The sequence below is a fragment of the Gymnoscopelus microlampas genome, assembly GCF_963454915.1.
Source record: "Gymnoscopelus microlampas genome assembly, chromosome: 8".
Lineage (NCBI taxonomy): Eukaryota > Metazoa > Chordata > Actinopteri > Myctophiformes > Myctophidae > Gymnoscopelus > Gymnoscopelus microlampas.
Window position 1 is genome coordinate 50,891,062 of NC_139945.1, and position 123,539 is coordinate 51,014,600.

At 42.7% G+C, this 123,539-nt stretch overlaps 4 protein-coding genes across 5 annotated transcripts in view; 2 read left to right on the forward strand and 2 right to left on the reverse strand.

Moving 5' to 3' along the window:
- Window positions 1–15,815, reverse strand: part of dscaml1 (Down syndrome cell adhesion molecule like 1) — a 154,894-nt gene extending 139,079 nt beyond the window's left edge. The window contains 2 exon segments of the mRNA XM_084063850.1: window positions 660–980; window positions 15,655–15,815. Coding sequence (XP_083919976.1) covers window positions 660–980; window positions 15,655–15,697 — 364 coding nt within the window. The 5' untranslated portion in view covers window positions 15,698–15,815.
- A 15,509-nt stretch (window positions 15,816–31,324) lies between these two features.
- LOC311049987 (uncharacterized protein) lies at window positions 31,325–36,535 on the reverse strand. Its single transcript, XM_084063956.1, has 3 exons — window positions 36,409–36,535; window positions 33,131–33,173; window positions 31,325–32,178 (listed from the first exon to the last, which is right to left on the reverse strand). The coding sequence occupies exons 1-3, from the start codon at window positions 36,487–36,489 to the stop codon at window positions 31,955–31,957; spliced, it is 348 nt and encodes a 115-aa protein (XP_083920082.1). The 5' UTR covers window positions 36,490–36,535; the 3' UTR covers window positions 31,325–31,954.
- A 3,876-nt stretch (window positions 36,536–40,411) lies between these two features.
- On the forward strand, window positions 40,412–51,709 carry gvin1l2 (GTPase, very large interferon inducible 1-like 2). Of its 2 annotated transcripts, XM_084065467.1 has the most exons (4): window positions 40,412–40,654; window positions 42,274–42,404; window positions 42,602–49,553; window positions 50,205–51,709. In XM_084065467.1, exons 2-4 carry the CDS (start codon window positions 42,368–42,370, stop codon window positions 50,371–50,373), a joined length of 7,158 nt encoding a protein of 2,385 aa, XP_083921593.1. In that variant the 5' UTR covers window positions 40,412–40,654; window positions 42,274–42,367; the 3' UTR covers window positions 50,374–51,709. The 2 variants fall into 2 exon arrangements, with proteins under 2 accessions (XP_083921593.1, XP_083921594.1); XM_084065468.1 differs by lacking the exon at window positions 42,274–42,404.
- An 18,350-nt stretch (window positions 51,710–70,059) lies between these two features.
- LOC311050630 (uncharacterized protein) lies at window positions 70,060–112,726 on the forward strand (the record flags this gene model as incomplete). The annotated part of the gene is made up of 5 exons (XM_084064715.1): window positions 70,060–70,063; window positions 70,459–71,435; window positions 81,902–82,135; window positions 83,955–84,089; window positions 112,670–112,726. The coding sequence occupies 5 exons, from the start codon at window positions 70,060–70,062 to the stop codon at window positions 112,724–112,726; spliced, it is 1,407 nt and encodes a 468-aa protein (XP_083920841.1).
- Window positions 112,727–123,539: the final 10,813 nt, after the last annotated feature.

Sequence of the window (123,539 nt, forward strand, 5' to 3'; positions counted from 1 at the left end):
GTGTGTAAACCATTTTGCTGGGGACACCCTGTAACCACCTGGAGACCCCACTTTGAGACAATGACTATTGTTTTGGTTACAGTAGTTGTGGCGTTATGATGAGTTGTTAAAGCTGGTGTTTCACTGCATCAACCTGGTGCATTCGACTGGGTATTCAAAGTTTTTTGGGGTGGTGCGGGGGACCATGACCAGGCTTGATCAAGAGTTTGCAAGACCAACAAAGTGCTATAAAGGTTTTTGGGGCATGCTAATATTCAATTTAAATAATGCTTGAAACATTTAGGTCAAAGAGACCTCATGAGCATTGCCAAACCAGTTCAACATTAACATTGATGGTTGCAGGCGGTCCCGCCCAAACCAGTTCAACATTAACATTGATGGTTGCAGGCGGTCCCGCCCAAACCAGTTCAACATTAACATTGATGGTTGCAGGCGGTCCTGCCCAAACCAGTTCAACATTAACATTGAGGGTTGCCGGCGGTCCCGCCAAAACCAGTTCAACATTAACATTGATGGTTGCAGGCGGTCCCGCCAAAACCAGTTCAAAATTAACATTGATGGTTGCAGGCGGTCCCGCCAAAACCAGTTCAACATTAACATTGATGGTTGCAGGCGGTCCCCCCCCCCCCCCTCCCCTCCCGGGCTGTGTCCAACCTCACCTGCTTTGACGTGGATGCTGGGGCTCCGTATCTTGCCGGCCTGGTTCTCGGCGGTGCAGAAGTATTCGTTGTCGTGGATGATGCTGTTGTAGGCGGAGGGGGAGAAGGGGTAGAGCTGGAGGGTGCCGTTGGCGTGCACATGGCGGATGTGGGGCACGTCGTAGATGTCGTCTCCGGCGGCCAGGTACCAGCGCAGGACGGCATGGGGGGCGCCGCCCGCAGGGCAGGGCAGGGACACCCCCACAGAGCTGGAGAAGGTCACCCGCTGCAGGGAGGCGTTCACAAAGTACAGCCGTGTGGAGACAACATCCTCACTGTTGACTGGGGGGGCGGGAGAGGGGTTGGGGGGCAGAGACAGAGGAGGTTAGGTGGGACCGCATAGCCTGGTAAAGCAGGACCGTAACCACAGATGACAACTATGTATGTAGACGACACTACGCCACTGTACCAAGACACCACGGCACGCAGACAACATAACTGTACGCAGACGACACCACTGTACACAGACATACAGTGACGTGGGCAGACAACGTCACGTAAAAGACACCACTGTACGCAGTTACTGTACGCCGATGAAACCATGTAGGCTGAGGACACCAATGTATGCAGACGACACCACTGTACACAGATAACATCACTGTACACTGACAACACCACTGTATGCAGATAACAGTCGTGTATGCAGACAACACTATATGCAGATGACGCCACTGTGGATGTAATGTAAGATGTAACTTAACAGGTCACATTGTCACTGTCAACCTTAACTGGACAGATATGATCTAGGATAAGTAATGTTTTCTTCTTAATGATCTGCATGATTCTGCATGTAAATATACTTTTATTCTAACACACAGGCACAGAAATTGGTGCCATACATGTCCAGGTGACCTGCAGTATACAGCCTAGTTCATTTAGATACTTCAGCTCAGAAATAACCAGACCATTAATTAACCATTTACCATTTATTAACAATTACCATATGCAATGATATTGCAATCAAGTTTGGCGGTGTGACTCTGCTCCTGTGATATTACAGATTACCTGCGCAAGCAGGACAACAGATCTGAAATCACAAACCCCCCAGAACAGAGCATAAAATACAGTTTTACATAAAACATTGAACCTTCAATGCATAATTAAACTACCACGTATTATAGTACGATCCATAGAACCACAGTACAATACACAGAATCATAGACCACGGTACAAACACAGAATCAACACTATAACAATATGAACTAAATGCCACAGGGAGAAGGCCGGGGAGGTGGAGGGAATTTGAAAACAAACAGCTGTACAACCAGCTTAGACAGCGAAGCACGTAGACTGAACAGAGAACAGAGGCTACTTAAATGAACCGCCAGAGTTGCACTGTGGGTATGAGGGCGTGAGTGAGATGGCTTGTAGCGAATGAAAATAACCAGAGGTTGAACGACTGTATAAGCTTGTTAGCGAATGGGGGGGGTCCGGGGAGTGTGAATGAAGTATATAAACATTCTGGCTTGCGTGTCTACATGAACTATCGTTACACTGAATACCCTATACACACAAACATCTTCAGTGTTAATTTAACTCCAAGAATGCCAATGGAAACAAAATGGACCCCTAGTTAATTAACAGTGTAGCCAGCCCCTAAACTGGACAACAAACTGCAGTCAAAACCCTTACGGGTCCATTTGGTTCCATTTACACTCTCTGAGTGAAATTAACACTGAGGATTTTACGGTGTACTGTAGATTGGGGTCCCAAGATAAAACATCTTATAAAATGGCCTAATCTAGTGCATATCAAACTGGGGATCCGTGACGTTACAACGGGTGAGAGTCAGTGATCTAATATGATTTATATACGTCCAGAGGGCTCTCTGGAAGTATGTCTCTCAACAGACGGAGGGAAAAATGGGTCGCATATACAGTAGCTCCCCTTCACTTCCTCTCTGTCCATACCCTCAGCTATCCGGGGAAAACAAACTATTTAGGAGGTTGTTAGAACAATAACTGTAACATAGTTCAGCCCTGCTCAAGTCGATCATCGCTGAGAAGACCCACGAGTGGCCCGCACAAGCCTGCAGGGCTGGAGTTGGCCGACTATACCACAGACACTCGCTTTCACACAATGCTGCTGCTGCTGCACAAATGAAGAGCTGTTGCCTGATAAGTTGTCTTAGGGGAGATAGACCATATATCGTCCCTCTCAACCCCCCCTCCCCCCCTCCCCCCCAAGTCTCTAGTGGGGTAGTGAGGTGCCTTTGTGTGCGTGCGTGCGTGCGTGCGTGCGTGCGTGCGTGCGTGCGTGCGTGCGTGCGTGCGTGCGTGCGTGCGTGCGTGCGTGCGTGTGTGTGTGTGTATGGCAGAGGAGTGCAAAGAAGTGCTGAGCTCAGCTTGGCTGGGGGCCAGACAAAGCCGCTGCATGTGCCCCCGAGCCTGAGCATTTTCTTCTCAGACAATGACACTTAATTAATCCCTTTCCTGGATTGTGTCAACAATACCCCGGATTAGCCCTATCTCCTTAATTCTCAATGTACTGGGAGGGAACCAGGGTACCGGCTCAGGCATATCAATTGAGAAATGAAGACATTATCAGATGCCATTTAGACACTAATTTCTATAGATTCTTGTCGATCAATAGATATCCACAATGGGAAACATTAACAGATCGGCTATCAGATGAAGAAGGAGGGGGGGATTGGGTCAACCATCTTTTATTTGCAGATAAGAACATGATGGCATGGGTGGTTAAAGGTCACTTCTGTTTCTGTTTTATCTGGTATAAATAGTAGTTATCGAAGAAAGACAAGGACAGGATCGATAACGTGAGCAAAAAAAGAAAAGCAAAGGCTATAGGCGTGTAACCCATGATAACACAAGGTGGTTTTACTCTATCCTCCATCCTCTTTCCTCTCGTTCATCTCCATCCATCCACGCATACATGATCCGTCCATCCTCCTTGTGAATCTCTACCTATTCTTTCTCTCACCTATACCAGCCGTATCTCACCTTCCCTATCCCACCCCATACACTGCATCGTGCGCACGCACGCACGCACGCACGCACACACACACTCACGCACACACCCGCACACGCACGCACGTGTGCGCGTTCCTCTCAGGCAGAAAACTTCGTATTCCATCTTTTTATGTTTTCTCATAAATGAATGCCCTTTTTTATAATAATAATAATAATAATAATAATAATGATAATAAAAACCTCAAATGGATATAGCACAGTCGCTTTACAAGTGTGTGGGGGTGGGGTAGTAAAAAAGAAGAAAACAACTTCATTAGGAAAAAACGCAAAAAAGCAAATAAAGAATAAGCAATAAAAAGGTAAATCAAGAGTTGAGATCATTCTCAACTTGGAAAAGCAATTGCAAACAGATGTGTTTTCAGGGCGGCTTTGAAGGAAGGGAGGGAGTCTTTGATATGGTTGGGAAGAGCATTCCAGAGGGAGGGGGGGCAGCCAGAGAAAGCCCTGTCGCCCCAGGTTTGGAGCTTGGTCCTGGGGACCACCAGGACTCTACAAGTGTCGCATTGCAATGCGCTGCGCTCACTTGCCTGGGCATGCCCGGGCGACGCGTCGCGATGACATGCCTGGGCGTTGCGTCGTGATGACTTGCCTGGACATGCCTGGGCATCACGCTATGATGATATGCCTGGGCATGTGAAGGTATGCCCAAAATAGGGACACCAGGTTGAAAGTGGTCACGTCTGTGGTTTTTATAAACAATTAACCAATGAAACGTATTAGTAAGAGCTTGTAACTTAATAATAACTTCATAGGGTTTTGCTGATCAATTTCCTGAAAAGTAACGGTTTTGGATATACAAGGTTTCCACGAGACAGGGACGGTATTCTCTCTCTTACCGCGGCACAAGAGGCACACTATGTTATGTGATTGGAATTGGTATGCCAGACACAGAGATTAAATCCACTTAATCTCCTTCCACATTTAACACACACACTCTATCCACTCTGTAATCACACCACAGACGAAGACTGATCTCACACTCCCCGTGTGTGTGTGTGTGTGTGTGTGTGTGTGTGTGTGTGTGTGTGTGTGTGTGTGTGTGTGTGTGTGTGTGTGTGTGTGTGTGTGTGTGTGTGTGTGTGTGTGTGTGTGTGTGTGTGTGTGTGTGTGTGTGTTGGATCTTTTGACCAGACAGCAGAGTGAGGTTGTCAGCAGGCCATGGGTGACTGGTTGGGTGCTCTGTTGTGCATGAACATGTACAAGTGTGTATTTTTATTTGTATTTTTCCCCCCGTGAAATTCAGTAGGTACAGAGGGATAGTGGGGTTATAATGTTATACTGGGATCAAGGGTCAGACGAAACACAGACAAATGGGCTTGACTGTAGGGTATGCAAAACAAATGTGTGCTCAGTCTTAAGTGTAAGGGTAAAAATAAACGGTATAAATGCCTTTTTTTATTATTTGATGTATAGTAATTCCAACATTTTTGTGTGTGTGTGTGTGTGTGTGTGTGTGTGTGTGTGTGTGTGTGTGTGTGCGTGCGTGCGTGCGTGCGTGCGTGCGTGCGTGCGTGCGTGCGTGCGTGCGTGCGTGCGTGCGTGCGTGCGTGCGTGCGTGCGTGCGTGTGTGAGAGAGAGAAAGGTTGAGAATGGGAAGGTGAGAGAGAGAGAGAGAGAGAGAGAGAGAGAGAGCTTGCTCCTCCTGCCTACCCACTAAAACTAGAGCAGTTCCTCTGTGTTCAAAAATATGAATTCAGGTCAATTTGAACCCATCCTGTCACTCAGGTTCATGTCAGTCACTCTCACTGGCTGCTAATCTGACTGCTACACACTTTCAGCACCATGGATAGCACCAATGTTTATTTTCCTGCTATTTTTGGCGCATACTACAAAGTATAAATCAGGCTTAGGGGTGAAAAGACTGCTACCTGACAATAGGGTTTGCCTATAAATATGTTATATATATATAAATATGTAACGCCCAGGATTCGAACCCGGGTCTCCCACGTGGTAAACCAACATATATATGTATATGTATATGTACATACATACATACACATATCTAATATATATATATATATATATACACACACACGCATACATACATATAGCCCTAACCAGGAAAAACTCTGCTAAAAGATAATCTATTCAAAAGTGAATAAAAAGTGGCCTCAAACACAAACCAAAACAGCTTGAATGTGACAGCAGCTCAAACTGGGTGGCAACAGATCTCAAAAGCAACGGCTTATGATGTCATGGCTAATTGCTTTGTCCTCTGCTATGTATTCGGGTCACTGAGTTCACACACACACACACACACACACACACACACACACACACACACACACACACACACACACACACACACACACACACACACACACACACACACACACACACACACACACACACACACACACACACACACACACACACACGCCAGTCTATACAGTGGTGCAGGAGACAGGGTTCCTCCATGCAGCACAGATTAGGGCCTCCAGCAGAAAGGGCCATCGTAAAGACGCTGCCCGTATGTACTACTGTATGATCCACTGTGAGTGCTTACACAGTAATGAGCAGTAAAGCATCCATCCAACGACTATCAACATTTGTTACTCAGCAGCACTATGGCTTTGTGGGATGAAACTCAGAGCAACCTTCAGATCATTGACCCATTTGGAAGGTCTGAACATTGAGGCGTGGTGGTGGGTTGAAGCCCTTAACCACTTAAACCCTATACTTCAATGAAAGTTGTCCTCCAGGGGTCCATGCTTGGACCCCTCCATTTTTTCCCCCCTCTACACCAAATCTCTTTGCCCGAAAACAGTCAAATGGCTGACCTGTCGCTTACCTGCTACTAAAAGGTACTCAAGTACAGCGCAAGAAATACAAGGTGATTTAAAGAATGTGAAGAACATCATATTAGCCTTCAGCTACCATCATTTGCTGTGAACGTTCACACCACAGAAGCACATAACAGTGTGGCATACGATAACCCAGTTTTAGGCTACTATTCCGCCTCGCCCCGGCCCTGGAACGAAGGAAACGCATTCAACTGTATGTGAACCCCTTGCAGAACCATATTTTGAGTCACCTTCTTCAAGCGTGGGTGCAATTATAGAATGAAGGAGGTCAGAAGTGATTTTGATAAAAAAATAAGATTTCCGCCAAGTGAACTGCTTATGTGCCTCCGTTCACTTCCTTTTGCTTACGTTCAAGATCTACTTCCCATAGTCTTTTCTGCTCCAGCCATTCTTTTCTCTAACCTCAAATACATTTGCACTTTTTTCTTCTTTTTTTCCCCCAGTTTTTGCAGTGGGCATGAAAATGCAGTATGAATATGTATGCTGGAGAAGCAAGGATATTGCCTATGGTGAACCGTTATGCATAATGCAGCCTTTTTCTGTGTCATCTACATTCATTCAAATACACACACATTCAAACCATCACGTGCATGGGAAAACAGGGCCATAAATCCACTTCTTTCTCTCTCTCTCTCTCTCAGATACACATGCACGCACAGGGGCAAACAAAAGTGCAGATTGCGCATACATTCATAAGCCCATCGATAGGTGTCTGTGTTTTCAACGTGGTGAACCACAGAGCACTTATACGGTAGATAACACCTTGCCACACACATTCAGGCCAAATAACAGAACATTGCTGCCAGTCGTAATAGAATTACTGCCATGACATTGCAAAAAAATTAAAATTAAAACAAATGACGCCATAAAAAAACCCTCAAAAATAAATATGAACATTATTAGATTGGGAGTCACTCATTTGCTCTGACTCAGAGGGAAATGCAAACCCTCTGTCTAGACTAAACTGGACCTGAGTTGGCACTGTACATGGACTTCTTTTTTCCATATACACCAAACCACTACACCAAAAATAGACAATCTACAATTAAGCTCACAGTGTTGGATAATGTTCCCCCCCTAATTATGGATGCTGGGGTTCAAGTGTTTAATGTGAAACCACATGTCTTACTGGTACATTTCCAGTGTATCATTTCATTGGGCACCCGAGAAAAAAGAAGCACACACACAAAAAAAGCCATGAAGTGAGGGATTGTGAATATACACACACACGCGCGCACACACACACACACACACACACACACACACACACACACACACACACACACACACACACACACACACACACACACACACACACACACACACACACAAATACAGATACACAGAGTGAGAGTAAACAATCTCTATACCCATTTTATGCAGTGTCAGTGGAATATTTAGGCAGCCATTTCAGCATTTGAGCATTCACACTCTCCCACTTCAAAAGGATGATTTGCACTGTTGAAGAGTGTCAGATTTGTAGTGGTGGTTTATTTTTATTTATTTTTCATTTTCAGATTCTCTCTCACAGACAGGGCCATAAATTGTTTGATAGTAAGCAGGTGTGTGTGTGTGTGTGTGTGTGTGTGTGTGTGTGTGTGTGTGTGTGTGTGTGTGTGTGTGTGTGTGTGTGTGTGTGTGTGTGCATGCATGTGTGGTACGTGCGTGCGTGCGTGCGTGCGTGCGTGCGTGCGTGCGTGCGTGCGTGTGCGCGTGGGGTGCGTGTGCGCATGCTTGCATGCATCATGTGATTGTGTATTAAAGTAAAATTATTATTTCTGCTTGCTTGCTTTTCCAGAGTCATGATGTCTATCAATCATTTCTAGAAATGGAATAAAAGGACTGTTGTAGGCTATACTTAAGACCTGTTGAGTAAACCGCCAAATTCACATCCCTGAATAGCTCAGTGGTTCTAGAACCTTTTCAGGCCGTGACCCCCCAAAAAAATCATATTTGAACTCCTGATAAGCCACCCTGATAAGCACTTGGAATGTAGGAGTTGAGGCATTACATTTAGTTTGACTCGGTTCAACAGATAAATATTGTGAAAATAGCAGATCTACAAGCTCACAAGGCGCTGCCAGGCGTTGTTTTTTGTTTTGGAATTGTTGCCTCTTTATTATATTATTTGTAAAGAAAAGAAAGAAAGAAAACGGTGTTGCCAGATTTTGTGAGAGAAATAAGCAACAGGTCTAGGAAAACAAGCCCAAAAGAAGCCATGTGCACTCTAACCCCATATTACATTGCCTCACAACGCGTCGTGAGCTTGTAGATCTACTATTTTCAAAGAAAAGAATGTTTTTGGAATGTTTTCAAATCCACAAAATCTTGTATGGGGGGTTATGGGGTTATCTTGCACAAAATATTTTCAGAAGGTTGAGTCTACAAATATATATTAATTTGGGGGTCCTTGACATGAAAATGTTTGAGAAACACTGATTTTTAAACAACATTAGGAAAAAACCCAGATAAGCAACTACTACACTCACAGCCGCAACCAGTGGCGTCGTTAGGGGTGGGCTTCGGTGGCTATAGCCACCAATGTTTTGTCCAAAGCCACCAATAAAAAAAAATAAAAAATAAAAAAATTAAAAGTTTTCTTTTTTTTTTTTTTATTATATATCTATCACCCTAACCTAACCCTACCCCTAACCCTAAAACCGAAATAAAGTAACAAAAAACGGGGGGAAAAGCACCCTAATCCGCGAAATCCGCGAAAAAAATCGCGCGCGCGCGCTTCGCGCGCGCGCGGGAGGAGGGGCACATGCACGCGCGCTGCGCGCGCGTGCATGTGCCCGTTGCCTGCGGGGCTAAGCCCCCGACCTAGTAGAGACCTAGCGACGCGTCTGGCCGCAACTATAGCCTACCAATACACGAGCAACTTCACAGAACGATAAGCCCAAAGTTGCTTATAATAAGCGCACATGGCAACATTAATGGTAAACGGGATAGGAAACCTGACAACTCGCCCCAAAAACACGCTCACGCTCACCCCCATTTCTTTCACGGACCAGCGGTTCTTGTATTTGTTTTACTGAGTATAAGGTTAGAAAAAACAAATAAGTTAAGGGGTAGTCACGGTTTGAGTGAGGTTAAGCTTGGAATAAGGCTAGGTTTAGGCATAGTTTAGACTACTGAGGTTACGTTTAGGAATAAGGTTAAGTTTAGACATATAGTAAGTTTACTGAGGTTACGTTTAGGAATAAGGTTAGGCTTAGACATATAGTTTACCGAGGAATACCAGGTGAATACCGCGGGATTTGCCCCGGGGCGACTGTGTTTTGGGGCGAGCGTTTTGGTATTCCACCATTCAACTGCCAAACGCACGGCGCAAACACTTGACAATGAAAACAGGCTCTGCTCGCTGGAGCACGACGTTGGGGTACACGAGTTTAACCTAAGAGTGGCATGTCGCTATTCTACTGTCTGTGGCACCGCTGCCTCCTCTAAGAACATTGACAAGTTGTGCTGTTGGCACGTTGGTCTATTTACGCAGAGCGGAGCCAGGGGGAATAAAACAGAGGACGATATTGAATTGTTGCGGCCGGGGGTCAAATACAATTCACACAAAGAGGGAAGCGGGAATCGGGACGGCAAAGACAGAAGACACCGGAGTTTATGTCAAAGTAGCCCCTACGGAACCTCTCCCTCCGCTGTATAGCTCCGAGATGAGGTTCCTCGTTTCTCGGTGCCGTTTTAGCAGGACATTGTCGCACATTTTCCACTTTACATGTTTCTTACCCCTTTCTGCATATCGTATCCAAAAAGTAAAGGTTTTCTGCCATGCTCTCAGATGTTTTAAGTTCTAGCGCACAATAAAAGCTATCCAACGAGTTGAAAAAAGTATTTCATTCGCCTCTGTCCTCCTCTTCCGGTCACATGTTTTTAAGACATTGCGCAAGAGTTGCGCCCGTAGAGATAACATTACTGATTCCCCTACTGGTCAAATGTTGAATTGCATCTTCTAAAGCAAAATATTATGGAACCGGCTGAGGACAGAGGCAAATTAAATACTTTTTTCAACTCTTTGGATAGCTTTTATGGTGCGCTAGAACTTAAAACATATGAGAAAATGGCGGAAAAGCTTTACTTTTTGTATACGATGTGCAGAAAGGGGTAAGAAACATGTAAAGTGGAAAATGTGCGACAATGTCCTGCTAAAACGGCACCGAGAAACGAGGAACCTCATCTCGGAGCTATACAGCGGAGGGAGAGGTTCCGTCGGAGCTAATGTCAAAGTTGCAGCCATACAGTCAACAACAAGTTGTCTAATCCAGTGGTTCTCAACCTGTGGGCCGGGACCCCCACATGATTTCTTTGTTTTGCGGGCGGGACTTTGAAGACCCTTTAAAAAATTAAATGAAGAAAGACCATTACTGCATCAAAAGTAGGCTATTAAATACAAAAAAAATGGTCAAACATCGGCCAAATTGTCAAATTTGCTATGCAATGCGTTGTGAGCCAAAGTCATATGTAATATCTCAACTCCTACATTCCAAGTGCTTGTCAGGGTGGGGGGTCCCCAGTTCAAATATGATTATTTTGGGGGGATCACAGCCTGAAAAAGTTGAGAACCACTGATCTAATCCAAGCACAGCTTCCTACCCTGTGCGTGTGCGTGTGCTTGCGCTGGGGGGGGCTGACTGTCTGATTCATACCGCAATTGCTATAGGCGCCCCTTCCAACACACTTCTCCTCTCATTTTATACCAGAATAACACACAGCCCAGGGGTGCGTGTGTGTGTGTGTGTGTGTGTGTGTGTGTGTGTGTGTGTGTGTGTGTGTGTGTGTGTGTGTGTGTGTGTGTGTGTGTGTGTGTGTGTGTGTGTGTGTGTGTGTGTGTGTGTGCGCACGCGCGCGCCGCGCGCGCGACATCATCACATAAGTTAGCCACGGCCTCGATACATCGCTGTGTTGCAGTGGTGGGAAAAGTTCAAAAAATAGAAATACAATATATGCCAAAAGTAGAATCATTATGCAGAACGTCCCATGTAGAAAAATCTTTTGAAAATATAAAAGATCTACAAGCTCACAGTGTAGAAGTGGTTATATAGCTTAATGTTTTGTAATAATAAGTCAAATCTACAAAGTAAATAACTAACATTTTCCGATAATTGTAGTGGAGTAAAAGTAGTCTACAATATTTGCCTTTGAGATGTAGTGGAGTAAAGTAAAAGTACTGAAAATTGGAAATACTCCAGTAAAGTAAAAATAATACTCCAAAATGTTACTCAAGTACTTGAGTACTTGAGTACTTACTGAGTACTTAGTTACTTTACACCTCAGCTGTGTTGTTATGGACGCACATTTTAGAGAGGAAGGGTTATTGCCTATGCCTTGTGCCTGTGAAGGACTCCAGGAAAAATAAAGAAAGATAGAGAATAGGCTATAAAAATAGGCTAAGTGACGCTAGAAAATAATAAATTGGGATATAGGCTACACAAATATATGTGGTTGTTGTTGTTTGTTGATCCTAAAAGTGCACCCCCCCCCCCCCCCCATGACTTGGGGGGAAGGGGGGTGCACTTTTAGAAAAAGAAAGAAAAGAAAAAAGAGCATTATACATACTGCATCAAAACTGATCAACAAACTATAGGCTATAAAAACTGGTCAAACATTACATTGGCCAAATTGTCAAATAATATATAAAAAAAGAGGCAACATTTTTGAAAATAGCCAATCTAAGCTCTTTGCAAGGCGTTGTGACTCACAATCGGCTATTTTCACAATATTTACGTGTGGAACCGAGTCAAACTAAATGTAATATCTCAACTCTTACATTCCCAAGTGCTTGTCAGGGTGGGGGGCCGCGGGGTCCCCAGTTCAAATATGTTTATGTTGAGGGGACACGGCCTGAAAAGGTTGAGAACCTAGGGCTGGCTATTTCACACAAAACGGTTCTTAATAAAAATGTAGAGCAGACAATCACATGTTGATCTTAAAGCACATTACCAGCATGTAACATTATTCTGAATATGTATCAATTAATTAATCCACGTGCTGTACAAGGAGCATTATCCGATATTTGTCATAGCTGTCAATATACACAATTTAGTATTATCGAAGCTGCAAGCCCGAAACTGGATAAAACTGGAATCAGATTATAGGCCTAATTGATGAAATCATTATTAAACAGACAACGTTTTTGGCACATTTTATCTCGTTTTGTTGACATTTTAATTGACAATTGGTATAATGTAGGCTATATAATCAATTCCTTCGACAATTCCAAAAGAAATCGTCCGTGCTTTAAAAAATAAATAATGCAAGTAGAATATATATAGGCCTATATTTTAATTGCATTAATTAGTTAAATATTTACAGGGCCTGTGTTGTGGCCTTACGCTACAGGCCTGCTTATTCTCACATGCAGTCTGCAGCTGATTTTTGTCTCATTACATTTCCATAAAATGTCATGTAACCTCCCAGACCATGACAAAGAAGAATGAGTGTTCATCTCTCTCTCTCTCTCTCTCTCTCTCTCTCTCTCTCTCTCTCTCTCTCTCTCTCTCTCTCTCTCTCTCTCTCTCTCTCTCTCTCTCTCTCTTCACATCCACGGGTGCAGGTGTACTGGTATGCAGCCAAAACTTAAGAAACAAATACAAGTATTTGGATAAACATCGAATTAATTACCGAAATCACTCAAAACGGCAACAAAAAGGAAATGCATAAAATAAAATAAAATCCTGAAATGCGAGACTTTATCATCATGTTTATTCAAAAACAAATAGGCACTGAATTGTGTCATATTATTCCTCTAGTATAGCATCGTTTCCGAGGCGCGGCCACAGCAGCCACAGCAAAATACGCAGTACTAATGCATATGCATGTGTGTATGATAATTGGCTTACATTTTCACCCTGAGATTTGAGCTGATACAATACGTGTCCAACATGTATGTCAATGAAACAAAAAAATCTAATGCCAATTGATTCATCCAAAAACAAAGGGATTAAAAGCTGCAAAAACGACGGCAAAATGCAAGTTTGTTTTCCACTGCGTTTATCTCCTCTTCTATCTCAAGCACTCTTTCCGCACCAGTACCCCCCAACCCCCCTCCCTTTGCCATATAAACACACACACACACACACACACACACACACACACACACACACACACACACACACACACACACACACACACACACACACACACAGCGTTTCGTTCAGTCACGGGACAGCTTGGGCGATGTGCAGTGTGCATAATCGAAATAGACCCTAGTAATCCAATTACATACGACAACGAAAAAACGGCACAAAAGTGGTTGTCATCACAGCAGCATGCATGGCAGAGGGCACCCCAGGGTGCAGGCCAAGGATGGAGACCTGCAATGCATGCACATATAGGGTACATGCACGCAACACATGTATATTCCTCGTTGTCCAAGGTTTATTATAGCCTAATTGGGCGTCGGTAAGACTGCATGGAAACATATATATATATTCTGCTGAATTAAACAGTCAACAGACTTGTTCACTGAAACGTGTAAAGAAAACTGATTTAAAAATGTGGGCACATCACATGATCATTTGATTTCATCTTTCTCTCCCATCCGCAGTGTTAATAGCGGAGCCAATCAGGAGAATCTGGTGCCACAGAAAATGGTGGGTGAATAATTAGACCATGCATGATAACAACTGAGGGTGTGTGTGTGTGTGTGTGTGTGTGTGTGTGTGTGTGTGTGTGTGTGTGTGTGTGTGTGTGTGTGTGTGTGTGTGTGTGTGTGTGTGTGTGTGTGTGTGTGTGTGTGTGTGTGTGTGCGCGCGCGTGCCTGCCTGCGTGCGCGCGTGTGTGCGCACTCACACAATCCTAGACAAGAAAACATGATTTATTACGGCCGTATCTTTGTCGCTTTGAAATGAAGCAAAATGTCCAACAAGGGACACATTATTATCTGCAAATAAAAGACCAACGCTCAATAAAATACCCCCAGATATGGTTCACACGTCTCCCATAATAAAATGTATTGACCATCTCTGTCACGCACACGCGCACACACGCACACACACACACGCACACGCACACGCACACACACACACACACACACACACACACACACACACACACACACACACACACACACACACACACACACACACACACACACACACACGCAGAAGGCATTCCTGGACACAACAGCAGTATTTTAAGGGCAAAATGTAAATTTAAAAAAAGAGTTGATATAGGACATTTTATCCCCCCCCCCCCCCACCCACACACACACACACACACACACACACACACACACACACACTTGCAAGCGCGCCACGCAAACAGTCTCCAATACTTTCTCTGTGTGTTATTATTGCACATGGAGAAAAGTCACCAGATCGCATCCAAAGTGTCACCACCGTGTCAGCATCACAGTTTCCATCTGAACGCCTGCAGATCCATATCAGAATATGATATTTAGATACTCAGAATATGAATATCGTGAATATGGAGGCTGGTGAACAGGGGAGAGGCTGATAATCAGCCTCTCCCCTGTTCACCAGCCTCCATATTCACGACACCTCCATCCATTCATCATGCAAAATGCAAATCCTCTTATCTTTTGCCATCTGAACTGTACACATACACGGCTTAACAGGTTTTTTAGTTGTGATTCTCGCTGGTTATCCAGAAAAAGAAAGTATAGTCGTTGATTTTTACGCACACATGATGCAGCCTACAATTAGATGTGTGTGTTATCCATCTAATCTAAATGAGACATCGAGGAGGGCGCGTGAGAGGAATCTAAAAACATATCTGGGGAGGAGACCTTTTCATTCGTAACCCATAACCAACTATAAAGTTAGCATTTTTCTTCCAAACGTCATGGAGAAATACATTACATAGCCTATCCCCGATTGCATTTGAAATTAAAGCAATTCCACTTGGCAACATTAATCAAACCAGATGAATTGAATACACAGGACCCCAATGGAAACAAGCCATAGTGCTTTCTTGGGTTTAATCCGTTTTAGCATCCCTTTGTATAGAACTGTATACTTTCTGTGCTTTTTTTTTGCAAACTGTTAGTAAAGTATTCAATCAATCAATCAATCAATCAAACAAACCAGTAACCACGCACGGTCAACTTCAGCATTGCATTGGAGAGGCGAGGCGAGTGCGCGCAGTGTGTGAAACACCTGAAGAGAAGCGGCTCCAAGTCCAACGTACCTTCTTGTAAAGAATACAGCAGGAGTAAAGTTACAAGCCACATGCCATTAATAGCAGGTCTATTTCCTAGGAATGGTGTGCAGTCCTGAAGGGTGCACGGTGCGAGGCTCGATCCTCTCCGTGCTGCTGGACTGGTGCTGCTGATGCTCCCCGGCGGACGGACGCTTCTCTCCAGCCCTGGATTATTCCCACACTCGCCCAGCGCCGAGAAACGGCCACGGAGAAGAAGATCCCGCCTCTCGTTCCCTCCCCCCTTTGCCGTGGCCCCTCCCTCGGTATTCTAATGAAGCACCGTGATGGAGAGGTGAGGTGAGCCACTTCACTGCTGGGACCGAACGGAAACCACCGGGACCTCGGTTCGGTTCGGTGGGGACGATTACGCGCACCGGATACGCGCTTTTGGGAAAGGGTAACCGGAAGACTCGCCCCAAAGCACAGTCGCACCCTTTTTTTTCCGCGGACCGCTGGCTCCCAACGGTTCCTGTATTACTGTATTTGTTTGACTGAGGATAAGGTTAGGAATACGTTCAGGGTTAGGCAAAGTTTTATTGACTGCTGAGGTTATGTTTAGGAATGAGGTTTTGGCACCGTTTTACTGAGGTTAAATTTAGGAATAAGGTTAGGTTTAGGCATAGTTTACTGAAGTTACGTTATAGGAATAAGGTTAGGGTTAGGCATAGTTTACTGAGGTTAAGTTTGGGATTAAGTTTAGGTTAGGTTTGGCATAGTTTACTGAGGTTACGTTTAGGAATACCACCAGGTGAATACCGCGGGATTTGCCCCGGCCGGGCGACTGTGTTTTGGGGCGAGCGTTCTTGTATTCTGGGAGAGCACTGGTGCAAACGAACGACAGGGTTCGAGTGGGTCCTTTTGTGCTTTCACTGAGAGATTCAGGTGACGTGGGTGAAAGAAAGAGGCGAGCAAGTGTGGCGGCGACGAGTCGGAAGCCTGATCCGTTCAGTCGTGGACAAAGCGTGGATGTGAGCAGCACACCTGTGGACCACCATGTCTCCTCCGGACTGGATCGAGTCGGCACCTCCAGCGCACAAAGGAACTCATTCTATAGAGCAGTGGTTTTCAACCCTTTTCATATCAAGGTTCGATTATTTATTCGGCATTTGAGCCATGGATCGCCATTTGATGAGATTTATATACTCTCAGACCCAAGACTTATTTAGTTATCGTTGGATACGATTTTGTCCGCAAATCCATGCTGTATTGATGTGGTAGCCTACCATAGGAGAGATAACGGGCAAACGTTGATCAAAATAACAATTATTTTATGAAGTAATGCAGATGTTTAACAATAATGTAACTTTTGAGAGCATAAAATGAAACCAAATGGACCCCTAAGGGTCCATTTGGTTTCATTTTACGCTCTCAAGAGTTGAAGATCTATAAGGGTCCATTTGGTTACCAACTCTCCATCATTTAGCTGGAGAGTCAGACCACCTGGAACCCTATTAAGGACCACCACAATCTAGAGTGCACTCATACGGAGAGAGAAAGGTCTTCTTTGGATTACCATACAGCATATATATATTTCCGTGTATAGCCTACAATGAATTGACTTGGGTGATCATTTTAATGACGTGGATTCATGACAAACATCAGTGTTCATTTTGTTTCGTTTTCTTTCACTCTTTTTGTTTTTTACGCATGCACTCACAGAGCTCAGCGCGTCCCTGGAGACTTTGAACATCGTTTGTATAGAGTCCCCATATGCCGAGCACACGCACACGCACGCGCGCGCGCGCGCACACACACACACGCACGCACACACACACACACACACACACACACACACACACACACACACACACACACACACACACACATGCACCACGCACAGGGGAGGTTCAAAGACGCACTGCATAATTAGGGGTCGCATTGCTATCAGCAGCATTGCGCAGACAAAAAAAATAGAGATTGTGTAGAGGGGACTAAAGATGTGCCATAATTTATAAATAGTGGGACAAATTGCATACATCATGATGACAAAAAAAAACACTAAAAGCAGAATCCATGTAGGTGCATTTGCATTGGCGACCACATTTTGGGGGGCAGATCTAGACATGATCTAAATGACTGGACTCTGAACAATGCAACTGTTGAAAGCTTTGCATCAGTGGCTCTTTGATACATGATTTGATTATAATAAATTGCTATATTTTAAGTGTATGGGTCCCAGTGGTAATTGAAACCCTAAACCTGGTAATATTGGCCCATTCTCTCTTCACTAAGCTATAAAGCATCATGGCTGTGATGCCATGAAATGGAATTGACGTTTATGTAGAGGCCTGTGGGCATACCATAATACTGTAATAATTCTATAATAATTCTTCCTGAACCGATTTACTGTATAGTGTGTACACCATTCTCTGTGCTCCTGACCATATTTAAAGGAGAGAACATAGTACTTCTGAAGTTGATGATACACAGTACAAAGGTGTTGATTTAACCCAGATGGACCCGTCGGTGTGGATCCATTTATACACTCTCAGAGTTAAATTACCACTGAGGATTTGTATTGTGTACATGTAGTACAACGCGGTCTCGGAGGCTTTACGACTGTGTGTGGGTTCAAAGTGTGACTCATTCTATTCTGTCTGGCTTTTCTTTCCTGTTTCCTGTACTCCGCTGTCAGCTGTGTGGAAAAAAAACTTGCAATAAAATGTCATCAAATATAGGGATGGACTACTGTGCTTGCTTTTGTATGGGCAAAGAAACAACTGCTTCCAGCGATGAACTCTCCTCCCTTCATCTCAGGCTTGACTCCAGCCCACATCTCCCTTCGTTCCACGTAGCACCCTCCATACCTCACTGTCTACTGTGCCCCTCTCATTGCTGTGGTGTGATACGGACCGGAGTTCACCGGTGAGGAGTGTTAAGAGTAAGACCCCAAGTTTCTGAAGCAAGCTGTGGTCTCTCACTCCCACTGAAGAGACCCTGTGGTGTGGCAAGCAAGGCAGCACATTCTGCCTCCACTCATGGTTATGTAACAGGTGGACATGCACGCACGCACGCGCGCGCGCGCACGCACGCACGCACGCACGCACGCACGCACGCACGCACGCACGCACGCACGCACGCACGCACGCACGCACGCACGCACACACACACACACACACACACACACACACACACACACACACACACACACACACACACACACACACACACACACACACACACACAATCCAGCACAGACACAAACACAGCTCACCGCCTCAATACTCCCACACACTTGACGAACGATTGAGAGCAAACAGTGCACACATATACGCAAATGAAACATGCAATGAAACACCATAGGAACACATACAACCGTGTACACACATATATTTCAGGGCATGTGACACATATACTTTGAGATGTGCACTTCTAAACACACAAACAAACTTAAAAGCATGCTTAAAACTGTATGTATGATCCATAATATTACAGAAATGTTTGAAAAGGATAACCTGCAGAGGTGCACACACCTGGTTTGAAATCTTACAGCTGTGAGAGACACACACTGCTGTGCACACACACGTATAGGATCTCGACAGAGAGACCCTTAGATCCTGCCACCCACGTGCACACTGGCACCTGACCGGATATTGCGTCAACCGCAACGTCCCCGGTCCAATTCTGGAGACCCACCATTGTTGCATGTCTTTCCCCCTCTCTGCCCACGCTCGATTTCCTGTGTCTCTGCACCATCTTGTCTAAATAAAAGCTCCCCCCAAAACTAAAAACTGTCTACACTGTCAGGCAAGGTACAGATAGGACTCAAAAACAGACACACAGAGGCAGAGAGCCAAAGAAGAACACATTTCAAGTTTATTCAATTTGGGGCGAGGCTAGAATCTTGGTAAAACGACGGGCAAGCAGGGGTTTGGGTACCAAGACGTCAAAGAATAACTTAAAGTTGTTGAACACGATAGACAGCAAACTGAACTGATTAACAGATTAAGCGTTGCATGGGGTTGGCTTTGGCAATATATACTGAGGCTAATCATGAGTGGGAAGTGGAATCAGGTGTCTAGAGGGGTTGTCTGTGGCAAGTGTGGTGGGCGTGGCATGCCCTTTAAAAAGAATAACACAGGCCATGTTTTTGGGACAGACACAACAGACACAGCACCCAATAACAGAACCCTGTACAGTAAATGGTGTCTGTTAGGACATCAAAAGGCAACAAGGCAGGCCAGTTAAGGGGGATGATTTGATTGGTCACGACAGTGCCAAGCAGGTTGTACTGTCAGCCAAGTGATCATCATGCGGTGTGACAGGCTGAGCTGGTCCAGCTAGGCTGGATAAAAGGCAAGCGGCTTCCAGACAGCTACAGTATAGGGACTACTGTCACCACGGAGAGGACGACCCCAGGACAGACAGACACCATTGTAAATACAACACAATGTGACTCATCATCTCACACACCCCGTCTCTCTCCTCCAGTCGTTGCCTGGAAATAGAGGGAGAAGAGGAGAGTTTGTTGAACGAAGAGGGAAAAGAAGGAGACGAAAAATGGAGGGGGAGAGAGAGAGAGAGAGAGAGAGAGAGAGAGAAAGAAGGAGAGAGTGACAGTTAGGGCCAGAGAGAAAACAGAGGGGCTGTGGATGCAGACAGAGAGAGTGATGCTAATGTAGATGTTAATACTAATGCTCAGATGATCAGAGCAGCCCTCAGGCCCTGTCTACATGCTAGGATCATATTAGCGCTAATGTATCTGGTATCAAGGCACAACCCCCAGTGCACTGGAACCTCAACAAGGTCAGACCCGATGGGGCATTGCAATATTGCTTACTTCCAAGGTTACAGTCATTCAAATGAGGAGGGGGTGCTGATAAACAGGAACAGGGCTGACTGAGGTGCACACAGGGGTGGAGTTGGGCGTTAAAGGTAGACGTGGTTGCAAATGTGGAATAAGCCGTTTCTACTGGATTCGCAAAGGCAAAAAAATGACGGCGGCGGCATTGGAAACGGGACTCTGGACTCTGGAGGCCCTCGTATAAGCCCAAAGGACCCTCCCCAAAGCTCCCTCAGTGACGTGCTGCAGCGAGTCAGCCTCGCTTGCCTCTGCATGCTGCTGTGTATGGCGGAGCCTCATCTGCATTAAGCTAATATGAATCACCACGCTGCTGCAGTACATTAAGAGCAAAGGCGCCGTTTCAATGGCCTGTTTGCCTTTAACCGAGCATGCGTGAGTGTTGTGGCAGATGTGTGATAGTATAAGCACATCAGAGGATGAATGTGCCCCTGCGTGCGTGTGTGCGTGTGTGTGTGTGTGTGTGTGTGTGTGTGTGTGTGTGTGTGTGTGTGTGCGTGTGAGTGTGCGTGTGCGTGTGTGTGTGTGTGTGTGTGTGCGTGTGCGTGTGCGTTTGTGCGTGCATGCGTGCATGCATGTTTTTATACGTTAGCAAAGCACAGGACCGATATTTCTGCTTGTTTTTGTGCCATAATGTGTGTGTATGTGTATGTGTGTGCATGCGCATGCGCATGTACATGTGGCTACAAGACATCAAGGGGTGTTAATTTATTCAAATGAGCTGGGGACGATAATGAGAGGACGCAGGGTGAGGGGGCGAGGGTGGGCATGAGGGTGTGACGGAGTGGTGGTGGGGTACTTCCCTCTGTTCCATATTCATCTCTATAGCTCTCTCTTTTCCCCTGGTTTTGTTTGTTAACATTTGTAAATGAGAGGATCTGTATGGGAACGGAAGAGAGAGACGACGGGGACTTGGTAAAAGCACGATGTGATCAAAAAGGAAGTAGGAAGGAAAACAGAGAGAGAGATGGGGAGACGGAATGCCCGTGGACACAAAAAGAAACACACCATGCCAGGGCGATACCACCACATCCAAGATGGCTGCCACTGAAGGCGTCCTCTGTGCTGGGACCAACCCAGAGACTCGTCACTCTCACTCAGCCCTCACAAAAAATACAATAAAAACACTTTTTAAACATAAAACCACGTCCCACAATCATGAATTGGAGAAGGGAATACTAAGCAGCCGTGTGAGGGGATTAGCATATAATATATGTTTCTGAATATGTTTAAAGGATGAGTCAGAGGAATACAAGGATGACTTGGACAGAGATATCGATCAGAGATATCTAGTGACACCTAGTGGTCACAATTAAACATGTAAGCGCTGTATCTATCATCTTCTAACATGTACTGTAGCTGCTTACTATTTTAGGGGTTCATATTCTGTAGGTCAATCAGTTTTATTTATATACGTGGCAAATCACAACAAGTTGTCTCAAGACACTTTGTCAAGCAGGTCAAGGCATACAGTCCTTTTGACCTGACAAAAGAGTCCGGGTATATACTAGTCTCTCAAGACTGGTAGACCAGCCAAAACAGTTTCCAAATGCTTCTGCCTAACAGTCTGCATATCGGAAGTGCTGAAATTGAGTAGAAAATAAAGCAGATGTCGCACCTCTTCCCCACATCCATAAAATAAGTACTACTTTGATTCATTATTAGAAGCCTATCTTCCTGCTTAGCAGAAATTGAAATAAAAAAAAATAAGACTTTTAACTCTTAAGATATTTAAAAATATATGAACAGAAATAACAAACACATGCAGTCTCCTACCTCAGCCTTTGTGAGGTGCAATTACAAACTCTGTAGTATTTGAAGATTATGGAAGAGTTGTCTGGCTTGAGAACATATAGAGACACTACTAGACAGTCGTTAACACTGACTCAGGGTTTCAGCGAAGGATGGGACCAGTTCAGATAGGTCATAAACATCCTATTTCCAACCTTCACAGCCACCTACTTCGCTGGGAGACCCGATGATACTTATTACTATAACATTACCAACACATCTTCATATCAAATACACGCCATGGCGGACCCCATGGATTGATTTCTTCCTCTTCCATGTCTGACACGGAAGCACATCATTGCTATTAATGGTCATGTCTGATCTATAGATTTGTTTATGGTTAGTTATGCTTATTGACTTTACAGTACATGACCAAGGATAGCAATATTCAATATACAACTATCTTTTCAAATAAATATTACTCATTATTTACAGTATGTTCCTGTTCCAGGATTCGTTTTAGCTTATTGACTGTGTCTGTGAATTTATACTGTATAGCAGCCTCAAAAGTAAAGTAAGTAAAACATTTTCAGACATATAGATTTGATGCCATGTATTGATCTGCCTGGCAGAGAGTCAAACTGACTCCTCAACCAAATAAATGGCTCTGCAAAAGTATTTAAAAATGTAGTAGTGTCACAGATTCCAATTAGGAAAACTAAATTCATTACAGTTCATTTTAACATTAGGAGGCATATAAACAAGGCATATAAATAAACTTATGGATTATATAAAAGTTGAGAAGCCATGTGTTGCTTGTTGTATTTCTAAATCATCAACTGATTGTTTTGTATATCATATTGAAGTATTTCCAAGGTCATTGGTTGCTTTATAAATAAGGGATGGGAGCACAAGAACTACACAGAAATAAGCTCCTGTTTACATACAAATCCTCCCAGTTCTGGTCTGTTACTTACAACAGATAAAGACAACTATAGACCTTATCTCTGTCACCTGTTGTTCACTACCCTATGTCCTACAGTTGAGTTACAATTCACGCATGTACGGTAAACATAAACACCCACACACACTGTACACACACACACACACACACACACACACACACACACACACACACACACACACACACACACACACACACACACACACACACACACACACACACACACACACACACACACACACACACACAGAGAGAGAGAGAGAGAGAGAGAGAGAGAGAGAGAGAGGTGTGGGAAGACATGAGCTTTGCTGAGAGCAGTGTTTCCATCTTAACCTCTCCTGATCTGATCTGATCTTATCACTTTCCCACGCTTTAACACATTTCTACCCCCACGTCCTCCACACTCACCCTGTTGCCCTCAGCGTTTAACACAAGACAGAGAGCAAAACATTTACTTTCCATCACTGTGCCTTTTCCGCTGAATTAAAACCTGAAGCTGCATTGAGTGGATAGACGTAAGCTGGGAAGTAACGCACGCACGCACGCACGCACGCACGCACGCACGCACGCACGCACGCACGCACGGACGCACACGATGACTTATTAACCACACAATTTTCTATAGCTCACCTTGACTCAATTATTCAGGTTCAGCTAGCCTTTAAATGACTTTGGACAAACTGTATGACAACCACAGCCTCTAAAAATGAAGCAATTAATGGCAAAATGGTCTGTGGTTATGAATGGTATTCTATATGGAGCTGTGAGTAGACAATGATGCGTTTAGACATGGTCCTTAGTTTGCGGATACATTCTCTTCAAGCTGACAGTGACGCATCACATCAGGTTTTGGAAAACCGTGTCAGGTGGCACTCCAGAACATCTAGCATGGCTTAAAAACTGCTATTGATCCATGCAGGGCAATATGGGTTATATTGTTTTCATGCTTATCAAGCCGTCTAATGACAGCTCCTGCATGTGGATGTCTTTGAAACACCATTCATATTATGATAGGTGCCTTCCAATCAAACTGTTGAGTATCTAGAAATATATCATTTTGTTCTAAATATCCACAGGTTATTGACAAACTAGATGGACAATTTTGATATATCCTTAATTTCCTCGCATGCTCTTGTTTTGCTGGACACACACAGCTAGCCTACAGTAGTGGTTCTCAACCTTTTCAGGCCGGGACCCCCCAAAATAATCATACGGGAACTGGGGACCCCCGGCCCCCACCCATTTAGTTTGACTCGGTTCCACAGATAAATATTGTGTAACATTTTTGCCTCTTATATTATTTGACAATTTGGCCAATGTTGGACCAGTTTTAATAGTATTGTTTGTTGATTACTTTTGATGCAGTAATGGTCTTTTTCCCCTTTTTTCTAGGCATTAAAAAGGTCTTATCAAATCCTCCTATCGAATGTATTACAGTAGTCCTTAAATTGTCACTTCACTGTCATCTAGGGCCCCCCCCCCCCCCCCCCCCCAAAAAAAAATCATATGGGGACACCCCTGGGGGTCCCAACCCACAGGTTGAGGACCACTAACAACAGTCATGGTTCTGTCCTCTCACACCTGTCCAGCAGCAGCAGTTTGCATGCTTGCTGTGTGTTCCTCTAGCAGTGATGTTATCAGGGTTAGGAAACGGTGTGAATGATAAATGACACCCCATACATGTGCTTACGTCAACTGAAACCCTCATGAAAACATCTGAACTGTGGGCCCTCAGGCCTATGGGATCTAACCGGCAAAACAACCTGCTTATCAGGTCCATGCACTGATGTGATTAGCCAATGGGCAAGGCAGTGGTGGTCAGCGGTGGAAAAAGTACTCACATTTTTTACTTAAATAAAAGTATCAATACTGCAAAATAGAAATACTCTGTTACAGGTAAAAGTCCGGAATTCAAAATATACTTGAGTAAAAGTACAAAAGTATTGGCATCAACATGTACTTAAAGTACCAAAAGTAAAAGTAGCCTACTCATTGTGAAGAAGGTCCCATTTCACGAGTTTTCTCTAGAGTATCCACAAGTTTCCAGCGGAGTGTGGGCGTCAGTTCCGGTTGTAGGCTATACATATGCAGTGCCTCCGCCGGATATGTCCCCACCAGGCCTGTGCATAGGTAGTCTTGCATAGCCAGACTAGGCTCTATGCACAGCAGCCATATTGGAAAGAAATTGGGCCTCTTCTTACTTCCTTCACAGGTGTTACCAATTATACTAATGAAGGCTCTGTTCCATTCTGGTTAGGGTGCTGATATCTTGCATGTTGGCTCACTAGAAACACTTCATTGTGGTTCCCAAATGGCCCCATATGGTGGGTGTGTAACTCTGAGAGCGTACAAATGTAACATTTGTACGCTCTCAGAGTTATGGGGGGCCTTAAAAATAAGACAACCACTATGCCACACTAAATGGAACAGAGCCTTAATTAGTATTATTGGTAACACCTGTAAAGGAAGTAAGGCAGGGGCCCAATTCATTCCCAATATGGCTGCTGTGCATAGAGCCTAATGTTTCCGGTCAAACAACATTCTGTGATTGTGGAATAGTTGTCTGGATATGCGAGACTAGTGCATAGGGCCTGTGCCCATAGACTGTATAAAACGAATGGACAGCGTTACGCGCCTAGACTCTACAGACCGTAAATGAAGCCGATTGTTCAGCAATTTCAAATCCGGCATCTTTCAATATCGCGCCATATCGCGTCATATCCTGCAGAATGACACCAGACCATTATTGGTTGGGTAGCTTCAATCAAGAGCGGGGGCGGGGAATGAATGCTAGTGGTTGTGTAGCTTGTCAATCAAATCATCCTGCCCCGCGTAGAGCAAAAGCTACTTTATCGTCAATTTTAAAATAAATGGGACCATAGTTTACCAAAACGCATATCATGATGATTGAAAGGACACTTTAAACTAGCAACCGGAAGCATATAGTATTTATGGCAATTTTTATTAAGGTAAGAAAATCTAGTCTAAAGTTTGTCAAAAACCCATCCACTTGCGTTAAGATAAATTCTTTATGACACCAGTAGGGGTAAAACAGCGAAATTACAGGCCATTCAAATGAACTGTCTCTTGACTCTTCCATATTAGCCTCAATGTAAAACTTTCAAGCTGGGCCCTTGCCTGTGCCCCAGAAAATTCCCGCGGAAACAGGTGGATATAAAATGTACAAAAATCCTTTGAAAAAAGCAGATCTACCAGCTCACAGAGCTTGTAAATCGGCTATTTTCAAATAGCCAAAGTTTAAGGGCTGAAGTTGTGTGTATGTTTTGTAAGCTAAATCTACAAAGTATAACTAGTGACTAAAGTGGTCAAAAATAGTAATGGAGTAATAGTACAATATTTACCTCTGAGATGTAATGGAGTAGAAGTAAAAGTATTGGAAATTGGATATACTCAAGAAAAGTACAAATACCTCAAAATAGGCTCTATGCACAGCAGCCATATTATCACTTCCTTCACAGGTGTTACCAATGATACTAATGAAGGCTCTGTTCCATTTAGTCTAGCCCAGTGGTTTCCACGACCTCCATAACTCTGAGAGTGTACAAATGGAGTTACACACCTGTAAGGGGCCATTTGGAAGCCCATGAGGGTCCCTGGACCCCAACTGTAGACCCACTGGTGTAACAGAGTGTTTCCAGTGGGCCAACATGCACAATATCAGCACCTTGACTCTGTTTGACCAGAATGGAACAGAGCCTTCATTAGTATCATTGGTAACACCTGTGAATGTCTTCATAATATGGCTGCTGTGAATACAGCCTGATGCGCAGTACTTGAGTACATGTAGGCCAATACTTATCACACAGACCTGGTGGTGGTGGTGGTAGTGGTAGTGGTTCCATTTTTCACCTATCGGTCAAACAGATGAGATAGGGCAAAACGACAGTGATATAGAGGAGAGGAGAGGCAGAGAGAAGGAGAAAGAGAGGGGGGTCCTGGGGACCTACCCGGCTGACAGCTCCTGTCTCTGCCTGTAACGACTTATTTATTCAGGGATAATTAATCAGGCGCAGTTTTCTGGCGGTATGATTAATGCGCTTTGTCATCGTTGCAGCAGTGAATATCCAGGCTACACACACTGCCACCATTATGCGTGCAATTTCTTGTGTTTCTACGAGAAAACGTGATGTGTAGCCTATAGGCTACTCCTATCGAATGTACAGTAGTAGGCCTAGTAGCTACCAAAAAATATATACATTTTACCAAGGTGTGTTTAGGCGCTCTTGATAGATAGTCTGCCTGCCATGTTGGGAGGTCAGCTAGATAGTTTTACTACATAGCTGGGGTTCGTGGATTTTCCTGGTGAAATAGCCTATTATGCGACTAAACTTCTCACAGTTTGTCTAATGCTGTAGCCCCAGGTCAGGGGTCTTCAACAGGGGGTCCGGGACCTCTAGGGGGTCCTCAGAACAGGCGGTCCGCCAAATCTTTGTGTGATGGGGAACATTAGCCGAAAATAGCAGATCTACAAGCTCACAATGCCTTGCGCTGCCAGGCGTTGTGAGCTTGTAGGCTACATCGTCTATTTTCAGAGAGTTTATGTAGAGGGAAAAAGAGCAGACCAAGTAGCCTACAGAGCCAACGGTCAAGTTGACTAAATATTGAGGGTTTAAAAGGTTAACTATCTGAAAATACACATTAGCATGAATCCAACTATCTATGACATTTTTTAAAAGGTTTAATCTGCAGCACAGTTTTATACAATAAGTGTGGAGGGGGGGGGGGGGGTCCCTGCTTCATTTGTCTCTCAACTAAGGGGTCCTTAACCCAAAAAAAGACCCCTGCCCTAGGTTATTTCAGGTATCTCCAGTTGTCTGCTGCGCTGTATACGCCGGATGGTTCATTTGATGGTTTTATTATGCCACCTAGTGGTCATACACATGTTCAGTGTAGTTAATTTGCTGTTCTAATCCTGAGCAATGACAATACAGGTGCAGTATATTATGGATTTGGGACAAATAGTTACCCATCTGAAGTAGTGCCAAGCTGTTACTCAATTGACTGTCAAGTGTGTACAAGAATAACACCAGATAAGAGTTGGCTTGGAACCACTGAGCCTGTGTATTCTCAGGCAGCAATGTTTGGTATCAGATGTGTTTTGGGATGTCAATGTTACATTAATTCATTAAAACCATACAGTTTTAAAACCAGAGTTTTGAAGATATTGCAATTATGTATTATCTAATTATTTATTTGTCTACAGACCCGCGCCGCGCGCACACACACACACACACACACACACACACACACACACACACACACACACACACACACACACACACACACACACACACAGAAGAAACTGTTCCACACCATTTAATTTCAGTGGTCCTCTTATTATATACGTATACCCACAACACAACAATCAAATTATTCATTACAAAAACATTTTTTATTTTGTTTTTTAAAAGCTATGTGATTCTATTACACAAAGGTCTAGGCTACACCAAAGAGTCTGCCCAATTGCCTTCCAATAGGCTATAAGAACTTTACTGTCACTGATACTGAACATTCTAATCTTAAGAGAAAATTCCACATTTTCCCAAGATGTTTGGATAGCATCTACAAGCTCACGTAATTATGTGTCTCAACACGACAATATAGGGTTAAAGTGGTTGAATTGATTTTGATGCTATATTAATATATTTAGCAGGGGATGGAGCGCCCTCAAGGTCAACGGACCACAGTTTGAGAACAAGCTCTTTACATGTAGGCCTACGCATCAAGGGGATCAACTGGTTCACAAGTGGTAAGGCAGAAAGAAAGAAAATTCAGGAGCTTTTTAAGAGTATCTATCTACTCTTAATTTATCTTTTATGATCTGGCTTAGAATTGAACAAATTGTATGTCCATGGCTCATATTTGTATTTTATTGTACTGTACACTCTGTCTTGTTTTTACCTTAATTTGTATTGTTGAGTTATTATATGCTATTTTTATGTGAAGCACGTAGGGCTGCCTTTTGTGTATGAAAGGTGCTCTACAAATAAAGTGATGATAACAATAATAACGATAATAATAATCTATAAATTCACAAAATCTCTGTGAGTCTGTGCTTCGCCCATCTCGAGAACCGCCCAGCGTGCATTGATTGATTGAATTGAATACTTAATTAGAAGTTTGCAGAAAAAAGCACATGAAAGTACAGCTCGATACAAGGTCAGCTATAGGATTTAAGGTTTCTTTTGGGGTCCTTTGTACTCAATTCATAGAGACAATAAATGAGAGACAGATATACACTACTATGCAGAACATCATAAAAACAGTTTAAATTACAAAAAAAACAAAAAATATGTACAGGGGGGGGGGGCACTTTTACAGGGGGCCAGTTTCGAATTTGAGACATCTGTAGGTACTCTTTTAGGGCGGTTTTAAAGGAGAGTAGGGTTCTACACTCCTTCACGGCTTTTGATATCGCTGGTGACCAGGGGTCATTGCCATGCCGGCTTGTGGTGGTCATTTTTGTCAAAATAAAACTTTCGCCATGGACATGGCCTACACATATTACCAGAAACAGAGCTATAGCTCTAAATGCATACTACTAGTGCTGTGGTCCTTAAAGTGGGTTGAGGGACCTTCAGGGTTGCTTGAAAGTGGTCCAAATGGACCTTTACAGGTCTGTAACTCTGAGAGTGTACAAATGGAGCCAAATTTGGTACGGGTCCATTTGGTTCCATTTGTACACCCTCAGAGTTACTGGGGTCGTTGAAAATAAAAAAACAGTTTGAGAACCACTGTCCTAGTGGACTCCTAATGTGCCATATGGCCTACATAGTGTCATAGTAAATCAGTGTCATACTACATATTCTGATGAAAACCTAGAGAGTGACATTCAGTAATTGGGTTTATGATCAAAATAAGAACATTATAAGGGTGTAAAAACTAAATAAAAAACTTGCCACAGACAAGGACAAGTCTTGCCACGGTGTCCGTGTATGGACATATTGATGACCGCTGCTGGCGACCCGAGGAAGTGCGGTGCCCGGCGTGAAGTGGGTCGGGTCAGCGGTTGTCCAGAACCGCAGATCAGACCAATATGCCCCTACATAGGCAAATATTGGGAACTGATTTACCAGAATCGCCGATCCAACCGATATGCCCATAAATGTGCGTGCATGCCACATGTGGGCATACTGATGACATTAGGGATCTCCATATATGGGCATAAAAGGGACAAGACAGACAGATACAGAGATGTCTATGAGCATTAAAGTGACACAGGCAGACAGACGGATACAGAAATCTCCATATATGGTCATATTGGCATAAAAGAAACACAGACTGACAGAAGGGTACAGCGGACATAACTAGGCATGCATTCCCAACAGTGTCGTTCCTGACTTTCATTCGTTCCCGAGTAGTTTCATAATAAATAATAACAATAATAATTATTATTATTACATGTCTCACTCAACATGTAGTAGGTTGGAAATCTAGGTTGGAATCACTGGAAAAATGCATTTCTTATTGTTAATTTGAGGTCGCTTTCATACCTTGGTGGTCCTTAAAACTCTCTAGCATAACCATAATACAGTATAATTTGCTAAACTAATGGCCTAAGTCATTTTTTGAGGAAAATTATAGTCAGCTCCTCATGACACTGGCCACCTCTGGTAAAATCGCCCATCTCCTAATTGAAAAGGATCATGCTATTCACTCCCCTTTTAGTATTTTTGGCCTAAGTCACATGGTTTTGTGACTTAAGCCAAATTATTTACTGATTTAGGCCATTTTGTATTTTTGTTTTGCTTTTTTTTGGGCCTTATTTAAACCTATTTAAATTTCTATTTAAATAGTCATAATTTGTTATAAACATTTTGGGTGAAATGATAAAGAAATATCATATAGTTTTGTTTTGGATCAGTTTTTTATTTTTCCTGAAAAACTTTAAAAAAATGACTTAGGCCATTAGTTTAGCAAGGCGACGAATATAGATGTTACGGTTAGAAATAGAGTACGGTTAGAAAGAGAGCCACCCCAAAAAAAAAGGTGCTGGGCAACGATATGTACACTGGAGAGAGGAAGGGAAGTCCACGCACTGTTTATCAGCTCCCAGGAGATTCATTTGATTGAGGACAACGTTTCGACCCCACACAGGTCTTCATCAGGTCTCAGGTCAGACCTGATGACGTTGTCCTCAATAAAATGCATCTCCTGGGAGCTGATATACAGAGTGCAGACTTCCCTCCTTCTCTTCAGTTTTACGTTACTGTAGCAGTTAGATTATATGAATATGTCAAATGTCATTCATAACCTGATCACGCCACCAGAGGGCAACATGCTACAGCTACACTGATCTAGTCCAGGTAAATGGAGGAGTTGAATTAAATCTGGTGTGAACAACATTAAACATTGTAATAAATATAATAGTAAAACACTCTCACAATCTTCAAAGTACAGTGCAATGTTGTCTTCCATACAGATGCGTAATAATATTAATAAGCATAAGTAGTATTCACACAATAATACAATAGGTAAATTGTATGGTAAAAGTACTGCATTCAAACCTTTCTACTGTGTGTGTGTACGGTAAGTGCCTGTGTGTGTGTGTGTGTGTGTGTGTGTGTGTGTGTGTGTGTGTGTGTGTGTGTGTGTGTGTGTGTGTGCGTGCGTGCGTGCGTGTGGATACATGTGTGTGCATGTGCTAGCATCAAGGTGTATATGTGCGCATTTGAGCGTATGTCTTCCCTGAGTTCAGTTCCCTCCATCTTCTCTTAAATCCTCTCTCCTTTATGCCCGTTCATCTCTCTCCACTTCCTCTCTCTCTCTGTCTATTTGTCATCCTTCTGTTTCTTCTGCTGCTGGAACTTCCTGAAGTGGCTCTGGATGGTAGCGGCGGCCTTCTCCACTTCAACGGGGCTGAGTGGGGGCAAAGCGGCCGCCACCGCAGTGGCGGACAGAGTGGACAACTCCCCGTTGGCCGTGTCGGATTCTGAGCACGACAGGAAACAGGGGATAGCCAGAGATGCCGAGGCAATGGCCATGGACGCATGGTCTGCAACCATAGCAATTCAGTTGATTAGGATTAAAATCTTTGAATTTTGATAGCTAAAAGCAGAAGGATGTAACAATATATACTGTGGCTGTGTTTTGTTTTGTTTATTTATAACAGGGGTGGCTATGATTCAAGAGGTAGAGTGGCTGTTTGAGAAACTGAAAGTTGCCGGTTGTGTCCTTGAGCAAGACACTGATCCCCTAGACTGAGAGAACGAGCCCCATCCATGGTCTCGAAGGGCGGATCCAAACCCAGGCGCCCGGAGCAGTGCGGCGCCTCCTATTGCTTCACCAATCTATGTCTCCGCCTCCCCTCCCCCCCTCCCCCCCCCCGGTCTGTGCACGGAGCAAGCTGACGTCACCAAATTTAGAGCGACGCCCCTCTGCACTCTGGTTGGTTAGGAGTTAACAAGGTCCTAAGACCATCGTTCCTGCACCGTTCGCCCAGACTTTTTTTCTTTTGAAACAAAAAAAAAGGCTGGGTTTCCGAGGCTACTGATCCCCTAACCCCTCCTAGTGAGCAGGTTGGTACCTTGCATGGTTGCTTCCGCCATCGGTGTGTGGAATGTGTGTGAATGGGTGAATGTAAAGCGCATTGTCAAGTACTTTGGATAAAGCCGCCATAGAAATGCAGATTGTTTGAATTATTGAGATGTTTCTGTATGCCAGCATGACGTTGGTCTCAAGTAGCCAGATGATCAGATATCTCCGCCTACCTCCGCCTGTCAGTAGGCGGAGATCTCTGATAGTCTGGCTACGTGCGACGAGCTTGAAGTTGACTGTTCAAGAGCTGTCCACGCTGGCACACAGTAACACACCCAGAATTCACGTCACTACCCTCGGCTATGTTTACCCTTTAAAATGGCCGCTAGGTTAATGATCGTCAGCAACACAGAAAAATAACCTGCCACATGATGTTATTGTTACTTGTGCATGCGTTTTGGAATACTTACTTTTTCTGTAGACGCCTATGCTGTTCCTCCTATAGCCGTCAAACTGTACAACAGAGGGGCACAATGAGCAGTTAGGACTAGCTTACAACAACACGCACGCACGCGCACACACGCACACGCACACGCACACACACACACACACACACACACGCAAAGAAAGACAGAGACTGAAAGGGAGACATGTCATGCATGCCACTTTGATAAAGATCAGCGTTGGACTGAGACATTGTTCAGATACTACCAAGCCTCCAGATCCCAGATCAGACGTCAGACACAAAGCCAGAGACAGCACATTGTCACGTATAGGTAGCATCATCTAGCACTGTTCCAGGTTATCTGTACCCACTTAAACCCTATAGGTACTATACCACATGTTTTATTGAATATTGATTGAATACTTTCAAAAAATGTAAACAGCACAGAACTGAAGTATAGTAAAACTTGGGCTAAAACTAAAAAACTCCTGTCCTGGGGACTTGCTTCCATTGTGGTCCTATGTATTCAATTCATCAACAGAGCATACAATATTAAAACATTAATACATGTCATCAGAAAATACAAATAGCTATATATTTAGGAAAAAAAGGAAAATCAGGCCGTCAATCTCCACTTGTAATTAGCTGACAGTTGATTTTTCTGGACAGTTTAGAAAGAAGCCAGTGATTCACATGTTTAATGGGTGATGTCAGGGCATTCCAGGCCGAGGGCTTGAAGCCGAGTAGTTACCCCAGGGGTACAGTATGTACCCAAGGGGTCGATACTTGGTCCCCTCTTTTTTTCCCTCTACACCAGATCTCTCAATGTGTGATGTGTTGTGAGCTTGTAGATCGTCTATTTTCGTAGAATGTTCACCTGTTATAACATGCTCAGAAAAGGGCCGCTATGGTTCATGTGCTGCTATAAAATGCTTCTAGTCTCCCAGCCAATATTGAAGAACGGAATGAGACCTGATCTGATTCTGGTATATGGTTTGGCCACAAGTTGCACAGATATCAAAGGACACTTTGTCTTTGTCTTCACATGACCTGGTGTGTGCGGCATCCGTGTGATGCTTTTAAATAAGACTCATCAAGATAATCAGCAAATAGAGCTTACATTTGCTCCTCTGCATACCTGTGTGTGTGTGTGTGTGTGTGTGTGTGTGTGTGTGTGTGTGTGTGTGTGTGTGTGTGTGTGTCACTCATAGATAGGTATGTCTATGAGTGGCTGTGTGGCTTTGTTAGTGAACACTTGTGTTGTGCGTGCGTGTGTGTGTGTGTGTGTGTGTGTGTGTGTGTGTGTGTGTGTGTGTGTGTGTGTGTGTGTGTGTGTGTGTGTGTGTGTGTGCGCGCATGTCTTTTCTATCCGAGCTAAATGACCTCAGACACAAATCCCCTAGGTAGGGATTACAGCTCCAGCCCAGCAGCAGCAGGGAGCTCCGCCTGCTCACCTGTCAGTCTGGATGTCCAGGCCTGCAGGGAGACCCATGCACACGCCTCATGTCGTCCTTCACAAGAAGCATAAACCATCATCCACCTGTCAAGCTTCCAATCCACCTCTTGACTGAGTTTATTTCATTTTAATGTCCCTCATCCCTTGCATCTGAGCGTTTTTCTTTAATCTGTTGTCACTTCCTGTCTTCTCTCTTCTTCCCTTCTAGCTGTTGTATGTTTTCTCTCTGTTTGAACGTGTACATTTGTACCCTCAGTACAATTCAATCAGTGCAACAAAAAACACGCAGTATATGAACAGAACTTCATCTTCTCCATTATGAACCCTAAAGAGTGAACTTTGGTCAGATGTTGAACTTGCCTGAAAAGCACAGCTTCCTTTTAACACATTGTGTTAACATGCCAGAGGTTTATTATACTATCATACGTTCAGTGCCTGCTATTCTTCCATCCACTTACGTTGATACGTTTCGTGCTGTAGAAGCCCCGGCGCGGAAGTGCATGTAAACAAGCGTGCGTGCGAGACAGCGGAGGGTCCCGACTAACGCCTGGAACAATAATATTTCCAACGCGATCCTCCATTGCAGTGTGATCGCCGATCGAAAACGGCTCGCTTCCACCACGTTAAAAAGAAATGGAGATATTAAGCTTTTAGTCAAGGAGTTAACAATGGAAAGGCCGACCGGAAGGATTTTTGACATGGATCCACATCCGGCCTATCCTTCTCAGAAACTCCTTGGATGATCCCAAAGTTTTATTTTAGCGCCCCACGTGGGCCCCACGTATAAAAATAAAATTGGGTCAAAAAACGGTCCGGACCGTTTTCGGCACTCCTCGTTTGGATTCTCAAAAACGGTCCGGACCGTTTTTTTGGCACACAATGTGTTAACTCGATAAACGACCCAGAGGAGCAAAAGCTTCTAAGTCCACCCATGAAACCCCTCCCCCCCCCTCCCCCACACACATGTCCACACAGGAGCTAATTGCTCCTGGAACACGTGACTATGCTTAGATGCTGAGTCAAGCTTGTCTGCCAAGCTGTCAACAAGCCCCTCCCTCGACACCAGATGACATAAGCCTGAAGGTTAGTAACCAAAAGGCCATCATTCACACACAGCCAGTCAGTGCAACTGAATGAATGCAAATATGAGCGTATGTCAATCAAAGCCAAAAAAAAACTATTACTGCTCGTGGGCCCAGGAGGATTCCCCATTGAATGAGCGGTAGGGAAAGGTTGGGCTTTCATTAGCATTTCACTCTATTGGCTAAACACAACATAAAATAAGAAAATAAGACTTGCAAGGGGGGTGGGGGGAGGGGGACATTTTACTAAAGCCCTATATACGTTACCCTACATCTAATAGTGAAATTAGAAGATCTACCAGGTCACAACGTGTCGCATCGCAACATGTTATGAGCTTGTAGATTGTCTATTGTATTTTGTAGATTGGCTGTTTTCGTTATTTCTGAAAAAGAAAAAAGTAATGCAAAATTGTTTTGTTTTTTTATTGGGATGCTCAGGTTAATGTGGTTAACGTGCATTTTTAATTAGATTGGTAAATCGTATTATAAAACATAAATATGAAACATATCAGAGAGTACGCATTTCCCAAAAGGAATTGCATGTAGGCTATATTATTCAGTTTGACCAGAAGCAGGGATAAAACATATCAGAGGGCGTATACATCAAAGTAGAGGCATGGTTTTCCTCACTATCCTCCCTGCAATTGGAGCTCTGAGGATAAGATATAGAAGATATAGAATATATAGAATATAGGATACTGTAGAGTATGTGTCTATATGAGTTTGCATGAGTGTCAGTGGGTTGTAGATATTGTGGGCACTGACCTCATCCATTCTGCTGCTTTTCCGTCTGCGGGAAACAGAGTGAACATGCCAAGGCAACGGCTGGTTCACCATGTAAGCCATCGGCTCTGGCTTTCGTGCAAAACACGTACCTATCTGGGAAGGTGAAAGGAACAGGGTTAGAAAGGTGTCGTGTGTGTGTGCGTCTTCATACTGTATGCGTGTGTGTGTGTGTGTGTGTGTGTGTGTGTGTGTGTGTGTGTGTGTGTGTGTGTGTGTGTGTGTGTGTGTGTGTGTGTGTGTGTGTGTGTGTGTGTGTGTGTGTGTGTGTGGAGACAGAGAACACAAAAGAGAAAGTGATAGATTGTGCTCAGCCACGATGAGTCCAACCTGCTGACATTCCCAATGGTTCCAATTATGTACATCTGCACATGTGTGTGCATGTGTTTTTGTACATCCGTAGGCAACTTCTAGGGTCAAGTCTTTGACCTTTGACTTTTGCATCATTTGCAACATTAGCATCTGCTTTCCATTTGGTGCATGTGTGCTTACTCAGAAGTGTTCAAGTATTTTCTTTTTAAACAAAACATATTAAAGTTAAAAGCTCTTGTGAACTGCTGATATTTTACATTCTTGCTCTAAAAAGAAAAACAAAAGAAACACATGGTACTCAATATCTTTGAAATGTTTCCTAATTCCAAAGCAAAAACAGAAACAGAATAACACTGATTAATGAAATGATTTATGATGTCACCGTGTTTACATTTTGATAATGTCCTTCGATGTCAGTGCCAATCCTGCATGACAGAAACATGACAACCTGTTGAGTGTGTGCACAGCATAATGGTTGTACTGTATATTACAATGACATTGTCAAATGTTGCACATTAAAATGTGGTCAAGCAGAAAAACATTGTAGGATTCACATGTCAACATGTTGTTTGTGTACAGGTCCACTGGTGTTCATGCACTTAAAATTTGAACATGCAAATGTATAGAACAAACATACACAAATTTAAGTAGAATGTCTATTGCTACAGTAACATTAACCACTTAAGCCCTATACTTCGCTGTACAAAAAATTGCAAAAATTGCCGATCTACCAGCTTGAATTCCTACGACTTTTGAAAATGTTGTGAACATTTTCTTGTATAATGAATGCCCAGATGAGTGATGCCAGGGTTAATGTAGGTAATTCATCTTACCGACTCCACGGTTCTGACCATGATGTACATGGCTGTTAGCATGGTGACCAGCATCTTCTTGACAGTTACTCCTGTAGTATTGATCCTGTTGTCCTGCTGAAGGATTGATCCTTAATGTTGTCCTGCTGAAGGATTGATCCTTAATGTTGTCCTGCTGAAGGATTGATCCTTAATGTTGTCCTGCTGACGGAAACAGAAGTGCATAAATCAACAGATCAGATTGACCCGGGATGCGATGGACTCTTCTGAAAGGTTGCTCGGACCAGGACCTTTGGACATACATAAACAGGGTGGACTCACGTGCACACACGTACACACGCACACACACACACACACACACACACACACACACACACACACACACACACACACACACACACACACACACACACACACACACACACACACACACACACACACACACACACACGCAGGAGTCAACCACTGTGATATGGGAAGCTAAGGACCTTTAAAGAGCTTTGCAGTGCATAAATAGAAATGCAGTAATCCTGTCCTCCGCACAAGATTGGTCCCTCAGGCGTGATTTCTTCCTCCCAAGCAGACAAGATCAACAAACACACACACATACACACCTACAGAGTGTTACTGGCAAGGTTATGTTGATTATGAAGACTTTATACAGCATGTTGGTTCACACTGATGGAGATACTGTAACATCACCAAGCATACGCCCCAGTCTGTCAGTCAACTTGACAGACCATTCCTCTTGTTTGGGACCCACAAAATTCCTTATATATTGGGTCTTCAACAGGGGGTTTGGGGCCCCTAGGGGGTCTTTAGATTTACAATAGGGGGGCCACTAAATCTTTGTGTGATAGGAACTTGTTTTTTTCATTAAAGGGATAGTTCACCCTGAAAATGACTCGGTTAGCCACACCATGGAGACTTGAATTCCTGTTTTTTGTCGCATTCCTAAGCCAATAATTTTATGATCGGCAGCGGTTCCGGTAGGAGACACAAAGCGTCTCCTTTGTATCTCCTACCGGAACCGCTGCCTACCGGTCCACTGATCGTCAAATTATTGGCTTAGGAATGCGACAAAAACAAAACAATAGCCATGAATTCAAGTCTCCATGGGGTGACTAATCGATAGAAAAAAAGTAATTATTTGGGTGAACTATCCCTTTAACGACCCAACATCCCTATTCTGAGGGGAACATTAGCCGAAAAGTTGGCAAAAAGCATTAGCCGAAAAGCTCACAACGCCTCGCAGCACATGTTGATCTGCTATTTTCAACAAAGAGGTTTGGTGTAGGGGGGGAAAAAAGAGCCGAGGGTTTAAGTGGTTAACTGTCCGAAAATACACATGAACATGAATCCAACACGACGCTACACAATGATAGTGATCTAGTGATCTAGTGATTTTATACAATATTTAGTGGGGGTCCCTGCTTCATCTCTCTCTCAGCTAAGGGGTCCTTGACTTGGAAAACGTTGAAGACCCCTGTCTTGTCTTGTCTTATCATATCATACTGTATGTGCAGGTCTGACATCTGAATGTTCCAAGTCCATGGTGATAACCACTTGAGCCCTGTTTTTTAAACGTGGGAAATCTTTCAAAAATATTTCCTTAAAAAAGAAAAGACAAAAATACAATTTATTTCAAATGTATTTAACTAGAGGTCCGGTCGCCCTATGGGCGCCCGCCCCGGTAGCCGCGCACGGGGCTCTAGCGAGGGCGCGCTGATTTTGGGGTACCAAAATCGTGGGATAAATATTTCCCCAAAAAAAGTAAAAAAAAAAAAGGTTATTAAAAAAATATATATACATGGGGGACCCCCTGGGAGTGTTGGGACCCCCGCGGACCCCCGTGAAACATCGCGGACCCCTTCGGCTGGTTTTTTTTTTCTTCATGAATGTGGTTGCTTGTTTCTGGCGCACATCTGGCAACACTGACCTGCTGCTTGTCTTTTCCAAACGTGGCAACCCATACTGCCGGTCGGTGGCAGTGCTCACGCTAAAGGGAACAAAATGGTGTACCCGTGATGTTGTCCGGCTCGTGGTGTTTCGGTGTCGCTAGGCGGTGGTCGGCGGTGACGCTAGGGAACAACATGGTCGACCGTAATGTTGTGAGTTTGTGCTGGCCGCAATTAATTATGCTCCGAGGGGGCAGATGTGTGGTGAGCTATGAAATGTAGCCTACGCCACCCGTAAATTAATTGCGCGCGTTGTGGCTTGTGTTGTTAGTGACATGTGATATGTTGTTGTTGTGTTTAGTGCGAAACAATGACACGGGGAAATTAGGGACGTAAAAGGTCACAGTGGCCAAGCTATTAGAGCTGGAAGAGACCTTCATGCTGGACCCTCAGATTTATGGTTAGATTTCTGTATATATAAATAAATTGATTTTTGATGTTATTATTATTATTAATTCTTTCCCCAATTTCTTTATTGTGAAAACAGCTGATCAAAAAGCTTTCTGTGAATTACAAACCCGAACACCAAAACAGCATTTCACGTGCCACCACCTCAGCTACATGGCCCAGTATCAAATACTTATGTCACACATATATCTAGGTTCAGACTGTAAAGGGACAGAAGATGTTCTGCATAGAAGAAAAAGACAGTGAAAACAGACATTTGGCTTTCTAATGAACCTACAGAATGTCAGCAGTGCATTTTTTTGTAATCAGATTGAGCCACTACTCATGACACATAACTGCAGGTTCATGTGCGTCACTTTGTCTATAGTCTCAATACCTTCACAGGTCTAACTCTAACTCCCCATTGTGTAGGATTGGGTGTGATTATCAACGTTGAGCATCAAGTCAACAACTTGAAGCATTAGTAGACATGATGTCACTGATGTAACGCAATAGAATGAACCTCCCATGCCTTAGCGTGTGATGCGTGAAGCAGTATGTCTGACTGGGAATCTGTTTGCGTATTGCCTACATTTTGTACATGAGGGATTAGATATAGCTTCAGGAATGTGTCTTATCTGTCAGAGCATAGGTATAAGAGTTCCCTTACTTACAGACCAGAAAAGAGAGGCAGTTGGTTTTGGCTACATTGCGAAGACATTTTACATTTTATCCAGCATTTGCATGAAGACAAATAAGGTAAGGAGTCGGACTACTATCATTTTTCTTTTACTTTTTCTTTCTTTTCCGCAAAAAAAAGTAAAATAAATAACTCTACTTATACTTTGACGTATTTGTTATATTTGCATTTAAAATAATAATAATACAAGATTATAAAGGTAATTGTGTATTTTACTGAAATTGAGATCTGTATACCTGTGCTTTTCCTGTTGTTTTGTATTGGTTAGTGGCTATAATTTACTATTATAATTTCGCAGATGCTCTCTAATCCAGAGTGCAAGATCAGAGTAAATGTCATGAACCCTTTCAACATACGACTAGGCCGGTCACATACGTGGTCACATAAATAGAGCACAAAGAAATCAAGTGAGTGCTACAAAGTAACGAGGATAACAGCCTAAACATCAAACCTATAATCTGTCCAAATAACATGCTACTAGTATCTAAACAACATAATTAGAGTATGTGGACAAGCAAACAGTATATGTCTATCAAAGGTAACCAGTGGTGTAACAAGTGGATAAAAAAAGTGGCTAGATAATGTGTTGTTTAGACAGATTTTATGATTTGATTGGTTTTATGTTCAACCTGGAATTATGGTAAACATCAATCTGGGTACTTTGTATATTTTCTTTGCACTCTATTGCTTGCACTCGCACTGCGGGCGTTGTGAGCTTGTAGATCGGCTATTTTCACAATGTTTTCCTCTTTCTTACATAATATTTGACAATTTGGACAATTTGGTATTAAAAAGTTCTTAAAGGTCCCTAAATTGTCACTTTAGAAATGTGCAAATACCCTGTCTACACTTATACTGTATGTTGCTTTGTTAACTGTTGAGTGAGAAAACAATGTTGCACAAAAAGCTAATCATCTGGGGACCCCCCAAAATAATGTGGGGACCCCCATGGGGGTCCCGACCCCCAGTTTGGGAACCACTGAGGTTCACACTGCCACGGATTGCACGCAGAAGTGACAGGTATGACATACTGCAGTGGCTAACTGTTGTGACTATAGGGAGGTGAAGCATTGTTTTTCAAGAGGCCATTGAGCAGTGATGCAGTAAGCAGGAGTCACCTCTAAATCGAGCTGTCAGTACTACACTTAAACTGGCAGCATCCTGATCCCACGAATGGACATAAATGTCACTGAATTACATTCAGGCTGTCAGTGACCACGTTTTATTGCCGTGTAAGACAAAATGAAACACATAGGCAAGAGGGAAGTTGTGCTCCAGTGAAGCACTTCAGAAAGATAAAGTCAGGATAAACCGGCCTCCTCGGTACTTTCCGTAACAAAGCATGACAGCCTCACTTCATCTTCTACAGTACATGTTGAACAACAGGTACTTTTGCATTCAGGTGCACTCTTGGTGATTGGGTTGTAGATAACAGCCCTTACGGGTGCATTTGGGTCCATTATGTGATATAAGTTCAACTTTACACTATTTTGAATATACGTACATTCTTGATGAGCAACATGCTGTGTGTGTGTGTGTGTGTGTGTGTGTGTGTGTGCGTGCGTGCGTGCGTGCGTGTGTGTGCGTGCGTGCGTGCGTGCGTGCGTGCGTGCGCGTGCGTGCGCGTGCGTGCGCGTGCGTGTGCGCGTGTGTGTGTGTGTGTTTATGTGTGTTGCAGGTTCCAAAGTATCGTAATAGCCATAGAGTAGATGACGTAAAAAGAAAAAGTCAACTGACAGAGGACAGGAGAGAGGAGAGACGCTGGTCGCACCATGTCTGTGAAGATCTCTTCAAGACAGAACAGCAGGAGTAGGTTTTGTAGTTATATACAGTACTAATAATGCTTGCATTAAAACAGTAATTTTATCCATTCAGTCTATATTACCATGAAACATTAAACATGAAACATTAAATTATTACCTAATAGGATGCAAACAGAGTAATTCCAAGATGTGTGAAGCATTTTAGTGTGAAGACTAAAATGCTTAATATGCTTTTTGATACAGGAAAACCTCTAGTTGACAATGCCCAGTCAGAGGTCCTGTTCAAGCTGGGCCTGGAGGCCTTCTGGACTACACCACTGGACCCAGCCTCCATGCTGGACATCCACACCTGGAATTTGGAGAACCAGCCCCCTGTGGTGCCAAAGTACCTCCCACATGCTTTCCTTCAACGTCTTTGGCTGCTCAATCCTGAAGCCCGGAGCACATACTGCCAACCATCACCCGATTCGCAGGCCAACACCCAGAGAGAAGACATGGTCAATGGCTTTGGAGAGGAATCCCCGTGTGCCGCCAACCCCCTTGACTTGGTCACAGCCGTCTTTATGTCTGCCAATACCTTCCTTCAGCAAGACATTACAGTACGCATGGTGCAGTGCCAGTTTGCAGTTCCACTTGTCCTTCCGTCAGTAATTCCAGATCAACAGAGCTCCTTCCTCCTTTGGCCTTTGAGAGGTGTTGTGAGCCAGTGGAGGTCCCACTCTCTTTCTGGAGTCCTTGAAGGGGACTTGGCCAGCACCAAGATGCCAATGGTGTCCTTTGTGAAACTAGGTCATTGCGGTGTTTCCAAGTCATGGGTGCTGAGTCGGGTTCTTGGTGGACCCAAATCCCTTAGTCAAAGCTTCCTCCACCGGGGTATGGACGGAGGAAAGCTGCACCGGAGGCTCTCCAATGGTCTGGTAGAGCTGGCATGGTACCTGCCCACTGGAGATCCTGACACAGATATCTTCCCTGTGCCTGTAGCGATCTCCAACTTACGCGGTGATGCCGCCGCGCATGAGAAATGCCTCAGCCTCCTGTGTCGTGCCTCTTCAGCTGTAGTCGTGTTCTGCGGGAACCTCAGGGAGAAGGAAAAACGCCTGTTGGCTTCCTGGAAAGGGACAGCCAGCAAAATCATCCTCATAGACCTATCAGACCCCGGTGAAGAGGAGAACGAGAATAGAGTTGTCGGGTTTGTCGAGCAGAAACTTGGAGACGAGCTGGGGCTGCCTGAAGGCTCTGTGCTGTCAGGGGGAGCGGTCAGTGAAGAGCTGCTGGCAGACAGGTTACTTGAAACCCTGAATGATCTGTTACCAGGTAAACTAAAACATGTCACACTTGAAGAAGCGGCAGGAATAGCAGCAGAGCTGGGGCTGAATGTGGATGAAGGGGCTGTGTGTAACAAGGCAAGGGCAACAGTTGAGGAAGTGCTCAAAGGTTTAGAGGAGGGGTCTGCACAGTTCAGGGAGGAACAGCTGCCTTTGCAAGGGCCAGCATGGAGTACACTGTCAGAGATGGAGAAAGAGGCAAGTAAACAGAAAAAAGCTGGAGAGGTTAACATAGAACAGCAGAATGAGGCGAGAAACATCCTCCTCAAGCTCAGCAGCTATAGAATGACTCCAGCTATGAAGGTTTTCACTGATGCATTGTTCACAACAGATAAAACGGAGAGAACATACTTCCTTAGATGGATGAAGTTAAGTCTTCGGGCCAAACAAATGAGAGAATTACACAGTCTCCAAGGACCAATCAAAAATCAGCAGGAGCTATTGGTTCAAGGCAGCCAGGAGGTGGAAACTGAATTGACAAACAAGAATGTTATAGAAACTGAAAATGCCGTAAATAGAACCATTGTGGGTGATGATGCTGACGATGATAGTTTCTGCACCGCTTCAACAGAGGAGGAGAATAAATCAGTGGAGGACATGCATGCAGAAAAGCCATTGAGCATGGACAACACTGAAGAGAATGAACTAGACACAGAGCATGATGTGAATGTGCATGTGGCAGGGGACAGCCCTATAAATTATGATCTAGAATCAAGCTGCTCTGAGGATCTGACTGAAATCCAGGAACTAGAAACTCAGGCAGGTCACATAGCCCAGAGTGAAGAAGTGAAACTCAACTCAGTCCTACCTGATGCAGGGGAGGTGGCTCTGAATAACTTGTTCGAAGAGTCCACTGATGAGAACATGGAATCAGAAGAAGAACCGGTGCACAGGCGTTCTGATGATGATAGCTTCTGCACAGCTTCAACAGAGGAGGAGAATAACTCAGTGGATGACATGCTTGAAGAAAAGCCATTGAGCATGGACCACAGCGAAGAGAGTGACCCACAACAGACAAAACCAGAACTAGGCACAGCAAATGATGTGAATGTGCATGTGGCAGGGGACAGTACTATAAAACATGATCTAGAATCAAGCTGCTCTGAGGATCTGATTGAAAACCAGAAACTAGAAACAGAGGCTGGTCACATAGCTCAGAGTGAAGAAGACCAACTGAACTCAGCTGGAGAGGTGACTCTGAACAACTCGTTAGAACAGTTCACTGATGAGAACATGGAATCAGAAGAAGAACCAGTGCTCAGGCCTTCTGATGATGATAGCTTCTGTACAGCTTCAACAGAGGAGGACAATATATCAGTGGAGGATATGCTTGAAGAAAAGCCATTGAGCATGGACCACATTGAAGAGAGTGAAACACAACTTCTTGATCAACAGACGAAACCAGAACTAGACACAGAGTATGACGTGAATGTGCATGTGGCAGGAGACAGCCCTATAAAACATGATCTAGAATCAAGCTGTGCAGAGAGACTGATCCAGGAAATGTTGGGAAGGCTGCTCAGAGAGACTGAAATCCAGAAACTAGAAACTCAAGCAGGTCACATAGTCCAGAGTGAAGACGTGAAACTGAACTCAGTCCTACCTGATGCAGGGGAGGTGGCTCTGAATAACTCGTTAGAAGAGTCCACTGACGAGAACATGGAATCAGAAGAAGAACCGGCGCACAGGCCGTCTGATGATAGCTTCTGCACAGCTTCAACAGAGGAAGAGAATATATCAGTGGAGGATATGCTTGAAGAAAAGCCATTGAGCATGGACCACATTGAAGAGAGTGAAACACAACTTCTTGATCAACAGACGAAACCAGAACTAGACACAGAGTATGACGTGAATGTGCATGTGGCAGGAGACAGCCCTATACAACATGATTTAGAATCAAGCTGTGCAGAGAGACTGATCCAGGAAATGTTAGGAAGGCTGCTGAGAGATACTGAAATCCAGAAACTCGAAACTCAGGCAGGTCACATAGTCCAGAGTGAAGAAGTGAAACTAAACTCAGTCCTACCTGATGCAGGGGAGGTGGCTCTGAATAACTTGTTAGAAGAGTCCACTGACGAGAACATGGAATCGGAAGAAGAACCGGCGCACAGGCCGTCTGATGATAGCTTCTGCACAGCTTCAACAGAGGAAGAGAATAACTCAGTGGAGGATATGCTTGAAGAAAAGCCATTGATCATGGACCACACTGAGGAGAGTGAACCACAAGTTCCTGAACAACAGACAGAGCTAGACACGGATAATGAAGTGAAAGTACATGTGGCAGGAGACAGCCCTTTAAAACATGATCTAGAATCAAACTGCTCAGAGGATCTGACTGAAATCGAGAAATTAGAAACAGAGGCAGGTCACATAGCCCAGTGTGAAGAAGTGCAACTGAACACAGTCCTACCTGATGCAGGGGAGGCGGCTCCGAACCACTCTATCGAAGAGTCCACTAACGAGAACATGGAATCAGAGGAAGAACTGGTCAAGAAGTATTCTGAGATGCAGGATGGGGAACAAAATCTCTCACCACAGACCACACTTGAAAACGCAGACTTGGACTTGAGACCAACTACAACTGAGCAAAATGAGTTTGAGCCTACTATAGAACAGCAAATATATTTAACGCCTGATGAAAACAGGACTATGGGTCCAGCATCCACTGAGATCCAGGACTCTTTTGAAGATCAAGAAATGATTGATCAAGTAAACTCTGCAGACCAACAATACCATTTAGAGTCTGAGACTATGGGGGAAGAGTCTGAAGTGCCAAAGATAGAATCACAACAGACAGATTCCAATCCCTCTGTACAAAACAATCTCGACCTGATGGATTTCTCTAAAAAGAATCACACTGACACAGTATCGTTAACAGAGCATGGTTTTGAACCTGATCCTTTCTCTCTGGGCCTTGAGCACTTCCTGCGTGAGATGGGGTTAATCTTTGAGCTGACCCACATCAGTCCAGGGAATGGGAGTCACAACGTGCTGCGTCTCCCCAGCTTGGCTGCAGACCTACTTCTCTATGGGATTCCACTTGAGCTTATGGACGGAGATGCCTCCAACATCCCCAGCAGTTGGTTGGGATGTGTCCTGGCCGAGTTTAAACGGCGCCTGTCAGCAGACGGTGTCAGGATTCGTGTGTTGACTAATCTTGGAGTTCATCCTGCAAGAAATGGCGAAGTGCTCTCTGCGTTGTTTGGGGCGAACTTCCCCACAAGAGGGAAGGGGTTCATCAAAGGTATATACATGCAGCCTCTATGCCTCCCAGGTGAGCTCAGGAGGGACATGGAATGTGATCTTCTGTTAATGATTGACGTGGAAGGCCTCTGCTCACCAGAATCAGGTAGGGAAGAAGCCACCCAGGTCCATGACAATGAGATGGCCACAGTAGCTACTGGACTGAGTGACGTTCTACTGTACAACTTAGCCTCAAATGGGGCCGCCGAGTTTGAATCCAACCTAACTGTTCTAATTAATGCTCTTCTACGCACCGAGGTGTGTGGCAACACGCCTGTTTGTAAACTCCTAATCCAGGATGAAGGATTAAACAGCAAGCTTCAAGCCTTGCAGCTAGGACGTGTAGCTGGGATTCTTCAGGCAGAGCCAGAAAAGATAGAAATTAAAAATAATCAGAAGCCAATTTCAAACATCAAAAGCAGCATCCCCTGTCTCATAGGACCTTGGCAGAACATCTCAATCTCTCAACCAGTTGACAAAGGTTATAGTGAAGTTGTGTTACAGTTGAAGCAAAGCCTTTTTGAGGCATTTGAAAAGTGTGCAGCCAAGTCAAAAGCCACAGGGCTAACTGAATTTATGGGTCGGCTGTGTGCCATTTGGGAGGCGGTGAAAGCGGAGTCGTTCTCCATTGGCCTTGGGAATACTGAAGTGGCAGCATCTTTCTCTATGATGTGCACAGAGCTTTCCCAGTGGGAGCAGCTTGTCCTTGAAAACATGGAGATCTGGTTTATGGGGGCACAAAAGAGAATCACCTCCACGAAAACTAAAGCTTCAGAGACAAGGGTAAAATGTAAACTTCTGAGTCTATTGAAAGATGAAGCCATGGAAGAGGTCAAAGCTGAGGTTGATAAAATCAGGTCAAAATTAGAGGCCTATTTGACACAAAATGACCAAAACAAAACCTATATTGAGGCCTACCTCCCAAACATAATGAACAATATGAATGAACTCCAGGAGCAGGTGACTGAAGATATGATAGAAAGGCTTGAGTTGGCCAAAGATAACCACTATGTGTCTACACATCTGAGAACCTTTGAGGCCTTTCTGGAAAAAGAACAGGAGCTCAAGCTACGCATGCTGGTAGAGAACAGCAAATTAACCACTGTTCTCCTTGAAGACATGCAGTTGGAGGAGGAATTTGAGCCTGTGTGGGATAATGCTTTGTCCACCTTTGACCTTAGACCTTCACAAACAAGTGACATTAATACAAGGGTTATAGAAATCCTGATAGATAACCTCAACAGCCGTGGCCTCCAGAAACACATGATCAGGCTTCAAAAAATTGGCAGAAAGAACACGGCTGGCTTTGAAGTTCACGATGAACATTTTGGTTACAATACCAGAATGAAGTATATGTTTGAGGACAACAACAAAAAACAGAGGCTAGCTGCCCATCGTGTGGCATGCACCATCATAGAAGAGTACAATCGCTTTGTGGCAGAGAAGTCTAATTTGCTTGCAGACTTCTCTGATGGCTACATAACAGAATTGTTAGAAAATGTTGAGAAGACTCTGAGGGCAAACCCAATGGAGATACGGTCAGCTTTTGAAGTGGACTTGAAAGTCTATATCTGTAGCTTTGCATGCAAAGACTTCCAAGAGATACATGACCGCTATGCAAAAGACAGAGACCTTCTGGCGTTTATCAAGAGGTCCAAAGAGAGACGCCAAGGCGAGTTTATCTACCAGTTCAGGAAGAGGGACCAGTGTCACAGGGTGGCCCAGGCTTTCACCTCTATGGTCTTCAAACCCACAGCTCTGGACTACATCTATGAGTCACTGGGTAGGCACATCGTGGAAGAGATCGTGAGCCAGGAAAATGGCCAGCAGTACCTGTCCCCCTTGGCTTTCAACTGCAGCTTACTGGAGAAGTTGTTAGACGAGGACAGCTTCGAGAGCTTCCTTGAGTACCTGCTGTCCTATGAAAGCTTCAGTCTGAAGAAGATCCAGGAGAGAGTGTTGCACCTCTCCAAGTCGGCCATCTTTGACGAGTGGAGGCGGCATCGTCTTGGAGAAATCGTGGGGAAAATGTCTGCAGCCGTCAGTCAGACATCAGTGGGTGTGAGCGAGAAGTTGAGTGACACCAAACTGCTGCTGGAAATGGTGTGCCTCAACCTGGAGAAAGAACGAGACGTGGCTGTCACAAGGGCCTCACTAGACGGACCTCTGTTCAGCATCACCGTGGAATGGGACTACTTTGTCTCCTGTTTGTTGGAGGCACTTGCTGAGATGCGGCTGGCACTGGCCCATGAGTTCTCCCAGGACACAGACATCGCAGAGCTCCTCCAGGCTCTTCCTGTCCAGCCCCAAGAGTCTCTCTTCAACAGGGTCAGAGGGTGTGAGAAGCAGTGTCCTTTCTGTCGGGCCCCCTGTGAAGTAGGGGGGGTGGTGCATGACATGCACAGAGCCGTGCTCCACAGGCCTAAAGGCATGCTGTCCTATACATATCATGACTCCTGCACTCTGTCCCATACCAGTTGCCTTTCAGACACGACCAAAGAAAACCTGTTTCTGAACGAGGACACAGACGGTCAGTCTCTGGCGTACAGGGATTACAGTTCCCTCTACCCAGACTGGAGCATACACCCGGTGGAGCCTGACACCAAGACACCCATAGCTTACTGGAGGTACGGCCAAAGAAACATATTTTGGAATGTAGTTTGTGTCTAGGTATGCATATGGGTGCACATGTGTGCATATACTTTAAAGTATGTGCTTCTTAATGCATTTACAACTAAAGCAATAAGCCACACAAGGCTGTGGTGTTCTGTGGATTTTACAACTGCTAAGAGGTGTAGTGAGGCACGACACAACCCTCGTAGCCGTTGTAAAATAACGGTAAACCACAGCCTCGCGTGACTTATTGCTTTTCTAAAAAAGTTACCAAACTTGATAACATGAATATCATAGTACATACCCTCATTAAACCACTTTGTGGTACACGTTGCAGTATCTGCCTTGTTTTAAAGTCATTTGTAATTATTTTATTTTATTTTTTTATCGCAAATGGCAATACATCTACGGAACAGCCTGGAGAATATTGTAAACAAGACATAGGCGCAGAGATACTGATACATGCGGTCGTAGGTATGTGTTTAAGAGTATTTAACCACGGGCCGATCAGAATCAAGGACTAGAACTATCTTTAGAATTATTAGATGTGTTTTAAAATACCTTCACTTTCATCATAACAGCGCTGACACCTGATGTGTTTGTTCATTATTATTCATATTTCCTGTCTTTGATATTATAATATCATTGTGCGCTTTGCTTAACAGGTATGTGTTGATGAGATTCAACGAAAGGTTTGCAGAGGAATATGAACAACAGCCAGCACAGCTGCCTGACGACTGGCTGCACATCACTCGGGAGGAGGCTTTGGAGAGTCTGAGGGAGGCCTCCACACTAAGCAGTGTTGGTGGATACCATAACAACTACACTTTGTAAAAGGTTTTCTTTATATTGTGTTAGTGCAGTATGTGCCATTGTCATGGCAGCCACTTAGCTCTTAAATATCACTCAGGCGGGAAGCACACGACTGCCATGTGAATATGGTCTTGTATTAAAGATGCAGTGCAAGTGTTTTTTTGTTGTTGTTGATAATAAGTTAAATAGCTCTATATTCTGACAGTAATCATTAAAGTATTTTTGTTCAGAAACAGGGGTCTCCGTGTTTCTGTAGCTCTTTAGTAAAAAAAATAAAGATTCATGGCAGGATACCAATTTTATCCAATCGAGAGAGAACTCATAGCCTACGTGATGGATAAATAAGTGAAAATTGTAATGACACAAAAAACAAAAACAAAGCTGAAGCTGATAAATGGGTACTCGCTCCTGAAAATTGGCAACCCACCTGAAAATGTATTTTCTGTTTATTAAAGAGCTGTAGAGACAGGAAGAACCCATTGAACACAGCGATAATTACTATCTGAATAGAGCTTTCACTTTTTCACAAACATGTTTTTAGTTTTAACCAAAGAATATCACTTACACTAAGAGCAAATTGTAGTTTTAAGTTGACTTAGGCAGGATGATGATGAGGGGACAAGGACAAAGAGGAAGGGAACAATAAGCAGCTAACCAAGCAGCAACATAGCTTAAGTATATTTGACAGACTTGATCTGATGTAAAAGTGGAAGCACTAACTTTACCTAATATGTGGCCAAGCAGATGAAGGGACAGGTGGATGAGCCCACATCCTTTGTTTAGTTTTTTTCTGTGCAAACAATATCTGGGTTGAAGATCAGATTTCTTTGTTGTTCCTGTATAAAAAACCTCCAGCCTTCATTCAGCTCCCTAGAACAGTGGTTCTCAAAGTGGGGTCTGGGTCCCACAGGTGTCGTTGAAGCAAAACGAGTTAATATAGCATCAAAAACACTTTAACTCTTTATACTTGTACATCGGTTATTTGAAAATAGCTATAGCTCACAACACGTCACATGTGTTCTGATCTGTTATTTTCAAATAAACTTGACGTTTTTTGAACATCTTTGAATATTTTAAAAACATTTTAACAACACATATCTTGTTTGTTAAAATGTTTGTATGTTAAAATGTGTAAAATGTAATATTTTCTGATAGGGGTCTGTGGCCAAATACATGAAAAGGTTTAAGAACCACTGCCCCGTAGAATACAAAATGATTCTGTTAACCACTTTGTTTATTATGGGGTGTGCCAGCAGTTGACAGGATAGTCCATTGACGACATTAACAACATCCTGTGTCTGTCTTAACATTTCCTGTCTTTATAGACCTGTCTAAATAAAAGCAAATCTGTAAAACATGTATAATCATGATGCAATTCATATGTACTATGGTTCATGGAGCACTGAATTATGTTAAACCCATGTTATTATTAGGGCTACATTTAGGAAAATAATTATTTGTATTCAATTCTTTCAAAAACCTTAATCATTAATCAAATAACTGTGTAAAGAGGCATAAAGTTGTAAAAATGTGAAGAATATTGATATACAGTGTGTCCACAAGAGGGCAGTGCTGTATTATGGAATTCCAAGTTACACGTCTACAAAAAAAGAAATATCACAATAGTCCTGCATTTACCTCATGTATGCAATATATAGTCTTATTCTGAGACAAGTGGTGAATAAAAACACTTTTCTCTTGAAATGAACACAGTGTAAACTAATTCTGATCTTATGTACTACCAGTGGCGTTCCCAGGAATTACATTTTACCCTCCCCCCCGCTCCCAGGTGAGTACAGGTGATGGCACAGACCCACCCCTGGCACTCCTGGCACCCCATGAAGACAAAGGCATACATTTGCATCACTATAGGCGAGGGTCGCTCTGCTGAATGGATACGGTGGTGGCTGCCTGCCCGCGTGAATGGATGAGGAGGCGAGCTAATGGCTCGACATCCACTATTCTGTTCGGATTTTTTTCACTGTCTGTTTTTCAGTCAGTCTTTTACTTTATTTTCTAGGGGAGGCTAGATCCCCTAGAAAACCCTAGAGCACCAGGGTATTAATTCACACGTTGTGATGCATTGTGAGCTTGGAGATCCATTGTTAGCTTTTAAGAATTTAGCCCCGTTTGAAACCTCTCCCTCAGGCAGCAGCGATTGGAGCTATTTTCAGCTTTTCGGACTCAACTCCACTTGAGCTGGATTTGGGTAACGTGGTGATAATATAATGACACATGCAAGTATCTGACAATATATAAGTCACTATACCAACTTTGATGAGGCCGTACTGCTTTGTTTTAAAAATATAAGGTTTTCTTCATTTCCTGAAAAACGTATATTTTGTTGTTTCATTTCCTGAAAAATAAGCGTTTTGGAGGTAGCTGGTTGCTGCTGGACAGCAGAGATATAGTAAATTAATTATTGTAATAAAATGTTATTGTATATATTATAATAATATGTATTATAATGTATATCGTCGGTGTCCAGCCAGGACCAGCTAACTCCATTTTCATTTTTTTTTTTTTTTTCATAAATCGAGGCTATTGAACACCCTTAGCTGTGTTCCGTGAGCAGAAATAACGGAGCAGAAATAAGACTTCCGGTTGACGATCTCTTCAGAATAAGAGTACCCTCTAGAGTAAAAAGAAACCATTGAAAACCATTGAAAAACGGTTCATTTGCACATTAAAACTATATATTAAGCATTTAAACGAAGCTAGAAAACACATATTATGTATATTTGTAATAAAAAAAGTGTTTAACTGTTTTAATGCAGTTTCAAGCTCCAAGAAACTCTTTTTTTAATAATGCAACGTTTCGACCCTTTAGGTCTTCATCAGGCAAAATTTATATTACAATGACAGACAAAAGCATCATATATATACACAAACATTCACTAATGAAAATGTACAACACCTGGGAGTCAGGAGGAGCAAAGAAACACCCTTCTCCAATCCCAGGGGCAAAAACACTTGTCTACACCCCTCTGGGGAGTGTTCAATGCATGGCATAGACTTTTCACATTTGATTAAACATATTAGACACTAATAGCCAGTCAATACATTTGTGAAAAAACAACAATAAGAACAGTTAAACGTCATAAATGGTGATATAATGTATAAGCTAAACAACAAACTAGAGGAAAGGTTTAATATCAAATTCCTCATTTAGACCATCAGGAGACATGGTATTGAGGAGATAAATCCAATAGGTCTCACATTGGAGAAGTAACCTTTCAAGATCTCCACCTCTGGGTGGCTTTTCAACCTTCTCAACACCAACATATCGCAAGTTATTAAGATTATGACCAGCCTTTTTGAAATGAGCAGCAACAGGATTACGTTCATCACCTGTTCTTATACTACTCCTGTGTTCAGTAATCCTGGTGCGCAGAGCCCGGGATGTCTTGCCTACATATGCCAACCCACAGGGGCACCGGATGAGATATACCACATGCGTTGTGCTGCATGTAATCGCACCACGTATGGATATATCCCGGCCGGTGTGAGGATGACTAAAAACCTTGCATTTTTTTGTGTATGTACATTGCATACAGTTACCACACCTATAGTTACCATCTGGTACTACTGGGAAATTGGAAACACTCTGAGTGCCCAGATCTGATTTAACCAGACTGTCCCTCAAATTGGGAGAGCGTTTAAACACAAGTCTTGGTTTTTCTGGAAAAGCTTTTTTCAACCTTGGATCAGATTGGATAATGTGCCAGTGTTTTTGAATGGCACCTCTAAACTGTGAGCCCAGTGGAGAGTACTTGGTACAGCACATAGGAGGGTTGTTACAGGTATTCTTATTTTTGGGGCGCAGGCAATCACTTTGTGTAACCTGGTCAAACCTCTCACTAGCAGCATCCACCCACTCTTTTTTATAACCTCTACTGAGGAACCTATTAGAAAGGTCTGTTGCCTGTTTTTTGTATGAGGCCTCCTCACTACAGATTCTGCGAACCCGGTGGAATTGGCTGACTGGCAAACTTTTAACCAAAGGCTGTGGGTGAAAACTATCACCTCTTAGGAGGGAATTACGGTCTGTGGGCTTGCGAAACAGGTCAGTTTGAATAGTGTTGTCCCTTTTGTAAACTTGTACATCGAGGAAGCTTAAACGCTCCCTATTAAACTCCAATGTAAACTTAAGATGGTCATTACAGGAATTTAAATAATTGTGAAACTCTGTCAATTCCTCCACACTGCAATCCATAATCACAAAGATGTCATCAATATACCGTCTATATAATAACATTTTGGAGAAAAAAGGATTCACAGGGTTCAGCACATAATTGTGTTCGAAAAGACCCATATATAGACATGCATAGTTTGGCGCCATCTTGCTGCCCATTGCCGTTCCTTTCAACTGCAAATAAAAATCCCTCTGAAAACGAAAATAGTTATGAGTCAGTACCATGTCTGCTAAATCCAATATACATTCTGTACTAGGTTTGGATGCAGGTGGGCGTTGTCTAAGAAAATACTGGAGAGCCTCAAGTCCACCCTCATGAGGTATATTAGTATACAGGCTCGTGACATCACAAGTCATATTCCCAAAAGATTTTAACAGGTTAATGAAGTCTATAGAATCCCTTATGTAGGAGGGCAAACTTGTAACCTCTGATTTGATAAAATGATCCACATATGCAGAGATGTTCTCTGTGAGGCTACCAATTCCACTCACAATGGGCCTACCAATGAGAGGAGTAGTTAGACCCTTATGTATCTTTGGAAGGGTATATATGACTGGAATCACAGGGTGATTAACCTTCAAAAATTCAAAAACACTCTGATCAAATTCAGAGTTGTTAAGGTGAGAAGATAGTTTAGAGTGCACATGAGATTTAAACCTTAAGGTGGGATCAGATGGCAGCTTCTCATAGAAGGTGGTATCATTAAGCTGTCTACTCATTTCAGATACATAATCATTGACATTTTGCAACACAATAGCGCCCCCCTTATCAGCAGGACGTACTACAATTTTGTTATCCTTACTCAGGTCTAATAATGCATCCCGTTCAATTTTGGACAAATTATTGTACACTTTATATTCCTTTTTCTTTTTTAATAAATTCTTCACATCATTCTCCACCAACCGGCAGTAAGTATCTAGTGAGGCATTGCGATTTTTGTAAGGAATAAATGTGGATTTCTTCTTGAAGGGAGTATAGGTAGGACCACTGAGAGGGGCCGGGGGAGTATCAGAGTCAATGTCAGGGGGAGGGGCAGGATCCACAGACTGGACATTAGTAAGGGGACCATTATGCATGTTAGAGTGAAAAAATTCTTTCAGCCTTAGATTTCTAAAGAACTTCTGAAAGTCAATGAAGGTCTCAAAGTCATTAGCATTTGTGGTGGGCACAAAACTCAGTCCCTTACCCAAAGCTGATGAGCAGGCCTCAGACAAGGTCTTATCAGAAAGGTTAATTACCGATGTCTCCTCCTCCCGCTCCGGGTGAAGCTGTCGTCTTCGCTGACCTCTCCTACATCTTTTATGTTTGGAAGGCCCTTCTTCCAGTGATATGGTTTTCTTTGTTTTGCGTGGGCCTGTCCTAAAAAAGATGCTCCATGTCCTGATTGGCCACTCGTATCAGAACCAGAGTCGTGGGAGGGAGATGATGGCCTAGCTCTGTGATATCTCTGCTGCCGGTGTTGTTTTCGGCGCCCTTGTGTAGGACGCTGTTCTTTGTTCCGTTGTGATTGGCCTTGCTCAATCCGTTTTCCATCTTTCCAAAAGTAGATTTTGTTCTCTTGGTAATCTAAGGTGTCACGTTCAAATTTGGATTTTTTGGATGTTCTAATATCACTGGAAAATTCAGAACGGTGCCGGTCTAGGTCTTTCTTGAACTCAGCCCATTTCTTTTTATCCAAAACTTCTTCTGCTAACTGGGCCTCTATTTGTTTGGCCTCTATACGTGTTTTATCACCTTGTTGTGTAAGTTCATCTATGACGAGAGCCATCAGGTCAAAAGAACATTTGTTCAGTATCTCACACCAACGTTGACAAAAAAATGGGTTATCTGCACCAATTGCAGGTGCCTTCTGTAGCCTGAGGCCACGAGGAATAATCTTTTTCTTGAAGTAATCACTCAGTGCTACAGCATGAAGGTAATGTCTTATCTCACGCCCTTGTAGGTTGTATAGCTTCTGGGTAAGCTCATCAACATCTCTGAGGGTTGAGGTTCCTTCCACCTCATCAAAAATGGAATCTTTCAGCATTATGCGGGAGTAATCTTCCTCGCTGTATTCAAACCTTCCATATTGACTTGTAGGGATGCCTTCGTCTGTCATGTTGCCAAAAAAAGTAGTAGTAGTCCTCCTTCTTTTCCTTGATCACTCCTTGATGTCCAGCACCTGGCCTAAATACAGGCGTGGGATGTGCACACAACCTTCTCTTTGAACTGTTCCTTTATTCTGTGTGGCACTCCCTCCTGACTCCTACCTGAAACTACTACTTTTTTTGGCAACATGACAGACGAAGGCATCCCTACAAGTCAATATTAGAAATCTAAGGCTGAAAGAATTTTTTCACTCTAACATGCATAATGGTCCCCTTACTAATGTCCAGTCTGTGGATCCTGCCCCTCCCCCTGACATTGACTCTGATACTCCCCCGGCCCCTCTCAGTGGTCCTACCTATACTCCCTTCAAGAAGAAATCCACATTTATTCCTTACAAAAATCGCAATGCCTCACTAGATACTTACTGCCGGTTGGTGGAGAATGATGTGAAGAATTTATTAAAAAAGAAAAAGGAATATAAAGTGTACAATAATTTGTCCAAAATTGAACGGGATGCATTATTAGACCTGAGTAAGGATAACAAAATTGTAGTACGTCCTGCTGATAAGGGGGGCGCTATTGTGTTGCAAAATGTCAATGATTATGTATCTGAAATGAGTAGACAGCTTAATGATACCACCTTCTATGAGAAGCTGCCATCTGATCCCACCTTAAGGTTTAAATCTCATGTGCACTCTAAACTATCTTCTCACCTTAACAACTCTGAATTTGATCAGAGTGTTTTTGAATTTTTGAAGGTTAATCACCCTGTGATTCCAGTCATATATACCCTTCCAAAGATACATAAGGGTCTAACTACTCCTCTCATTGGTAGGCCCATTGTGAGTGGAATTGGTAGCCTCACAGAGAACATCTCTGCATATGTGGATCATTTTATCAAATCAGAGGTTACAAGTTTGCCCTCCTACATAAGGGATTCTATAGACTTCATTAACCTGTTAAAATCTTTTGGGAATATGACTGACTCATCTTTGTTTGCCACTTTTGATGTCACGAGCCTGTATACTAATATACCTCATGAGGGTGGACTTGAGGCTCTCCAGTATTTTCTTAGACAACGCCCACCTGCATCCAAACCTAGTACAGAATGTATATTGGATTTAGCAGACATGGTACTGACTCATAACTATTTTCGTTTTCAGAGGGATTTTTATTTGCAGTTGAAAGGAACGGCAATGGGCAGCAAGATGGCGCCAAACTATGCATGTCTATATATGGGTCTTTTCGAACACAATTATGTGCTGAACCCTGTGAATCCTTTTTTCTCCAAAATGTTATTATATAGACGGTATATTGATGACATCTTTGTGATTATGGATTGCAGTGTGGAGGAATTGACAGAGTTTCACAATTATTTAAATTCCTGTAATGACCATCTTAAGTTTACATTGGAGTTTAATAGGGAGCGTTTAAGCTTCCTCGATGTACAAGTTTACAAAAGGGACAACACTATTCAAACTGACCTGTTTCGCAAGCCCACAGACCGTAATTCCCTCTTAAGAGGTGATAGTTTTCACCCACAGCCTTTGGTTAAAAGTTTGCCAGTCAGCCAATTCCACCGGGTTCGCAGAATCTGTAGTGAGGAGGCCTCATACAAAAAACAGGCAACAGACCTTTCTAATAGGTTCCTCAGTAGAGGTTATAAAAAAGAGTGGGTGGATGCTGCTAGTGAGAGGTTTGACCAGGTTACACAAAGTGATTGCCTGCGCCCCAAAAATAAGAATACCTGTAACAACCCTCCTATGTGCTGTACCAAGTACTCTCCACTGGGCTCACAGTTTAGAGGTGCCATTCAAAAACACTGGCACATTATCCAATCTGATCCAAGGTTGAAAAAAGCTTTTCCAGAAAAACCAAGACTTGTGTTTAAACGCTCTCCCAATTTGAGGGACAGTCTGGTTAAATCAGATCTGGGCACTCAGAGTGTTTCCAATTTCCCAGTAGTACCAGATGGTAACTATAGGTGTGGTAACTGTATGCAATGTACATACACAAAAAAATGCAAGGTTTTTAGTCATCCTCACACCGGCCGGGATATATCCATACGTGGTGCGATTACATGCAGCACAACGCATGTGGTATATCTCATCCGGTGCCCCTGTGGGTTGGCATATGTAGGCAAGACATCCCGGGCTCTGCGCACCAGGATTACTGAACACAGGAGTAGTATAAGAACAGGTGATGAACGTAATCCTGTTGCTGCTCATTTCAAAAAGGCTGGTCATAATCTTAATAACTTGCGATATGTTGGTGTTGAGAAGGTTGAAAAGCCACCCAGAGGTGGAGATCTTGAAAGGTTACTTCTCCAACGTGAGACCTATTGGATTTATCTCCTCAATACCATGTCTCCTGATGGTCTAAATGAGGAATTTGATATTAAACCTTTCCTCTAGTTTGTTGTTTAGCTTATACATTATATCACCATTTATGACTTTTAACTGTTCTTATTGTTGTTTTTTCACAAATGTATTGACTGGCTATTAGTGTCTAATATGTTTAATCAAATGTGAAAAGTCTATGCCATGCATTGAACACTCCCCAGAGGGGTGTAGACAAGTGTTTTTGCCCCTGGGATTGGAGAAGGGTGTTTCTTTGCTCCTCCTGACTCCCAGGTGTTGTACATTTTCATTAGTGAATGTTTGTGTATATATATGATGCTTTTGTCTGTCATTGTAATATAAATTTTGCCTGATGAAGACCTAAAGGGTCGAAACGTTGCATTATTAAAAAAAGAGTTTCTTGGAGCTTGAAACAGTGTTGCGGACCTCCTCCTTCTTTTCCTTGATCACTCCTTGATGTCCAGCACCTGGCCTAAATACAGGCGTGGGATGTGCACACAACCTTCTCTTTTAACTGTTTTAATAACATAAAAAATGTATCTAAATGGATAAATGCTGTTCACTGGAGTGCATAGACTTCACAAATTGGACGCTGGACACGAGACAGCTATTTGCGGCGGCACGTGTGACATACGCACGCGTTCAGGGAGACCCCCTCTACAACGCCACACTCTCCGCTAAGCCAGACAGGTGTATTTGGAAAAATGGCGGGCCGTCCAGTGAGGTCAGGGGTCAGAAAACAGTCATTTTTAGTGCATAGACTTCACAAATTGGGCGCTGGACACGAGACAGCTATTTGTGGCGGCACTTGTGACATACGCACGCGTTCAGGGAGACCCCCTCTACAACGCCACACTCTCCGCTAAGCCAGACAGGTGTATTTGGAAAAATGGCGGGCCGTCCAGTGAGGTCAGGGGTCAGAAAACAGCCATTTTTAGTGCATAGACTTCACAAATTGGGCGCTGGACACGAGACAGCTATTTGTGGCGGCACTTGTGACATATGCACGCGTTCAGGGAGACCCCCTCTACAACGCCACACTCTCCGCTAAGCCAGACAGGTGTATTTGGAAAAATGGCGGGCCGTCCAGTGAGGTCAGGGGTCAGAAAACAGCCATTTTCAGTGCATAGACTTCACAAATTGGGCGCTGGACACGAGACAGCTATTTGCGGCGGCACTTGTGACATATGCACGCGTTCAGGGAGACCCCCTCTACAACGCCACACTCTCCGCTAAGCCAGACAGGTGTATTTGGAAAAATGGCGGGCCGTCCAGTGAGGTCAGGGGTCAGAAAACAGCCATTTTTAGTGCATAGATTTCACAAATTGGGTAGAAGGAAAAAAGTCCCCAACAGCACCAGGAGGAGCTTCTCTGGAAACAGCAGGACTTGCAAGCAGTGAGGCTGAGGAGGGTGCCAGCCATGCCAGGCCTGGCAGCAGCATGAAAACCCTTTCAGGAATCCTGAAGCACATCACCACCACACGAGCAACAAGACAGGATGACAATCCTGCTGCATCTGCAAGTGGATTCATGATGTCAGCCTCCCAGAGCCCAGAGCAGAAGGTGACGATGGAAATCAACCTATACATGTCCATGCCTCCCCGCAGTACAGAAGATGATCCCCTGGAGTGGTGGAATGCCAACAAACGGCAGTTTCCACTCCTAGCTAATGTAGCAAAGAAATTCTTATGCATCCCTGCCACCCAGTGTACCATCTGAGAGGGCATCTGAGAGGGCATTTAGCACCAGCGGGCACATCCTCTCTCCCCAAACGTCACGACTTGGTTACGAAAAGGTCAACATGCTGTCCTTCTTGCATCACAACCTGCCCTAACCCCTAACCAAATATGTTCATGGTTTGTGTGTGTGCACTGTGTGTGTATCCTGCAATATAGTTCTCATATTGGGTCAGAGTTTTATTTTGTTACTGTTAATGTGTACACACTGTACACTACAGTAGAGTTCTTTAATAGCCTTTACAGGGCTCAGGTTTAACAGGTTTGATTTGAAGTGTGACTGTTAATGTGTACAGTAGATTACTATATTTCTTTAATGGCCTGTAGGCTCCCAGGTTTAAAATGTTTTCATATTATTTATGTTCTGTCAATTCTTTATCGCCTGCCCTGTACTGACCTCTCAGGTTTAAAACGTTTTGCATCTTTTATGGCAGTCCAACTGTTGGTGGTTGTCAAAATAATTATTTTATAGATAGATGACCGTAATATACTGTGTTAAATTCTGGTCTGGTGTACCCTGTACAGTACACAGACAGTCAGAGCTGTCACACACACACGCACACACACACACACACACACACACACACACACACACACACACACACACACACACACACACACACACACACATTTTGCTTAAATAAAGCAATGTTTTTTCTTCAAAGAATAAAACTTGTCTGTTTGTTTTTTTGGGGCCCTAGTACAAAAAAAAAGCACCTTTTTTCCAGCATTTCTTTTTTTTTATATACCGTGAAATACCGTAGTAACCGTACACCGCGGTATTTTTTTCTATACCGTACCGTAATTTTTTTTTATATGCCGTCAAATACCGTAGTAACCGTACACCGTGGTAATTTTTTTTCATACCGTACCGTACCTTTTTTTTAATATGCCGTGAAATACCGTAGTAACCGTAAACCGTGGTATTTCTTTTAATACCATACCGTACTGTAAAATCTCACACCGTTGCATGCCTAGCCCAGACATAGGCATGTTGTGTCTATTTGAGACAGGGCTGCTTTCAGTCAACAGATAAAAGCTGCAATTGAAGCTGAACTTGTTGAGAAGTGAAACAAATAATTGTATGGGTTATATTATCAAGATGTATTTTGGTAAATTGCACTCAGTGGGCTACTAAAAATATAACCCTCAGGAATGAAAGGGTGAATGCATTTCAAAGTGATTGTTATTTTTTTTCTCTATGTTCTGTGCACTACTCCTTGGAAAGTCAGAGATAAAAAGCTTGCAGCTCCCAAAGCTGCTACTGTCTGAGAGCAGTAACTAGTAACTATAGTAGTCAACTAAAAGCATTATATAAACTACTGTCCGGCACAATTATATTGTTTTAGAATGTGAAACAGAGTTAAATGAACACAGGAGAGTATAATGTACTAACTAACTAAGGACCCCAATTTAAACAAGCCATATGGCTTTCTTATTCTTATTTAGCAGCCAGCTTCCTATTTAGTCGACCTTGGATTTGAACTGTACTTTCATGTGCTTTTTGTCTGCAAACTTATAAATAAAGTATTCAATCAATCAAAAAACTTTTCATGGTTGGAAAAACAGAGAGAGAATGAGAGTTTTCATCTGAAGAATTGCTGGGATCCACAGAAAATCTCTGCTATCAGTCTGTCTGTCAACGACATGCAAATTAACTGGTTTAGCACCTTGGCCAGGGTCTTTTGTTTGTCTCTAGCCACACTTCATTGTCATCACAATGGACTTAGAGCCCAGGAGTTGTGCCCTCCCCCCACACACACACAAGCACACTTTTTCAATTGCAGTTTGTTTTCATTTGATTTTGAGTGGATTTGCTAGTTTCGTTTTCAGTTTGTGAAAAGGCTTAGTTTTAGTTGAGTTTTTAAATTAGTTTCAGTGTTAATTTTAGTTGTATTATTGTAAGGGTAGTCAGGGGCAATATTCAACAAGCTCAGAATAGTGAAAATGGCAGATCTACAAGCTCACAACACATTGCATTGCTACAACTGCTGTTGTCATCGGCTGTGTGGAGACAGAAATGAAAACTGATTCAGATTTGTTGCTTAAACATTCTTAATCAGCTTTGCTTAATCATTCATCAAAAGTTATGAAAGCTCTAATGAAGGAACGGGACTCAACTGGTGACGTTGACAGAGAAGCATCAGAAAGATTCATCAGACTTACAAACATCCCATCAGAGAGAATTTGATGCATTTGGGGTTGACCTTAAAAATGCAGTCGATGCCCAGTTAGTACTGAAGACAGAGAGAAAAACTCTGTTGATTTATCTCTGAGAGGGTATAGGCTAAAAATGTATGTATCCACTAGTAAAGTTACTCTGGTTTGGTAACAAAATGTAAAGTGCGTTATAAATAAAATCCATTATTATTATTATTATTACTCTCAGAAAGTAGCAGCTTTGGGAGCTGCACGCTTTTTATCTGACTTTCCAAGGAGTAGTGCACAGAACATAGAGAACGAAACACGTCCTGACCCCATAGACTTATCACTGTACCAGTAGTGTAGTGGAGTAGAGAGTGGTCTTACAAGTTACAGAGTAGGGTTTGATTCCAGGTTAGGGCGCCTAGAACTTTCATGTGCATAATGTTGAGGTGTTTTTTTTTACTTTACTGGAGTATTACTGTACTTTTACTTCTACTCCACTACACCTGCAAAGGCAAATAATGTACTTTCACTCCACTACTACAATTATTTAAAAACTTTAGTTACTTTGCAGATTGTTATATAATAAAACATACATATTAACCACTTTAGCCCTATTTTATGCCACAGCCATTTGAAAATAGCCGATCTACAAGCTAGATCGGCTACTTTCAAACATTATAGAACTTTAGCTTTTGGTAAGTATATTTAAAAATAAGTAAATATAAAAATAGAGTATTTTTATATTGTGGTATTGCTACTTTTACTTAAGTAAAATGTCTGTGCACTTCTTCCACCATGAAACACAGTTGTGTTTAAAGAAATAATTGCTTTTCAATTCATCCTAAGGACTCATTCCCTTATTTTCTATGTTTACAAAAAATAAAAATAACATTCACTTTTAAATGCATTCACCCTTCCCTGTTGCTAATAATGTACTGTAGAGTTCATGGACTCACATGCGCCACATGGTGGCCGTTCAGCCACACTACACCTTAAAAAAAGGTGTCAAATGTGGCACCACCAAGTAGTAGTGGCGCCTCTGTGGCACCACAGAGTCGCTCAGATGGTATTACTGCCATTCTCAAGTGCTAACCACTGTATATAGCAGTGACCACATGAGATCTAAAGAAGGTAGGCGGATCTTGTATGTGTACCTTGAAAGGTGGGACCCCTCCTCCTGGCCCACCACATTTGCAACTGCATAGGCCAGGAAGAGAAGGGTGACACACCTTCTGTCTCCCAGGTAAAACAAAGAGAATGCTAATTGTACCCCCCACCCAGGGCCATCAGCCACCTCTCTGTCTGAATCCACTCTCCTGTCTGGCTACTTGTGAAGTGAAATCATCTTACATCTGTATGTATGTTATATGAAATATACAACACAGGTATCTGGGCACTGATCCTCTGAGTATAGAGCACATTTGTGCACATTTGTGCTGTAACACTCAGTAACAAAAAATATGCTGAAATACTAAGAACAAAACGATACACAATAAGCAGGGGGACTGGCCTTTTTAGGTGCAAGCAGTCGAAATGACATTGAATGAGGGCTCAAGCTAGAGTCCTTATTGCATTCTTATTGATAAAAGAGGAGATCCTGCCCAAAAATCTTGTTCTTTGATTGACTTTGATAATCACCTTTGCTACAATGTTTTCACAGTAAAGTTTGTTATACAAAGTACAACCCAAATAGGTTACCTCTTCTTTACTATTACATGGTCACCAACTGTGACCGTGTTACAGAGGTTGACTTATAGACCCCAAAAGAATGGGTTCAGTGTTTTCCTGGTGTAATGACAGTTTCTTATCAGAGAACCAAGTGTGGGTGGATATTGTTGAACTCAGAGCTAAGGGCTTTTTCAACATGCAATTTATTCTTGTCTGAGACTAGGAGTGCTGAGTCATCCCCGAACAGGAGCAATCTGCAATTACTGTAAATGATTTCATGCAGTTAACGCAATGTTTTAATTACTGCGATAAAAATATGAAACATTTTATGAACTTGATATTATTTATTTTAAATCAAGTCCTGATTGATAATGAGTTGATGGCCGTGTACTTTCTATTTGATTCATGCTTGGTGATTGCTTGAGGGTATGAAGTACATTTACAGTACCATAGCTTGTTATCTAAATGATATCGTGTGCACAGACAGGCTGTTGTAGCAACCAAAGTACACAAATAGCAGAACTATTGGAACATTTATGCTATAACATGTAATGCATGAAAAGCATGCCATATAACTCTTATCATATTGGGTCAGACGTGTCAAAATGAAACTGAAAATGTTTTTGGTTATGCACTCACCAGGCATATGAAGCGACCAAATGCAATGCAGATGTAGCTCACCTGTTTTTTTTATTGCCCAACAAAATTCATAAGTGTAGTTGTTCTTGGTGGCTGTGTTGTTGGACTGGAATTTTTAAGGAACTTTTTATGCAATGTTTAGCCCCAACATTAAAATGGCTTGGCCTTTTCCTTCATTTATTTATTTGTGTGATAAAAAATATTAATATACCGTATAAGTAGGCCTTGAAAAAGGCTTAAAGGTGCACTGACCTACTGGTTGCCATTATTATAGTGTGAGAGAATAGGCCACAAGGGTATTATTAGTTCACCTCGGAAGGGGGACACAATTCTAAAATGACTTGCTGTCATGCTGTGAAGTTGTGGGCCATGTACAGAGCTGAAAATCCTCAAATCTCTGTTGTCTGCCTGCCTGCCCGTCTCCCATTTAATGTATTTCATGCCCATATGGAGATCTCCATATCTATCCGTTTGTCTATCTGTTTTATTCCCCTGGAGATCCTTGATGTCATCAATATGATATATCATGACATAAAAGAAAGGCTATGCTAATGTTTGTAATAATAGGAATACAGGTGACATTATTATATTTGGCCTAGATTTCAAGCAGTAGCACTGATCAGAGCAAAGGTCACCGAGTTATGTCCATTTGAAATGTTAGAAACTGCGGTAACACTGCTGTAGTGCCCCACGTGCGTATAATTATTTTGTTGGTGTGACTATTGTCATGGCAGATCCCTGAACAGTGTTTGTGCCATATATTTGGTGATGATTGGAGCAGCGGTGTATGGCCCCTGGGGGACCCTGACATGGCCCCTGTTGTGACTATTGTCATGGCAGACCCCTGAAAAGTGTGCCACGTTTGGTCCAGATTGGAGCAACACTGTGCCAGTGGTCCCCATGGGCCACGTGTGGCTATCCTGATGGCAGACCCCTGAACAGTGTTTCAGCCAGTACAGTCCCCCCTGGGAGCCCTTCAAGGACCCCGGGTCCCCGGACGCGGGGCGGGACTCCCTCTTTCTTTGGTGTTTCGCCTTGATTGCGCTTAAACCCTAACATTTAACTTCACTAAAATTATTAACACTATGCTTAACCCTAACCCTAACCCTAACCCTAACCTCACAGAAATAATGCCTAAACCTAACCTCAAAACCCTGTCTGCCTGGACGAAACACCAAAGAAAGATCAAGGCTCACCCCCCGCACTCTGATAACCACTAGGACAGTGTCTGTACTTGCTGATCTCATGCAGGTAACACAATGTTTTGATTACTGCGATAAAAAGATAAAACATTTTATAATTTGATATCATTTGTTTTAAATCAAGTCCTGATTGATAATGAGTTGATGCTGCATACTTTCTATTTGATGCATGCTTGGTGAGGTTTGAAGGTTTCAGGTACATTTACAGTACAATGAGGCCATAGCTTGTTGTCTAAATTATATCATAATGTGCACAGGGATGCTGTTGTAGCAACACAGATATACAGGTATAAAGATGCCATATAACTCATATCATATTGGTTCAGACTGGGTCAGCACTCTCCATGCTGCTGGAAACTGGACAACGGAGGGAAAAAACACTGATCTTGAAGCCTTCATAGTTTCAGTAAATGTAAAATTGTGTGCATTAATGTCATATAATAATGCATTTCAGGGAGATGTTACAAGTTGCATTTTAGAAAGTAAAGCGACCAAATGCAATGGTATAGATGTAGCTCACCTGTTTTTTTTTTGTTTTTTTTTTATTGCCCACCTAACATCATTCAGAAGTATATCTGTTCTTGGTGGCTGTGTTGTTGGATTAAGTCATTTTAAGAAAATGTTTACGCAATTTTTAGCCCTAACATTTAAATGTCTTGGCCTTTTTATTTATTTATTTATGTGATTAAAATTAAATTGTAATATACTGTACTGTGTAGGTAGTTGCCATTTGTAGTGTGAGAGAATAGGTCACAAGGATATTCACCTTTGAAGGGGGACACAATTGTAAAATGACTTGAAGTTGTGGGCCATAAATACAACAACAACAACAACAACAACAACAACAATAATAATAATAATAATAATAATAATATTACAGTATATTTCCCCCTTAACTCGAGAAACGTCTGACAGATTGACAGCAAATTTGGCGTGTGTAATGTTCAAACTTGCTGTAACACTGCTGTAGTGCCCCACATGTGCAATTATGAATTTTGGTGTGACTATTGTCATGGCAGATCCCTGAACAGTGTTTGGCTATTTTCAAATAGCCAAAGTTTAAATAGGGCTGTATGTTTTCTAATATGAATTCAAATATGCAAAGTAACTAGAAATTAAAGTATTCAAATAATTGTAGTGGAGTAAAAAAAAAATACAGTATTTGCCTCTAGGCCTAGAAGTAAAAGTACTGAAAATTGGAAATACTCCAGTAAAGTACCCAAACATTCTACCTAATTACAGTACTTGAGTACACGTACTTAGTTACTTTCCACTACTGTTCAGAGCTTATGGTACGTACATTTACAATGACAGTCATTATCTGGATCAGAATCTGCAGAGACATGGTTGTTGTAGCGACCAAAGTACATAATGAAGATTTTTACTAGCCACCCCTTATGTAATAGATCTGTCGGCACTGTATATTGTCATAATGAAACTGAAAATCATTTACTTAGCCTATATATTTAGTCTCCAGGCTGCTGCACTAAGAGACAACTGTCCTGGAAGCTGGACGACAGAGGGAACAGGCACTGATTGTGTTCTACTACTGTATGGTCTCATTCAGGTTGGTGAAAAATATTATTATTCTGGTGCGTTTTTGCGTTTTCTATGCCTGATTTCATGTGATTACTCTGGTATATCTTGTTTCATACATTTTTTTCAAGAATTGTTTCCACACAAAAAACAGAGAACAAATATTACAGTATACTACAGCGCATTGGAAGAAGTTTTTTTGTGCCCATTTAAGGCACACGTAAGGGCAATTCAAAATCTAACGGAAAACCTGTATTCATATCCATGCAAAATAGCCTATATAACAATGGTTCTCAAACGGGGGGTTCCCAGATGATTAGTTTAATGTGCAATATTCAAACAAAATGTAATGCCTACAACTCCTAAGCATCTGGGTCCCCAGTTCAAATATGATAAATAAGTTGCATTTTAGAAAGTAAAGCGACCAAATGCAATGGTATAGATGTAGCTCACCTGTTTTTTGTTTTTTTTTGTTTTTTTTTATTGCCCACCTAACATCATTCAGAAGTATATCTGTTCTTGGTGGCTGTGTTGTTGGACTTTTAAGTCATTTTGGCTCTTCCTCTTCATTTTAGCCTCTATAACGTGTTACTCTTGTTAATCTGTAAAATAGATATACATGTATATATGTATGTATGTGTGTGTGTGTGTGTGTGTGTGTGTGTGTGTGTGTGTGTGTGTGTGTGTGTGTGTGTGTGTGTGTGTGTGTGTGTGTGTGTGTGTGTGTGTGTGTGTGTGTGTGTGTGTGTGTGTGTGTGTGTGTGTATGTATGTATGTATGTATGTATGTATGTATATATATATATATATATATATATATATATATATATATATATATATATATATCACATAAATTATATGTGTTTCAGGGAAAATGTTATGATGTGCTGCATTTCAGCAACAGATTAAATCCAATGGTGTTAATGTAACTCACCTGTTCTATTTTTAATGCCCACCAAACATCATTCATATTTGTATCTGTTCTTGGTGGCTGTGTGTTGCTGGAGTTAAACCCAAGAAAAGAAAAAAGAAAGAAAAAGCAACATTTTCTAAGAAAAATGTTATATATTTATTTAATAGACTGAGAAAAGAATGCCTTTCCACAACCTGCTCCTGAAACCAAGGTTAGTCCAAGGCTTCAGAATTCAAATTATAGAGCCAAAGGGACAGGGAAATATCATACTGCAGTCTCTTGTTTGTGTAACCAGGGCACGGATTAGAAAAGACCCATTAACTGACTGAGTTCTGCAGGTGCCACAAAACAGGTGTAGGCTCTTCAGTTTTGTGTGTTTTTTTTGTGGATTGCCAGTATTCCATGAATGATTTTTTTTTGGCAGCAATGCTGTTTTTAAATGCGCTTGCCAGGCTGAACCAAAATGTTGATGGCAACTCAACTCAACTCAAACTTTATTTATATAGCACATTTACAATTACCAAAGTTGAATCAAATCAAGAACAAGTTACAAACGAGCAAACAGAGCAGAAGGAAAATTAACTAAAGCAAAATAAAATAATTAAAGGAAAACAAGCAAGTTAAACAGATTACAACAAGAATAAAACAAAAAACAGCATATCAAAGTGTACCGCATCAAAGTAGGCTATACACAGCAAGGGTAATGATAATAATGAATTGCATTTTTATAGCGCTTTTCCGGTAGGTTTATCAGAAGATTGGGCTAGAGGAGGTTATAGCAATTACCACAAATTTCAACTTTAAGTGTTTGATTTGATTGATTCCGTTTGGTTTTCATAGGCTATGAAGCATGTATTGAGATGTTGTGTAAAAGAAAAGAAAACAATGTTTCCATGGTTGAATAATGACACACATTTTTGGAAATTTTAAGGAGTGGCAACCATAGGAAGATAACTCACTTCAATCCTACTACTGGTTTACATTGGGGTGGGCCTATCTTTGTGTCTTTTTCACCACCGGCATGACTCGTCTGTGTGTGTGTGTGTGTGTGTGTGTGTGTGTGTGTGTGTGTGTGTGTGTGTGTGTGTGTGTGCATTTTTATTGACTTATTCGTTCATTCATTCAAATAATCTTACCGCTGTGTTTTTTCAACAGGTAAAAGAAGATTAAGGTACACGGCACACCAACATACACGGTGGAACACAAAGCTACACGGAACACAATGGGTGAGTTGTCCTTTATTCTTCTAATAGGCTAGTGGTGGTGTATTACAGCAGGTGTAAAACCTTTTCATTATGTCCTTCAATCATTCAGCTCAAATGAAAAACTAATGTGAAATTATGTGACAGTGGCAATTCACTCAAGTTTTAGATGTGTTTGTGTACTTGGTGGTCAATATTGTTAGTTAACTAAAATGCTAAAGCATTGCAAAAGCTTAAACAGAAAAACCTACAAGGAATTTTAATGGAATGTAACATGTTCACTCCCCCACCTCCATTCCAAACGCCACCTAAAGATTTACTTTGATCACAAACTTCTTGCTTGTCATTCTTTTAGTTGTGTTCATTCAGCAGCATCAGCTATAATAGTTCATTTATTTTCATATCATTTGTGTCAGCAGCTGGATCTGATGTGCGTATTGTGCTGCTGGGTAAGACCGGCGTGGGCAAGAGTTCCACTGGGAACACCATCCTGGGCACAGAGGAGTTCGTCGAGAAATCCTCAGCTGTATCGGTGACCAGCCAGTGCAGGAAATTTGAAACCAAAGTGTCGGGAAGAAAGGTGGTGGTGGTCGACACGCCCGGGCTCTTTGACACAAAGCGGACCAACGAGGAGATGAAGGCGGAGATTGTGAGGTGTGTGGAAATGACCGTACCCGGTCCCCACGTCTTTCTGCTGGTGATCAGGCTGGGCACAAGGTTCACCCAAGAGGAACAGATGACCATGAAATGGATTCAGGAGAACTTCTCCAAGCTGGCTTTGAAGTACGCATTAATTTTGTTCACTGGTGAAGACGCCATAGACATACCGGTGGAGGAATATATAGAGGAAAGCCCAGAGCTTAATCAGCTAATTAGTGAGTGTGAGGGAAGGTTCCATGCTTTTGACAACAAAAAGAAAGACCGGGCACAGGTGACCCGTCTGCTAGCCAAGATTGATAAGATGGTAAAGGCCAATGGTGGACAGCATTACACAGATAAGATGTACTTAGAGGCCCAGAGAAAGATTCAAGAGGAGGAGAAGAGAAAGAGGAGGGAGAAAGAGATGAAACGACAGGAGGAGGAAAGGAAAAGGGAGGAGGAACAGAGGGAGAAAATGGAGGCCATGAAAAAGGAGTTGGAGAGACAAGAGAGACAGAGGCGCGAGGAAGACAGGAAGAGGTTTGAGGAAGAAAACAGAAAGAGGGTTGAGGAGGAGAGAAAAAGGAGAGAGGAGGACAGGAGGGAGTACGAGAGGAGAATAGAGGAGGACAGGAAAAGGTCTGAAGAACAAGAAAGGAAGAGACGTGAAGAGGAAAGAAAGAGTAGAGAGGAGGAGAAGAAGGAGTGGGAGAAGAAACGAGAGGCAGAAAAGAGAGAGGAGGAGAGGAAACGAGAGGCAGATAGGAAGAGATCTGAAGAGAGAGAAGAGAGGAGAAGGGAGGAAGAGAGGAAGAGATACGAGGAACAAGAGAGAAGGAGAAGGGAGGAAGAGAAGAAAAGGCAAGAGGAGAGGGAGAGGGAGGCAAAGAACAAGAACCCATTCGCTATTTTGGGGAAAGTATTAATGACACCTGTAGCTTTAGTAGGAGGTGCAGCAGTTGGGCTCACTAAAGCAATAGTGGATGTTCCTGTAGGCATGGTCAAAGGTACCGTAGATTACGTAGAGGATCGTGAAAGGAGAGGTGAACTAGAGGGTGCTAATATTCCAGGAGCTCTTGTAGGTGGAGTTGGAGCAAATTTAGCGGGAGGAGTTGTGGAGGTCGCAAAGTCTCCACTAAAAGTCTTCGATGGTGTGACAGATATGGTTGGTGCTCTTTGGAAGTAAATAATCAATCTACTGACCCTAACCACATCGTGGTTTTCTAATCAATGTCATTGTGTGAAATTGTATTTTATGTGATGACATGAATCTTTGACACTCTTTAAAATTCATCCTCTGTATCTTTTTCCAATTAAACAAATGTTAATTTTGATATAATCTTTTTCTGATTTATAAATATACATGCTCACGATTACATCGTTAGCTTGAAGTATTGGCTGGTAGAGTGTGACACAATGAAGACTCCCTCCATGAACAACTAAGTCATTAGAGTAAGCTGCTGCCTCCATTAAGGAGCCAAAACCCAATAATTTCACTCTTTTACAATTGTATAATGGGATGTAACATTAATAATCTCTTGGATCTTGTTTGGAGTAGGCTTAATGATTTACAAAGACAGTTAAGGATGCACTTATTGATTTTGTTATTAAATTACTTTAAATACAAAAGTTAATGTATCTGTTCTCCTTTATTATATCCATTAGAATAACACTATTGTTATATTGTTATAGCGTGGGGTGCATGGGGGAGTTGCAGCATGAACCCATGTGAACCATGCCGCCAATGACCACTAACAACCAGTGTTGCCATGACTGCTTATTAAAGACGATTTTGGGCATTTTTTTCTGTAAAGTCGCTTGAAAATATTGGTAGTTGCGGGTTGCGTTTTTTTTGGGGCTTGTTTTTAAAGTGTTTCCTAATATTGTTAAACCAGTGGTTTTCAAACATTTTCATGTCAAGGACCCTCAAATGAATATGTAATTGTCCGCGTATACCCATCTGAAAATAATGTTGTGCCAAATTTGTCACTTTTTTCCTCAAGAATTAAAAAAAAATAGCAGCTCTGCAAGCTCACAACGCGTCGCAATAGCTTCAAACAGCAGCCATATTGGAAAGAACTTGGGCCCCTTCCTTACTTCCTTCACAGGTGATACCAATGATACTAATGAAGGCTCTGTTCCATTTAGAGTAGCACAGTGGTTCTCAAACGTTTTAATATCAAGGACCCCCATAACTCTGAGAGTGTACAAAAGGAACCAAATGGACCCCCAAATAGACCATTTTGCCCACTCTCAGAGTTACACACCCGTAAGGGGCCATTTGCAACCTCCTCAAGGAACCATGAGGTTCCCTGGACCACACTTTGAGACCCACTGGTGTAGCAGAGTGTTTCCAGTGAGCCAACATGCACAATATCAGCACCCTGACTCTATTGGACCAGAATGGAACAGAGCCTTCATTAGTATCATTGGTAACACCTGTGAAGGAAGTAAGGAAGAGGCCCAATTTCTTTCCAATATGGTGGCTGTGCATAGAGCCTATTGGTGGACCAATTCCCGCCGGCAGCTGGCAGCCTCCAGTGATCAACAGACACAGGCAGGTGTCTGCCATTTGGAAACCAACAGCCTCCAATCTTCATCTCTCACTCCACCTCAGAACACAGGAAATAACACAGGTTATTACACGGCTTGGTTGAATGCTCGATTCTGATTGGTCAGTCATCGGTCATTATTTCTGGATAATGACCGATGAGCTCTATAACGGACCGCTGTGTAATCAGAGACTCAGAACACCTGCTCATGTCAACCTGTGCTGCTTGGTTATATGCTTTATCCAACATGACAGCCATGTAAACAAACAAACAATGTCATTTACAACTAAACGTTGCTCTCAAGAATGTTTTTGAAAACATTTGAAGTGAGAAATAGACGATGCAATAACCGAGAAGTCATTCTATTTGATCCACTGCGCTTCCTTGTTTATCGTGGCACAACAACGGGGGAATACCAAAACGCTCGCCCCAAAACACAGTCGCCCCGGGGCAAATCCGGCGGTATTACAGGCAAATCGGCAGTAAATAGAATGGGGGGCGAGTGTGTTTTGGGGCGAGTTTTTTTCCATTTCGTCATTTGTTTTTGCGAGGCGAACTTGTCCGCCCAGCCCAATACTTATGGAATACTTTCATTGCCGTAAGCAAGGAAATACTTCGTTTTGTTGTTACTTTTGGGTAAATGTATTTATGTATTTATTAAGTAGCCGTGTAATAAGCGGGATAATGCATGGGGAGGTAGTCATTATTGAAATTTAATTTTCAATAATGACTACCTCCCCATGCATTATCCCTTGCATAATAATAATACAATGCAAAACACAAAATAATCATACAATGCAAGATAATACCGCTGGCCGTAACAGTATAGGTCATTCCACATTTTGACTTATAGACCCCAAAAGAATGGGTTCAGTGTTTTCCTGGTGTAATGACAGTTTCTTATCAGAGAACCAAGTGTGGATGGATATTGTTGAACTCAGAGCTGAGGGCTTTTTCAACATGCAATGTGTTCTTGTCTGAGACTAGGAGTGCTGAGTCATCCCCAAACAGGAGCAAACTGCAATTACTGTAAATGATTTCATGCAGTTAACGCAATATTTTAATTAAACTTGATATTATTTATTTTAAATCAAGTCCTGATTGATAATGAGTTGATGGCTGTGTACTTTCTATTTTATTCATGCTTGGTGATTGCTTGACGGTATGAGGTACATTTACAGTACCATAGCTTGTTATCTAAATGATATCGTGTGCACAGACAGGCTGTTGTAGCAACCCTAAGTACACAGATAGCAGAACTATTGGAACATTTATGCTAGAGCATGAAATGCATGAAAAGCATGCCATATAACTCTTATCATAATTTGGGTCAGACGTGTCAAAATGAAACAGAAAATGTTTTTGGTTATGCATTCACCAGGTTGCTGGAAACACTGAATTTTATGCATTAATGTCATATTATGTGTTTCAGGTAGATGTTATTTGTTGCATTTTAGCAAGTGAAGCGACCAAATGCAATGCAGATGTAGCTCACCTGTTTTTGTTTTTTTTTCTTTCTTTTTTTTATTGCCCATCAAAATTCATAAGTGTAGTTATTCTTGGTGGCTGTGTTGTTGGACTGGAAATTTTAAGGAACTTTTTATGCAATGTTTAGCCCTAACATTAAAATGGCTTGGCCTTTTCCTTCTTTTATTTATTTGTGTGATTAAAAATATTAATATACGGTATAAATAGGCCTTGAAAAAGGCTTAAAGGTACACTGACTTACTGGTTGCCATTATTATAGTGTGGGAGAATAGGCCACAAGGGTATTATTAGTTCACCTCGGAAGGGGGACACAATTCTAAAATGACTTGCTGTGAAGTTGTGGGCCATGTACAGAGCTGAAAATCCTCAAATCTCTGTCTGTCTGTCTGTCTGTCTGTGTCCCATTTAATGTATTTCATGCCCATATGGAGATCTCCATATCTATCCGTCTGTCTATCCGTTTTATGCCCCTGGAGATCCTTGATGTCATCAATATGATATCATGACATAAAAGAAAGGCTATGCTAATGTTTGTAATAATAGGAATAGGAATACAGGTGACATTATTATATTTGGCCTAGATTTCAGGCAGTAGCACTGATCAGAGCAATGGTCACCGAGTTATGTCCATTTGAAATGTTAGAAACTGCGGTAACACTGCTGTAGTGCCCCACATGTATATATTATATACACCTGAGGGTGTGTTGTACCGAATGGTTGGACCGGAGGTTGTCCAGAACCAAAAAATCCTTACATCTGTGTGTGTGTGTGTGTGTGTGTGTGTGTGTGTGTGTGTGTGTGTGTGTGTGTGTGTGTGTGTGTGTGTGTGTGTGTGCGTGCACGCGTGCCCGTCCGTCCGTCTGTCTGTCAGTTATTAGGGTTTTCCTGTGCCTCTACACCAAAGAAAATATTTTCATTAAGCTATGCGTTCAAGTGAAAAACCCAATGAGTTAGACAGATATTGTTAAAGGAGGCAACCAAAGGAAATCATTGTCCAGGCAGTTTAGTTAAAATTATATTAGCCAATTGTTTTAATAATATTCAAAAGTAATGTCCAGTATAAGATGAACCTATGCTAATACAGAATGAATGTAAGAAATCAAATGGTACAACCTGAAGTACAGCAAATGCAACAAATACAGCAAAGAACAGCAGAGGTCTGGATGGAAAACTGATGTCCCTCTTACAAGTAATACCAGCAGAAGGGCATGAAGTCTTACATGCTGGAGTCTAAATCTACAGAGCTTAATATACAATTTCTGAACAATCGATTCTCGATGAATGGGAGGTGCCTCTCAGGTCAATGTCCGGGCACGTAGGGGGCACGGTGGTGCAGTCGGTAGCACTGTCGCCTCACAGCTAGAAGGTCCTGGGTTCGATTCCCGCAGGGGATGCTGTGGGTGCTGGGGGCGTGTTCTCTCCTCCGCGTCATCAGTGCCCATACCCTAGGTGGGGTTGGCGAACGGGCCTTTCTGTGTGGAGTTTGTATGTTCTCCCTGTGTTCCATAGGGTAGGTACCCTCACATAAACATGCAGTAATCCTGGTCACTATACTGCCTCCCCCTGGCCAGCTGGGGCGCCTGATGGAGGAGAAGGGAACTGGTTGGAATAACGTGTTCCTTCCACGCGCTACGTCCAACCAGGGAAACTCTCCCCTGTCAGGTGACAAGAAGGTCAGTTGACTCTCATGCATTTAAGGAGGCATGAGCTCGGCCCTGGCCTCCCTAGCTTGGCAGAGGGAAGGTAGTGCCCAGGATTACATAGACAATTGGCACTGGGTGTAAAATATAGGGGTTACAAAATCGTGGGATAAAAATGTAAAAATAAAAAAATGTCCGGGCACGTTTCTTCCAGTGTGGGTGTTGACTGACGAGTGGAGTGTTTCGTCAGCCTGTTGATCAAATGTTAACCTTTCTTTGTTCTTTTCTGAAAAACAACTCAATTTTGCAATGTTACAGGATTCGCAAAAGTGCTATATCCTGCCTGTTATTTGTTATTCATTTTATGAGATTATTTTTAGGTCATGGTACGATTCTTTTGTATAGTCACAGGGGTTTTCACAGTTTCTGTTCAAACACTCACTGTCGGTGCTCAATATCACTTTACTGCAAGGTGCTGGGGCACACAAAGCTCATGCCGCGGTATCTACCGTAAGCACATTGTTCTCTTGTCTAGTTATGTTTACCTTTTCTTATCATGTCTCATCAGTTCTTGACCACTCCTATCATTACTGGGTGTTCTTGGTATTTTCCATCTGCCTTTGCGAGCTCTGTGACCTCTGTATTATTCCTCAACCCTATGAACCCAATGTCTGTGTATTATTCCTTTTTTTTAATATATTCTAATGATTCTGATTTTATGTAAAAATAAAACTGAGTCTGTCTGTCTGTCTGTCTGTCTGTCTGTCTGTCTGCCTGCCTGCCTGCCTGCCTGCCTGCCTGCCTGCCTGCCTGCCTGCCTGCCTGTAGCAAATCAGCAATTACAGTCCCCCCTGGGAGCCCCTCAAGGACCCCGGGTCCCCGGACCGCACTTTGATAACCACCAAGACAGATGACTCACGGTGTGCCTATTGTCAAGGTAGAACAGCGTTTCTGGCAAGTTTGGTGCGGATCGGAGCAACGGTGCTTCTCGCAAGTCCGCATGTTACTTTGTGGCGTCCACCGCCCGCCTATAAGTAATTTTAATATAGGATATTTGGAGAGCCGTCGATCTGTCTCACTTCACACAAGGCACCGCACCCCCTCAGGTCCTCAGTGATACACACGGCTAGTTTGAATGTGATCAGAGGGTGGGCAACTTGATGATGGAGAGGGCCACTACATTTCCACCCTCACTGCAGGGGGCCACATTATGTACCTGCACTCAGTAGTATACTGAGTGTAAACGCCATCACACAAATAGCCTAAAATAGTCACAGATTTAAAATGAAAATGAAATTGACAATTATTTTTGTATTATTCAGTCTATCATTTTAATTTAATTTCAAATGTATTTATGTAATGGATATTTTGAGAAAGCCAACCTGTTCTAAATCACATATGTATCTATCTGTATTTTGGCCCTAGAATGGTAGCCACACAACAGGGTTCTTTTCACAGCTTCTGTTCCTGTCATTCAACAACTGATCCACATTATGCTCCAAGTCAGCAAATAATTTGTCCTGTGATACTATACATGGTCATTGCTAATTTAACCAGTCAGCTCTATGGTACTGTTACTTAGTATAGCCTGTTTATATTTATCTACATTTAGGGGAGAGATCTTTGTGTATAAAAGGTGTCGCATATGACACTTCAGGAGGCTTGTGCCCCGAGGGGTTGCAGGAGGCCTGGAGGCCTGCTTCTCATGATCTGTATGCTGTTGCGCTCTGCTGAAATCTTCCTAATAAATGATCTAAAACTTCACCTGAATGGAATATTATTATTATTAATATTTCTATAACATTTAGTCATCCTTATATTAACTAAATGAACTTAAATCAAGTACAATACAATTGAACACAATGGGCTTAATGAAAACAAGTCATGTAAACTTGCATGTTTGGAATTGGAACAGCTCAAATCAATAACATATATCAGTATTCGGATATTGACCTGCAGGCCGCAATAAGTGATGCCAGTTGCTCATATGGAGTATAACATAACTGTATGTCTTTTAACATTATTTATTTTTTAAATAAAAACATCTGTCTGTCTCTGATCTTCAGGTCAAATATAAAATTAAATATAGCTGCAAGCAGCAATTGAGCGGTTTCGAGAATAGGAGAGAGAGAGAGAGAGAGAGAGAGAGAGAGAGAGAGAGAGAGAGAGAGAGAGAGAGAGAGAGAGAGATAGGCAGTTAGAGAGAGAGAGAGAGAGAGAGAGAGAGAGAGAGAGAGAGAGGCAGTGAGTGAGAGAGAGAGAGAGAGAGAGAGAGAGAGAGAGAGAGGCAGTGGCAGTGAGAGAGAGACAGGCAGTGAGAGAGAGAGAGAGGCAGTGTGAGAGAGAGAGGCAGTGGCAGTGAGAGAGAGACAGACAGGCAGTGAGAGAGAGAGAGAGAGAGAGAGAGAGAGAGAGAGAGAGTGAGAGAGAGAGGCAGTGTGAGAGAGAGAGAGAGAAGAGAAAGAGAGGCAGTTAGAGAGAGAGAAGAGAGGCAGTTAGAGAGAGAGAGAGGCAGTGAGAGAAGAAGTGAACATGCATCAAATTGCACATGTCTGAATTAACAGGGTCATGTTTTGTACAATGCAATTTAAATGTAAACTGTGACGAGTGGGGTTTGAACCATGGACCTCTGGCACATGAGACTAACAGTGTATTGATCAAGCTATTCAATCCACAGCCTTAGTCAGTGAAAAAGGAGAATCCAACAAAACAAAACAAAAGAGGGAATGAAGTACGTCATACATTGAAAATAACTACTCTCAATAAGCGTTTCATTTATCAATTGCATGTTTATTCATTGATAGAATCATGTTGTGTGCAATGCAATTGAGTTGAAGTCTGCATGAGGTGGGATTTGAACCGGCGACCCTGTGGTATCAAGGCAGATGATTAAGCCATTGGGCCAACAGACCCAAACTGATGAAAAAGGAGTTCACACACATGACACACTTTCACGCAAATTGCTCAGAAATCCTTGGTTTAAATGTTTTTCAAACTGCTCAATATATTTCGGAATGGAAACTAGTGAAAATAGTCAATCTACAAGCTCACAACGCGTTGCTATCTAAAAAGGTGTGAGATTGTAGATCGGCTATTTTCACAAGAAAGTATGTCATACATAAAAAACAACTACTCTCAAAAACATTTCATGTTATTGTCTAAAAATTGCACATGTCTGAATTAACAGGGTCATGTTTTGTACAATGCAATTTAAATGTAAACTGTAATGAATGGGATTTGAACCAGGGACCTTCGGCACATGAGACTAACAGTGTATTGATCAAGCTATTCAATCCACAGCCGTAGTCAGTGAAAAAGGAGAATCCAACAAAACAAAACAAAAGAGGGAATGAAGTACGTCATACATTGAAAATAACTACTCTCAATAAGCGTTTCATTTATCAATTGCATGTTTATTCATTGATAGAATCATGTTGTGTGCAATGCAATTGAGTTGAAGTCTGCATGAGGTGGGATATACAACCCAAAACCCCCCTCTCTCTTCTACTTTTTTTTATATTGACACCAACACTAGGAGTAGAACATAAAATGAATGCTGATCTTTTCTGATGTTTATTATAGGCGAATTTAGCGCACTATTTCACTCCATTTGGTTCTATATGTGTCCTCTTGAGGTTACAAAAAAGAAAGAAAGATTAATCTGCAACACAGTTTTATACAAGCCTATGTAGCCTACTGAGGGTCCCTGCTTGATCTCTCTCTCAGCTAAGTGGTCCTTGACCTGAAAAACGTTGAAGACCCTGGACCTGGACTGTATTATTATATTACTAGACCTACCTAGCCGCGCACAGGGCCCAGCGTGGGCGCGTGTATATTGGGGTACCAAAATCGTCAGATTAAAATTTCTAAAAGTAAAAAAAAAATATTAAGAAATTATAAAAAAATTATATATATTTTTTCTCTCCTGGGGGTCCGCGGACCCCCTGGGAGTGTCGGGACCCGCGGGGACCCCCGTGGAACATGGCGGACCCCTTCGGCGGTGTTTGTTTTTTTCATGAAGGTGGTTGCTTGTTTCTGGCGCTTGTTTTTGAAAACCTGGCATCCCGACTGGCATCCCACAATGGCGGCCGCCTCGTGTTGTTTTGGCTCGGTGGTGCGCACGGTAAACGGTACGAAACTGTCTCCCCTTCCGTTTTGTCCGTAATGTGGTGAGTGGAATTAATTATGTTGCGACGTAGAAAATGTGTAGTGAGCAGTGTGACGTAGCCTACGCCAGCCGTAAATTCAGCGCTCACGTTGTCGCTACCACCTGATTCCGATGCTATCAATGCATTGAATGGGACATTATCACCTTTTATTAGACCATTGAATGGGCGAAGTAGGCGACCTACTTACCTACCCGCGATTTATCAGACCATTCATTGGGTGTTATCAAGACTTACTGACCTACCAACGGAGATGACTTAAATAGTTCAGTTTCGGTTTTGGTTGTTTTGGTTTCGGACCATGACGGAGGCGCGCAGTCTCAGGCGAGCTGGAGCCCCGCGAAGGACCACCGAGGGAGCTAAAGCGACCGAGTTACCGTCCTGAGCGGTGCGACGCTCGCCTGAGCCTACTCAGCGCCGTTGGAGTTATGTACCAATAGGCACAGAATCGTAAATATTGTTGTGGGGACTGCTCCGCCTCCAAAGTAGGTCAGTAGCTCCTGATTACGCCCAATGAATGGTCTGACAAATCGCGGGTAGGTCCGTGTATCGCCTACTCGTCACCTACTCGCCCCATTCAATGGTCTGATAAAACGTGATAATCTCCCATTCAATGCATTGATAGCATTCGAAGCCGGTGTCGCTACTGTGTTGGCGAGATGTGGTGTGTCGGTGTTGTGTTTAGTTGATTACAGAACTGTGGCTATAGCGTCAGCAGCGCACGGAAGTCAGTCCTCGATTATAGATAGATAGATATACTGTAAATGTAATCCAGTATGCTTGCTTGCTTGCTGGCTGGCTCTCTCTCTGGCTGGCTGGACTGTATTATTATATTATATAAATGTAATCCAGTATGCTTGCTGGCTCTCTCTCTCTCTCTCTCTCAGTGCATAGGTTCAGCAGAATATCAGGAAAAGAATTGGGAGGGCTTGGTGGAGAAGGTGCGTGCTAGGCTGTCAAAGTGGAAATGGCTCCTACCTCAGCTATCCTATAGGGGGAGGGTCTTGGTCACAAACAACCTTGTTGCCTCGATGCTCTGGCACAGACTAATTGTTCTACCTCCACCTAGGGGCTTAATAGAGGAAATACAAAGACAGCTAGTAGATTTCTTCTGGACTGGGCAGCATTGGATAAGGGCTGCAGCTCTGTATCTTCCAGTGGAGGAAGGAGGACAAGGCCTAATAGACATTTCCTCGCAAGTGTTGGCCTTCAGGCTTGAAGCAGGCCAGAGACTCCTGTATGACTGTGGGGCAAGGTGGCTGGGTGCAGCCAGCCTAATACTAAGGAAGGCTGGTCGTTTGGGATACGACAAACAGCTGTTCTTACTGAACCTGAACGAGGCGGATATCACAGGACTTACACCGTTCTATGTTACAGTCTTTCAAGCACCCCGGCGGTCTACCTGGAATGTGGATTTTTGAGGAACCACAGTTCTTCAATGACTACCTAAAGACTGAAACGTTGTCGTCACCAAGCCTGAGGGCTGCTCTACGAGAGGCTGGCTGTGTTAAGCTGGGACACCTGTTAAAGGCCACACAGACATCTCTAGAGGTTCTGGGACAGATGGCCAACATCAGATCCTCCAGGGTCCTATCCAGGATTGTTCGAGAGGTCTGTGTCTCCTTGTCAGAGCCCCTAAGAGTGTTTGCCGAAAATCGTACTTACTCTGACCAATGGGATGATGAGTGTGAGTACAGTTTTCCATCTCTAACTGTCACTCCTGCTGTTGGGGAGTGGCAAGACCAGTTTCTCTCTTACAAAATCCCAAAGCTGGGGGAATTCAGAGAGATGGAAAAGAAAGAAGCCTACCAAATTTGTGTTAAGGTGTCGTATGCACGCTCTCTGACAGGATTTAGAGCATCGAGGTGGACTGGGGTTTTTGACCCGCACTCTTCCCCGAAGGGATGCTGGAGGTCTTTGTACCGGCCAATTGACAAGCGAGCGGGTGACCTTCAGTCACCCTGAAGGTATTCTGCAGCAAAAAAGATTGTACATACACTGCTCAATTTTATGTCTGGAATGGCTAAACTTGCAATCTGGATCACAAGGAGAAATAAGATAAAGGGGGACGGGTCCACAGATCCAGTGCAGGTTTTAAAAGGGATGGTAGCTGCCCAACTTAGAGTTGTGCATGCCTACTATAAGTTAACAAATGATCTGGAAGGTTTCAATTACATCTGTGCTGTTGGGGGGTGTTGTGCCTACCACAGGAAGGGTTCTTTGTTTCTAGTGGAAGGATATCATTATTTCATTTTTTTTGTTGGTTTTGGTTTGTGTAATTGAATGATTTTGAGATGAGCTGAATTGGTCAACTACTGTAATGCTATGAGCTGAACTGGAAATGAGTGGTTTTAATAAAGAGCTTTTAAAAATAAAACATCTCTCTCTCTCTGTCTCTCTCTCAGTCTACGGTCAGCCCTGTGTGAGGCAGGCAGTGTGAAATTAGGACATTTGCTGAAGGCCACAGAAACATCTGTGGAGGTCTGTTCTTCCCTCCCGGACCTATGAGAAGATTTGTGGTCTGTCTATCTGTCTGTTATTTAGATTAGGAAAAACAAAACCCAGGGGGTGGGTGGGGTCTGTAGACTCTGACTAAGTTGTGCACGCTTTAGGGCTCACAACAGTGGTATGTGTGTGGGGAGAGTCTCTGCAGACTCTGTCCAAGTTGTGCACGCTTTAGGGCTCACAACAGTGGTATGTGTCTCTCTCTCTCTCTCTGAGAGTTTAGCTGGCTGTGAAGGCCCAATATAGGACACAGAGTCACATTGGGTGTAACAGTACAGCGTTTTGGAAACTGTGGGCAAAAGTGACAAAGGAGGCACTCTAGCCTTCATCCCCCTGAGGCTTTTGATGATGACTACCATCGTGTTCGCTCCTATGATGTTTACAGGTGAACTATTAGAGTCATCTAATACATGTTATTTTGTTAATTGTTTTTTCCAACTTGTCTTCCTCTCCTTTGTATTAGCTACGCTATACTTCTCTCGACCATCCTGACTGGAGACGAGCCATATCCAGGTGCATTTAAATGATCCATAATTGCATGTGAATGGCAGTTGTTACAGTCCGGCTCAGAGACCATAACAAAAAAGGGGAGACGACACGGAGGAATACATAAATAAGTGTAAAGTTTATTTACCAAATAGTGAAAGAATAGTAATTAAGTAATAAGTCAGGTTTCCAAATCATAAAGGCAGGGAAACATGCTGCCCACTGAAACTGAAGCTAATAACTCAACATAGGGAACTCAAACACAAATGCTCTCCTGTGTGGCCACACACCTGTGACCTGGGGAGGACTGAAGAGAGAGAACTGCTGTAGAGTGGGGATTTTATAGAGTGAGGAGACAATTGGCCAGGTGTCTCCCCTTCCACTGATCAACTCAGTCCCGCTCCCCTTGCTCAGGGACTGAGTTTTTGAATTGTTCCAGTACAATCAGATCTGCCAGATCATCATAGTCATCGACTCCAACAGCTACACACCAACGATTAAAGTGTGTGGTCAGGTCACGGGCAAACTCCAAGTAGGATCTATTGCCTCGCTGCCACGTTCTAAACCGCTGGCGGTAAGCCTCGGGTACTAATTCATAGGTACGAAGCACTGCGGCTCTGTAATTTCTACTGTCCCGTGCCGACAGTGAAGCAAATGCCTCCTGCGCACGACCAGTTAATACACACTGTAATAGGACCGTGCGGTCCACATCACTCCAGTCCCTAGCGTCTGCCACCCGCTCGAACAAAGTGAAAAACACCTCCACCTCCTTCTCATTAAACTTGGGGACTAACCGTAAACTTTTCAAGATTTTGTCTTTGTCATCTGATTCCTCCTTCTTCACCTCACTCAACTTTCCCTCTCTCACCAGCTTGAGCCTTGTGTCCTCGATATCTAATCTTGCCATCTCCGCCCTGTGCCTCATTTTCTCCATCTCCAAATCCTTCTCGTTTAACTGTACTTGAAATAGCAACAACTCTTTCTGCTACTCAAAAGTCAAGCCCGACCCAGATCGTATACACTCCTCAACAACCACTTTAGCTTGCACACTTTTTGTCGGAGGCAGGGTCAACACATTTTGCTCATACAAGCTATCCCTAATCATGGCTTTGATGTTGTCCTTCCTGGACCTTTTATCTCCAATTTCGATTTCATAATGGTCTGCAATTGAAATGAGCTGCTCTTTAGTGTAGGCATTTAACCCCTCCTCCGACGGAGCCAAAACAAAATCAGAAACCTCCATTTACTTCTTGAAACTTTTCCCCCCAAAAAACAAAAAAACAAAACCAACTTAAACCAAACCTCTAGTAACAAAAGAACGTAACAGACACAAATCAATTAAATTGAGCCTCCCCACTGACTGCCTATACCAAAAACTTCTCTAAAATGCAAAAGCATTTTGGTTTTATGCTTTTGCTTTTATTTTATTTTATTTTTTGTTTGCTTTATTGTTAAATTGGTTGTAACTGTAACTGTATTCTTGCTCTGTAAAGCACTTTGCGCTGCATTTCATGTCATGAAAGGTGCTATACAAATAAAGTTTATTATTATTATTATTAACTGCGCTCTAGTCTTCAGAGGGTTTCTGCGGCCAGGTACTTATGCACCAAAACCCACTAGTGTGGAAAAAGCGACCAGCAAGCTGGCAACCCCCCAAGACTAGGGACATGCTCCCAGCCACTTTCACCGTACACTACTTTTTTACCCGCTCACGAATCCCAAGGGGAAACGCGCTATACCTACTTGAGTTGGCTCAATAAAACCGATTTGCAAAATAAATATACTTACGTTCTTAAGTCACCAGATCTTTAACAAAATTCTCCGACCTCCGACTGTTCCCCCAAAGAATTTGGATAGGGAATCCCCAGCACTGACGTCACCAGTGGCTTTCCCAATTCCCACGGCCCCACCCCCCCCTGCTACCATCAAGGGTATTTGTGACTGTGAACTTGCTTGTTTGAACACTAGCAACCTAACCTGCAATATTCAAGCTTTGTAGCTCACCAAATTTATCATGCTTTGTAGCTCAATTTAGCCAATTTTATCCGTTTTAAGACGAGCCCCCATTTGTTACAGTCCGGCTCAGAGACCATAACAAAAAAGGGGTGACGACACGGAGGAATACATAAATAAGTGTAAAGTTTATTTACCAAATAGTGAAAGAACAGTAATTAAGTAATAAGTCAGGTTTCCAAATCATAAAGGCAGGGAAACATGCTGCCCACTGAAACTGAAGCTAATAACTCAACATAGGGAACTCAAACACAAATGCTCTCCTGTGTGGCCACACACCTGTGACCTGGGGAGGACTGAAGAGAGAGAACTGCTGTAGAGTGGGGCTTTTATAGAGTGAGGAGACAATTGGCCAGGTGTCTCCCCTTCCACTGATCATCTCAGCCTCCACCCTCCAACCCAGCACTGCAATGGAATGTTAAAGGCACACACACACATAACCCTATAGCAAAGGCCCAGACACACATAACCCTATATAGTGGGAGAGCTTAACAAGATAATCGAAACGAAGCGGATAATAGCGCCAAATTTTTATGAGGCTTCTTTAGGACCTACTGATGGATTCTAGCCTTGGGTACCCAACTTTATTTTGAAAAGTATCCATACAATTAACCATATCAATATTCATAAAAAAAAACAGGCCGATTCACTTTTTGGCCTATAACTCTTGAACCGTAGGTCATAGTATCAAAAATATATTTTTCCTAGACTCCTTGGATCACGACGCAACTTCCCATATAGGTCCCGCCCCTTTTCCGATTTCAAAATTTTACGCCATTTTGCGTTATCTTCAAAACACATATTTTATAATTACTCTTACAAATTAAATCCAAAATGCACACAAATCTGCACACACTGTGTCTTTGGTCATGTGATGTAGATATATCAGTCCGATTTCTCATATTCCCCTCAGATTGGCTACGATTGGCTTCTAAAATTTGTGGGAGGGTCCGTTTGGAAAAAAATGGCACAAATCATGAACACGGCCTCCTATCTGCCCAAATTCGTATCATTGATGGGCCACAAATAAACACAGAGCCAATGCTATTTCATTTCCACCCATAGGGGGCGCAACACATTCTACAGATATCACTGTTTTTGCACCAAATTAAGTACAAATTGTCTTGTGAGTCAAACATTTGCAATTGCAAAGTGGTGAACAGTCCAAATTTGATTTGCCACATTTGCAGGTGGAACAGTCCCCTTTACAAGAGCATTTGATCAGCTCTCTGCATGCTCTGGAGACTTCTGGAATTGTCATCCAAACTGGCACCCATGCCTCCGATTCCTTGGTCCATCCATATTCATGTGGGGAAGGAATAACTTGTTCTGTTTGTAGGCTGGTCGCCCAGATACCTGCTTGATAAACTGCCCGCTTAACATGCTGAAGTAGTGCATCTTGGGTGGGTGGCAGTTTCTCCATCGACCTATTCCCATGACAGAAGAGATCTTTTCTAGTCTGGTTGATGGAGATCAAAGGACTGGATTTGTCATACAGGATAACTGTCAGTCTCTCAAGCTTCTGGAACTGCTGACTGTCAACATTCAGCAGCTGGAAGGGATGTTTGGCCAGACTGACAATCTCTGTGACATCATCATAGGCTTGCCAGGCATGCCAAGCTGACTTTTTGCCCTTACTGTGGAAAGCAGATGCAGAGCTGACAATGCATGGAACATAGGCAGAGCACGAGATTTTGGCTCCCCCAGAGATTTACACATGATGTTGATGTGGTAAAATCTGTATTTTTTGCCCATACCAAAAGCCACCCAGATGTCAGCCAAAGATTCAATCGAAACTAAATCATGGAACAAGCCTGCAAGGATCACTATGACATCAGTGTCCACAGTACGCACTAGGATCGTTTTTGCTCCTTGCTCCAGTGCATGCCGTACATGAACTAGAATCCTGGTGTCTGCCTCTTCATGATTGCAACAGGTCATGGTACTACTGGAACCAAAAGACGACACAGCTTGCCCTGATGTGACATACACAGCTTTGGATGGTGGCCAGTTGAACTTTTCAATCCTGGAAGTCAAAAAGGCAAACAGCTCCTTCTTGTTTGTTGGGTCTCGAAGAAAATCCATCCAATTGCCTGGTAGCTTTGTCTGACCTGACACTTTCCTGCGAACACCTTGTCCTCTCTTTTCGTGGGTGGACTCCTTCAAACTATCTGGGATATATGTGTCTCATACAACATCCAACCGCTTGGTTTCCTGCAGCTGCTTCAGCAGATAAAAGGGATGAAAACGTCATCTGCATACTCATCAAATGCTTTTTCTTTGAAGCCAATTACAGGAAAACAGTATGGAATATCAAAAGCCTGTTGCACGGTCATTGTCACATGACTCACAAGACCATTTGTACTTAAGTTGGTGCAAAAACAGTGACATTTGTAGAATTTGTTGCGCCGCCTATGGGTGGAAGTGAAATCGCATTGCTCTGTTCATGATTTGTGCCATTTTTGCCAAACGGACCCTCCCACAAATTAGCGCTTGAATAACACTTCAATCAACAGCGAATAGGCTCTATTCACAGCAGCCATATTATGAAGACATTCACAGGTGTTACCAATGATACTAATGAAGGCTCTGTTCCATTCTGGTCAAACAGAGTCAGGGTGCTGATATTGTTGCATGTTGGCTCACTGGAAACACTCTGTTACACCAGTGGGTCTGAAGTTGGGGTCCAGGGACCCTCATGGGCTTCCAAATGGCCCCTTGCGGGTGTGTAACTCTGAGAGTGTACAAATGGAACCAAATGGACCCTTAAGGGTCCATTTGGTTCCATTTGTACACTCTCAGAGTTATGGGGGTCGTGGAAACCACTGTGCTACACTAAATGGAACAGAGCCTTCATTAGTATCATTGGTAACACCTGTGAAGGAAGTGATAATATGGCTGCTGTGAATAGAGCCTATTACTTATCTCTTTTTTTTTTGCCCCAAAATAAAAGTCCAACAATCCATTTCATGAATGGGAGACCCTAAAGATTATAACAAAGCACGGTTGTGTTTTGTTCTAACTCAGGCAGGGGTATCTCAACAAATAAAACCTTGTTTTAAGGACTTTCTGCTAGACTACTAAGTGACGTGTGCTATATAAACAAGGTAAGGCAGTAGACAAGATGAATCACTAGGTGTCGCTGTTGTGCCGTCTATTCCCATTTCAGCAATAAACACTATATTAGCCATACTGTTGACAGTAGATTTATAATGTTGTCTGTCGTCAGTGGTGTAAAGTTACTAAGTACATTTACTATACTTTACTGTACAATGTTTAAGTATTTTTTTACTTATACTGGGGCCAGTTGCACCACCTCACACTAAGTTCAAACTTAGCCTAGTTATAACTTAAATTGCTTTAAAAAAAACATTTAGACCAGGAAAGTATCTGCATTTTTAGATTTCTTTGGCTATTCAAAAATAGCAGATCTACAAGCTCATAGCGCGGCACCGAGTGCCGCGCTATGAGCTTGTAGATCTGCTATTTTTGAACAATTGTGAAAATGTGTGCAAATCTTTGAATATATATTTATATATAAAGCGAACATTTGTAACTCAAATCTTTGCTTCTGGGGGGTCCCTGGAACAAAAATATTTTACAAATGTTCGCTGAAAAATATATATTTTTAAAGATTTGCACACATTTTCAAGATTTTTCAAAAAATAGCAGATATACAAGCTCATAGCGCGGCACTCAGCGAAAAAAAAGCCATTAAAAGCCATTTAAGCTATAACTAGGCTAAGTTTGAACTTAGTGTGAGGTGGTGCAACTGGGTCCAGGAGTATTTCCAATTTTACTACAATTCATCGCTGGGGAATCCAAGTTAGAAAATTAGAAACTACAGGCTTTCTATTCCTGGAAAGTTAGCATGCTATAATGGCAGCCATTGTTCTCACCTTATCAAATCAATAAAATAAAAAAAAGATATTTTAGAAAAATAAAAACCTTCCTAACGATGATGTCACTGGTAGACAGGTTTCTGAAGCGTCCACAGCCCTCCTATGAGACACAGACTGAGTAGAAAAAGGATTACACCATTTTATCAAGAGCATTAGTGAGGATCTATTATATGAGTTGAAAATGGGTGAAGTCGTCCTTTAACCGGTCACACATGGACCATTGATGTGCTCGAGTTGGCCCATTAAGACCTGGAACGCATGTGTGTCACTTTTTCATTTGAGCTAAAAAGCATTATTTTACACTTTGGGCTATTCAAAAATAGCAGATATACAAGCTCGTAGCGCGGCACCGAGTGCCGCGCTATACGAGCTTGTAGATCTGCTATTTTTTGAACAATTGTGAAAATGTGTGCAAATCTTTGAATCTATATATTATTTTAAAGCAAACATTAACAAAAATCTTTACTTCTGTGGGTCCCTGAAACAAAATATTTTGAGATGGGGGTCCGCGGCCAAATACATATCATCTTGGGGGTCCTTGACATGAAAACGTTTGAAAACCACTGATATAGAAACATACTTTTTTTTTCAGAAAACTGATTTAGAAGACATTTTGCAGAATCGTATCTCAGGTCTTAATGGGTTAAGGTAAAAAGCGCGAATGGGGGGCGGGGCCAGTGTATGATACATTGGCCTACGGGAGCGCTCCCCACCGACGAGTGGACAGGTTGTCCGAGCCCATGGGCGAGCTACTGTAAATCTGGGCCCCCAAATCTGAGATTGTGGTGGCTCGTCATTTCTCGCAGGGGCTTTAGCCCCGAGGCACCCACAGGATCGGTGCCTATGCACACACAACACATTCTCAGTACGCCACTGAGTACTACTACTGTATATCAGGGGTTCTCAACCTTTTCAGGCCGCGACCCCCAAAATAATGATATTATTTCCCGCGACCCCCCGCGTGCACGTGCGCGGTCCCGTTCGCGCGCGCGAAGGTTATTTAATTATAATAGGTTATTTGATAATTGTTTATTATCAAAACATTTTTGCAAAAAGTGGGTAAATTTAGTAAATTAACTGATAAAACATGAATTAATGATAACATAAAAAAAATTTTTGTAAAAAAAAAAAAAAAAAAAACTTTTTTTTTTTTTTTTTTTTTTTCAAATTCACCAAAATATCTGGCGACCCCCCTAAATTATTTGGCGACCCCCCTGGGGGTCGCGACCCCTAGGTTGAGAACCACTGCTGTATATGATAGTTAATCATAGGGCCTTAGTTGCCTTTGTGTCCGTTTTGTCTGACAAGCACTTACAGACATTTCCATTATAGTTTGCTGTAACATCATGCACTCGTTAAATAACAAGTGATATAAGGATAAGTCCTTTTAACAGGTCGTTCATGAAAGTCCTTGCGGTCTTGTTTCCAATGAGAACCTGTGAGCAATTAGGGGTTAAGAGTCTTGCTCAGGGACAAATTTCATTTCATCGACACATATGCTGACCTGGCCTGGAATCGAACCTGGGGCAACCAGGGCCTCTGGCTCCCTAGGCGGGCTCACTAACCACTCAGCTATGGCCGCCCCATAACGTACACTAGCTACATTCAACAATAGAGTTGTTACAGTGGAATAAACCTGCTGTCATTGTATTGCAGACTTTAAGGAAACCATTATCAGAATGTGTGTCTATGACTGTGGTGAGACATGTCCAGGTGTGCCATGGGTTTCTGTGACAGCCATATGTTGCAATATACTATATATACAAAAAGTTAAGAATTATTTTTCAATTTACTGTATCAGTACTTTGTGCACACACATTTCCTAATACAGAAGCAAAAACGAAAATGTTTCCACAAATACAATTTTACACAGTGAAAATAGAATATCTACATGTCATCTATGTCTCTCCCTCTCTCTCGGTTCTTTCCCCCCCGACACGGTCGAGGCAGAAGGCCCCCACCCTAGAGCCTAGGGTCTGCCTGACGTTTCTTCCAGTTAAAGCTCTGAGCTCAACCTGACGTACCTGACTTACGTTCACCGCTTCCCTCTGGAGGATGAATAGCCTCTTGGCCCTAATCACGCATAAGAAACGTGTCAAACTATGAATGCACTGAATGCACTGACATAAAGAACATACCAGTTCCTCACCCCCGACGTACGTCAATCCCTACTATGTACGCCACTTAAGGGGGAGTTTTTCGTTGCCACTGTCGCAAAATTATTGCTCAGGGTGGGACTGTCGGGTCTCTTCTCTACATGTAAAGTGTCTTGAGACAACTTGTTGTGATTTGACACTTTAATAAAATTGAATTGAATTGAATTGAATCTACAAGCTCACAATGTGTCACTTTCTCAGATATTTTGCACAAATAGTAATACAGGTTTGCCTTGAGATTTTGACTTGCCCTTTGGAGTGCCTTGTGCACAATATCTTGAAAACCACTAGTATACGACAACCAATTCTTCATCAAATGTATAAAGCTCCATTTCTTACTGATTAAGAAAGAACATTCCAAGGGCAGTGTTTGATTTAGACCTGTGTTTATTTTAGTCATTGACATACGTTCACATGATAGGCTACTACCATAACACAGGCCTATAGGGCAGTGGTGCAAACTGCAAAATAGAGAAGGCGTACTTCGTTTATCCGTTCGCCTCCTACTGGCACACCAGTTGTGCAATTGCCTCCAGACTTTGCGCAAATATACTGCATGCCATGGGAAATCCAATAAACTACATGTCATGCTTGCAACTTTCATATTTTCTATACACTTTGTATTTGTATGAAACTACATTATTGCGCAACACTTTTGTCCAATATGTGTCCTGTCGTGTCCCGCAATGCATTGGCAGAAAGCAGGTCACACAATCGGATGACTAACCATATGCGGTGTAACAACAGCCATGTCAGCGGCCTCAGATGCACACCCGCAAGACTCGCGCATAATCTTTTCACTGTTGTGTTGACTACAAAGTCATGCTACCAACATTAAGTGGACTAGAGAAGCACTATTTTCTTATACAAACTAATCATCATGCCACGAAGAAAACGAACACCAACATCATGCGCTTGCCATTGCACTACAGCTACAGAAACAGGTCATGTCAACATGTTGCATGTGTGTGCGTTTGCATGCATGTGCAGATCTGTGCACAAATTATACAAGATGGGGGAGGCAAAGCCAAATTTTCAAATATGGATTAAAGGTAGGGTAAGAGATTTGCTTTGGTTAAAATAAGTGTTAAATAGCTCTATATTCTGATAGTACTCATTGCTAGTGTTTGTTCAGTATTAGGAGTCTCCTTGTCTCTCCACCTCTTTATTAAACAGAAAATGCATTTTCGTTTCAGTTTCAGTTTAATTTCCAATTTTATCCAACCAGGGCAGAGAACTCAATCAGGATACAGATTAAACAAGTGAAATTGGAAGTGATGACACTAAGAAATGAGCAGACAAAATTGGAACTGGAACACTATACAAATTAAGCTTAAAAATGGGTACTTTCTCCTGATTGGCTGAGATTTTGACACCTACCGAAAAATGTATTTTCAGTTTATTAAAGAGCTGGAGAGACAGGGAGACTCCTGTTACTGAAAAAACACTCTATAGCAATGATTACTATCAGAATATAGTATTTTAACCTTTTAACAAAATACTTTTTGTTTTAACCAAAAAATATCACTTACCCTACCTTTAAACATGTTTAATGGCAACGGCGATCAGCACTGATCAACAGACGTTTCCGTAGAACACTAATGCAGTTCAGAGTATCTCAGGCATTCAATGCTCATTTGGTATGTTCTTGCACTCTATTTCTATGATGTGACGTGCACGTCGCTTAAAGGTGTAGTGAAATGAAAAATATGTTTTTCACACTTTTAGAGCATATCCGTGGTCACCATATGGGCATACCTACCAATAGATGCCAAAATTAAAAAAAAAAAAAAAAGTTTTTGTGTATTTTTACATCTAAAGTCCCTAAAAAGCCAATCTTAATTACTTCCTGTAAACGAAAATGTGCTGCGTGATGACATAACGCAGCCTTCATGAAAATAAATGAATCTTGATTACATGCACCTGTTTGATTCCCATAGCTGCACGTTCTTCAAACAAACACAGTTGATTTTAATTACAGAGATACTCCGTTTTGAATCTCATTGAAGATGAGTGTATTACTCATTTTAAACTTCATCTGCTCACTAAAATATGTATCTGAAAACATTATAGGTTAGAAATAAGCCAGGTAGTAGCAAACGTGCTTCACTGGCCGTCTCTCTCTCACTTGTAAACAAACACTAGCCGTGTGCCGCACGGCTGAAGTGATTGAGATCCAACGTCCCATAGCCTGAAGGGATGGGACCTTCTGATTGGTTTAGAGTCGTTGAGCCGACGTTTCAGGCTGAACCTTCAAAATAAAATGACCGAAAATGTCACTTCAATGCGTCTTTAACACCTACACTGCAAGTCACACAATGGACAATTGATATGCATCTAGGCTTATTCCTATGTTAATTCACTAGGTGTGAGTCGGGAGCCTTTGAAAACTTTGTTGAGGTGCGAATTTAAATTAGTTTTAAATCTATGCGTGTGCCTGCGTGTGCTCCTGGTCAAATAGGTTCCGGCACGGCGTGCAAGGCCGTCCAGTGAGCATTGCACCCCTGGAGTATCTTTGAAATCTCTCTGTAACACTTTAGAGATGTTGTATTTGTCCGAGACCAGAGAGTGGTACCAGCGGGTGAATGAGAGAAGCCATTGTTATTACCTTACATTGCTATTAGAATGGGAAAAAAGCACTTACCAGACCCGCTCAAGCGACTGGCTTACACTTGAGGTTCCACCTGTTCAGTCTGAACTGGGAATCTGCTTTTTGCTTTAATGCTCCCATTTCATGGAACACTCTACAACTCACGCTAAAAATGTATGCCCCAATATCTTATGGACAATTTAATCACCTGCTCTTAAATCTCCCTACCTCAACATGTTGTTTTTAACTTAAAAATGTTCTGTTATGGTTTTATTTTGTTGTTTCTGTGTTTTATACCTGTATGTGCCTTAATTGTTGATTTTTGTGTATGTAATCTCGTCAGCATTGCAAATGAGGGTAAACCTCAATGCTCTTTTTGAGAATAAATAAAGGTTTCAATCAATTAACTTTGAAGGAACCTGGATACCCGTCATCCCAAACACAAAAAAAGGTATGGTTCCGAAAGTGGCAATGTGACACACATGCACACACAGAGCAACATCGGGAGTCACACTTTCTGTCCGCTAAGTGCTAACCCCGCACGCACGCACGCACGCACACACGCACGCACGCACGCACGCACGCACGCACGCACGCACACACACACACACACACACACACACACACACACACACACACACACACACACACACACACACACACACACACACACACACACACACACACACACACACACACACACACACACACACACACACACACACACACACACACACACACACACACACACACAAACTAATAATACAAGCACCTAAGTCTGTTTTCACATATACCATTGTTAGCAGACATTCATCCACATTCTGCAAGCACAAACAACCTTTTTAACATAGTTCAACATGTTCTTCATGCATTCTCATGTTGTCGTAATACACTTAACACTACTACTACTACTACTACAAATAATAATAATAACTCCCAGGGTACATTAATCCTATATTAAAATTAAAAGACGGGCGGGAGGACTGCCAGATACAGAGATCTCCATATATGGCCATATCAGTAAGATCGGCGGTGCCACGTAGGTGTTCGGGCCACGTAGCCCGATGGAATATGAACAATCATACGGATCAGTCTTGATCACTTGACTATAGAGATAATGTGTACAGATTTGCGTGATGTTTGGACAACATTTGTAGGAGTAATACAAAAAAAGAATGTTTTGCAAAAATCGGCCTCCTGGTGGCGCTATAATAGGGCAATGTTAAAATGGTGGCATTTGTTCTTCAACGTAGTGCGAATGTGCATGCAAAGTTTCACCACAATCGGACGTCAAGATGCAATCAGGATGGAATATGAAAAATCTAACAGATTCTCCTTGATCACATGACTATTAATAGAGATCATGTGTACCGATTTGCGTGAAATTTGGATAAAATCTGAAGGAGTAATATAAAAAAATATATATTTTACATAAGTCGGCCTCCTGGTGGTGCTATAAAAAGCAGATGTGAAAAATGCAGGGCAAAGTTTCCTTGGCCTCCAGGGAGTGTGCATACAAAGTTTTACACAGATCTGTGCAGGCAGTGCAGTTATAGGTAAAACACAAATCGGCCTGTTATAGCGCCACCATGACACTGATTTGAAAAAAAATGGCATTTCTTCCTTGGCCTATTGGGAATGTGCATGCCAAATTTCACGGAAATTGCTGCGTTCATGATTTGAGGCATTTTGTTCAAAACTGAACACTCCAAACAAAAAGACCCTTTTCGTTTAGAGATACTGTGTACCAATTTGCCTCAGATGTTTGGACAAAATCTGTAAGAGTACGGTCAAACAAATTGTTGTGCAAATTGTTGAGGTTCAGCTCTGGCATCCAGGGAGTGTGTGTGCATAGCTTCCCTGCAATCAAACCAACAGTGCCGGAGATCAGCTGATCACAGACGGACGGACAGGGTGCAAAACATAGTCTTGTCATGTCTTTCGGCTTGGTTCGAGACAATAAATAAACAAACAGATGGGGCAGACATTGTCTGTAACATTAGTTGGCTGTTCCGGAGTAAAAAGTATTGGCCTAAACTGCAGGAAAGTGATGAATGGATGTGTCGCAGATGCACAAACTGAGTGACAGCACAAGGACACACACACACACACACACGCACAAATAGACACACACACACACACACACACACACACACACACACACACACACACACACACACACACACACACACACACACACACACACACACACACACACACACACACACACACACACACACACACACACACACACACAGAGAGAGAGAGAGGGAGAACAAACAGAGAACCAACAATAATCACAGGGGAGGAGTAAACAGCAGAAACATGCAGGGAATGAATAGCTTGACGCCCCAGTTCAAGGAAATTCAAGCTGGCACACTCGTCAGGTTCTCAGGCGAGACAAATACGGCACAGCCACCAGACCGTAAGACTTGGCTATTTTTAGGTTAATGCTAAAGCTTTTTGACAGTAAATTCAGCCTTCTTTTGAAAGCGCTTTTGTTTTTTTTCTTCTGTTTGTGGCCCTCTAATTCCTCCACAACCTCCCATTGGTGAAACCTTGAAAATCATCATTATATATTTTATAGCTTATATTTTCTAAGCTTTTCATGATGAATTGCCTAGCTTCAACAAAACCAAGTCAGTAGTAACAATCAGAGAATATATAAAGTAGTATACATATGTAATGTATATATCATAATAAATCTCTGCTGTCCGGCATAAACCAGCTAACTCCAAAATGTTCATTTTTCAGGAAATGACAAAAAAAAAAAAAAAAAGTGGAGCTGGGAGTTTTTTTTCCATCATTGATAAGAACAGCTAAATGGACCTCAAAGCTCACAATGAGGTTGGAGGTCAAAAGGGGGTGGAGCCTGGAGTCAGCAAAACCAGCTAACTCCACCCCCTTTGGTGGACTTAGCTGGTTTGGACGCATTGTTGCCTTGCAGATCTGCTGCCAGTAGCCCCTACCCGTTTCACTCACTGCAGAGCACACAGCACATCTACAGCGGTCACAGCTGCGAGTGAGGGAGAGAAATAGAGAGAGAGAGACAGGCGGAGAGAGACACGAACAGTTAATTTATTATGTTATTATTTTATTCATTTTGTGGTGCAAAGGTACTTCCCCCCTAAAGTGATGCCTGGAGGTAGCCGTCCAGCCGCCATCACAGCTGCCCAATTCTGCCTTGCAAGTTATACATAAATAAATAAACTGTGGTTTATAAAGTGCTTGAAAGCCATACTTGAGTAAGAGAACAGATATCTTACTTTAAACATATTAGTACTTTAGTAAAAGTAAAATTCACCCTAAGAAAATCACTTGGGTCAAAGTGTTAAATTAGCTCACACTAAATGTTCTTAAGAAAGGTATCTGTATGAATGTATAAATGTGATGAAATTTGTATTTGAAGAGAGATAGCCAGAGATCCAGATTTTCTGCCAAATAAAACAGATAAGATACCAGAAGAATGGGCCAGAGAGGGATTACAGGTATATTCACAGATGATTACAAATAATATGGTAGACCCATTTGAAAACCTTAGTTAATAAGTTTAATATAAATATAAATCATTTATTTAAGTATCTACAATTAGAAGCTACCTCATGAAACAGCAGAGAGACCAGGGACGGATAATGCATGGGAAAGAATTTGCTTGGAAAATTAATATGAGGATTTTTTTAACACCAAAATGTTATCAAAATATAGACTAGCAGGCAGTGCTGAATGCTGGAGGAAATGTGCAGAACTGGAAGCCAATCATACACACATTTTCTATTTGTGCCCAAAATTTAAAAGGTTTTGGGAGATAATGAAAATAAATACAACAAATACATTTTCCTTAAGGAAACCCATACACCCAATCGTCGCACCCTAGCTATAAACCCATCAACTGCATCACAGTTTCCGTGATGTTGTGACTCTCTGGCCAGTGAGCCAGCGCTGAGCACAACATGTGTGATCAGTGCGGACTCACTTCTGACTATGTTCAACACAACATGTACTAACATTCTGAACTCTGTCGCTCCTCTCAGGCTCAAACGTACCAAGACACAAAATGAGCCATGGCTTAATGACTCGACCCGCGCCCTCCGATGCACATGTACTGTAGGCGTGCAGAAAGAAAATGGCGAAAAGACAAACTTCACGTCTCCTTAGACATCTTATGCACGTGCCTCTCTGATTATCAGAGGGCAGTGAAAGTTGCCAAAATGATTTAATTTTCAAGTTAGTCACTAAGAACAGCAACAAACCCCAGGTCATTTTTTATATTTTTAACTCCCTCACAAACCCCCGTGCCGCCTCTTCTGTTGTCCCATCACTGTTACTTTGTGTAAGTTTTCAAAGATTTTTTATTGATCGTATCGCTGATCTTCGCTCAGTGCATTCTCTCACTGCCCTAGACCCTCCCATTCCCCTATGCCCTCATACATTTTGAGCCGGTGTCTCTATCCACACTCACCGATGTGGTCATGCACCTGAGGCCCACCAACTGCTTCACATTTCATCACTGCTTTTTAAGGAAGTCTTTGATGCTGTTCTTCTACATGAAGGCAGCCGTAAACTGTAATTTATTTCTTTTCGCGGACGACTCAGCCTTAGTAGTCTCTCATAAAGAAAAAAGGAAGTCGAAAACATTTTAAGTGCAGAACTCCAAAAAGTTAGTGTCTGGCTAGCAGAAAACAAACTGTCTCTCCATCTCGGCAAAACTGAGTCCATTCTTTTTGGGTCAAATGCCAAACTAAAGAAGTCCCCTGGGTTTAAAGTGGTGGTAGGTGACTGTGAAGTCACAACAAAGGAATCCATTACTTATTTGGGGTGCATTCTGGATAACAAGCCATCAGGAGAGAGTATGGCTCTAAAAGTAGTCTCAAAGGTAAGCCAAAGAACTAAGTTTTTAGCTAGAATATCCAATCTTTTAGACACAAACACCCTAAAAACCCTGGCAGGGGCCCTTGTACAATGTCACTTTGACTATGCGTGTACATCCTGGTACACTGGCATTTCTATGGGCCTAAAGAAAAAACTTCAGACCTCTCAAAATAAATTGGTTAGAGTGATCTTGAAGTTGCATCCTAGAACTCATCTCCTCCATGCTCATTTCACCAGTCTTGGGTGGCTTAGAGTAGAGGAGAGAGTATCCCAGTTTAAAATGTGCTTGGTTCACAAAGTTAGAAGTAATGTAGCGCCCAATTACTTCTGTGACTATTTTAACAAGGTCAGTGATACTCACAGCCATTTCACCAGGGGGAGCCCTACTGATTTTAAGCCCTACAAATTTTCCACCAATCTGGGAAAAACATCATTCCTTTACTCAGCAGCAGTTCAGTGGAATGATTTGCCTTCCAGCCTCAAATTGACTGGTTCTTTTAACAAGAGATGGTTGGCCATTAACATTATGTAACTTTTAAACAAAAACATTTAGACGTTTTTAAAAGTAAAAAAGAGAGAGGGATCTTAGTTTTTGTTTAGTTGATGTTTAGTCTTCTGTTTGTCGTTTTAGAATTTGTAAGTTTTATTTGGCCTTGTTTTATGTTTTTTATGTTATTATATTGTAGTGTATTGTATTGTTGCTCCCTATGTCCCCTTTCCCAAAGGACCACAATTGAAACAAGCCTACGGGCTTTCTTGTGTTTTTTATCCTTTTGAATTTTTAATATTCAATAAACTAATCAATCAATCAATCAATGATAGTTTGAAGTGGATGAAGATGGAAGCTGGACAAAGTCGACACAAAACTAACGCATACACGCTAATGGATGCATATGGAGAATCATTTCTTTGGTGTTATTAACAACATCCGCTCTAAACTCAGAAATAGTTACAAATGAATGGTCCGTGATGGATGAACTGCACTCAAAACCCCTGTTGTGCTCCTTTATGTTGATTAGTTTTGTGTGGATTTTGTCCATCTTCTCCATCTTCATCCACTTCAAAACACATCATAAGAGCTTGTGCTCTTATCACCTGGGTGCTCAAACTAATGAAATAAACTTTCATTAATACGAGACGCTTCTATGTCAGGGACCCGTGCACAGAACACACTGACATATCTACTTCCTATTTTCTTCATATCAAACTCTTAGCCTGTGCACCAAGAACTGACATAGAAATGTTCCTACAGTATCAAACATCAAAATGCATGAATGCAGTATGAAGCAGGCCCTAATAAGTTACCATAGTGGACATAATGTGTCCATTATTGTGTCCTATCGGACATATAGCACACAACAAATGTTTTTGTTATCACGGTCTTGTGGCCCCTGACTTCAAGTCATTTTACAATTGTGGCCCCCTGCCTAATCTAGTTGAATATCCCTGAGGTAGGGGGTCCCTGCTCCATCTCCCCATCAGTTTGGGGGTCCCTGGCCTGAAAATGTTGAGACCCCTGCACTAGTATAAAAAAAGTAGCAGAAATAGCAGATCTGCAAGCTCACAGTGCGTCGCATTGCTATGGCCATTTTCAAAGAAAAAAGAAAATTAAGTATCAAATTATTAAATATACAGTATGGCCTGTTTTGGCTATTGTACATTATTTATTTTGATTATCGGTACCGGTCCAATGCTGTCTCACTCCCAAAAGTCATATTGTGACTTCTTGGGACAAATGTGTCCGAACCGGTCATTGTCATTCATTTCTTTGTATATTTAATTACTGTATTATAATACTGTAATACTGTTTACAAAGACTAAAAGACAAATAGAAATGTAATATCTTCTGTTCCAATGTTCGATCTATAAGTAAATTCAACTGAATCCATGGTGCCAATTGCACATTAATTAACAAAAGAGGGCAAAAAGAACTATACTATAATATACTTCCTGCCGTGTATATTATGCCACATTTACGAACCTAAACGATTTGATTCTGATGATTCTGAACAACATAGCTGAGCCCCACCTCCCACCTTCATGACTCTGTTTAGACATTACAAAAGCAGCAGTAGTTGCTGCTGGCCGACCATTGGTCAGGCTCAGCTCCATGCTTCGATTCCCAACCAATCACTTCATAATAGAGCACCTTGTGTAAATGTGGACGTTGCATTGCTCATTCATTGTTTGCTGTTTGCTGCTGTCTGTTCGGCTGCCGTTTTTAAAACTTGCTGCGGCTCACCCTCCACCACCCCAACTTCCACCTGTTGTTCTGGATCTGCCTTTATGTGGGTAGATTCGAAGCCCCTATAGGCTCTATTCACAGCAGCCATATTAAGAAGACATTCACAGGTGTTACCAATGATACTAATGAAGGCTCTGTTCCATTCTGGTCAAACAGAGTCAGGGTGCTGATATTGTGCATGTTGGCCTAGTGGAAACACTCTGTTACACCAGTGGGTCTACAGTTGGGGTCCAGGGACCCTCATGGGCTTCCAAATGGCCCCTTACAGGTGTATAACTCTGAGAGTGTACAAATGGAACCAAATGGACCCGTAAGGGTCCATTTGGTTCCATTTGTACACTCTCAAAGAGTTATGGGGGTCGTGGAAACCACTGTGCTACACTAAATGGAACAGAGCCTTCATTAGTATCATTGGTAACACCTGTGAAGGAAGTGATAATATGGCTGCTGTGCATAGAGCCTATTGATACGGGACACTTGTAGTGTGCTCCCTCAAAGTGCCTAAAAGCAGATCCATGCATCATCAAACCAAAATAAATGCATTGCTCATTTCATCAAATATTTTAATCCTTTCATGAGTCGTCTCGACTGAAATGCTATTATGCCACAGTTGAATTTGCCCCGCTACAATTACACTTCAGCATCACCCGCGACACAGACGGGCATCCACATGTAACATTGCATTGGCAGTTCCATGGTCAGGCAGCTCCTGAGAGATGCCTTCTAATCCCCATTCCTCGCTCCTTTGGAGCAGTAATTAGAGACCTGATTTTTTTTTTCAAAAATGGTGGGCAGAGTTGAACGAGTTCAAGTGAAGACACATTAGGCAAACCGACTGATGCAGCCATTAACTGGAGGTGCCTGCCGAGAGATGGAGGGAGAGACAGAGAACCCAGACACACATGTACACTTTCATGTACCACGCGCACACACACCCACAAACACACTCTTTCTGTGCAAATCCTGGAGCTCCCCCTTGCTCTTGCACTCCCTCCCGTGGCTTTTTGACTGTCAAATGTTCACTTCAACGTTTTCTCTGTCTAGCCACCACATGCAGCCGCAGGAGTTACTGTACAGCCTCAGGGCCGGTGTAGGGGCTGGCCAAAGCGGGTGCCAATTAAGTCATTGGGGCGGACGTGCCGCCACAAGTGAAATGTATTTAATGTATCATTGCGTTCTCTGCCTAGCTAACAGACAGACAAAGGGTTAGGAAAAACACTAGCCCTGAAACATGACTGACGTAGGTGGGCTGTTCGACCGTGCATCTAGACTCTAGAGTAAAAGATTAGCATAATTTGGCCACTGAGGCAGCCTTCTCTGCAAATAACATACTTATGTTCTGTGAACAATGGCTAGAAAACCACCAAAATGAAATGGTCATCAAAATTATATGGAGTAGGAAATAGGCGCTGTGTGTGTGTGTGTGTGTGTGTGTGTGTGTGTGTGTGTGTGTGTGTGTGTGTGTGTGTGTGTGAGAGAGAGAGAGAGAGAGAGAGAGGTGTGTCACCTGCAGCAGAGAGGACTTGAGCACCACTCCGGGAGAATATCATTCATAAAAGAACATAATTATGTTATGGTATGTTATGTTAGGTTCTTTTCGGGCTGCCTCAGTGGCCAATTGCTACTCTTTCTAGGTGCAAGGTCAAACTGCCCACCTGTCTGTTCAAATGTGGTATGCCTCTAATGTTACTTCATTCAAGAAAATTGCATGCAATTAAAAAATCCATTCAAACCAATCCGTTATGAGAGCACCATTACACTATCAGCTAATAAAATAAAAGGGGCAGAGGGTAGAGAGGTGACAACAGATGGGCTGAGCATGGCTGGTGAAGCATTAAGCTTGTGGGAGGATCAAGGACAATCTTACGGTAAATTAAACGGTACCTTAACAGCTCAAAATATCCACGTTCTGTGTATTCATGACAGGAATAGACCTGGAACAATCCTATATATTAAAATTACCTAATGGGTCGGTCGGCCGGCGGACCACAGCGGCCCCCGTCACTATGACTCAGACATAACCATATATAGAGTTCACTATCTCAGACATAACTATATAGAGTTCACTATCTCAGACAGTCCTTGTTATTATAAAGTTGTTATTCATATTGAAAAAGGAAATGATAAAATATGCTGCTATTAATTCACAATTTAGCTTTTATGAAAGTGAAGGCTATAGATTTAAAACGTGTGCTTAAGTGGTTAAAGTGTGGGCACCATGTAATTAACTTAAAAAAGTGATGACACAGATGTCCCAAAAAACAAATCACACCCAGTGTTCAGTGAGTGGTGCCTTTGATGAGTTCATTACAGTATGTGCATGTGTTGCCCTCCTGTTTGTGTTTAATTAGTGTAACTGGTTGCATTTGTGTGTTGCAATCAGCTGCAGCTGTTGAGGCCAGACACAAACATGATGAGGCCGTCCGCAAACATACGGACGGACGGACAGACAGACACGCACAAAGTCAGTCCTTGTGAGTGGTTTGCACCACTCCAAAAACCCTCAATATACATTTTCGGTCATAATTGTATGAACAAACATAATGGAACGGTAAACAGTGGAATGCCCTCCCTTGAGTCCTGAAATCCCTAAATTCTCTAGCAAAAGTAAAAATGACCTTAAATCATGGCTTCATCTCAACACTAACTGGATGGGTTAGATAGCCCGCTCCTCTGACTGCATTGGATTCTTCTCTTAGTGTACCTCTTGTCCTATATGCATTGTTTCTAACATGATATACTTTATATTTATATATGTTTTCTTTAATTTATGGTTGTTTGTACAGTTTGTTGCGTGTTGCTCTATGTCTCACAGTGGACCACAATGGAAACAAGCTTCGGCTTTTTTGTGTGTAATCCACGTTGGCGTTTCTTTTTTAATGGTGACATTGCTGTGATTTTTTTAAATTGCCAATAAAATATTCTATTCTATTCGTATTGGGTTTGTTCATAGTTATGTCTTAGTCATAGTGACATGCCTATATATGGGCGTATCGGGTTTGTTTACAGTTATGCCTGAGTCAGAGAGACGTGGCCGTGGCTATGCCTATAAGCGTTCCCAGTAAATAAGAATGATTATCTGAGCCAGTCTTGCATCCTTCATTTTGGAGTGCCGCTTTTTCCACTTCGGTGGTATTTGAATCTGACCAAAACAAGTACTTGTCAAAAGAGTGAAGAACAACTTCGATAATGTCCAAGCAAGGTCAACCAATATTAGCAAGAGTTATTTGTTTGTTGTCATGGGAGGAGTAAAGCCCGATTTATACTTGTTGCACGCTGTAAATAGCCTATCTACAATCTCACAATGCGTTGGGACATGACGTGTTGGAAAACTATAGGCTATAATAGTATAGCAAACCTTGTCATTCTCTGTTGAATGATACAAGCTCATAATGAATGAATTTATCAAAGTATTATAATTACAGTATATTCATTAATTCTCGGCTGGCAGAACAAGGTTACATTCATTTGGTTTGGTGATAAGTGGATCCGCTTTTAAGTAAAAAAAAAAAACTAAAATAAACATCCACCATTGTCATTATATTAGCCTACTTCTTATTTACAATTTCAGCTGCAGACTGTATAGCTTCAGTGCTACAGTATGTGAATCCAGTGACACGGAGTATTCTTAGAAAATGCCAGCCATGGAAAGCTACTGCAGCATTAGAGATGTGTGATTTTCAATTGCAGATCCTAAAGTAGTTTTCTTTTTCCTTCTACTCACCTCTGACATTTGAAAGGCACAAAAGTTTCACATTGTACATTACATAAGACACTGTAGGAGAGGCAATTTGAGTTTCAGGTTCAGCGGCGTCAGCCAGTTGCTCATTTATGTGCTTCTCTGTAAGTCGGGGTCATGGCAGCAACTAAGCAGCATTAAGCATGTCTCCCAGGTAACAGAAACTGTCCACCACCTCATGCGTCTCCCCGTCTACTACAAGCCCCTCTTGCTCGGCTGCATCCCATCCCAACAATACAATCAGAGAGCCGTGCGCCTTTGGAACCTCTACCACTTAGGAACAAATCACGGCCAAAGCACTGCTCCATTTTACTCCCAACTTGCTACAAAAATCACTCATGAAAAAGTATACAACCACTTCCCCTTCATTTTCAACCTCCACATGTGCCTCCTTTTATTATAATCAGAAAGTGTCATAAAGTGTCTGCTTGAAATTTACTTCCGGGTGGTCAATCTCACCAGCCAATCATCATCTGCCAAACAGTGACCACCCTTTCACGTTGCCACGTCCGTTGCCACGTTGCGCTGACGTGCGCGAAACAAGCGCTGCCGTGCGCACTATGCGAACGAGCCCAAAGGCGCGCAAAAATAAGCCGACCATTGCTTATACAAAAAGTCAGACCTGGCAACGCAGCCTACGCCAATCATGTGTGAGAGATCTACAAGCTATGGGGCAGAGACGCCGTGTGCCATGCACCGTATCTTAGCAACAACAAAAGCGCTCACTCTCATTGGTCGGGTCACGCTAAGAGCAGTTTCCAGACAATGGCATCGCAGAGAGCTTGCTGTAGTGTTTATATATATATCTATGGCTGTAGCCGTCAGAGTCAGTCGCAGCGACGACGGACAGGGCGCTGTGATAGTTGGCATGTAGCTAACGCTAACGTGGTTGTCATGCCTGCAGTGGCTGTGCAATCACTTTGTCAACAATGCACGTTCGTGTGGTAAATGTTATTATTGCTGCTCCGTTAGTCCATTGTAGATGGTGTATGTTGTGGGCTTGTGTGTCTTCTGGTGTAGCTCCACAGCAACTCCAGTAACTAACGTAATGGCAGGACCGCCCCGTGCAACGCACGTTTAGGCTGCATTATGGTAATGTAGTAATTTCAGATCATGTTAGGGCAGTGGCTAAGCTCACAACGCCTCACGTTGAGAGGCGTTGTAAGCTTGTAGATCGGCTATTTTCAACATGTTTGCCTCTTTCTTATATTATTTGACAATGTGGCCAATGTTTTATAGTATAGTTTGTTGACTACTTTTGTTGCAGTAATGGTCTTTTCCTTTACTTTAGCTTTTTTATTGTCTCCGCCAGGCCGAAAGGCATGGCGCAAGAGTATGTTTAACCCCCTGTCCGTCCGTCTGTGGAAAGCTAATCTCCCGCATCGTTGGCTTGATCGCAGCGAAACTGTGCACACACACTCCCTGGATGCCAATTCAGAACCTCTGCCCCATTTCTTTCACATGGCCCTGTTATAGTGCCACCAGGAGGCCGCTTTTTGCAAAACACATTTTCTCACAGTACTCCTACATATTTTGTCCTAACATCACGGAAATCGATACACAGTATCTCTATAGTCATTTAAAAAAAAAACGGTCTTTCAGATTTTTCATATTCCATCCTGATTGACTAAAAATGGCTTCCAAAGTTTGCAGGAAAGCTCCGTTTTGACCAAAATGCCTCAAATTATGAACACAGCATGCACTTTCCGTGCAACTTTGCACCCACATTCCCACTATGCCAAGGAAAGAAATTCCACTTGAGATTTTTCTAATCAGCCTCATGGTGGCGCTATAACAGTCCGATTTGTGTTTTTACCTATAACTGCACCAATCTGTGTAAAACTTTGTATGTGCACTCTCTAGAGGTCAAGGAAAAACCTTTCCCCTGCATTTTTCACATCTACCTTTTATAGTGCCACCAGGAGGCCGACTTATGTAAAACATATTTCTTTACATTACTCCTTCCGATTTTATCTAAATTTCACGCAAATCGGTACACATGATCTCTAGTCATGTGTTCAAGACGGATCTGTTTAATCTTTCATATTCCATCCCGATTGGCTAAGATTCACATCTAAAGTTTGCACAAAATGCCGCAAATCATGAATGCAGCGTCCGATTGCGGTCAACTTTGCACGCACATTCACACTATGTTGAAGAACAAGTGCTACCATTTTAACATTGGCCTGTGGGGGCTCCCCACCGACAGGTTGAGAACCACTGTATTAGGGGAGAGTCCGTGACAGCTGGATAAACGAGGTAAAATGTGTCAAAAGGAGTCTGTACGGCTGTTGATAAATGAACACATGACGTCGGTGGGAGAGGAGATATTGTGTCTTTTGGACAAACAGCAGCGTGGTGCTGATGTTTGTTGTGTGAAGCAGCTTAATGTCAGAGTCTTTGTGTTGGAGCGCCTCAGTGCGGCTGCAGAGTTCATGTGCAACCTCTTCCAGAGAGAGATAGAGACACTAGAAACTCTGCTGGAGAAAAAAAAGACACTGCTGGGCATTGACTTTCATATGGACATTGATCTACACACTGCAGGTATGTCTGTTACACACACAACATCAAACTACACACTACAGGTATGATGCAGCGTTTGCATTCCAGCCAGCACGCCAGCGTACTTCCCATATGGTTTCAAGGTGGGCTAAACCATATGGACCCCATATCAGCAATGTCAGCAGGATCCACTTCAGTCCCAACTGGGATGCCCTTGTGGGACATACGTGTGTTCTACCTGGGCCTTAGGTGGGCCCCACCTAGGCAATTCTATGTGGGGCCGAGGTGGGTCTTAACTGCGATGCCCATGCGGGCTATAAGTAGCTTCTACCTGGCCCTTAGGTGGGCCCCAACTAGCCACGTTTATGTGGGACCAAGGCGGGTCCTAACAGGGTTTGCCCATGCAGGCTTTAACTGGGTTCTACCTGGGCCCTAGGTGTACCCTAACCAACCAGAGTGCAGTGCCCATCGCTCCAAATGTTGTGACGTCAGGGCTCTCAATACTGCACATTGGTGGAGGAGGAGGGGCCGCAGGGCGACCGCACACATCGCTGAACCAATGGTAGCCCACGGATGTTTCCTCTGGAGATTTAAAATCTGCCCCTCTATGCCACATATCATCCGCGCTACAGGGTCTTCACTGACCGAGCCACGGCCCCACTGGCTCTCATGACGCTACGCCACTTATATGCGCTGCCAAGTGGCCGCGGGCGCTACGTGGGCGTGGCCGCGGGCTAGACGCGAGGCCCTGCGTAGCAGGGCCGAGCTTCTAGTTAATACAATTTAGGTAAGCAGGTAGACCATTCCACAGTTAACATGGCAGAATATTTGTATGTATTTTCAATGAACCTGCAAGGCACCAAGTCGGTGGGGCTCCCTCTGGTGGCATGACTGTGAATATCTCTGACCTTTCTGAAGTAATTACAGAGACTAGAAGTTCGGGTCGCTGCGCGGCCCTCACATCTAGCGTGAGTGACGCGTCGTCCACTGTGCATCGCAGATCCACCTTACAGCCACCTCACAGTGTGAGAGAGTATTGTGCGAAAGTAGGGCGAAGTCGCTTATAATTTGCAGATATGGCTACACTGGTGAAAAGTAAGCCAAATTCGCTTATAAACAGAGCGAGGACATGGCACATGCAGGCTTGTTTGTTTCTGTCCCTCTCTGTCTCTCCCCCTTCCCCTCTCTGTCTCTGTCTTCCTCTCTCTCTGTTGCGCTCCCCTCTTTCTCTGTCCCTGTGTCTCTCTCCCCCTGTCTGTCTAATAAGGTTATGTTTTGTTTTACTGAGGTTACTTATAGGAGGGGAATACCGGCGGATTTGGCCCGGGGCGACTGTGTTTTGGGGCGAGCGTTTTCATATGCCTTGTGTTGATAAAGACATTATGTCGAGGCGCATAGCAGAGCCACGCACGCGCACACACACACACACACACACACACACACACACACACACACACACACACACACACACACACACACACACACACACACACACACACACACACACACACACACACACACACACACACACACACACACACACACACACACACACACACAGCGCGACAACAGCGTTAGCTACATGCTAACGGTAAAAGTCTGTTAGCGTTAGCCGCATACTAACGGCTCATGTTAAGCACCTCTGGGCACTAATCATGCAAATACAACAAATGCTATGACAGAAGTGGACATTAACATTCTTTACATTAGTAGCAGGCTGCAGTGACCTAAAAGTATTGACAATATGAATGTGAGGGCGATTTCGTAGAGAAATAACGGTGATTGTGCTGTCCAGCTCAGCTCGCAAAACTCTCACGGAGTCCTGTCGTTGTTGTGGCTGACTGTAATGGCGGCAGCGAGCTGTGAGAGCGAGCATTCGATGCTGGTGTCTGGGAACTTGAGGTAGCCTACGTTGCCAGATCTGCTTTTTGTATAAACGATTTTGGGCTTATTTGGGTGCGCTTTTGGGCTTGTTTGCATAGACCACGGCAGCGCTTGTTTCTCGCCCGCTTCACGGCCGTGGCAACGTCGCGGTGCTGACTTTTCGTCGCAGATGATTGGCTGTTAAAACGGACCAGCCGGAAGTAAATTGTGAGCTGAAATATATAGCACTTTATGATAATGCGTTTGCTATTAATTGTACATCGTGCAAGTACAGTAACGGTATGGGAAGCAGGTATGGTTACAGGCAGAATATTGAGATTTTTTTGTGTAAAGTTAGTTGGGCCATGTGTCTGCTTGGAGACCCTCCACATACACTCGTGTACACTCCATGAGTGTGCTTGTCAATTAATGTGGCAAGATAACCAGGACGTACAGGCCTAGTCAAAATGACATTGAACCAGGGACAATATCTCCAAAGCAATTATGTTCACATAGTTGGAAATTCTCGCTAGGAACTTCACTATCTGGTTTAACTTAGAAATAACTTTTTTAACAACTTGTTATCTACGATAAAGCCCAAGTAAGTAATCTCCTCCTTTGCTGCGATCCCCAGCATCCCCAGCATAACCCTAAACCCAGGAGATCTCGAATCTGATGTTGGATGCAAAGAGAATTTTTCCTAAATGTAAGGACAATGTATTGTCCACATAAGAGCTGATGATGTGGAGCTCACGGCTAAGGACTTTTTCAACCTCTAGTTTATCACTATGGGACACTAGGAGGGCTGCGTCGTCAGCGAAAAGGAACAGGTCACACTCACAGGCTTACACCATGTCATTCACATATAGTAGGAAGAAGAGGGGACCAAGAGTACAGCCTTAGTGCCATTCACTTCCACTACTTGTTTCATAGGATAATAGATAGGTGTTAATCTGTTCAAACATGATCTTTTCCATTACAGTCCAAGATGTCAAAGTGTAGATATGGTATGGGCCAACTCATTTCAAGATGACAGGTCTCTAGTCCACATCCAGGGGCTCTGTCACATGTGGAAGATGGATGAGTCTCCAATAACAGGGCGATCTACTGAAATTGATAGGTTGTAATGGGGACAACTTGAATATAGGGGACTTTTCACAGGGGATTTACAGGGCACAGTGTTTTTTACGGTGTGGCCCTGCAAAAGGCTAGCCATCTATGAGTGTGAGTGCGTGCGTGTGTGCGTGCGTCCATCTTTGTGTCCGCCGGACCGATCAGTGCCAAACTTTGTATGCACACTGCCAATAGGCCACAGAAGTACCTCCACTTATTTCTCAATGACTCAAAGGTTTTATACTTTTTGAAAGAAAATTCAATTTGACTTTAATTTTGTAATGGAAAGTCAAAGGCTCTGATCTGGTCGAAACATTGCCCACATTCGGAGTCATACATCATATATGTTATAGAATCAATACATTGGTGGTTAATAATGAATGAATATGTAATGGTTTAAACAGGGAGGGGTTAATTTGCTCTAGCTACTTTTTGATGTCAATTTGGACAGACATGGGGGCTACTGTCGCCCTGATTTTAGTTTCCAGTCTGGTCTAGGTCTGTTAAAAATTACAATAAATAACCTCCAAATAATCCTTTAAAAAAACACGTAGGTTCGATCCATTCGAATATGGAATTTTCGTTAACAGCCCTAGTTTGGGCTTGTACGAACATAAGTGACACGGCATAAATGATCAGAATCCTTTATTATAGCCTTTCTTCCATTGCCGTGTGCCATTTCACACAACACCAAGTCCAATACAATGTCATCACGTGCACCACACAGACACAATGATGGAGGGAGGTAGGGACATGCCCCTGGCGAGAGATTTGCACACAACTGAGCACCCTTTTCTAGTTGTAAGTGCCATCTGGAAACCCATTTCCTGTCACAATGCCCTGACAATCCAGATGCGCTGTTACATACAAGTACACGAACATAGACTGCTCCCACATTCCCATACACACATGGAAAAAATCAAAACGGCCACTTAAAAAACACACACATACACAGCAGGAGAGCAAGGAGAGCAAGAGGTATGTGATTGAGTGCACAATAACATCACCATGGTGACTGCAATTCACACGAGACCCACGCACATCCCCAGATGCAGGCTATCAAAAGGAAAACACACTTGCTCAAAACACTAAAACCCCATCAAGCGGAGAGCAATGCAAACCTCAGACACACTGCCAATTACAGATGCAATGTTGTACCTTGTTGATAGAGAACAGCCACCGTGAAATATGCAGAGCGACTCAAGAGCCTGAAAGCTTACCTTCAATTATGGAGAGCGGCTCAGAGCCTAGGAGCTTACCTTGAATCTATATAACACACCATGTAGAAATACATTTGAGGTAAAGGTATTTCAAACCTTTAGCTATGTGGGTTAGGGTGAGTGACTCACCATATGCAAATTATTGTCCCTATTGGCTCCTTGGGGGCGAATTGTGTGTGTGTGTGTGTGTGTGTGTGTGTGTGTGTGTGTGTGTGTGTGTGTGTGTGTGTGTGTGTGTGTGTGTGGCTAATCTTGCAAACCACTGGACCAATCAATATAAAATGTTTCTTGTGCATGCTGCCAGTAGGCCAAGGAAGTCAGTCCCCAAATAAGTTTCACATTTTGTGAAAAAAAAAAAGAAAGAAAATCTCAAAATCTCATGATCTACATGGGAACAGCAAGGCTTCAATGTTGATCTTGGATTTTATCTTTCATATCTCATGAATTCATCTCCAATCCATCGTTCTGCCAATAGAGCAGTTGTGGGCCAGAAACAGAGCCGGCCCTAGGATTAGGGCCCCCATTACAAAATCATTATGTCATTTTTTATTGCATACTAAATAATAATGCTAGTTGTTTGATAGGAGATACATGACATAATTACAATATGAAAGTAAAAAAAAAAAGTGGTTGTGGCCCTAAGCGACCGCTTATATTGCTTATGGCAGCGGCCGGCCCTGGCCAGAAATCATCAATATCAGATTTACCCAGTCTTGTTAATATAATGTGTATGATGAAATCTGCCACTGACTGGCACCGACAATGTACAGTATCATGTATCTACCTCGTCTATCTTTCAACCTGCACGTATCTGATCGTGCCCTGACAAAATCAATCCGCAGTCATTTCTCATCTCAAATCTCACAAAAGAACCCACCATGTAGGCTACACGGTGTAGTAGAAAACGTCAATATATTGATCTCTCTGTTCTCTCTTTCGCAGACCTTTGCGGCACAGCCGGAGTTCCTCTCACACCACAGAATCAACTGTGAAAGCTGACACACACATAGTGCTGTACATAAATCACACTGCATTAAGCGCTGCCAAACACAACCAGTCTGGTGTCATATGCTGCATTAACTTAACTGCATTAGCTTAAAAATAAATAAATACAAATATGTTTCACACCTACAGATCGACAGGTGCGTCAGACTCGGAGAAGACTATGGGCCAACTAATGCAGAAGAAAGGACTCCCACACACTGGGCCTTAATTTCGCCGGTGCCTTACCCATTATCCCTAAATTCTTTGCCATTTTGTTACTATTTAAAAAACATTTTCAAATAGTTCAAATAGCCAATCTACAAGCTCACAACGTGTCGCTGTAGATCGGCTAGTTGAACTATTTGAAAATGTTTTTAAAAATAGTGAAAATAATGTTGCAAATAACAGTTTTGGGGTTTGTGCTAAGTGGCTGCGGGTTTCAACTCGGCTCATCGCAAACGTGTGGTCTGAACTAGGCTTTACAGTACCCTCTGTTCTCTGTATAAGGTCCATAATAGCCCCTGTGTGTATGTGATTGTATACTGTGCGGTGTTCTATGTTTCTGAGTCTCACCTCAGATTACATTTTGCCATTTAGTTTGTTCTGACCTTTTGTTTGTTTTTTACCACGTCTGGGTTTTGGATTTTTGCGATAACAAACAACATATAAGCAACTTTCAGTCCGTCTCCTTCACACTTTGTCGCACAGTGGTTTTCACACTAGTTTTCAAGCTAACAATGCAGAGGACACCCACCAGTGGAGGAAAATGTACTCCGATTTTTTACTTAAGTAAAAGTAGCAATACCACAATTAGTCAGGGGATATTAAAAACATCTTGGAATAAATTCTTTACCAAAAAACATCTTCACCAATGTGTTTGTAAAAGTGTCTAGTAACACATCTCACAAAGACTGAAATGCAGTTTCCCTAGGAGAATTTTTGACAGCTCCTGAAAGTTGGGGTACCATCCATAACCTTATGTGGGGGGGGGGGGAAAAATAATAATTCTGTTTTAAGTAGCATGTGAGGGGTCAAACTAGGGTGTTTTTATGATTCTGAATCCATTGCAAGCATTTGTTTTGCACCAAAACCACTCCTTGGGCTAAAAAACGGCCATAGCCATCCTTTTCCAGGTATACTCTTTGTGTAAAAAGCCCATTGAGATTGGGCCGTTTTTAGCCCAAGTTGTTTTGGTGCAAAACAAATGCTTGCAATGGATTTATTCCAAGATTGGAAATCTTTCTGCTAATATCCCCTGACTAAATGTAGAAATATTCTACAGTACTCTCCCCCCCTCCTTTTTCTTCTTCTCCCTTTCTGAAAAACAACAAAAAATATGGAGCTTGCACGGGAGAGCTTTTTTCTGCATAGTTAGAGTGAAAATCAATTTGGCAAGTGAAAGCACTGTGCAACAAAGTATGAAGGACACAGACTGAAAGTTGCTTGGATCTTAATGTTTGTTGTTACTGCAATGGATTCTATCATTGTTTGAAGAGCCTTAAATGGCACAGGAAGGAAAAGCAGAAATGGCGGATGAAACTCTGCGACTGTGACCTTTGTCTGGCTTTGACAGAATCAAACTCCCGTTCAAAGATGGGCTGAGATACTTTACCCATCTTGTCACAAGCTGTCTCTCTGTCTCTCGCATGTCTCCATCCTGTTTCATCTGTCATTTCCCCACTTCTGGACACGTCCACCTTCCATCCACCTCACCTCACCTCAATGGCATCTATAAAACCTGTTTCCATCCCCATCATCAGCCCTGCAGTTCCTCTGCCCATCTAATCACCTGCTTTCACATTCCCTCGCCAACCATGCTGCTATATAAGTCTCCCAACTTACTGACAGATAGGCCTACGCAGTGTTAAGCCTGGTTCAGAACAAAGGTTTGTGACGGGACGAAACCCGCTTTTGTTTAACTTCATATATGTGGTCAATTAATCATGACAGAGCCTATTTAAAAATATAAATTTAGAGAACCGGCAGGGGCGGGGAGTGACACACATGTATCCCAATAAGGCAACCTATTTTGGGCATGGCCGTCTCAAAAGTCCCGTTGCGTCACATAGTCTGGAGGTGGTAAAAATGAACTGCTGATTGGCTGAAGGGGAAAAACGATCATTGGCTGAAGGGGTTGTCAGTCAATGGTATTACTCCCGCCCAACTCCAGAACACAGCCAATATTGCAGAATTGCGTTCATGCCAGACTCACTCCTGGAATCAAATGGAAATGAGATTTCCGGAGGGAGGGTTTACCAGGCTATGGAGGGACTGCTTGGATCGCTTTGGCTGTCTAGTACAGGGGTGGGCAACTTTGATGATGGAGAGGGCCACTATATTTCCACACTCACTCCAGGGAGCCACATTATACTGTCGGCAGTTATCTCTGTATCGCCATTCTATGTCACACAAAAGTAGCAAAAACAGAAGATCTACAAGCGACGCATTTTGAGCTTGTAGATCTGCGATTTTTGCATTGGAACTGATTTGTTTTTGTGCTATTTTTGAATTGGAATCCTGAAAAGTTTTTTTTAATTTCAAATGCATTTAGTTATACTTATGTTAATTGTATGAACTTAAATACAAATACATTGGACATAATATTTTAACACTAGTCGTTAAGCTACCTATATAGACTGAAGTAATTAAAGCGGGTCACGTTTGCATGTTTGGTATTGTAACAGCTGAAATCAATAATTTATCAGTGTTCCGATATTAACCTGCGGGCCGTATTAAGTGAAGGTGGGGGCCGCATGTGGCCCCCGGGCCGCCAGTTGCCCATGTATGGTCTAGTAGGAAAGGTTGTTGTGCTGTCAGGTGCTCAGCTGGAGTTTGCACATCAAGGGCGTATGTTGGCAGCATGACAAGTACCACTGCTATGGAGACGCTGAGTGGTCTCCACTTGTCGCTTTGATGGAGACCTTCTACAATAGTTTTATAATGATGCAAACCACGTTTTTTGGGGATTCATGTCATCGCACATTTTTTGGTCTGAACTAGGATGTACCTTTGTTGTCTCCATAGATCCCGTGAGTTTTTGCCAGTACCAAACAAAAGGAAGGCAAAAAGTAATCTGAAGTGAAGCTCATTCACTTCATATTACTTTTTGCCTTCCTTTTGTTTGGTCTGACTTTGTGTTACCCCATCTGGGTTTTGGACTTTTCCTCCTCTCTTTTTGGTTTGTTTGCCTGTTCATACTTTCTAAATGCGTCCTGCCTGCCTGTAACCTGTGCCTATAGTTCTGTGGTCTTCAATAATACAAGATGTATGGGTATGTGTATGTGTATCAATAATTCAAGATGTGTGTGTGTGTGTGTGTGTGTGTGTGTGTGTGTGTGTGTGTGTGTGTGTGTGTGTGTGTGTGTGTGTGTGTGTGTGTGTTTGCTTTGGCAGTGAGAAAATAAAGTAGGTACAGATAAGGACGATGTAAAAAGCAAGGGTGAGGACACATTGTGTGTAAGCGAGAGGTTGTGAGGGTACCTTTCCTCTCTCTCTCTCTCGTACCTCTCCACCCCTCTCTCTCTCTGTCTCTCTCTTAGTACCTCTCAGACACAGCAGAGTGAGAGAAGGGCTGTCTGAACTCCCTGTCTGAATTCCTTATTGCAAGGCTATAGGCTGACCACACGACCAGAGATTTAAAAGGTGTAACTGAAAACAACAGATATATATATTTATAAATATAAATATATGATAACCTTTCCACAGGAGCAGCTTTTTCATAGTTATCACACATTTTGTTATTTTCCCCCTACGTACATGACAGGTGAAAAAATGACAACATTTAAAAAAGAGTTATCATAATGAAACTTCCTGAGTTGATTACTTGTATGAAGACAACGATTTATCGTATTACAAGTTTTCTGAAATTGTATATTTAAATATGCAAATTAGGCATTAAGTCCATGAGCCAGAGCCCCAAAATTGAGCCAGATATTGAATATTCCCTCGTTAAAAACCTTTGACTCCAACATCTTAACAAAATTAAATAAGAATGTTCACCCTGGCTTTGTCCAATGTTCCAATGTTGATTCTGGAAAGTTATACAAATTCGGACATATTTTCGTAATGCCTAATTTGCATATTTAAATATACAATTTCAGAAAACTTAATACGATAAATCATTGTCTTCATGTAAGTAATCAACTCAGGAAGTTTCATTATGATAACTCTTTTTTAAATGTAATTTTTTTCACCTGTCATGAGGAAAATAACAAAATGTGTGATAACCATGTATTGACCCTATGAACAATTTAATATAGGTATGGTTTTGCCCACTCTTTCGATAATGAAATCATGTCTGGCTCATGGACTACTGTCCCTATAGTTCTGTGGCCTTCAATAATACAAGATGTATGTGTATCAATAATTCAAGGTGTGTGTGTGTGTGTGTGTGTGTGTGTGTGTGTGTGTGTGTGTGTGTGTGTGTGTGTGTGTGTGTTTTGACAGTGAGAAAATAAAGTAGGTACAGATAAGGACGATGTAAAAAGCAAGGGTGAGGACACATTGTGTGTAAGCGAGAGGTTGTGAGGGTACCTTTCCCCTCTCTCTCTCTCTCTCTCTCTCTCTCTCTCTCTCTCTCTCTCTCTCTCTCTCTCTCTCTCTCTCTCTCTCTCTCTCTCTCTCTCTCTCTCTCTCTCTCTCTCTCTCTCTCTCTCTCTCTCTCTCTCTCTCTCTCTCTCTCTCTCTCTCTCTCTCTCTCTCTCTCTCTCTCCTCTCCCCCCCTCTCTCTCTCTGTCTCTCTCTTAGTACCTCTCAGACACAGCAGAGTGAGAGAAGGGCTGTCTGAACTCCCTGTCTGAATTCCTTATTGCAAGGCTATAGGCTGACCACACGACCAGAGATTTAAAAGGTGTAACTGAAAACAACAGAGTGAAGAAAAGTGCCTGAGCAAGTAAAGCAAGAAGATGCAAATGGAGATAAATATACAGAACTAAGCACGCATCAGCGGATTTTTTTTTCTCGCATTTCTAAAATCATCACAGGTAGGATCTCTTCTCTTCCACAATTTCAGTCATTCAGAAATGTGTTTTCGATTTGGAATGTTGTTGTAGCTTACAAATGATGTAAACAAGAAAGCAGGAATTAGAGACACACTGTATTAGTTGATTAGTTTAACGAGTATTTAAATGACTATATACTATAAATGATTATGAATAATTGTCAAAACTTGCGATTTGTCAATTTTGACAAACTGTGTGTGTGTGTGTGTGTGTGTGTGTGTGTGTGTGTGTGTGTGTGTGTGTGTGTGTGTGTGTGTGTGTGTGTGTGTGTGTGTGTGTCTTAAAATTGCTACAGAGGTTGCACTTAAGCACAGCAGGGGCTCCGATTTCTCAGCATATGTGAGAGGCAGTGGGAGAGAATGACATTCACCGACATAGATAATTGTTAAACTGTACAGAAGAGCCGTTATATCATTTCAACTTTGTTTTTAGACAGCTCTTATATTAGGTGACAGAATGTTCATCATCATTTATTTGTTTTCATTTTGTAGTCACACTAAACTGTAAAGGATTGTATTTGGAAGAGGTGAAGCATTTACTGCAAAATGACACATTTTGTAACCATTATTATTTGTGTGATTAATAATCAATTAATCACTTAAACCATATATATACTTCACTAACCAGTGTCCCCCAGGAGTCTGTACTCTGCCCCCTCCTTTTTCCCCTCTTCACCAAACCTCTTTGCCTAAAATAGCTGATCAACATGCACACAACGCATCGCAATGCAGTCCATCTTATTTTTCCAGCTCTGTCATCAAATTGCATATTCCAACAAGAAAAAGTGCTCCTCGGAGCACAGGTCTCCGCTAGGTTAGGTAGGTTATTGTGGGCCAGCAATGTTGGTGGAATATGACAAATCGGACAGATCCATCTTGATCACTTGACTATAGAGCTAATGTGTACCGATTTGCATGATGTTTGGACAAAATCTGTCGGAGTAATACATATATATATATGATTATAAAAAAAAAAAAATGGCCTCCTGGTGGCGCTATAATAGAGCAATGTGAAAAGGCTGGCATTTGTTCCTTAATGTAGTGGGAATGTGCGTGAAAGTTTCACAGCAATCGGACGCTGCGTTCATGATTTGAGGCATTTTGCTCAAAACGAGGCACTCCTGCAAACTCAAGATGCCAATTTTAGCCAATCATGGCTAATCATGTGTACAGACGCGTCGCTAGGTCTCTACTAGGTCGGGGGCTTAGCCCCTCCTCCCGCGCGCGCGTTTTTTTCAGCGGATTTCGCGGATTTGGGTGCTTTTTTCCCCGTTTTTTGTTACTTTATTTCGGTTTTAGGGTTAGGGGTAGGGTTAGGTTAGGGTGATAGATATATCATTTTTTTTAATTTTTATTGGTGGCTTTGGATAAAACATTGGTGGCTATAGCCACCGAAGCCCACCCCTAACGGCGCCACTGCATGTGTACCTATGTGCATGATGTTTGGACTGGCGGAGACAGAGAAGTTACAACTACAGTATATACTGTAGAAGACCACTAAAAGTTACCACATTACTGCCCTAATCAGTGGCGGAGTGTCCGGGGAGGCCAGGGAGGCGGCCGCCTCCAGGCCCGCGACCCTGGAGGGCCCGGGCCGTCAGATTTGCGTGCGCACACGGGATGTGCGCGTGCGTGCGCAGGGGGGGCCTGATCACTGTGCTGTGCCTCCCGGCCCGGCTTTTTTAATCAAATGAATAAAAAATAATTCAATTCAAAGGAGCATTTATTGGTAAACATACATTTACATTGCCAAAGCAAGTGTCAAAATGTAATAAAAACAGTTAAAATGCATTTAAAGGTAGCAGCTCTGTTTAGATGTGATTTGTATTCACCTTTAATTGTCTCTAATGAGACTTTGAGCTTTGCTAGAGCCAGAGGATTATTAAGGAAGGGACATGGTGTGTGTGTGTGTGTGTGTGTGTGTGTGTGTGTGTGTGTGTGTGTGTGTGTGTGTGTGTGTGTGTGTGTGTGTGTGTGTGTGTGTGTGTGTGGGTTGGCAGGGCGGCAGACAAGCCCACAGAGCTCTTCAAAGATTTGAGAGAGACGGGGGGGATATTAAGAATAAAGCAAGCAAGGATCATGGATTCAGGGTTATCATTTGCAGACGGGGGGGGTCCTGGGGGAGGCGGTGGGGAGGTTGGGATTGCAAAGAAAGATCGGAGGTGGAGGCAAACACCAGGGAGCCTTCATTGACTCAGAAAAGAGCTGCTCAGCCTGGATGAGACACAAAGTCCTTAGCAACAGGGTTTCCAGGCGGGGATGCATCTCTAAAGGCATCAGAAGATTTTAACGGTTCCGATTCCCTCTTAACGATTCCGATTCCTAACTGTTCCGATTCCCGGTTCCTCTATATATTTAAATATCTACGCACGCACCCACACACGTATATGTATGTATGTGTGTGTTATTTCTATTATTTCAACTTAACCACAACAACAATATAATTATGTGCATGCAGATATGCACTTAATAATCACTAATGTTTTGTTTCTAGTGAACTAAATTATAGTGACACTGCTCCTCATTTGGCTCCTGGAGTCCCTGGTTCCCACTTTGAAAACTACTTACAAATAGGCTCCATACAATACAGTAACCTATTTGTGGACAGAGCTACATCCTGCAAAACAATCAACAGATGGGTTGTCATCTATCAGTTCACCCTTAAAGATACCTTTGAAAAGGCAACTACTTAAAGCTGCACTATGTAACTTTCCTCTTCTACCCTGGATTTGAACCTGTTTTTTTTACCATTGATCTAATAGAGTCAGTGAGACATGACCTTTGACACAATCTAAATTATGTCTCAATAGAAGAGCAGGGAGGCAAAATACAACCACCCCAATTGTATAGGTTATTGTATTAACTCTAACATTGGACCATCAGATTGGAAAATAAATAATTGTATTCATTTTCTCTCTCTCTCTCTGTGTGTGTGTGTGTGTGTGTGTGTGTGTGTGTGTGTGTGTGTGTGTGTGTGTGTGTGTGTGTGTGTGTGTGTGTGTGTGTGTGTGTGTGTGTGTGTGTGTGTGTGTGTGTGTGTGTGTGTGTGTGTGTGTGTGTGTGTGTGTGTGTGTGTGTGTGTGTGTGTGTGTGTGTGTGTGTGTCGTGTATGCGCAGCTTGTTTTCATAGACCTGGTTCCTGATTTGTCTCGCACAATCTGGCAACACTGCTAGTGGCTCCCCATTGGCTTAGACCTGTTGCTTATTTCTCACAGAATCTGGCAACACCGCTAGGCCAGAATGGACGCTACGCAGCTCGTATGCAGACGTGTAAAGTAACTAAGTACATTTACTCAAGTACTTTACTTACATTTCGTCCTATATATTACTCTGTGTCACCGCGATTTGAACAGACGGCAGGCGTGTATAGTATGCATAGAGGCGAGAGGCGTGTCTAGTACCATAGCTTGGGAGGACAAGACCGCCCGTTCAGAGTATGGGAAAGTATCCCCTGTGGCTTAAAGGACAGCCAATGATTGAAAACATGTCGCGAATATGTCGAACACATGGATGACTAGTTGTTCAGTCTCTTCTTAGACCAGCTTGCAAGCTGGTAAAAAGTTACATAAGGCCGCTTTAAAGGGATACTAGGTAACTTTGCAGATCTGTACACACACACTCCCCCCTCTCCCCTCCCCTCTCTGACAGGTATCAAAGTGATTGCTGTCTTTTATGCATTCATTGATTAGAGAGAGCACTAGCGAGGTTGACGCTTTTATGGCCCTATCGATCAACTCAATCCACAACCCCTTCAAAGTTCATAGGGATCAATTAAGAGCTCCAGCCGAGCCGCCTACTCTCCCCCCACAGACTTTTCAGTCCCTGCAGGGGATGAATGTCAATATAAACAGTGGAATGTCAACACAGTGGAACAAAACAAAAATACAGCCAGAGGAATGTGTCTTTCTGCAGGAATACACACCTGCATAATTATATAGTGGCTGATAGCTGGAAAAAATGCGAAATAAACATATATATATATTTTTTTTCTTTAATTTAGGCTCAAAGTTACCTAGTCTCCCTTTAAGTAGATTTTGAGAATGAGAGCTTTGTTTAAACTACAGTTCTGTCAGGACAACTCATGAAAGACAACTTATGAAGGATATGATATTTTTATTGAATATAAAATAAGCAATATATTTATTATGATTTGGCGATAAATTTGATCTGCTTTTAGGTACTCTGACGGCTGCACCCCATGACTGACAAAGCCCTGGGTAGGCGAGCAGGCCTGGCGCAGATCTGCACTCGGGGAGCCCCATTTTTCTAGCTTCCGCAATGTGTCAGCAACATACTGTATGGATAGTTTTGAAAAAAGGACGGCTGAGGAGGTTATGACGTACAAAATCCCTCTCAGACGGAAAACAAACACTACAAGGTGGTGGTAATGAATTCATGGAGAGAGATAGCACACGCTGTCCAGTGCGTCTGTTGGCAGAAACAGCAAATTCCCCGAGACTAATTATATCAAAGCACGTCGGAGGTTGATGTAAACAAACCTGTGGTAAAATCACCATTCCAGCAGTGAGTGGGCGGGTCTAACATTCAGAACCCATCAGTGCCGAGCTGCATTAAGTATGAACCACTTTTGTCCTCTCCAAACTTTCTTCTTTACGGGAAGCCCTGATTCGGAAAGCCCTGATTCAATGTTCTATGCACAGCAGCCATATTGGGAATGAATTGGGCCCCTGCCTTACTTCCTTTACAGGTGTTACCAATAATACTAATTAAGGCTCTGTTCCATTTAGTGTGGCATAGTGGTTGTCTTATTTTCAAGGACCCCCATAATTCTGAGAGTGTACAAATGGAACCAAATGGAACCGTAAGACACCCACCATAAGGGGCCATTTGGGAACCAAAATGGAGTGTTTCTAGTGAGCCAACATGCACGATATCAGCACCCTGACCAGAATGGAACAGAGCCTTCATTAGTATCATTGGTAACACCTGTGAAGGAAGTAAGAAGAGGCCCAATTTCTTTCCAATATGGCTGCTATGCATAGAGCCTATTCATCCCCTGAGCAAGCAGGCAGAGCTTAGCTCAATGGTACAAATTTCAGCACTTGCGCAGGAAACTGGGTTCAAATCCAGGGTAGAAGAGGAAAGTTACATAGTGCAGCTTTAAGTAGTTGCCTTTACACCCATAGTTATCTTTGAAGGTGCCCTGTGTCCTTTCCTAATCACAATACCCTAAATCAGTGATTCTCAACCTATTTAATTTTCAAGGACCCCCAATTTGGGCACGGTGGCGCAGTTGGTAGCGCTGTCGCCTCACAGCAAGAAGGTCCTGGGTTCGATTCCCGCCGGGGACGCTGTGGGCGCTGGGGGCGTGTCTTCTCCTCCACGTCATCAGCGCCCATACCCTAGGTGGGGTTGGCGAAAGGGCCTACTCTGTGTGGAGTTTGCATGTTCTCCCCGTGTCTCCCAGGGTAGTTAATACCCTCACAAAAACATGTAGTAATCCTGGTCACTATACCGCCTCCCCCATGACAGCCGGGGCGCCTGATGGAGGGGAAGGGAACTGGTTGGAATAACGTGTTCCTTCCACGCGCTACGTCCTACCAGGGAAACTCCCCCCTGTCAGGTGACAAGAAGGTCAGTTGGCTCTCATGCACTGAAGGAAGCATGAGCTCGGCCCTGGCCTCCCCAGGCTGTGGGGGACTGGTGTAGCGCCCAGGATCAGGAAATTGGCACCGGGTGAAAAAAAAAATGGGTTACAAAAATCGCGGGATGAAATTTATTAAAAAAAAAAAAAAAAGGACCCCCAATTTGATAGGATTGTTGTTGTTTTGTTCTTTTTTTCTCTGAGACCCCAATCTACACATAAAA

Bases quoted from the DNA above. Each gene is read 5' to 3' on its own strand.
- LOC311049987 (XM_084063956.1), bottom strand. From the start codon at position 36,489: ATGGCTTACATGGTGAACCAGCCGTTGCCTTGGCATGTTCACTCTGTT. The intron at 33,174-36,408 runs GTCAGTGCCCAC...TCTGTTGTACAG, and splicing joins AAAGCAGCAGAATGGATGAG to TTTGACGGCTATAGGAGGAA. The intron at 32,179-33,130 runs GTAAGTATTCCA...CTATGGTTGCAG, and splicing joins CATAGGCGTCTACAGAAAAA to ACCATGCGTCCATGGCCATT.
- gvin1l2 (XM_084065467.1), top strand. From the start codon at position 42,368: ATGTCTGTGAAGATCTCTTCAAGACAGAACAGCAGGA. The intron at 42,405-42,601 runs GTAGGTTTTGTA...TTTTTGATACAG, and splicing joins TTCAAGACAGAACAGCAGGA to GAAAACCTCTAGTTGACAAT. The intron at 49,554-50,204 runs GTACGGCCAAAG...TTTGCTTAACAG, and splicing joins ACACCCATAGCTTACTGGAG to GTATGTGTTGATGAGATTCA.